Raw genomic sequence first — 144,179 nt, 5'->3', positions numbered from 1 at the left:
ACCTGGTGAAGACTGATAACCCGGATGCTGTGGTGGCCACAGAACCACAAGGTAACTACCTAACCACCCATAGAGAACTAGAGCTCTATTCAATCAGATCCGCTTTACATTTGACATTTTTGTCATTTAGCAGACGCTCTTATCTAGAGTGACTTACAGTTAGTGAGTGCATACATTTAGCCGACATTTGCATAGCGGTTGTTTTTGCGGTGTCATTTCATGCAGTTCTACGTCATTTTACATGACTGGAGACTTTGGCAGAATCTTTTTTAATACTGCACAAATGATCGAAATGACAGGCTACTTTGACATTGACAAACTGAGAATCTGAGATCAATAAAAACGACCTTAAATCCATCAATAGCATAGGTCTAGGTGTGTGGAGACACATATTGTAGACTACAATATGAGGAGGACATTTATAGTCCTAAAAAATGCTATCCAGTTTCACTGACACACCCAATGATGGGTAGCTCACTCGCTGGTGAGTATTGATGGTTCTGCAGTGTTGTTGGTTGACACGAGAGTGAAATATGAAACTGTATTCTCTCCAGTTAAAATGGTCTGGATGGAGGAGGAGGAACTCATGTTTTATTTGGTAACTCAATACTCTGGGATGTCTCCAGTCTGGTGAGAAAAAGAGACTAAAGAAAAGTGAGGGAAAGGTTTTCGTTACCCCTGAACTTATACCATATATGACCAACACCTTTCTTATTATGGAATCCATAAGAAGAAGTGATCTTTGTGTTTGGACAATATGCAGCCTATTTTACTTTACTTAAAATGAAGTAGATTAGAGTAGATAAAATGACCTCCAATTGAAAATTGGCATAGGGCTGGTTCTAGTTGTAAAAGGTTTATGAAGACATTATTAAGCTTTAGAAGTTGTAGTTTGTGGGAACTCCTGAGTGGCGCAGCGGTCTAAGGCACTGCATCGAAGTGTTGCGGCGTCACTACAGCCTGGGGTTCGATCCCAGGCTGTGTCACAACCGGCCGTGACCGGGAGTCCCATAGGGCGGCGCACAATTGGACCAGCGTCGTCCGGGTTAGGGGAGGGTTTGGCTTGGGGGGCTTTACTTGGCTTTTCGCGCTCTAGCGACTCCTTGTGGCGGGCCGGGCGCCTGCAAGCTGACTTCGGTCATCAGTTGAACAGTGTTTCGTCCGACACATTGGTGGGGCTGGCTTCTGGGTTAAGCGAGCGGGTGTTAAGAAACGCGGCTTGGCGGGTCATGTTTCGGAGGATGCATGACTCGACCTTCGCCTCTCCCGAGCCCGTTGGGGAGTTGCAGCGATGAGACAAGATCGCAATTTGATATCACAAAATTGGGGAGAAAATAAGGGAAAATTACAACAACTAAAAAAAATATACACTACCAGTCAAAAGTTTGGACACACCTACTCCTTCAATGGTTTTCTTTATTTGTACTATTTTTTTACATTGTAGAATAATAGTGAACACGTCATAACTATGAAATAACACATATGGAATCATGTAGTAACCAAAAAAGTGTTAAACAAATCAAAATATATTTTATATTTGAGATTCTTCAAATAGCCACCCTTTGCCTTGATGACAGCTTTCCACACTCTTGGCATTCTCTCAACCAGCTTCATGAGAATGCATTTCAATTAACAGGTGTGTCTTGTTAATTTGTGGAATTTCTTTCCTTCTTAATACGTTTGAGCCAATCGGTTGTGTTGTGACAAGGTAGGGTGGTATACAGAAAATAGCCCTATTTGGTAAAAGACCAAGTCCATATTATGGCAAGAACAGCTCAAATAAGCAAAGAGAAACAACAGTCCATCATTACTTTAAGACATGAAGGTCAGTATATCCGGAAAATTTCAAGAACTTTGAAAGTTTCTTCAAGTGCTGTCGCCAAAACCATCAAGCGCTATGATGAAACTGGCTCTCATGAGGACCGCCACAGGAATGGAAGACCCAGAGTTACCTCTTCTGCAGAGGATAAGTTCATTAGAGTTACCAGCCGCAGACACATCTCAACATCAACTGTTCAGAGGAGACCGTATGAATCAGGCCTTCATGGTTGAATTGCTGCAAAGAAACCACTACTAAATGACACCAATAAGAAGAAGAGACTTGCTTGGGCCAAGAAACACAAGCAATGGACATTAGACCGGTGGAAATGTGTCCTTTGGTCTGGAGTCCAAATTGGAGATTTAAGGTTCCAACCGCCGTGGCTTTGTGAGACGCAGTGTGGGTGAACGGATGATCTCCGCATGTGTATTTCCTACCGTAAAGCATGGAGGAGGAGATGTTATGGTATGGGGGAGCTTTGCTGGTGACACTGTCTGTGATTTATTTAGAATTCAAGGCACACTTAACCAGCATGGCTACCACAGCATTCTGCAGTGATACGCCATCCCATCTGGTTTGGGCTTAGTGGGACTATCATTTGTTTTTCAACAGGACAATGACCCAACACACCTCCAGGATGTGTAAGGGCTATTTTACCAAGAAGGAGAGTGATGGAGTGCTGCATCAGAGGACCTGGCCTCGGACCGCAGAGTGAAGGGTCCTGTGTAGCTCAGTTGGTAGAGCATGGCGCTTGCAACGCCAGGGTTGTGGGTTCGATTCCCACGGGGGGCCAGTATGTATGCACTCACTAACTGTAAGTCGCTCTGGATAAGAGTGTCTGCTAAAATGTAAAAATGTAAATGAAGGAAAAGCAGCCAACAAGTGCTCAGCATATGTGGGAACTCCTTCAAGACTGTTGGAAAAGCATTCCAGGTGAAGCTGGTTGAGAGAATGCCAAGAGTGTGCAAAGCTGTCATCAAGGCAAAGGGTGGCTATTTGAAGAATAGCAAATATATTTTGATTTGTTTAACACTTTTTTTGGTTACTACATGATTCCATATGTGTTATTTCATAGTTTTGATATCTTCACTATTATTCTACAATGTAGAAAATAGTAAAAATAAAGAAATACCCTGGAAGGAGAAGGTGTGTCCAAACTTTTGACTGGTACTGTATAAAAAAAAGATGTTGCAGTTTGTGTATAAAAAAAAAAATATGTATGCACTCACTAACTGTAAGTCGCTCTGGATAAGAGCGTCTGCTAAATGACGTAAATGTAAATGTGATCAGGTTTATAACCATCAGTTTCATCTCTCCTCTCTTTCACCCACAGTTCAACAGACTCTTCTGGAGCCCCCTAGTGAGGAGAACGCTGTCTAACGTTCCTCCTGTCCTGCCTCGTCCCCCAACCTACACACACACCTGCACACACACACACACACAGAGGGCACACACTTACACGCTCCCACCTTGCGGAATATCTCCCTCCACCTGACACACACACACAAACACACACACCACTTTTGAACGATAGTTCCCCCCCCCCCCTCCTTATACCTGGCTATACAGAGATCGGCAAACTCAGTTTGTAATGTAGGGTTCCATTGGCGGCCATGTTGACACCGCCAACTTGCATGACATTCTAAGTTCAGAATGTCATTGTGACATAACTTGGTGCCAACATGGAGGGCAGTTTTCGACCTCTGTAGACCTCCCCCTGCCCAACTATGTGTACATATCATTTTAATTTATTTTAACTGTTTTAAATACCACTAATATGCCTGTTTACAATATGATTATGTAGGAGATGGTAGCCTGTTCCTGGATCAGTTTGAGTTTGACAATGATAGTCAGAGGACTTGCTAAACTAAAACATACAGATCTCGTACCAGGCTTCCATTTTGATATTTCCTGAAAATATAGTATAGGACATAGTATAGCCCACATACTTGTCCCCTAACTCTGTTTATCCAATCAAAAAGCGTATCCAATCGACACAGGCCCTATGATTGGTGTGGATTTGTTTGCTTAAACATATAAAAAATAAGTGATTTGAACTGTTAAACTGTTGATGCTAGAAATCAAACGTTGATTGATATCCGACCTGCAATTTCTATCTATTGGATTGCCTTCAATATTAGATGTATTGGTTGAATTCAATTGGTTGAACCAATTGAGTTGGTCTAGAAAGTGCACTTCAGAATTTTGTGTTGTTGCTGGAGTTTGAGATTTAATTCAAAAATTGAACCTGTTACATCCCCCCCCCCCCCCATGTATATCCCACTTGTATGAAATTTTTACCATTTCTACCTTCATTGTATATACTCAACAAAGACACAAAGCATTTTGCAGTGGTTACTTACGCAGGTTAGTGTCTAAAAGCTGCATTTTTATAGACTTGGTACCAGTCTGTTTGTGCTTTTTTGCCACATCCTTGTCACTCATTGTAATACTAGCATTGTTATATTGTTGATTGCAGGATGAAAAAAAATTAAGCAATGTTAATTTGAACAACTTATTTGTTACTTACTAACCCCAGAGCTGCTGCTTATTGTCCATGATATAATTCGCGTTTTTTAAAGACACTGAAGAGAGAATAGTATCTTTTCCAATATCCTTAATAGCATACTACTTAGGGAATGAACCAGTAGGGAACTAACCAGTGTATTGGGTCCTAGCATTCTAAGTAGTATTGCAGTATGGACATTGGAGGGTACATAAAGGCTCTGTTCCAATATCCACACTAGCACACTACTTAGGCTGCGTTTATACAGGCAGTCCAATTCTGATATTTTGCCCAATTATTGACAAAATATCTGATCGGATTAGTCAAAATACCAATTACTGGCAAAAGATCAGAATAGGGCTGCCTGTGTAAATGTAGCCTTAGGGAACGAGCCAGTGTATTAGGTCCTACCATTCTAAGTAGTATGCTAGCATGGATATTGTAGCGTAGCCTTTAAGTCTACTTGTGTGGAAATGTGATTGTGATGAAGATATACAACGTACAAAGAGTAGTATTAGTATCTGTTTTGTCTTATTGAGATAATGCCAGTGCTAGAGAAAGTTAAGTAAATATGAAATCGAAGCCTAGTTGAACTTTAAAACCTCTTGATATTGAAGTAACGTAATGGTCACGTTCCAGGCCGACTACATTGCAGACGTTGCAGACATTCCAGGGCATCAACCAATAGTTGCGAGCCACATCATCGACTTGGCAGTCAGGCATCAGGTTGCTATATCATAATGCGGATAGCTGATGTGTTAAAGTCCTATCCAAGCGTTGTGGGATCTGGAAGGCGTCTGCAATGTAGTCAGTCTGGAACGCGCCCAGTGGCTATATAGAGACTGGAAGTTTGTTTTTGTAACAAAGTCATTTAGGGCTATGCATAGACTTCTGAAGTCCTTCAGATTGAGCTCTTTCCTATATGAAAGCATAGTTAGTTAGTCTTAGGTTCTTTGGGTAGTCTTCAGACTAGGTGTTGCTTTGCTGCAGTCAGTTGCTGGTTTGGATGGTTGGGGTCAATTTCATCTCAAGTCAGCCAATTCAGGAAGGGATATCAAATTCCTTTTCAAGAATTGAGAAAATGCATAAGAATTCAGAAAATCTTTATGAATTTATAAAAATCCATAATTGAAAAACAATGGCACATTTCAGTTCATGAATTGGGATTTGAAATCACTCCCTTGAATTGACTTAATTGAAATGGAATTGGCCCCAATCCTGGTTAGGAGACTAGTAGAGTGAAAATGAAGCTTGTAAATTGCGGTGTGAGCATATTTCTGTGTTTTTACTATTACTTGTTGTATGAGCATATTCCTTGATATTACGGTGTGTCCTGATGATCTATACACTCGTTCCTAAGTGTGTTTTTGCAAGAGAAAAAAGGCTCTGCACCCCCACTCTTTCTACACTAACGTTTACTAGAGTGTTTTTGTCTTAACTTCTTAGCTCAACTTATTTAACGTTTCTTTTAGATATAGAAGGACGTTTGTTTCCAAGTGACTTTTATTCCAGATATGAAAACCTTTTTAGGACGGATCTAAAATGGCCCCCTATTCCCTTTGTAGTGCACTACTATATAGGGAATAGGATGTAATTTGGGATGTAGTCCTACTGTATGCTGCACCCTGTTCTGTTCGCTCCCTTGTTGCCTTGGAAACACAGCTCTAGAACCACTCCTTCTTTGATTTTCCAGCACTCTCCCTACCTGTAGTAACTCACTGTCCCTAACAACTGCACCAGGATCAGTTGTATTATCTTACTTATAATGGGTAAGGAAAGGGTTTAGGTCGGAGGAACTGTTGTTAACCCTTTGATAAATACGGACAGAATATTCCATTCATTTTCGATCGTTCTAAATAATTCTAGTAATAATTCTAGTAATAATGACATAATAAAGGACCGTAGTATTCCAGAATAGAACACAGAGAACAATAGAACTGTCCAAAAATGCAATTTCACAAAAGGTCCAACGCAGCAGTTTTTTTAATACAATATCAAATCATTTCTGGGTAACAATTAAGTACCTTACTACAGTACCAGTCAAAAGTTTGGACACACCTAATCATTCAATTTTTATTTTTTATTTTTTACTACTTTCTACATTGTAGAATAATAGTGAAGACATCAAACTATGAAAGAACACATATGGAATCATGTAGTAACCAAAAAAATATATTTTTTATTTGAGATTCTTCAATGTAGCCACCCTTTGCCTTGATGACAGCTTTGCACACTCTTGGCATTCTCTCAACCAGCTTCACCGGGAATGCTTTCCCAACAGTATTGAAGGAGTTCCCACATATGGTGAGCACTTGTTGGCTGCTTTTCCTTCACTCTGCGATCCAACTCATGCCAAACCATCTCAATTGGGTTGAGGTCTGGTGATTGTGGAGGCCAGGTCATCTGATGCAGCACTCCATCACTATAGTTGTTGGTCAAATAGCCCTTACACAGCCTGGAGGTGTGTTGGGTCATTGTCCTGTTGAAAAACAAATGATAGTCCCACTATGCGCAAAACAGATGGGATGGCGTATCACTGCAGAATGCTGTGGTAGCCATGCTGGATAAGTGTGCCTTGAATTCTAAATAAATCACAGACAGTGTCACCAGCAAAGCACCCCCACACCATCACACCTCCTCCTCCATCCTTTACGGTGGGAACCACACATGTGGAGATCATCCGTTCACCTATTCTGCGTCTCACAAAGCCACGGCAGTTGGAACCAAAAATCTCAAATTTAGACTCATCAGACCAAAGAACAGTTTTCCATCGGTCTAATGTCCATTGCTCGTGTTTCTTGGCCCAAGCAAGTCTCTTCTTCTTATTGGTGTCATTTAGTAGTGGTTTCTTTGCAGCAATTCGACCATGAAGGCCTGATTCACACAGTCTCCTCTGAACAGTTGATGTTGAGATGTGTCTGCGGCTGGTAACTCTAATGAACGTATCCTCTGCAGCAGAGGTAACTCTGGGTCTTCCTTTCCTGTGGCGATCCTCATGAGAGCCAGTTTAATCATGGCGCTTGATGGTTTTGCGACTGCACTTGAAGAAACTTTCAAAGTTCTTGAGATTTTCCAGATTGGCTGACCTTCATGTCTAAAAGTAATGATGGACGGTCGTTTCTCTTTGCTTATTTGAGCTGTTCTTGCCATAATATGGACTTGGTCTTTTACCAAATAGGGCTATCTTCTGTATACCAACCCTACCTTGTCACAACACAGCTGATTGGCTCAAACGCATTAAGAAGGAAATAAATTCCACAAATTAACTTTTAACAAGGCACACCTGTTAATTGAAATGCATTCCAGGTGACTACCTCATGAAGCTGGTTGAGAGAATGCCAAGAGTGTGCAAAGCTGTCATCAAGGCAAAGGGTGGCTACTTTGAAGAATCTCAAAAATAAAATCAATTTTGATTTGTTTAACACTTTTTTGGTTACTACATGATTCCATATGTGTTATTTCATAGTTTTGATGTCTTCACTAATATTTTACAATGTAGAGAATAGTACAAATAAAGAAAAACCCTGGAACAAGTAGTTGTGTCCAAACTTTTGACTGGTACTGTAGCTAGGTTTCCATCCAATTGGTGTCAGATTTTCATTAGAATATGCTAAAATCCACATAAAAACAAAATGCTAATATCCCACCAGAGATGTGTTTCAATCAAATTGACTTGTTGCAGATAAAAGGCTGTGTGTGATGACGTAGTGCACATAAAAATACCTTTTGCGGTTAAATTCCCATGTACCGAATAAAAAATGCAAGTTACAGTAAATGGGTTTCCATCGCATTTTCAACTCTACTGATGGTTTTCTCACAAAAAATGTTGCGTTATATAGCGTGTGGTATTGGCATGTGCGCTCTAGCCAACAGCTTGCGGGTATAGCCTACATGAGATTATAATGGAAAAACGGCAACCAAGCATCGATGATCATGTCACCAGAATAAGACCCTAGATATGTATTGGAAAGCAGCATCAAGCTCATCACCTTGCACTTTCACCACCCTGTGAAGTTCATCATAAGCTATTTCATCTGTAGCCTAATGAACTGCATGATTTCCCGACGAGTCGTAGTGGGAGGATCATACATGTCATCGAGTGACTCCAAATTTACTTCGTTGTGATGGTTATTATATCAATATTTGCGCATAACATTTCCACCGACATTACTCACATAATTAATTTTACAAACACAAAAAGATCCCACCTTGTCTAGCGAATTTTGTTTTGTCGACATTTGGAAAGTATACCGACACATTTTCTGTTTCCATCAGACCTGTCATTACATTTTTTATTTGACATACTTTACATAAAAAGTTTGGATGGAAACCTGGTTATTGTGATTGGTTTCAATTAAAATAGTAAAAAGGAAACAAAATTAGTAATTTCTCAAGCAAGAATTTTGGTAGTACTGTCTGGGAGTGGGGAGGGGAAAACTCCATCCCACCAAAACAGGCTGAAATTTCAGGTGGCCTTTTCAAACAGCTCTTACACTAAAAGGGCATTATCATAATTTTCACAGTATTATTCCAACCTTACAGTGGAAATATATATAAAACCCAAGAAAATCACGTTTTTGACTCCACTGGTACTTTAACTAAGGGGCAGTGAGTAACTGGAGAACCGTAGTTAACCCTTTCCTCTTCTGTCACCCAGATTCAGGTGTGCATTGCTAACCTCTCTCCTATGACACTGCTGTAGTAGTTATGGTGCTTCTCTATGCCTTATAACCTGCTAGCTCATGCTGGGTCCCGCAGTACTAACCACATAGATCTAGAATCGATAGAATGGACAATGTTGTCTCAGAGCATTTCATATTATTCTGTACGTAAACCCAAGACACTCCATTTAATATGATATGTTATGTTTCATATGGTATGTATTAATCTGTGGATGTCCTTCATCCATTTCATATGATATGTTACAAATTGCAATTCGTACAATAGGTTACACATTTGCATACCGTACAATATGTTACAAATTTGCTAAACATATCATGTGGTCCTCTGTAGCTCAGCTGGTAGAGCACGGCGCTTGTAACGCCAAGGTAGTGGGTTTGATCCCCGGGACCACCCATACACAAAACATTTATGCACGCATGACTGTAAGTCGCTTTGGATAAGAGCGTCTGCTAAATGGCATATTAATATTAATATGCTACGAATTCCAATTTGTTGTGGCTAATGTTAGCTATCTGGCTAAAGTTAGCTGGCTAGGGGTTAGGGAAATGAATTAGGTTAACGGGTTAAAGTTAGGGTTACGGGAAGGGTTAGCTAACATGCTAAAGGAGTTGCTAATTAGCTAAAATGCTAAAGTTGTCCGTGATGAGATTCAAACACACAACCTTTGGGTTGCTAGATGTTCGCGTTATACCAAATGTAACATATCATATTAATTTCAGTGTCCCGGATTTGCATTTACTATGAGACCAGTCTGGAATGGAACATTCAATGGATAGAATGGATAGAATATTCTCAGTGTTCTACACATGCAACAATGGTGTGGGAACTAGAGATTATGGGTGCGTTCGTAAATTCACTCTGGCTATCTACTCAGATTTCGGAGCACTCTCGCCTGAGTGTGCCAGAGCGCAGAATAACTGACGAATTTACGAACGCTCAACACCCGTTGAATATGGCCGGTGTGAGTAAATTTAGGCAAGAAAACGTTATTAAACTGTTGCCAGCAGCAGTTACAGTCACCAACGCTCTGGATTACATAAAAACAGCCTAACCAGCTCTGTTAGGGTGAGTAAAATGGTCAGAGTGAGGGGTTCTCTCATTTGTGTCTGGAAGTAGCTAGCAAGTTATCTTGGGTGCTTGACTGCCGTTGTGAGACCAGAAAGCTCGGATCAACCCTATTCGGTTTGAGCGTCCAGCGAAACGCTCTGAATTTACGAACGGACAATCTGACAACACTCTGAATTTACGAACGCCCAGAGGGCACTCTGAGCGCACTCCAGATTGAAATTACGAACTATGTTTCTATGGGAACTACCAATGGAATTCCAGTGGTCTAAGGGCGTGTCCATTCTATAAATTCTATTTTTATGGCTAAAACATCCCGTGACTGAGAGCTGTGTTTACACACACACAAAAAAGAACGAATGTAATCTTTCTCTAACTCAGTTGCGATAGCGTCTCCCGCGGTGCTTTTCGCTCGTAGCAAAAATGTTCAAAAACCCACCAAAGATGTAGCATTGATGGATTTGAAGATATTGGATCTTGGTGTTGTGCTTTGGGTTGAATGTTTCACTTTATAACTGCCACTATAGAGTAGAGGACGACACACCCTTTCTTTTTACTATTGCATGTGAGGTAGTTTTGGGCACGACCAAAAATTATGAAAACACACAAGTGAAGACCTTCGATTCTGGACCAATTGAATGTAGCTATGTGATAACAACATCACATAGCTACATATAAATCCCCCAAATAAAATAAAATTACATAGAAATTCCTTACAAATATTCACTTTTTTAAACATAGATTGAGACTGTTAGGGCGAAGAATCCCACCATCCCCTTTCATAGACTTGTTATAGGCTTGGTAGATATGAGATAATTTGATTTGAAGAGCACAGAGTTGTGTGAGTCAGAATTGCCTGTGAGATGATTATCTTGTGGTACTATGATGTACTCTCTTGTGGTACTATGGTATACTATAGTGTACTCTTGAGGTACTATGGTATACTCTCATAGTACTGTGGTATACTATGGTGTACTATGGTTTTGAATGGTATTATTGTGCCTCTTGGATGCAGTATGGATAATTTGTCTGATTTGGAAATTAGATAATGTACAATTTTCGAAGACGTAAGGAAACGTATATACAGTAGTATACGAGTCAATGAACTAGGAGACGCTGCCCAGTAGTTTGCAGTCCTAAGGCTTCGACGTTGCCCTTGGTTTCTATGGTTTACGGTAACTGGGAACTAAAGGTAACAGACATAGCAGCAGTTGGATCGCCTTAAATCTAGGGGCTCCTCTACTACACATACGACGGTATGGGCCATAATGGAACTGTACAGAAATACAATGCATGTTTTGGGATATTTAGCTGTAGTCTTTGGAAGTTTTCCTCATTGGGTTTGCATTGAGAAAGCCTGGGTGCCAGTATGTTTCTGCTCTCTTGCCAACTCCTTATGACTTGACGCATGACAGCAATGGAGCTGGCAAGAGCACAAACAGATTTGGGGCCAGGCTAGCATTGGTAGGCTTGGCCTGATTATAATGTATTTGGATCAGGAGTAGTGGTTGGTGGTTGAATGTGAGGGTATGTATGAACTGCCAGTGAAGTCTAGGATGGGGAAAAAGAAGGATTCGACCGGTATGATGTCATATTAGAAACCTGGAAGTACACAAGAGTGCCAAGTTTTCCTATCCGGTTCCATTCACTGGTGGCTCTGTTCAAAAGTAGCACACTAATATCTAGGAAATAGGGTGTTCTTTGAGACACACTTCAATTTGGTTCCAGTGCAGATATACTTAATTAAGAATGATTTATTACACATGACTGTCTCATTCTGCTTTATCTCGTTCTAGAGTGAAGTCGTCCAGTCTTGCACTAGCTGTCACTCCAACCCCACTGACCAGTTAGAAGTAAGAACGCAGGGCTCTTATGACATCACAATGTAAACAATGTATTCTGACTGTAGCATTCACTTCAGATAGTACCAGCAATATGGCCTTCTGCATGCACAGAATCCACGCCTGATTCACTAGTGCCTGTCAACTACACACACACACACAATTTATGCACGCACGCACATATGTATGTGCAATCTCACACACAAAACACACCATTTTACATGTATGCACACACACAGTCAATGAAGGCCACTGGTTTGCTAACTATGAGCATCTGAATATTGGACAATCTTGGATAAATCTTATACTAACAACAGAAATGTGATGATTTAGATTATTCCTACTGAGGCTTTCTATACTGCTGCAGTTCTATACATCTATATCTCACTGCTGTCTCTCACTCTCACTGGCAATACATTATGGAACAACATTCATCAATCAATGAAACCCAATAAAATAATTTGAAAAGAAAAGAAACCCCAAGACTCTGGACTCTGCTTTCATTTTCTATTTATTTTTATCTGTGGAATGTCTGAAGGTTTTTCTTGACAATGGCTCAAACACTGGACTGGGTGCCAGTCTGTTTCTGTTCTTGCCAATTCTATTGCTGTCATTGTCAAGACAAACAGTTTGATGTGACAGGGAGTTGGCATGATAACACAAACAGACTGGCACTCAGGCTAGCTCATACACGGATATTAACATGTTTCCGAGGGGGTTGGGATTCATTTTGAGTATTCACGGAAGCACCAAAGCATCATACCTAATGCTTGACATGTTAGATGACTGGACAAATCACATACAGTGGGGAGAACAAGTATTTGATACACTGCCGATTTTGCAGGTTTTCCTACCTACAAAGCATGTAGAGGTCTATAATTTTTATCATAGGTACACTTCAACTGTGAGAGACGGAATCTAAAACAAAAATGCAGAAAATCACATTGTATGATTTTTAAGTAATTAATTTGCATTTTATTGCATGACATAAGTATTTGATCACCTACCAACCAGTAAGAATTCCGGCTCTCACAGACCTGTTAGTTTTTCTTTAAGAAGCCCTCCTGTTCTCCACTCATTACCTGTATTAACTGCACCTGTTTGAACTCGTTACCTGTATAAAAGACACCTGTCCACACACTCAATCAAACAGACTCCAACCTCTCCACAATGGCCAAGACCAGAGAGCTGTGTAAGGACATCAGGGATACAATTGTAGACCTGCACAAGGCTGGGATGGGCTACAGGACAATAGGCAAGCAGCTTGGTGAGAAGGCAACAACTGTTGGCTCAATTATTAGAAAATAGAAGAAGTTCAAGATGACGGTCAATCACCCTCGGTCTGGGGCTCCATGCAAGATCTCACCTCATGGGGCATCAATGATCACGAGGAAGGTGAGGGATCAGCCCAGAACTACACGGCAGGACCTGGTCAATGACCTGAAGAGAGCTGGGACCACAGTCTCAAAGAAAACCATTAGTAACACACTACGCCGTCATGGATTAAAATCCTGCAGCGCACGCAAGGTCCCCCTGCTCAAGCCAGCGCATGTCCAGGCCCGTCTGAAGTTTGCCAATGACCATCTGGATGATCCAGAGGAGGAATGGGAGAAGGTCATGTGGTCTGATGAGACAAAAATAGAGCTTTTTGGTCTAAACTCCACTCGCCGTGTTTGGAGGAAGAAGAAGGATGAGTACAACCCCAAGAACACCATCCCAACCGTGAAGCATGGAGGTGGAAACATCATTCTTTGGGGATGCTTTTCTGCAAAGGGGACAGGATGACTGCACCGTTTTGAGGGGAGGATGGATGGGCCATGTATCGCGAGATCTTGGCCAACAACCTCCTTCCCTCAGTAAGAGCATTGAAGATGGGTCGTGGCTGGGTCTTCCAGCATGACAACGACCCGAAACACACAGCCAGGGCAACTAAGGAGTGGCTCAGTAAGAAGCATCTCAAGATCCTGGAGTGGCCTAGCCAGTCTCCAGACCTGAACCCAATAGAACATCTTTGGAGGGAGCTGAAAGTCCGTATTGCCCAGCGACAGCCCCGAAACATGAAGGATCTGGAGAAGGTCTGTATGGAGGAGTGGTCCAAAATCCCTGCTGCAGTGTGTGCAAACCTGGTCAAGACCTACAGGAAACATATGATCTCTGTAATTGCAAACAAAGGTTTCTGTACCAAATATTAAATTCTGCTTTTCTGATGTATCAAATACTTATGTCATGCAATAAAATGCTAATTAATTACTTAAAAATCATACAATGTGATTTTTTTTTGTAAGTAGGAAAACCTGCAAAATCGGCAGTGTATCAAATACTTGTTCTCCCCACTGTATGGTAAAATACAGAATGCAGGAAGGACACAAGATCAGTCGGATAACAAAGCAATCACTATATCATGTAGGACAGGGTTCCACAACTGGTGGCCCGCAGGCTGAATTTGACCCGCGGGTGATTTTATTTGGTTCCCCAAGTTTTCTGAGCAACATTTATTTTTATTTTTTATTGTTGGACATAAAAACACCACCAAATCAGCTCCAAGTGATTTTAATTATGGAAATCTGTTCCAAAGTATTCCCACGCATAACAGCGATATATGTGATTGTATACAAATGTAAGCAAGGTTTGAAATTATTATGTTTTAGTCAAGTATTATATTTGTTTGGGCTTCTTGCGGTCAATTTACAAAGTATTTGTAATTATGTTCCGGCCCCCTGACCATCTGCTCAAGAAAAGAAATCAGCCCGCAGCTGAATCTAGTTGATGATCCCTGATGTAGAAACTATTTTCCTTTATGTTCAATCAGTGAAAGCATTACAATGTTTATCTCTCAATACCACAAGGATGACGCAAGGGAAGTTTAGTCTAGTGCTGTAGGTTGGCGATCTTTGAATGCAACAGGTAAACATTCTTAAAGTTTTACTTAATGTATTTAGTTTATATACAGTGGGGTCTGTTGATAAAGATGAGCAATAATGAATGTGAATAATGACTGTATAAAATAAACAATTCAAATACTAAGCTATATTGTATACAAAAAAATTTGGGAAATTATATTATTTTATACTAATACAATTGCGCAGAGAAAGAGATTGTTTAACAAGTAATATTTTTTTTTCTCAAACAGGTAGGGCTCAAAGTTATTGACACCCCTAAAGAATCTTATAAATAAAGTAGTCAAAAGTTTAGTATTTGATCCCATATTCCTAGGACGCAATGACTACATCAAGCTTGTGAGTTCATTTTGGTTGTGTTTCATATTATTTTGTGCCCCATAAAAATGTATGGTAAACAATTTTGTGTAATTTTGGAGTCACTTTTATTATAATAAGAATATAAAATATTTCTAATCCATATTCATGTGGATTCTACCATGATTACGGATAATCCTGAATGAATCGTGAATAATGATGAGTGAGAAAGAGGGTTAAAGATCATACCCCCAAGACATGCTAACCTCCCCTGTTATTGGTAATGGTGAGAGGTTAGCATGTCTTGGGGGTATGATCTTGGACCCTCTGTGACTTTCTCACACATCAATATTCACAACCAAAATTAACTGCAAATGCATCCAACAAGTTTGTAGTCACGAGCTTGATGTAGACATTGTGTGCTAGGAATATGGGACCAAATACTAAACTTTCGACTACTATATTTATAAGAATCTTTAGGAGTGTCAATTCTTACACCTACCTTTTCGAGAAAAAAATTACTTGTTAATTAAACAAAATCTCTTTATCTGAGCAATTGTATTAGTATAAAATAATATAATTTTTAAAAAAAATTGAGCATACAAAACATTAGGAACTGCTCTTTTCATGACAAAGACTATGAATGCTATGATCCCTTATTGATGTTACCTGTTAAATCCACTTCAATTCGTGTAGATAAAGGGGAGGAGACAGGTTAAAGAAGGATTTTTAAGCCTTGAGACAATTGAGACATGGATTGTGTATGTGTGCCATTCAGAGGGTGAATGGGCAAGACAAAATATTTAAGTGCCTTTGAACGGGGTATGGTAGTAGATGCCAGGCGCACCCTTTGAGTGTGTAAAGAACTGCAACGCTGCTAGGTTTTTCCGACTCAATAGTTTCCCGTGTGTATCAAGAATGGTCCACCACCCAAAGGACATCCAGCCAACTTCACACAACTGTGGGAAGCATTGGAGTCAACATGGGCCAGCATCCCTGTGCAACACTTTCGACACCTTGTAGTGTCCATGCCCCGACAAATGGAGATGTCCCTAATGTTCTGTACACTCAGTGTAGTTCAGTATTTCAATTATTTATTTTATACATTCATTATTGCTCATCTGTATCAAGGGTGTCAATAATTTCGAACCCCACTGTATAAATATATATATATATATAATAATAATAATAATAATAATAATACACAGTACCAGTCAAAAGTTTGGACACACCTACTCATTCAAGGGTTTTTCTTTATTTTTACTATTTCTACATTGTAGAATAGTAGTGAAGACATCAAAACTATGAAATAACACATATGGAATCATGTAGTAACCAAAAACGTGTTAAACAAATAAAAATATATATTATATTTGAGATTCTTCAAATAGCCACCCTTTGCCTTGATGACAGCTTTGCACACTCTTGGCATTCTCTCAACCAGCTTCACTTGGAATGCTTTTCCAACAGTCTTGAAGGATTTCCCAAATATGCTGAGCACTTGTTGGCTGCTTTTCCTTCACTCTGCAGTCCGACTCATCCCAAACCATTTAAATCGGGTTGAGGTCGGGTGATTGTGGAGGCCAGGTCCTCTGATGCAGCACTCCATCTGATGCAGCAGAGTGAAGAGTGAAGAGCACAGTGAAGAGGCGACTCTAGGCAGAGTTACAAAGAAAAAGCCATATCTCAAACTGCCCATCTTAATCTTTTCTTTTTATTGGCCAATCTGAGATATGGCTTTTTCTTTGCAACTCTGCCTAGAAGGTCAGCATCCCGGAGTCGCCTCTTCACTGTTCACGTTGAGACTGGTGTTTTGCTGGTACTATTTAATGAAGCTGCCAGTTGAGGACCTGTGAGGTGTCTGTTTCTCAAACTAGACACTAATGTATTTGTCCTTTTGCTCAGTGGTGCACCGGGGCCTCCCACTCCTCTTTCTATTCTGGTTAGAGCCAGTTTGCATTGTTCTGTGAAGGGAGTAGTACACAGCGTTGTACGAGATCTTCAGTTTCTTGGCAATTTCTCGCATGGAATAGCCTTCATTTCTCAGAACAAGAATAGACTGACGAGTTTCAGAAGGAAGTTATTTGTTTCTGGCCATTATGAGCCTGTAATCGAAAAATTCTAGTATTTCTCAAGTGATTAACAAAAAATAAATAAAATTGTTGTCTCTCGTTGAATGAAAAACACTTCATTGAAGAATCCTGTCCATAGTTCCCACTCCTACTATGAGTAGTACTGTTGACCATCACTGGGTGTCGACGCGGCTACCAAACTTCGACTTGCCTCAAGAAACCTTTTTGTGTGCACAAAACAGTGGAAAAAAACCTGCCGAACACCAAAACGTCAAAATGTTGTCATAATATTTGCACAAGCTGTTACGACTGGAAAGCATGCGACAGGCTTTATGGTTGAAGAGAAAACGATTTTTCAAGTATTTTTTGCATTAGCATACAGTGGGGAAAAAAAGTATTTAGTCAGCCACCAATTGTGCAAGTTGAGAGAGGCCTGTAATATTCATCATAGGTACACGTCAACTATGACAGACAAATTGAGGAAAAAAAATCCAGAAAATCACATTGTAGGATTTTTTATGAATTTATTTACAAATTATGGTGGAAAATAAGTATTTGGTCAATAACAAAAGTTTCTCAATACTTTGTTATATACCCTTTGTTGGCAAGGACACAGGTCAAACGTTTTCTGTAAGTCTTCACAAGATTTTCACACACTGTTGCTGGTATTTTGGCCCATTCCTCCATGCAGATCTCCTCTAGAGCAGTGATGTTTTGGGGCTGTCGCTGGGCAACACGGACTTTCAACTCCCTCCAAAGATTTTCTATGGGGTTGAGATCTGGAGACTGGCTAGGCCACTCCAGGACCTTGAAATGCTTCTTACGAAGCCACTCCTTCGTTGCCCGGGCGGTGTGTTTGGGATCATTGTCATGCTGAAAGACCCAGCCACGTTTCATCTTCAATGCCCTTGCTGATGGAAGGAGGTTTTCACTCCAAATCTCACGATACATGGCCCCATTCATTCTTTCCTTTACACGGATCAGTCGTCCTGGTCCCTTGCAGAAAAACAGCCCCAAAGCATGATGTTTCCACCCCCATGCTTCACGTAGGTATGGTGTTCTTTGGATGCAACTCAGCATTCTTTGTCCTCCAAACACGACGAGTTGAGTTTTTACCAAAAAGTTCTATTTTGGTTTCATCTGACCATATGACATTCTCCCAATCCTCTTCTGGATCATCCAAATGCACTCTAGCAAACTTCAGACGGGCCTGGACATGTACTGGCTTAAGCAGGGGGACATGTCTGGCACTGCAGGATTTGAGTCCCTGGCAGCGTAGTGTGTTACTGATGGTAGGCTTTGTTACTTTGGTCCCAGCTCTCTGCAGGTCATTCACTAGGTCCCCCCGTGTGGTTCTGGGATATTTGCTCACCGTTCTTGTGATCATTTTGACCCCACGGGGTGAGATCGAGGGAGATTATCAGTGGTCTTGTATGTCTTCCATTTCCTAATAATTGCTCCCACAGTTGATTTCTTCAAACCAAGCTGCTTACCTATTGCAGATTCAGTCTTCCCAGCCTGGTGCAGGTCTACAATTTTGTTTCTGGTGTCCTTTGACAGCTCTTTGGTCTTGGCCATAGTGGAATTTGGAGTGTGACTGTTTGATGTTGTGGACAGGTGTCTTTTATACTGAAAACAAGTTCAAACAGGTGCCATTAATACAGGTAACGAGTGGAGGACAGAGGAGCCTCTTAAAGAAGAAGTTACAGGTCTGTGAGAGCCAGAAATCTTGCTTGTTTGTAGGTGACCAAATACTTATTTTCCACCATAATTTGCAAATAAATTCAATAAAAATCCTACAATGTGATTGTCTGGATTTTTTTTCCTCAATTTGTCTGTCATAGTTGACGTGTACCTATGATGAAAATTACAGGCCTCTCTCATCTTTTTAAGTGGGAGAACTTGCACAATTGGTGGCTGACTAAATACTTTTTTTCCCCACTGTATGTGCTAACGTGCATCAATATGTACAGTGCGGCCATATCTGAATGCAGCGACAATTTGTTTTTCAACTTGAAACTTGTTGTCGCTATTTTGGCATTCATATCTCAATTTGATATTAATATAAAAAAATAAAAAAATATATTAACAACTATTATTAACAACTAATTCTTTGCATATGTAACACTAATGCTCAGAATCATCTGCAATCATCTTCTCATCATGAACCATACGGCAGACTCACTCAATATGTTGTATTTAGACTCATTACATCAGTCTAATGGTTTTGAGAAAGAAAAATTGTCGCTGCATTCAGATATGGCCGCACTGTACATATTGATGCACGTTAGCACATATGCTAATTGAAGAAATACTTGAAAAATCGTTTTCTCTTGAACCATAAAGCATGTCGCATGCTTTCCAGTCATAACACGTTTCAAGTTGATAGGCCACTGTCGAGTGGATTTACAGTGGTTTAAATGTACACATAAAATCTGATTTTAGATTTGTCAATAACTCAGCCATCTTTTCACCAATTCCTTAGCTTTTCTCAAACAAAGTTAGGACATTAAGACATGTACCATCGGCCAGGAGAAGATTTTAAGTATTTTTAGCACATTTTTGCATATTAGCATATGTGCTAATACTATTTCTCAAACTCCTTAGGGACTATTGTGATGAGTCCAAATACCAAATTGAGTGAATCTGACTTTTAGTCCATGAGAATATGTGTTTATGATTATTTTATCCATTATTAGCGTTATATATTCAAAAAAGTTAATTGTTAATAGTTTTCTTATTTTTTTTAAAGATATCAATGCCAAACTTAACATGGTTCATCATGGTAATGTATTTGATTACCCTAAACAGCTTCAAGTTGATAGGGCATTGTGGAGTGGATTTACAAAGGATATAAATCGACACGTAAAATCAGATTTCCTGATTTAGCAATAACGCAGCCATCTCTTAACCAATCCTTTAACTCAGTGTTATCAAAATCATTCCACAGAGGGCCGCCTGTTTTTGGTTTTTCCTTTCAATTAAGACCTAGACAACCAGGTAAGGGGAGTTACTTAATAATTAGTGACCTTAATTCATCAATCAAGTACAAGGGTGGAGCGAAAACCTGCCGACACTCGGCCCTCCGTGGAATGAGTTTGACACGTCCTTTAGCTTTTCTCAAGCTAAGTTAAGAGATGGGCCTACATACCAAATGTTGTGTTATTTGTACATTTTCAAGATGGAAGAAAATATATCCTGACAGACCTTGAAGCAAATTTGTTCAGCATGAGGAAAGACACCTACATACAAAGTTTCAAGTCTCTAGGTCAAACGGAGCGACGGATATGAGGGAGTAAGTGAGACTGCTTATAACAGCGCCACCTATAGGCCATTTGGCAGGGGTGGGACAAAGTCATTGTTATGCAAGTCACAAGTCTCAAGTCTTTGCCCTCGAGTCCCGAGTCAAGTCGAGTCAAAGATGAGGCAAGTCCCAAGTCGAGTCAAAAGTCAAAGCCATCAAGTCTCAAGTCGAGTCCAAAGTCCTACCATTTTAGTTTCGAGTCATTTCAAGTCCTCTTACCACAGAAATAAAATGTATACAAATCATGTATGTCTGTAATATTTGTATTTATTTAAACCTTTTTATACAATAACATTAATCAAATACAGCAAAAAACATAACATTTAATTTTCACAAAAAAAATGCTTGTATTTGAACAGCATATTGCACTAGAACAATGCAGAGAGAGAGAGAGAGAGAGAGAGAGAGAGAAAATGGTTTACGGGGAAGGACAAACACCAAAGCTCTGGAAGTAAAAACAGTGTGGGAACCTGCACTGCAAATGAACAGATCTTACTCCATGTGAAACTCCTACCACAGGAGAGAGAGAGCTGTGTGGACAGGTGATGAGCAGAGAGTGAGTGTGTGTGCGCGCATGCGTGCTGTGGACAGGTGGAGGGAGGCCCCTATACTGCATTGCATTTGCAAAAGATCAAATTGGCCAAAAGTCTGTCAGTCATTTGTGCACGATGGGGACGCAGAATGATGCCACCATGGCTGAAAACTCGCTCCACTGGAGCACTAGAAGCAGGCACTGCCAAGACTCGGATGGCTACTTGAAAGAGTGAAGGAAGAGTCTTACTGTTCAGTGCCCAGAACAAAAGGGCATTCTGTCCTTCTGCCATGTCAATGTAGTGACTTAGCTGTACTGCTGGTGGGGTCCCAACATCCCTTTTCTGCCTCTTATGGTATGCAGCAAACAGCCCTTCTCCTTCCATGTCCTCTAGTTCTTCTTCAGCAGGCACCGGCACAGGCTGCTCTGTCTCTGCAGCATCTTGCAGGATCAATTCTAAAAATAAAAATAAAAACGTGTCACAACAGCAGAAACAAAAGAGCCCTTATTTCTGATGTTGATGATACTGTTCAAGACTGAAATTTTTTATTATTGTTAAAGTCAGATTAATATCACATTAGATCCTATATCAGATTAAGATCAAATTATTGTACGTTGCATTTAAGTTGCATTGCAAGTCAATAATATTTACCTTTAACTCGTTGTGCCACCTCTGCCTTGATGTCACGGTTGACCAGCACATGGGGCTCAATCCACAGCAGACAAAAGGCTGGATCCAAGGCAGCTGCTTTCAGGTAGACTGTGTCTGAAAAGGGGGCAGTGATCCCTTCTTGAGACTGGGCCATTTTTACATTAATGAAGATCCCAAGAAATCTTTTTTTCAGGGATGCCTGCAGACCTCTGACCAGGCCACTCAGGAAACGAACTTGAGGCTTCAGCTTCTCAAGATGGTGATTGAGGGACAAGATGGATGGAACAACTGCACTGATTGTAATGACTTTCTCCCCCTGTGTCAAATCAGTTGCTTCTCCGAACGGTTTTAAGATGTCCACCAACTCCTTCAGCAGATTCCACTCTCGTGGTGTGAATGACAGTTCTTTATGCCCGGCCTTCTCAAGAACTGCGCAGAGCTTTTGCTGATCACAATGAAGGACTGCTTTTACCTGCCGCAGTGTGGAATTCCACCTCGTGCTCACTGCAGCAGGGATGCCTCTGTGCTCCCCAAATTCACCATCGAAGATGTCTTTAAACGTTGTGCTTGTGTGGAGCAGGGAGCTAAGTTTTGATAACTTGGAGAGAGAAGGACATGCCGCTTTTGTTTCTTTCAAACCGTCTCCCACAACCAGCTGCAATGTGTGTGCAAAACACTGCAGGCGCTGTTTCTTTGCCATAGCAGCATCAACGGTTTGCTGGTCTTCTTGGGTTAAGTCATGCCATAGCTCAGGATCATCAAGATTATCTCCAGCATCTTCATCTTCCTCCTGTTCGCTGGGGAAGCAGACTGTAAATGCCTTGCGCATGTTAGCAGCATTGTCAATAATTATATAGTCCAATTTAGCTTTGATGTTGTATTCATCACATATTGCCTCAAATTGGTCACAGATTCGCTCTGCTGTGTGAGAGCCTTTGAAGCGGTTGCAGGCCAAGAGATTAGTCTTTAGCTGTACCCACTCTGCATCTCGCTCCATCCAGTGCACAGTGACACCAAGGAATCCCCTCATCTTTCGATCAGACCAAATGTCCACAGTGACTGAAACATGGTCAGTGTTGCTCAATTGAGTTTTTAACTTTGACCGTCTCTCCTCAGCAAGGCTCTCTGTTTTTGTGGTCAGCGTTCGGCGACATACTGGGGTATACTTGCTGTCCAGCACAGCCAGAAAGTGACGAAAGCTCTTATTTTCCACAATAGACAGAGGGAAATTGCAATCAATAATCAAGTCAGACAGTATCGCATTGGAGATGGCCTTCTGCTGTGGGTGGGTCAGGCTGTAACGCCCTACACGAGTGTCAAGGAATTGTGAGATTGAAGGCTGTTGTGGTTCATCTACGATGATTTTGTTCATCTGGTATTCTTCATACCTGTAACAGAGAAGAATATGAAACAGATGTCAGAAAATCCTTTACAGCCACACATGTTGTATTTGAAACTACTCTTTACTCATATCAATGTTGTTGTGTTAATATTCATTGCCTATTGTACACTACGGTTTACGATAATACATTTCAGTGTCAGTGTATGCAATATTAAGAATATTTTCACTGCTTCAAAATTCATAAGAAAGCCCTTTCCCTCAAGAAACTGAAGTCATATGCTTTATAGCAGTGGTTTTCAAAGTGGGGACGGGGACCCTTGGGTGCCGCGAGGGGGTTCTAGGGGGGCCATGGCAAGTTGGCATGAAAAGTATAGAAAAACAAAATAATTGAATAAATTAAATAACTAAAGTAAACCAAATTAAACCAAAAATAAGCTAAACAATATTCCCATTAGTTAAGAACTGCACTATAATAATCTATTGCATCTCTGAACATTACTACTATAATCGTTATTATTTTATTATATACTGTATATATCCCAGTGGTGCGCTGCCTCACAGACCTACTGTAGACTACGGTAGCACTCTGTCCATGCGCTGTCTGCTGTTTGGGCATGATATGAAAAGGGAAGGCTAATGGTGGATCTACTGTGACTGTGTTATCATTTTCCTCTTTACAATGTATACGTCTTACTATGTTTCCTGTTGTACTTGGATGGGTTTAGGGATGCACCAACTACATCCGAGTTGTGAAAGGGGGTGCATTCATTGTTTAATTGTGATATTTTGTCTTCAGCGACAGTTCAGCTTAGTTGTGATTAACCAAAATTACATAAACGACCTCAATGAGGCAGCACACCAGCAACTCTGAAACTGAATTCTAAAACGCTTAACGTGAAAAACGCTTAACGTTGCTTAATGCTTAATATACTAAGACAGTAATATTATAAGACCAAACTCTGCAAATATCATATTAATAAAGCATACTATGTACAAAACATCAGATGAGCCCAGAATACATAGTAGCCTACATAAGACATGTTAAGCCTTTTCTTATAATGGTTTTCTATGGGAGGAAAACACTTAACGTGTTGTTAAACGTGTTTGCGTTCATATTCTGGCCTCATCTGATGTTTTGTACATTTAGTATACTTTATTAATATGATATTTATAGTTTGGTCTTTTAATATTACTGTCTCAGTATATTAAGACACGTTAAGCCTTTTCTTATAATAGTTTTCTATGGGAGGAAAACGCAACGTGTTATTAAACGTGTTTGCGTTCATATTCTGGGCTCATCTGATGTTTTGTACATAGTATACTTTATTAATATGATATTTACAGAGTTTGGTCTTTTAATAACACTGTCTTAGTACATTAAAGAACGTTAAGCGTTTTTCACGAAAGCGTTTTAGAATGTCCATATAATAGCAGTTCAAAAATCCATATTTTTGTAAGCATGAACCAGCAAGGGAGACGTGCGTTTGTCTCGTTGATACAGTAAATATGCAGCAGCTAGCTAGTAAGTTACGGTACATCCGATAAGGTGCGTAGCATTCGTTCAAAACTTACCTTTCTTTGTGCAACTTCAGGTGTCGAACAAAGTTGGACGTTGTGGCAGCTCCGTCTGTAATCTTCGATCCGCATGTTTTGCAGATTGCAACTCGTTTTTTGTCGACTACCTCGTAATTTTTATAGCCAAACCAAACTATCTTCGGTATCATTTTGACAACTGGCGCGTTGTTGCTTGATGTGCTTCATTGGTTGTCTTGCAATGTGCCTGCTTAGATGCTGTCGAATCAAAACAACGTGGGACTACAGTGATTGGATAACGTGCAGGCAGCGCGCGCTCTCTGTATGCATACAGGTGGATGGTGCACATTTTTTTCACAGATGCAGATAAACGGAGAGCGGCGCGGCCGTGTGAAATTTTTTTCCCCCAGTTTTCATGGGAAGTAGCAAGTCTTCTCGAGTCATAAGGCGCAAGTCCAAGTGAAGTCACGAGTCATTGATGTTAAAGTCCAAGTCGAGTTGCAAGTCTTTGTACATTTTGTCGAGTCGAGTCTGAAGTCATCAAATTCATGACTCGAGTCTGACTCGAGTCCAAGTCACATGACTCGAGTCCACACCTCTGCCATTTGGTGCCATTATTTTTCTTACCAAGTTACTCATGGCCTCTAGTTTCTGTGTGTCAAATTAGAAAATATGTTACCAATCTATTCTTGAGTTATTTGACCATGTCAACCAAAAAAACAACTAAGAGAATAACAATAAGTTATAATAATTGGACAATAAACAAATACATATCACATTTACCACGGAAGCGTTCAATGAAGTTGCAGCACAGTGGTGAGAACATATAAGCTTGACACAGAAAACAGTGGTTATAACCACCACATGACACAGGAAACAGTTATAACCACCATAATACAGTAGGATCCATACATAATGTCAAAAACATTAAGGTTAGTTAGGCTTAAATCCTATTGATCTAATCCTCAAGGAAAAGGATATGGGTAGTTAGTTGGGATATCAGTGTTGCTGCTGTGTGTCTTCAAAGCCACAAAGGGCCTATGCGCTTAGACAACATTACCATTGATTAACGTCGGCAGAGGGCAAGTAGAGCATCTTGGTATAAATGGTACCCTAAAATAAGGATTTGGCATCAGCACAATGAAAGAAAAGTCACAAAGGAATACCACAGATAAGAGCACAACATATAATACAGATCATATGGATATCACCATTGCATAGAAATAAAAATAAAAAAAAGACATAAAAAGTTGAAGTAAAAAAACAAGTGCACAGAGACTTTCAATGGAACATGTTGGTAGGAACACAACATACACAAAGGTAAACCTCCAGTCAGGGCACATTAAAGGGACGGACAGGAAGAGGGGGCACATTATATTACAGAGTAATAGTTATGGCACAGCTGGATCAGGTTAAGTTAGTACAGAGACCTTATTTTTTTTGTTTTTGTTTTACCCCATATGTAACTCTGTGTTGTTGTTTTTATCGCACTGCTTTGCTTTATCTTGGCCAGGTCGCAGTTGTAAACTCCAAATGGCACCCTAATCCCTACATAGTGCACTACCTTTGACCAGGGCCTATAGGGAACAGGTTGCCATTGAGTTGATATGACATGCTTACTAATACATGCTTACTGGAATGTGGTAGTTCAAAAGTGCTGTTGATATTTCATATTTCTACACTATGAATTCAATTCATTGGAAACTGTTGTCAATCATAAAGAGTATACTACTTTTGGTAGGTAGAAATATATTAGTTACATCTATTTATATTTACACTTTGTTTAACAAAATACTATGGTGCATTTTTCACAATCCTGTAATATTTCTTTCAACAATTTCATTACCCCATATCTTTTCTCTTATTTGAATACAACAAAGAATGAAACTTTGTTACAAATGTGTACTTCTTTTCTCTAGTAGAACTAACTACTTCTCTATGATAAAAACACTTGATGTGAAAAACTGATTCAGAGTAGGGAATACAAAGACAAACATGTATCAGACGGTGGTGTGTGTGTATTCAGACGGTGGTGTGTAGGGGCGTGCCCCCGCTGTGTGAGGGTGATGATGTGTGTTCTGATGAAGAGGAAAGAGAGCCGTGTGATGAAGATGCTTCTCTCTGTAGCTCCTCAACCTTCCTCTGTAACTCAGCTTTCAGGAACAATAACTCCTTCAGGTTCTGGTGCACTGGCATCTGATGGGGAGAGATACATAGTTAGAAAGATGTACACACACATACAATGCATTTGGAAAGTATTCAGACCACTTCACTTTTTCCACATTTCGTTACGTTACACCCTTATTCTAAAATGGTTAAATAGTTTTTCCCCCCCTCATCAATCTACACACAAGACCCCATAATGACAAAGCAAAAACAGGTTTTTAGACATTTTTGCTAATTTATTAAAACATCAAAAACTGAAATATTACATTTACATAAATATTCAGACCCTTTACTCAGTACTGTACAAGCGGGCTGTCGTGCCTTTTATGGTAGTGGCCAGACGGAAGCCACTCCTCAGTAAAAGGCACAACAGCCCGCTTGGAGTTTGCCAAAAGGCACCTAAAGGACTCTTAGACCATGAGAAACAAGATTGAACTCTTTGGCCTGAATGCCAAGCGTCACGTCTGGAGGAAACCAGGCACCGCTCATCACCTGGCCAATACCATCCCTACGGTGACGCATGGTGGTGGCAGCATCATGCTGTGGAGATGTTTTTCAGCGGCAGGGACTGGGAGGCTTCCGTCTGGCCACTACCATAAAAGGCCTGATTGGTGGAGTGCTGCAGAGATGGTTGTCCTTCTCCCATATCCAAAGAGGAACTCTGGACCTCTGTCAGAGTGACCATCAGCTTCTTGGTCACCATGTTCTTGGGGATCTTCAATGTTGCAGACATTTTTTGGTACCCTTTCCCAGATCTGTGCCTCGACACAATCCTGTTTGGGAGCTCTTCGGACAATTCCTTCGACCTCATGGCTTGGTTTTTGCTCTGACATGCACTGTCAACTGTGGGACCTTCTATAGACAGGCGTGTGCCTTTCCAAATCATGTCCAATCAATTGAATTTACCACAGGTGGGACTCCAATCAAGTTATAGAAACATCAAGGATGATCAATGGAAACAGGATGCACCTGAGCTCAATTTCGAGTCTCATAGCAAAGGGTCTGAATACTTATGTAAATAAGGTATCTGTTTTTTATTTTTAATAAATTTGCAAACATTTCTAAAAACCGGTTTTCGCTTTGTCATTATGGGGTATTGTGTGTAGATTGAGGAGAAAAAACAATTTAATACATTTTAGAATAAGGCTGTAACGTAACAAAATGTGGAAAAAGTGAAGGGGTCTGAATACCTTCCGAATGCACTGTATGCACACACGAGTGTGCGCAGATCAAGCCGTAAACTAACACACACACACAGGCCATTTCCGAAATACCACTACTTGCGTTCTAAATAGTACTGTATGTGAAAGTTCTAAAAATTAAGTATGCTTTAAATGCCAGGAAGTCATACTCATTTCGGCTTTTCATCTAGCTGCACACTATTGAGGAAGATAATTGTCTTTCAAGACGTGTGTTTGACAACAGCTGATAATCAGCTGAGGGGACGCTCTATACCAAAATGAACGAATGGATGGAATCAACACTAATTGAGCATTAGATGACGCAGTAGGATGAGCCTAGTATGCTGATATTTGTTGCTTACTGCATTCATTTTGACTTAATGTCAGTTAACTCAGAAGTAAAATCTTGCATATTTTGGTCAGCTGCGTGGTTAACTTTTGGGTCTATATGTGCTAGATATTGAGAGTTTCAGCAGTTTGCAAAGTCCCCACCCTTGCAAAAGAAAACTCTCAGCCAAAGCCTTCCCCTTCCGATCACTCTTGGCACACGTACAAAGCACTCGAAGCGAAGGTTTAAGCACCGCCTTCGCCCAATCCTTATACGTCCATATAACCAGTGACAAAAACCCAAAGACCGGAGGTACTGCAGCTCATATCTCACGGATCCCATTCATTCCCGGCAGATACTTCGGTCTACACGCAGAATCTGACCAAGGGAGATTAGTTTTTCTAAACAGTAAGTTCTAAATAGTATGTAGTACGATTAGTACATAGTAAGCAGTTTATGTAAGTAGTAGGCAAGCCAGATTTCGGACTCCCCACCCCCCCACACACTTTTTATTTATTTCCTTCCTTCCTTCTCTCTTCAACAAGCACACTACCACCCCCACCTGTGGCCTCATACGGGGGTTCCATCGTACGTAATACCCGGTCCACAGCTCCAGGTGTCTAACACTAGCCAGAGGATACAGGACGTGGTGCTTATAGTCTACATAGAATGGGTTGGTGAAGTCCTCTGGCTGACTGTTGATATAGGACCATAAAGAGACTGTCTTAGTCTGGACTTCCTGTGAAGAAGAAGAAGAAGGAGAGAGAGAGATGGGCATGAGTCAATCAACATTCTATAGATAGCTTTACCATAAGAGACCAGTTGAGAACTGTAACTCTCAGTCTCCCACCCCCGCCGGTGAAGAAATTATACTTACATTGGCGACTCTCTCCTGTTCGCTGTCGTAGAGGAACGTACCAAAGAGACAGCTGTAGAGGTGGTCCAGAATGGTGATTAGGAACAACTCATTGAACTCAAACGCTGCAGGGAACTTAGAAGAAATAAAGAGACAGAAAGACAGATTGAGTATAACTACACAATTATTACACGATTACCTGTATGTGTGTGTAGCAGGGAAATCTCACCAGATGTGTGTCTACATGCATGTACTGCGTGTGTGCGTCTGTCTGTCTGTGCGTGCGTCTCTATGTGTGTGTGTGTGTAACACTCACCTGTCGGGTCATCTGCCAGACACAGTCTATAAATTGGATGAAGAGAGGTGATCTCTCCGAGTTGGCATGGTTCTCATCCCCATGACCCACACGCTGAGAAACATACCCACAGGTTATTAAACACATGCACGCACAAAGATCCCCTCACACACCTTTAAGAAAACACACAAGAAACCATGCAGACACACACGCACACTCCTCTCACCGCGGCGAACTTGTGTCCGAAGCTGATCCACTCCTTCTCCAGCAGTACCTGAGAAGACACACCTCTTATACTTTATTTATACAATTGACGACAGAGACAAAGGTTTCCCTTCCTCACACACCACAGTCTGCTATCCCACTCTCTTCCTCTGCTATCCCACTCTCTTCCTCTCCCCTTCCCCCCTTCCTTCCTCCCGCCATCCCTCCTACTCACCTGGAAGCCCCTGAGGGTGCGGTAGTGGCTGTCCAGCATCAGCATGGCCAGAGAGGTGAGCTGGGCCGTCCGGTCCCACCCATCACTACAGTGGACCACCACAGAGGTTTTACCAGACTCCAGCTTGTCAGCTATACGCACCGCACCCGCTAAGAGGACCTAGAGGGGAGAGGATATGTAAGGACTTGTGAAAATGTGTTGTGTGTGTATCCGTCTCTCTCCCTCACTTACTTGAGCCAGTGTGTGTGTGTGTATGCGTGTGTATATGCGCGTGAGCAAAAGAGAGAGAGAGAAAGAGTCCTCACCCGTATGTACTCTAGCCAGTGTGTCTGGTCGACTGCAGAGTGCCAGTGAGCCTCATCTATAGTAGGGTAGACCACTTCTTTTAGTTTCCTCAGTGACTCTCTCATCACGTGGATGTTGGGGATCTCCAGGAAGTTGAGTTCTACGTTGGGATAGAAACTCTCACTCTCATAACCACCATCCTTAGCCTGGGAGAGAGGGAGGGAGAGAGGGAGGGAGGGAGAGAGGGAGAGAGGGAGAGAGGGAGAGAGGGAGAGAGAGAGGGAGGGAGGGGGATGGAAAGGAAATGAGTAGAGTGGCAAAAGAGGAACAGAAGGGAAAAAAATAAGGGAGTAAAGAAAAGTGAGAAGAGAAAAAATTAAAATGAAAAAGGGAGAGGATAGGAGACAGAAGAGAGGAATGCAGCAGAAAGAGAGGAAGAGATGGAAACAGGCATTCAGTTATAAATAACCCTTGGAGAGCTGGTGGTGTGACATGGAGTAACCTCAAACAGGCAGACACAACTTACAGGACATTCACAAAAATGCTCAAATACTGTACATACCAGACGTTTACCATACCATCAATTTACTGTCACCATAAAACACATAGTGATATAGATGTAGAGAACATAGCTGAGATTCTAGTCAAACTTAGCTTGAACACCAATGCTTCCATCACGGTCTCCAGTTGACTACAACTGTCTTAAATGGTAAGAAACTGTAATAGATCACCTTGTTGTTGTCTGCCACGCTGCTCTGTCGGGCGTCGAAGATGGTGAGTTTGTGAGACTGAGCGTTGGCATCCATGATGGTCTGGAGGTACCGCTCGTCCTCCTTACAGCGCCGGTCAGACGGGCCCACTAAAGGCTGACTGCTACGGACTATAGTGGCCTGGCTCTCCGGGTGGATCCATGACAATACCTAGAGAAGAGGAAGGCGAGAGAGAGAACGCGCAAGAGGAAGAGAGAGAAAGGAAGGAGAGAGTTAGCTGGCTGCTAAGGACTATAGTGGCCTGGCTCTCTCAGTGGATTTATGGTAACACATAGTGGGGTACAAGGTCACTTTCGTCATAATTTTGAAGAAACTTTCCAGGTAACTCTCAAATTTAGCACATTTTAACATGTACACAGTATTCACAAAACTAGCACCAACAGGTAAAACACACACATCTCTTTTTTTTTTTTATATACCACCCCCACACACACTCATCCCCAGACATACCGGTATGCGGTGCCTGGCCCTGAAGGCCACAACTCGTTTGAGGTCGTCGTCCTTGATGCTAGTGGGGATGACCAGCAGGGCAGGGTAGGTGTCACACACCTCATAACTACTGTTAATCTTACTGATGGTCCAACTCTCGTTGGGAAGACGCTGGCGTGGGGAGAGCAGGAATATAAGAACTGCTAAATGTAGTGAAGAACAGTTCCTTTATCAGTTCTTATAACACAGCATTGTTTAATACTATTTTCTGATTGGCAAGAAGGGCATTTGAAAATAGGCATTAAAAACAGATATACAGGACAGTTGGATGTCTCTAAGACAGATACACTGCACACGCAGACCATACTTGCTACAAAGTTACAGAAAGCTAAACCAACAACCATACAAACTGATATTGGATACATTGTAAATGCAGGTCCAATGAGGAAAAACGTAGTTAGCTAGCTAGCATTCATTTGTTTTTGCAGAGACATCTGATGACCTAACGTGGCGAGTGATGGGATGAACATGAATTTCTCCGGTCCTTCAATGTTGCAGTCATGACGCAAGAGCCGCTATGCTGTCAAATCCTCCCACATATTTGTAGTTTGACTAGCGGTTTTCAGCAAATTATATTGTTGAATTCGGTTGTCATATTGGCATATTTCCTAGCAACAAGCTATTTAGCTAGCTTCTAGCCTAGTGTTTGATATGCAAATGATATCCTCGTAATGAACAGTATCCTAACGAGAAGGCAAACTTTTCTATGCCAGGAAAAATTGTGCATCATCATGTATCCAACTCAATGCCACTAGAAAACAGCTTAAACAAACACAAATACAGCTACTTTGCTGTTATTCTGGCTGCAGAGGTTGACGTGACTGTATTAGCCGTAGCTAGCAAGCAAGGGATAAGAACGTTGCCAGACAGCATGGCAACTGAATAAAAAGAATGAATGGGTCGCGTCCCTGGAGATAGAACTAACAACCAGATTTAGTGGGAAAATGAGAAAATATGGATTCACATATCAAAATGAAAATATAATTGAAAACATGTTATTTCTTCCGGTAAATGTGTGCTTTAGTCGTCCATTACTTCCAAGGTAATGTACAGAACGTCTGCGTTTATCCCTTACATATAAGTTAGTCTTACATTAAACATTTCAAGGGACTTCAAGACTCAAAGCAAATCAATCAAGAGATTTCTCCTAATTACTAAGACTGGATTTCTCCAATTACACTGAAATTCCTGGTTTTCTAATGTTGGAAAATCAGGAATATTATTTCTTATGTCATCTCTTCCCTTAGCTAATATCAGCCATGGTTACCTGTCTCTTGTACTCAGATATAGGATCATACACCTTCCATCCATCCACAGGAAACTCCTCCTTATACAGGAAGGCAAACAGGGGCTGCAAAGGGATAGGCCAGGGAGAGTAAGTGACAGGTCTCAACAAATCAACAAGCAAGGATTTTAACTAAGATCTCAATCCATATTGAGTTACATGCCAGCACCTATCAGAATGTTAGGATCCTTAACTCCCGCCCTGTATTGGTTGATTGACAGGTCTTACCAGGTCATTTGATAGGGGGAAGGTGTGTTTGGTTAGAACCTCCACTATTTCTGGTTGGCTGGCGTCCTTCTTATAGGCAAACCTTGGACTACGCATGTCCTGATGGAGGGAGGGAGGGAGAGAGAGGAAGGGGAGAGAGAGAGAAAGGGAGCGAGAGATAGGAAGAGAGAGAGTTTTTATAAGTAAAAGCTATGAATACAAATGAAATCAGATCTTCCAACAATCCTTCCTTCAACTCGTACACAATTCGTAAAGCTGTGGGTAAGCACATGCATTTTAACAGAGAACACTACATTTGTGTAACTCCTGGGTTGTATTCTCTCTTACCTTACAGACTATCTCCATGCCCTGTGTGTTATCTTCATGACTCTGGACACTGATGGTCTCTAGGCGACTGATCGCGCCCAGGTTCACATCCAGGATGAACGGAGTATCCTGGGAAAAGAATGGGACGGGGACAGGATGGGGAAGTTTACATATAAAAGTTTTCAATAAAGAGTTGGGTGAACAAACAAGGGTCAAGCTTGAGTCAAACTTGAGTGTGCATGTGGGTACTCTTACCCTCTCTAGGCTGATAAAGTATAGTTTATAGTCGGTGCTGGTGAGGGTTCCTGTCACTAAGCCAGTGAAGGGACATATGTACATCACATCCTTGGCTGATGGGACAAACAACAACAACAAAAAACAAACAGAAACATATCAACAACTAGAGCTCCTCTCATACTAGGCTGAAGACAAGAGAGAGGAAAACAGAAAGGTAGAGAAAAATGGGAAAAGAAGTCCAAATGCAGAAAAAAAGATCTAGAGGGAGAGAGGGAGAGGCATAGTGAAAAGTAGCTGGATTCGAGAGAGAGAGAGAATGTGAGAGAGCGTGAGAGAGAGACAGAGAAGACAGAGACACAGTATTGATGCCCACCCACAGCCTTGATGGTCTCTCCCGGAACCAGTGGAACCTCATCCATCTGGACCTGCTTGGTTCCGTCTCTGAGAGCCTAGAACATAGAACCACAACACGGAACTGTCAGAACCATCTCAGAGATCTAGAACTCTTTCAAACAGAACCTCTGGTTCTAAGCGGAACCATTTGTCACTGCCTGAGCTATAGCTACACAGGGGGAAAGCCAAAGAGAGCGGGAGGCAGAAGGAGAATGAAACGAAGGGAGCAGGTGGAAGAGAAGGAATGGAGAGAGAGGGGGGGGGGGGGAGATAGAAGAGAGAGCGAAAGCGACAGTGGAATAGAGAAGGGGAAAGAGGCAGCAGTAGAGGAGGAACAGAGAAGGCAGAAGGGGCAGGAGAGAGGGATGGAGGGAGGGAGGGACAGAGAGCGAAACTTGCCAAAGCGTGGGGGGGAAGCTCAGAGTCACTATCGTCTTGGTAACAATGTTCCCTTTCCATAAAGTCCTGGACCAAGGGGGGAGGCAAGGCAAGCGTGGAAGCAGAGAGAAAGAGAGTGAAGGAAAGGTAATTATCTTACAGTTGCAAGTTATCGTGAGAGAACAAGAGAGAGAATGAGGAAAGAGAAAATGAGAGAGAGAACGTGAGAGAAAGAAAGAAAGAAAGAAAGAAAGAAAGAAAGAAAGAATGCAGAAGAGTTGATAAAAGGGTCTTTGAGGTCTAAAAGGTCACAGAGACCGGATGTGAGCATTAAGTGGGTGAAGCTCTGTGGTGAAATTAGAAAAGTTAGAATCAGTAGAGCTCTAACAGGAAGTGAAGAAGGGTGCAAAGCTGCATAACGTTACAGAGAGGCTACAGCAGGGGTTCAAACGTTTTTGGTCCGCGACCCCACTATGGAAAAAAAGTGATGTAATCAACGGCCAGTGTTTATTTTTTTACAAAATTGGGGCTATGACAGTCTATTACAAATCAGTCTGACAGTACTTTTGACAGTATTTCAATATGAAGGAAGTTTGAAATGACTGAAATGCATCAGAAAGGTATTGGGAAATTCATAAAAAGTTAGACTGATGATCTTCTGAACTTCTGTGTATAAAATAACATCATCATTAGCCTGGTTTCCACCCAATTGGCGACAGATTTTAATGCGAATATTCTAAAATCAGCATAAAACAATAAAACAATTTTCCCACCAGAGAGGTGTTTCCATCAAACTGATGAAACATCTAAATGTAGTGATAAAAAGCCTGTGCGTGATGACGTAGTGCACATAAAAATACCTTAGGCAGTTAAATTCCAATGTACCGAATATATATATATATATATATTTTTAATGGGTTTCCATCACATTCTCAATTCTACTGATGGTTTTGTTACACAAATTGCTGCGTTATATAGCGAGTGTGTCCACTCTGGTCTTGTCACGTGCAATCTAGCCAATTGCTCGCAGATACAGTGCAGGTAAAGCCTACTACATGATGAGATTATTATGGACAAAAGAGCGAGATTATTTTGATTTGTTAAACGGCAGTCAAGCATCGATCATCATATCACCAGAATAAAACCCTCTCTATTTATTGGAAAGGATCATCAAGCTCATCACTGTGCACTTTCACCACCCTGTGCAGTTCATCATCCTGTAATTTATTTAATCTGCAGCCTAATAAACTGCATGCTTTCACGAGTCGTAGTGGGAGGACCACACAACACATTATCGTGTGACTCCAAGTTCACTTCGATATGATGGTTATTACATCAATATTTGCGCATAAAGGCGATTCCACACATAATGCATTTTACCGACACAAAAAGATTTTGTTGACATTTGGAAAGTTAAGACAAATTTGCTGTTTCCTTCAGGCCTGTCGTGACATGTTTTATCCGACATGTACTTTACTCTAATAAAAAGGTTGGATGGAAACCTGGTTAGTGATTCTGTTATTTTCCCCCAGTCTGATTCAGTGCCTGATTTTGTCCACCCTGTTCTAATGAGTCCTGCACGGCTTGTGGGCATTGTAGTTGGAAACAGACAAATACGTGTTCCTGAGAGTCTTATCTTCCAGTAATGGGGTCATAATAGTTTGTAGCTTCAAAAGATAGAGCCACATTTGTAGGAACCGCATCTAGCGGCTACCAGAGGCTACTGACGTAACCTGGGTTCTATGAACCAAGCACAATTATAAAAATAAATACAATATTTCGGAGTTTCTCTCGCGACCCCATTTTCAAATCAGGCGAGCCCACATGGGGTCGCGACCCCTGGTTTGGGAAACGCTGGCCTTGAAGGCTGTAGACAGCAGCATCTTTAGCTTTGAAAGTAATAGATACACGTACAAACAGTAGAAATAGCATGGCAGCTCCTACAAACTACCACACAGCCCACAAAGAATGAGCTGACAACCATAAAAATAGAACATCACAAATAAACGATATGTAGGTAATCACAAAGAAACAAATTGCACTGTACTCTACACACTCTTTGACAGGTTGTCAAGTACTAAGATAGCCTATGAATGTTAAAAAGGCTGTTGGGTGGAATCCACCAGTCTTTAAATCTTACCCTGAGAACAGGCCTCTTGGACACCTGTGGGTTACAGATAACCACACACACACACTGGGTTACTACACACACACACACTCTCCGGGTTAACACTCAAACACACACAGAGCTAAAGGAAATGCCTAGAAGCCCCCTGAACAGTGGTGTATCACCAGAAGGTAAAGCTGCAACAGACGGTTAGTGAAGCATTGACAAGCTGAATACAAAAGCTAGAACATCAATTCAGAAAAATACTAAAATTATGCTTTCTGAAGGGTGCAGAGAGAGAGACAGACAAAAGATTGACTGTAGCCTTTGCAAGAAGAATGACAATGCATGACTGAGTCAGTTGCTGTAGAAAAGACTCAGCATAGGAAGACTACCTAAATCACTCTCTACACAGGGTACATGGAGCATGTAAGCACACCCACAGGCAACACTGCTGCGGCTATGGTTAACCTTACCCTTGGGAGATCTGTCCTTCTCCCAACCTGTCAGTCAGAAAACACAGGTTATGATGTGTGTGTCTAAACCTCTTATTGTGTGTGCATGTGTTTTTTTTTTTTTTTTGTCATTTAGCAGACGCTCTTATCCAGAGCGACTTACAGGAGCAATTAGGGTTAAGTGCCTTGCTCAAGGGCACATCGACAGATTTTTCACCTAGTCGGCTCGGGGATTAGAACCAGCGACCTTTCGGTTACTGGCACAACGCTCTTAACCACTAAGCTACCTGCCGCCCTTATGTGTTGTCATAAGCCTGCTATTACAAACAGCAAATGTGTGTGTGTGTGTGTGTGTGTGTGTGTGCATCAGTGCTTCTGCGTGCGACCGTGTCAGTGCTTGTGCGTGCGACCATGTGTGTGTGTGTGTGACCAACCACGTGTGTTTCCCCCACCTTGCAGTCTCTGGATGCAGTGTCTGGGGTTATGGATGATATCTGGCTGGAGATGGTGGCTGCTATCAGCTGCTTACACCACTCTACATGAGAACCTGTAGGACTGGACGAGGGATGGAGGGAGGAGGGAGAGGGGGGTGGTTGTGGGGAGGGTGAGAGAAAGGGGAGAGAGAGAGACAGACGAAGGTATATGGGGGATATACAGAAAGAGAGAGGGAGAGAGAGACAAACAGATGAAGGTATATGGGGATATACAGAAAGAGAGAGTTCAAAGGAGAGAGGGACCAGGGGACACAGATAAAAACAGAGAGACAGACAGAGGGGGACAGAGGGTTCAATAGTGGGTTCAAGGGAGGGAGAAAGAGAGCAATGTTTACGAGATACCATAGAGCAAGACAGTCAGTCACGCACAGTAGTAGGCTACATCACAATAAAAAAGCCTATGTCTGCAACATCTGGGCTAAAATAGGTTGCGGTTAGGCTGATTCCTGCTGTGAAAAGCCACTGCTTTATAACAGGGGCGTGTTCACTTGGCACAGATTAGTGATGGGCATTCCGAGTCTTTTCGGTGAGCCGGCACATTTGGCTCCGTTCAGGTAAAAGAGCCGGTCATTTGGCTCCCAAACGGCTCTTTATTTAAAAAGCTTAAAAAACGACCTAGAACCATGAAAAATGTTTACTAATCTCCAAAGTAAAGCCCAAAAGTCTAACATTATGTCAGGTCGTGAAATGCGCATGCAAATACATTTTTACCTGGCCAAATATGGAATATTACGTTTTTAAAATGCATTGCAAAAATGAGCGTGGACCAGATTGACGCGCTCTCACCACTATTTATTGTTTATGCAGTGAGGATTCACCCTCAATATTTCGTAACTTATGTGTAGAAAAACGTTTTGAGCTCAAAAACCAATAGTAGGAGTATGCAAATCAGGGAGCTAAATGAACGACTCTTTCACCGATGAGATTCGGTTCCCAACGTTCACCAAAATGATCCGTTCAAAAAGAGCGGTTCGCGAACGACCCATCACTTGCACAGATCCCTACGCCCATCTGGCGCTCTCATTGCCGAATACCGAAATACACAAGAGACACAGTAGCTTACTATGAATTGACTGCTTGTATAGCCTACATGTTACAGCACAATGCAACCCTTTGAAGTTCAAACGTTAAACTCGTTGAAAATAATTCTAACAACAACATATGTCAAACAAGTCCCTAAATGCATGCAGGCAGGCTATTGCCTAGGAACGAGCAAGTCACTTTTCTACAACGATAGGCCTATACACGACACCGCCCAAGAGCCAATACACAAACATCATAACTAACGCTGTAGTAACATTCTAAACGTTTTGTAAAAACATGACAAGCAAGTGTCTAACAACTGCAGCCTACGGAAGCGAAATTCGCGCTTCCATTCCTACTGTCCAGTGCAAAATCGTCATCATAACAGTGTAGCTAGTCACATTGTAACAGTTTGTAGCGAGAGCAGGAAACGCTATATATTCACCTGTCCAATGTCTCCACGCTAGTCTGTCTCGATCCAGAGTTGGCCAGCGTTCGAGGCTTGTTGTTTCGATTCGGTACTCCCGGCTGCACAGGGCTATCTCCACCGCCAACAGACTGCTTTTCCATTTTAGTCTCCACTCAACCCCGTTTCCTTCCCGTTAGATGATGAATCAAATATGCGCCGTTTCTGAATGTCGACAGATCTGTGTCGCCGCAACGTGTTTAAGAATCGACGATGTTTTTATACCGATAAGAGACGGACTCTTCCGCTCGCTAGCTCACAGCACGAGAGACAATACGGATGTTCGCTAGCTTCCGAGTCTCATTCTGTAACTGAAAGAGCGCCTGTGTGTTTATTTAACAGACTTGAGGAAGCAGTCAGTGAGCTCAACCCTGAGTAGGACAGCACACACCTTGCCCAGGCGAACCACTAAGAGTACCCAAAATGCTCACATCCTTACTAACCAGCCTCAGCAACAAATAGACTGAGGATAAAATGTAGGCCTGCTTCCAATAAATTACGGTTATTACATTGTTAGTGTTCCTGCAAATGTACGTCACAAGAGGCCTACTGACTTAGGGCAAATGGCATCAACCAGCCTCATCAGCAACAGAAGCCTAGAACAATTTTTTTTTAAAGGGTGTAGGGATTTTATACTAAGCCTGGAAAATAAATAGCCTAGCACTATTGACTGGCAAGGATATTGAATGTATTGATCACATGAAAGGTCACTGGGTCATTCCACGAAATCGGTCCCCTTTGGGTAGTGTAACTTAGTGAAAAAAAAGTTTATTTCACATAATTTAACATTCGGTCATATAGAGCAGATGCTCAACTTAATAAAAACCAAATTTTCCCATCTCAAGAGGTTAAATAAAAAATTACTATATTAAATGTCTATTAAGTGCCAAATAAACTAAAAGGGTTGACGATTTCATCTTAAATCAGCCAAAAAAAGACTTGTGACAGGAGAAATTGAAGTTTTCTACCACAAAACACATGGAATTTGCCAAAAAGAGTAGAACCAGCTCACCTGCTTTTACACTATGATTTTACTATTATATGTTCAATGTTTCTTTTGTAAAAAAAAATTGTACAAATTAATAGTTTCACCATATTAAAATGAGAGTTCAGTTCACATTACAGGGTTGACCTTAAAATGAGGGACATTGTTTTATTTTATTTTTTTACCTTAAAATGAATCACATGAAATACATAATCTCCAGAAATTACTTTGTCAAAACAACAAAATAACTAGGGCTTTACAATGATGGTGAAAAGTGAGTTCAAATCTTCCTAGAAGTCACAGAGGGTGCACAGAGGGACATGCCAAAATGCTGGATTTAGGCACTTTACCAAGTCTTTATTCATATAAAAAATCAGATTTATTTAATTTTACAAGTGGTCGATACTAAAGAGCACATCATTTAATATAACTGGCTTTTATACATATTTCTACTTAAAATATCAAAGGGATGCAAAAGACCTCATTTCGTGGAACAACCCCACTAATGGAATAGGACTAGTGAACATTCAGTAGTCTGAATGTCATTCTTAGTAGGAATCGATTCCAGGGAGCTAGAGTAGGTCCCATTTAAATGCAGCTATAATGTCCCTACGGAGACATGAACTGGTGCTTCTCTTATATTTAGGGCTGAGATATGCTGTGTTGGGACAAGGTCTGAATATCCACAATCTTCTCCGATCCACAATTTTCACATCAGCAGACATCACATAAGAGATTTTGCTCATTTCCATATGATCTCCTGAATAAATAAAGGATACATTACCACAAGAATTTGAATGAAAGAATCAATCAAAAAATAAATAAAGTGAGAAATCTTTAAATTAATTTAATCAGCATTATTTACACAAGAGCCGGTCAAAACAACCAACAGTGGAGCACTCATACATGAGAGGGAGTAGTACAGCCCAGATCCCACATCGGTTTGTGTTGTCTTGCCAAAACTCCCATGTAGTCTGGGTGTAAGTATGTTTCTGCTTGTCATGGCATGAACAGACTGGTAAGTAAGCCTTGTCTGAGCCAGAACGTCCCATAGGGCACGAGCCAATCTCCTTTTCAGTAGGGTGAGGCAGGTGGTTGTAAAAGTACACACCCTGGACAGAACGACCCCTGAAACAGACTGGCACTCAAGCTAACTCCTATGGTCATGAGTCATGACTCACAAGGAGTTTGCAAGACAGAACAAACTGATCTGGAACCAGGCTAGGGAGTCGTAAGTAGGCATTAATATGACAAAGAAAACCCCCTTTAGACTAAATATTACCTACGTTAAGGTATAATAAATGAAGAAAATAAACAAATCACTAGAGCGACAGTTTGTCTATGTCCCAAATGGCAAGGGCACTACTTTTGTAATGCACTACTAGGGTCCCATTTGGGACATGACCTTTATCAGAGTGCTCAATTCCTCTAGGTCTGGCATTCAATCAAACTCAAGTATGGGAATTTTTACGGCAGTGCCTTTGTTTACAAACTACTGTCCATGCATAGACTTCTTATTATGGAAAACGAAAGCATCCACTTGTCAGAGGAGTCTACTTAAAAATAATATAAAAAAATAATAATATGCCTTTTAGCAGACGCTTTTATCCAAAGTGACTTACAGTCATGCGTGCATTCATTTTCATGTATAGGTGGTCCCGGGGATCGAACCCACTACCCTGGCGTTGCAAGCGCCATGCTCTACCAATTGAGGACCACACTACTTGGTAGTAGTAGTAGGTTTTTACAGTGCCCATAACCATTCTAGCATTTCATTTGACCATGGGGGAAAAATAGCTACTCCTTAAACACCGAAATTCGAGTTTGATTGAATCACGCACCAAGTTTCACAAATCACAGGTGAAGAACCAAAAGGAACTGAATCAATTCCCAACTGAATCAAATCTCCCATGAATCATGATTCAAACATGATTCACTGTCCTCTCTTCTATGTTAGAAAGCAAAAATGCCCGTAAGGTAAAAAACAAACAAACTAAAGAAAACACCATTTATGGAACAAGAAATCCACAAATTATTAACCAACCATTCAAAGAAACAAAAAAGACATGTCTCATTACTTTCCTTTTTATAAAACGTGTCAAATTTTACACTAAATAAAATAATTATATTTTACAACAATATAACTTTTCTACAGTAAAATAGGTTTGTTTGAGGTAATTATACTGAACACAAATATAAAAGCAACATGTAAAGTGTTGGTCCCATGTTTCATGAGCTGAAGTAAAAGATCCCAGAAATTTTCCCTACGCACAAAAAGCATATTTCTCTCAAATTTTGTGCACAAATTTGTTTACATCCCTGTTAGTGAGCATTTCTCCTTAGCCAAGATAATCCATCCACCTGACAGGTGTGGCATATCAAGAAGCTGATTAAACAGCATGATCATTACACAGGTGCACCTTGTGCTGGAGACAATAAAAGGCCACTCTAAAATGTGCAGTTTTGTCACACAACACAATGCCGCAGATGTCTCAAGTTTTGAGGGAGTGTGCAATTGGCATGCTGACTGCAGGAATGTCCACCAGAGCTGTTGCCAGAGAACTGAATGTTAATTTCTCTACCATAAACGTTGTTTAAGAGAATTTGGCAGTACGTCCAACCGGCCTCACAACCGCAGACCATGTGTAACCACGCCAGTCCAGGACCTCCACATCGGGCTTCTTCACCTGCTGGAATGTCTCAGACCAGCCACCCGGATAGGTGATGAAATTGTGGGTTTGCACAACCAAAGAACTTCTGCACAAACTGTCAGAAACCGTCTCAGGGAAGCTCATCTGCATGCTCGTCGTCCTCACCAGGGTCTTGACCTTACTGCAGTTCGGTGTCATAACCGACTTCAGTGGGGTAATGATCACCTTCGATGGCCATTGGCACACTGGAGAAGTGTGCTCTTCACGTATGAATCCCGGTTTCAACTGTACCGGGCAGATGGCAGACAGCGTGCATGGTGTCATGTGGGCGAGCGGTTTGCTGATGTCAACGTTGTGAACAGAGTGCCCCATGGTGGCGGTGGGGTTATGGTATGGACAGGCATAAGCTACAGACAACAAACACAATTTATTTTTATCGATGGTAATTTGAATGCACAGAGATATCGTTACAAGATCCTGAGGCCCATTGTCGTGCCATTCATCTGCCGCCATTACCTCATGTTTCAGCATGATAATGCATGGCCCCATGTCGCAAGGATCTGTACACAATTCCTGGAAGCTGAAAATGTCCAAGTTCTTCCATGACCTGCATACTCACCAGCCATGTCACCCATTGACCATGTTTGGGATGCTCTGGATCGACGTGTACGACAGCGTGTACCAGTTCCCGCCAATAATGTCGCACAGCCATTGAAGAGGAGTGGGACAACATTCCATAGGCCACAATCAACAGCCTGATCAACTCGATGCGAAGGAGATGTGTCTCGCTGCATGAGGCAAATGGTGGTCACACCAGATACTGACTGGTTTTCTGATCCATGCCCCTACCTTTTTTTAAAGGTATCTGTGACCAACAGATGCATATCTGTATTCCCAGTCATGTGAAATCAATAGATTAGGCTCTAATGAATTTATTTCAATTGACTGATTTCCTTATATGAACTATAACTCAGTAAAATCTTTGAAATTGTTGCATGTTGCGTTTATATTTTTGTTCATAGTTACTGTACTTGTACAAAGTAAAAAATAAAAATAGATTTTTGTCTTTTACAAAGTCTTCTGCGTTGTGGTTATTCTTTTTCCGTGCAGTCTCGTTTTTAGCTTTTTCTCCCTTATTGAGGCCAAAGTCTTCCAAAGTGATGCATTCTGGTGTGGCATTAGGGAGTGAAAAGGGAGCCGCTAGTGCCCTCATTCTTTCCCCACCATCTTTCAACATGGGGTGACCGGCTACAAGCCTTCAAAGTCATATCTATTCATTCTCTTGCATGGTGTTGCCATATCCAGTATGGCGACCGTTTTAAAACAAGAGTACCCCACCCGAAGGGTCTTCACTAGAAGGAACCCACATCAACCAATCAAGAGTTTCCTTTCCCCATCACAACCAATCCGGTTCATTCTCCCCCCTGACGACCAATCAGTATTTTACTTTCCCACACCACAACAAATCTGGTGCTTCCTTTTTCCTGCCACAACCAATCGGGTGCTTTCTTTCCCTTTCTCCCCGCCACAGAGGAACGATGACAAAGACAAAGTTTATAGTTTGGGCAGAGAGGAAGAGGTGAAGCGAGAGGTTTCACTCTCGCCAAAATATATCAACAATTTGCCCAATGCGTTTCTATGGGCTTATTTTTTACCTAAGCTTGTCGCCTGGCTTCCTGCCTTTGGGTCAACGACTCCCATTGTTAGGGCAGAGACATGAGCATCTCATCATTATATACAGATCTCTGTTTTGGGTACAAAACGTCTACCTGAGGTTGAACCTCAGACGGTCAAAGGCACAGAACTGGACCCGACCAGCGGTCCCGAGAACACTGGATCTGCCCTGTAAAGAGTTACTAAACATTTCTAGAGTGTTTTACCAATCTTATCCCAAATCTTATCTCAAACTCTATGGTAGTTATTGTCCAAAGAACTGTATCTTGTCTGAGAATACTTGGAACACCTTATTGTTGTCCCTTGAAAGGTTTTAAACGATTCTGGACTTTTCCACCGATCTTATCCCACCTCTGGTTGTTGCTCTTGTCAAAATAACTTTTTCCTGCCTATATTTTTTTGGAGAATACTCTGTGGGAGTCCTAGAACCTTTAGCAAACTTGATCTAAACCATTTTGCTCCCTGGATTGAGATAAATGTTTAAAGATGGTATCCGCAGTAGGCAAAACAGCGGCACTGTCCGCCCCCACGGCCGTTGTTATTGTTTTTGTTTTGTTGACGAAGCAGAGCTGGGGAGTGTCGCGCATCGTGGTAAAAAAAATTGCATTACATTTGCTTCTGTTCTATCGCGCGTACAATGATGTCCCAGGGAAATAACCTGTATTAGTTGTTTGCAGTAACTTCTTTGTTGTTGTAATATCGCAAATGGACGTGGCAGTTTCACCATTAGGGAATCCAGCTTTAAGTTTATGTCAAGAGGAGTTTGACTGGTTTTAAGGTGACAGGTTCTAAGGTTCTCAAGTTTGAGGTTGGCAAAATGAGAGTCCCGTTGACGCAGAACTTTATTGGACTGACTGAGTGGACCTAGCCTGGTGCCAGATCTGTTTGTGCGGTCTTGCCATCTCCTATGGCCATTGTCATGCATGACATGCATGCACAAACAGATCTGGGACCAGGATAGAGTGGACATTGTTGGAGATAAAACTCACAGCTCCTCTAATCAAAACCAATACAACTCAGTGTCCTGTCTCTCCATAGACCTTCTACAGTACAATACAGGGAGATACTAGGCCTACTGGACTTCTCATAGAGTGGACTACAGTCAACCCCTGATAAATGCAAGGACTTAGGTCTGTTATGAATGTATGCAGTAAACTAGAGGATGCAGATATTCAGAGGATTTATGTGAGTTGGGACTGGGGAACTGCAGGGTTTGTTCTTACCCAACTGTGCACTTATCAGGAGTCGACTGAAGTTACTCTAGTTTCTTTTCCAAACTTAACTGGTTGACTGGACTGGTATTGCTCATATTGGGGACATTTGTACAGGTGAAGAATGATTTAAGTCAGCCAAATACACTAATAGTCAAATTTTCATTCCTGTCTCCCTCTTTTCAGTATGTTTGTCATAACAGTTTAACAGTGCCCTTTTTCAGGTCTTGGAGTTGACACAGTGTACAGAGTCCAAGAGGAGCAAGGGCTACGTTCCCATTCTTTACCCTTCTGGAAGAGTGCACTCGTTCACTCCCCCTCATGGATTTAAAAGGAATGGACTGGTGTGAAGAATACGATGGAAACTCCCTCCAGCCTTGCTTTTACCAATCCAATACATAAGCATGATGGGGAGTGAATGAGTGCACACTTCTAGGTAAAGTGTAGAGAATCGTAATGCAGCCATTGAGTTTTACCCTTCACACATGTCCTTTAGTATAGTTTATCTACAACACACTGAGTATTTATTTTATTTCGTATTAAGGCTTCTCTGTTTTTGCAGAAAAAAACAACGTTATACAAAAGTTGTGAAAAGGCTGTACTGTGACATATTGCATAATCACCATAGTTAAGTGTTTGTTATGGTCATTTGTTATAATTACTTATATTTCCATGTTATTTATCGTCTCCATTATTACTTTACTAACGCTATGTACAAAAAACAACTTCCTGTGTCTGTGTCAGTGTCAAATTACATATCGATTCAAGAAATGAATTCCAGGAAGTGAATTGAAATTCTAATTCAAGAATCTGAAAAATTCTTATTTGGAATAAATTTCACTTTTCAACTCTTAAATTAGGAATTTCAATTTCTATCTCCTTTGATTCATTGACTGAATTTATATTGAATTAACCTCAAACCTGACGAACAAACACACTCAAGTGTGTGTGTGTTTGAGTCTCCCACTCAGAAAGGGGTGTGCAGGTGCGTGATGTGCTGCGTGGGCGAGGCGGCGTTGGGGGCAGAGCTATTTGATAGGTGGGAGGAGTTAGGGGAGGAGTCAGTGAGCTGCAGTTCCTCTAGCTTTTTCAGGTATTCATCTCTCAGTGCCAGGAGCTCCATGTAACGCTGTTCCACTGGACTCTGCTGCTGCAGAATAGAATAGAGACGGGTAGAGTAGAGTATGATAGGATAGAATAGATTACAACCACCACCAGGTGGAAGCAGAGAGAGGGGGATGAGAGAGAGGAGGGATGGGGAAAGATGAGAGGAGGGATGGGGAAAGATGAGGGGAAGGAGAGGAGAGGGGATAGAGGCAAAGGGGGAGGAGAAGGGATAACATAATAAACACCACCAGGTGGAGGCAGAGAGAGAGAGAGAGAGAGGAGAGGAGAGGAGAGGAGAGGAGAGGAGAGGAGAGGAGAGGAGAGGAGAGGAGAGGAGAGGAGAGGAGAGGAGAGGAGAGGAGAGGAGAGGAGAGGAGAGGAGAGGAGAGACAGAGACAGAGACAGAGACAGAGACAGAGACAGAGACAGAAAGAAAGAGAGAGACAGAGAAAGAAAGAGAGAGAGAGAAAGAGAGAGAGAGAGAGAAAGAAAGAGAGAGAGAAAGAGAGAGAGAGAGACAGAGAGAGAGAGAGAGAGAGAGAGAGAGAGAGAGAGAGAGAGAGAGAGAGAGAGAGAGAGAGAGAGAGAGAGAGAGAGAGAGAGAGAGAGAGAGAGAGAGAGAGAGAGAGAGAGAGAGAGAGAGAGAGAAATGAGAAGAGGGAGATGGATGGATGGGGAGCGAAGAGGGAGAGAGAGAGAGAGGGGGGGGGTAGGGAGCGGGATGAGGAGGGGAGAGTGAGAGAGGGGTGAGAGAGGAGGTGTGGGGGAGAGAGAGAAAAATACTTTAATGATATGCAAACAATGGAAAAAGATCAGCATATAAACAAAGAAAGAGGTGTACAGACAGATGTTTTTTTAGTTTTTTTTTTTTACATGTACATTCTACACACATTTTACATACATGGCATTTGTTCCCACAGTAGTAACAGTACATAGCAATAATATAGTTATTTGATATACATTACATCTGGATAGATAGTACTTAAACACAGGGGTGTCAAACTCATTCCATGGAGGGCCTAGTGTCTGCTGGGTTTTGGATTTTCCTTTTAATTAAGCCCGAGACAACCAGGTGAGTGGAGTTCCTTACTAATTAGTGACCTTAATTCATCAACCAAGTACAAGAAACCCGCAGACACTCTGCCCTCCGTGGAATTAGTTCGACATATGACATACTGTACACATTATATATTGTGTTTTCAGTCATAACTATTACAGTGCATTCTGAAACTATTCAGACCCCTTGACTTTTTCCACATTTTGCTACGTTACAGCCATATTTTAAAATGGATTAAATAGTTTTTTCCCCATCAATCTACACACAATACCCCATGATGACAAAGCAAAAACTGGTTTTTATAAATTTTAGCAAATCTATAAAAAAATTAAAACTGAAATATTACATTTACATAAGTATTCAGACCCTTTACTCAGTACTTTGCTGAAGCACCTTTGGCAGCGATTACAGCCTCGAGTCTTCTTGGGTATGACGCTACAAGCTTAGCACACCTGTATTTGGGGAGTTTCCCCCATTCTTCTCTGCAGATCCTCTCAAGCTTTGTCAGGTTGGATGAAGAGAGTCACTGCACAGCTATTTTCAGGTCTCTCCAGAGATGTTCGATCGGGTTCAAGTCCGGGCTCTGGCTGGGCAATTCAAGGACATTCAGAGACTTGTCCCGAAGCCACTCCTGGGTTGTCTTGGCTGTGTGCTTAGGGTTGTTGTCCTGTTGGAAGGTGAACCTTCGCCCCAGTCTGAGGTCCTGAGCGCTCTGGAGCAGGTTTTCATCAAGGATCTTTCCAAATCATGTCCAATCAATTGAATTTATCACAGGTGGACTCCAATCAAGTTGTAGAAACATCTCAAGGATGCTCAACGGAAACAGGATGCACCTGAGCTCAATTTCGATATATTGATGATTGATTGACTATGGCTTTCCAAATCTCCCTAACAGTGCTATTTGTAGGGTTCATTTTAGGTAAATGTTGTGATTTTTCAGCCATTCCTGAACCTGTGACCAGAAACAAGCTACATAGGGGCAATACCAGAATAAATGATCTAATGATTCTGTCAGTTAAGATGGTTGTAAGCCCATAACATTCTGTTGTTGGCAAGAATTTTGTATAATAATTTCAATAGAAAAAAACAGCCATGGAATTGGCACATTGAAAATCTCTTCCCAACTATTTTGCAACCTGTATCACGCCGTTGTCAACATTTTGGTCCTCAAATGAAACAGGTATATTTTTATTTTATAAAAATACATGGAAATGTTTGCTCTAACTGCACATGTGACATTACTCCACCTTTCCTATTCATAATATCATTAGCAAAGTTCCTTATTTATTTATTTTTATTCCATAAAGAATGTTTTTTTTTTTTTTATCAATTAGTATATTTGAGTTTAACCATAATATTTGTTGTAGTATTTGTTCTGTCTTTTCTGGGGGATGAAACTGGAATTGCAACCAGCTATGTATGGCTTGTTTTAGAAAGGGCAATATTTAGAAAATGGTTCCATTTTCAATTAACAAAGTGAGAGGTTGTAATCTGGATAAAGGGGAAAAGGCCATTTTTTAACAAGGCGTGAGCCATTCTAACTAATCTACTGTAGAACCAGTTCAGGTTTAAATATATGTTTTGTATGACTGATGCTTTTAGTGAGAGGTTTAATGATTTAATATTTAATAATTTTAGCCCCCCAAACTCATATTCATCACACAATTAAGCACGTTTAATTTTGTATATAATATAATATATAAAAGTCATTTAGCAGACGCTCTTATCCAGAGCGACTTACATGAGCAATTAGGGTTAAGTGCCTTGCTTAAGGGCACAGACAGATTTTTCACCTAGTCGGCTCGGGGATTAGAACCAGCGACCTTTCGGTTACTGGCACAACGCTCTTACCCACTAAGCTACCTGCCGGCTTTTCGTTCCAAATAATGTGAAATATATTTTGCTCATATAATGAAACAAAACGAATTGTTCAGCATAGGCAGGGCCATAAGTAAATAGGTAAACTGGGATATGACTAAATAATTAATCAGGGAGATTTTTCCACAAATAGACCCTACAACATATGGTCAAAGGACTCAATCCTGACTTGAGATTCAATAAGAGACTATTTTTCTGTCAATTCTGCATTGATATTAATGTGAGGTTCCTCTTTAATCCAACTCTTCAGTCAGCACTCTGTTCTATGGTAGCAAGATCTTATCTATTTTTGCTAACTTTCTATAGAAATTTGTTGTAGTGAAGTCATTTATTTCTTTAGGGATATGAATACTGAGTATGTCCACTTCACCGTCAGACCATTTTATTGGTAAACTACACGGTAATGTAAAAGTTGTATTTTGTAGCGATCCAATACGTAATATGGTACACTTATCGTACAATAGTTCAGTTGTAATCCAGAGAGGTTTGAAAAATTATCTAGATCCTTTTATGAGACTGTGCAGGGATCCAGATTGCGAATTTAAGAAGAAACCTGAGTTGTCAGCATACAATGACACATTTGTTTTTAAGCCTTGGATTTCTAGCCCCTCTATATTATTGTTGGATTTGATGTTAATAGCTAACATTTTATGGCCTTAATAAATAGATACGCCGACAGCGGACAACCTTGTTTTACTCCGACAGTTTAATTCTTTCTGAGAAGTAGCCATTATTTGTTATTTTACTAACTAATAAACTAATAACTTGAACCCATTGTATAAGAGATTCTCCTAAATTAAAATAGTCCAGGCCGTTATTTATGTCATACTTTATCAAAAGCCTTTTCAAAATCTGCTATGAATACCTGGGTTTCCAGATTTTCTAGTTTCCAGTACTTGTCTTATATTATCTCCAATGTATCATCCATGTAAAAAACCTGTCTGATTAGGATGAATAATATCGGACAATACCTTTTTAATTTTATGCGCTATGCATTTTGCTAGGATTTTTGCATCACAACACTGAAGTGTAAGGGGCCTCCAGTTTTTTAGGTGGACTGGATCTTTATACTTACCACCTGGGTCCTGTTTCAGTAATAGTGAAATCGGACCTTCTTGCTGAGTACTTGATAGTTTACCATTTTTATAGGAGTGGTTAAAACATGCTAATAGTGGATCTTTGAGTACATCAAAAAAGGTTTGATATACCTCAACTGGTATGCCATCCAGCCCTGGAGTTTTCCCTGGCTTAAAGGCTTTAATTGCATCAAGAAGTTCCTCCTCTGCAATTTGGCCCTCACATGAGTCTTTCTGTACAGCTGTTAATTTTACACTATTAGGAAAACAATCCTTACAGTTAACTTCAGTTAGTGGAAATGGAGGAGAATATAATTTGGTGAATCATGGTTGACTGTGTGTGTAGGTGTTTTGTGTAAAGTGGATTTTCAGCTCCAGTGACTCAGGCCATGCCGAGGGGGGCGAGGGATGTTTGGGCAAGAGTGGGTGTTGGGGGTGTGGGTGAATGTCTGTGTGTATGTGTGTGTTGAGGACGGGAGGGGGGTTAAAAGAGTTAGAGGGAAAGAAGGGTGTTTAGTGGTGTGTGTGTGTGTGTAAGAACTGGAGGGGGCAGGCAGCGGGTGCTCTACACACATACACAATTATTATTTAATTTACACACACACTGTGAGCCCTATAGGATGCCACGGCATCACTGCTGCCAAACCAACCAATCCCCTGAGGCGATATTTCACACTCAGACTGACCACAAGATAACCCCAACTGATTGGCCGGTGTATTTGACTGACAGTATGGTATATTCTGTGTTTTGGCTAAATCCTAACAAAAAGTCAGCTAGCCAACTAGCTTACCTGGATTACATTTATGTTATAACTGTGTAACATCAGTTGTCAAAAGTTCACATTAACTATTTAGGACATTGGTTATGTGATTGTTATAGCAGTATTATGTAGGCCTTATGAACGAGGGTCTAGATAACGATACAGTATATTAACTGGACTAAATGTGTGATATGACTGTGTAATGTCAGTTGTCATAAGCGGCAATGTCCGCTTATGCCGTTATGACAGTGTTATGGAGCCTTATTACAGAGAGCAAAGTGTAACCATACTTTCATTTATTCATCCATCCATCCTCCCATCCCCTCCCCTCATCCATCTCTACCTGTTGTCGTATGCGTGGGTTCCAGCGGATGTAATAAGTCACCCAGAGCTCTAGGTGTCTCATGCTGGCTACGGGGTAGAGGACCCTACCGGACTCAGGAGTGTAGAAGGGGTTCAGGTAGGAAGTATAGTCACTGTTCACCAATGACCACAGGGACACAGTCTTAGACCGCAGCTCCTGGAGAGAGAGGAGGAGAGAAGAAGACAAATAATTTGTTTAGAGAGAGTGAGAGAGCGGGACGGAGGAAGAGAGAGAAGGGGTTCAGGTTCATCAACGACCACAGGGACACCGTCTTAGACCGCACCTCCTGGAGAGGAGTATACTACTTTATTTAGAGAGAGAGAGAGAGCGAGAGAGAGAGAAGTGGGAAGCATCACTGTTCACCAATGACCACAGAGACACCGTCTTACACCGAACCTCCTGGAGGGGAAGAATACAAATAATTTGACCCTTATGCAGTCCACAGATTTTTACACTGGGGTGTAAAGGGAGAGGTGTGTGTAGATAAGAGGGTATCTGTGTTTTCTAGATGTGCTGTTGCACAGACAGTCTCTTTGTTTGTGTCATAGAGTGACAGTGCAGTGTGTACTACTGTGTGTTGCATCCCCCCATAGTGCATGATTCCTGTCTGTTTGAAACTCAGAACCAGCGATGCGTCCCATCTTTCTTCTGCTCTACTTCACATGATCAGGATGGAGAGAGGGAGGGGGAGGGAGAGTGGGGGGACAAAGAGAGGGAGACAGAAATATTATAGATAGGGAAAGGGTTGGAGATGAAGAGAAAGAGAAATATTGTAGAGAAGAGAGGGTATTAGAAAGGAGGAAATGACCAAAAGATAGAGAAGTGGGGCTCTGACTCATTATGTTGTGGTCTCAGATACTTGCAGTTGTAGAGGAACAGAGAGAGCGATAAACAGAGAGAGGAAAAAATAGATTTTGAGGAGAGAATAAGGAAAGTGACAGAAATAGAGTGATAAAGAGATCGTAACAGTCTGACTTACGTTGGTGTCCCTAGCGCTTTCACAGTTGTAGAGGAAGGTTCCAAAGCGACAGCTGAACAGGTGGTCCAGGATGGTCACTAGGAGCCGCTCGTTGAACTCAAACGCTGTCGGGAACTGATGGGGAAAAAAGGAGAGAAGAGAGGAGAAGGAGAAAGAGGGAAATGTAAAGCCTGGTTCGAAAACAACTCGTAGGCTCTGTCTCAGTTCATCTTTCCTTGATTCCTTGCATCCTCTCTCCTTACTTCCTTCTCAAAACCCATTGGAGAAGAAGGTACAAGGGGAGAACCCTTGGACCTTCTCCTCCAATACAGTTGAGAAGGTGGAGAAAGATTGAGATAGAGCCGTAGCCATACACAGGTGAGTGTGTGTATGTGTACCTACCTGTTTGGTCATCTGCCAGACACAGTCTATGAACTGTACAAAGATAGGAGACCTATCCTGGTCTGCATGGTTCTTATCCCCGTGTCCTATCCTCTACACATACATACATACATACATACACAGACAGAGAAACAATATGGCGTGTTATCAGCTTCCTGTCACTGTAGTTTGTACTTTCTGGTCATTTACATACTGTTAGACAGAGGTGATATCTATGCAATAAGACTGTCATAACATTGCAGACAGTATAGTTGCTCTCAACAGGGAAGTTGTATAACAGCTGGTACATCACTTCACATAAAAAAACTGGAGTGACAATTGCAGCCCTGGGACACAGTTTCATGCAAGAGTGAGGGCACACATACGTTTCTAGAAATAATTAGTTATATAGAAATAAAAAAAACTCTGAACATGGACAGCACAGAGCCTGGTTTTCCTGATCATAAATGTGATTAAATGTCTACGAGGAGAACAAAAAGCCTTTGTCTGACTTACGGAGGCAAACTTGTGTCCAAAACTGATCCACTCCTTCTCCAGCAGTACCTGAATGAATGAATGATTCATATTTATACAGCTAGTTGTCTCATCAATTTGAGTACAACAATTCATACATACGTGGAACCCTTGTTCTTCCCTTACCCCTTCTCATTCTCTCCCTTCCCTCCCCCCCTTCCTTCCTCCCGCCATCCCTCCTACTCACCTGGAAGCCCCTGAGGGTGCGGTAGTGGCTGTCCAGCATCAGCATGGCCAGAGAGGTGAGCTGGGCCGTCCGGTCCCACCCATCACTACAGTGGACCACCACAGAGTTACCCCCCGATATCTTATCTGCTACCTGGATGGCTCCGGAGAGGACGAGCTGGAGAGAGAGAAAGACAGTAAGAGAGAGCGAGAGAGAGAAGAAGAGAGTTAAAGTCACTGCAGTGGACCACCACTCTGTTATCCCCACTGATCTTATCTGCTACCTGGATGGGTCCCAATTACACCAGCTAGAGAAGAGGAGAGGCAGGGTTGGGCTCAATTCTAATTGAAGGCAGTCAATTCAGGAAGCAAACTGAAATTCCAATTCAATGATTGACAAAAACGTCTTGATAAACTGAAAGGGAGAAGCTATTTATTTTTTATTCAAATCACTTCCTGAATTGACTGACTTCAATTCGAATTGAGCCCAACCCTGGTGCATGCGTACATGTGTGCAAATCCCTACCTTGATGTGTTCTAGCCAGTGTGTAGACTCCAGACTAGACAGCCAGTGTGACTCCTCTACATTGGGATAGACAATGTCCTTTAGCTTCTTCAGTGACTCTCTCATGACGTGGATGTTGTGTATGTCCAGAAACACCAGCTCAGCGTTCTGATACGTGTCGTCACCCTCGTAACCCCCACCCGTGGCCTATAAGGATGGGATAGAGGTTAGAGGTCAGGGGTTAAGGTTAGAGAGTGATGTCATCATTCATAGACAAAAAAATATATAAATAATCACTGGCCCTGTTTGAATACTGACAAAATAATTATAGGGGCCATTTTGAGACCTTAAGGAGCATAAGGTACTACTGGAATGTCTACCAATGGCGTGTCCATCTTTTTGTGATAAATTACACTGGTCACTCTAAACATTTATAAAGTATTTATAAAGTATAAATAGCCCTCACTTTAGATGAGGCCTTGCAAAAAGATTTCACTAATGATTAGTAAATGGTTTATAAGGACCTATATTCAACATCTTATGAATGATCTTATGAATCATAACATACTTTAAAAGATGTTTATAAATGTGTGAATAACTCGCTTACTAACATTTACAAATGTAGGAGTAATGATTAATACATTATGAATAAACTATTTACTAATCCATTATAAATGCCTTATTCCAAGGTTCTACCCATTCCTCCCTTGAGGGTATTCAAACAGGGTCATTTGTAAATGCTTTGGGGTTTTGATCAGTCACTGTGGGCACAATGTGCAGAGGGTAGCTAGCTGTTAAAAGCCTCTCACTTGGGTGTCAGACATTTTGGGATTATCATCATAGACTCCATTCCATTTCACTCCCAGCAGCGTTGTGCGGTGTGTGTTACATCACACTCCAATACACACTCACACACAGTGTAGTTGTGTCCTCTTAGCTTCTAAACTCTACCTCCTCGGTTCTGACTTCTGACACCAGTAAACAATGTAGGATACTACTAGCAAGGCCCTACAGTAGACAACAAGAGAACACAACAGTCCATTCTCTGTGGATGTCAAAAAGACACCATAACCAACACACCTCCTTCCAAAACATTGCACCGTATCACCCTTTGTCTCTATGTAGCAAAGTTTTGCTGTGACGTAGGACATCACCTGAAAAACTCCATACCATAGATTCCTCACTAGCGTCCCTATATATGTAAATAAAAAGGGTGGAAGTGTCCCTATTTGAGCCATTGACCCCATTGTGATCTTTCAGTGACCTTTGTCCCCTGACCTTGTTGGCAACGGCATTGACGCTAGGCCGTGCGTCGTAGATGGTGAGCTTGGCAGTGCCGTTGGCCTCCCGGATCACGTCCAGGTAGCGCTCGTCGTCCTTGTTCCTCTTCCCAGACATCCCCACCAGAGGCTGGGAGCAGCGGCAGATAACGGCCTGGTTCTCACGGTGGATCCAGGATAGGACCTAGAGAGAGAGGAGAAAGAGAGAAAGACGGAGTGTTAGAGCGAGTGAGAGAGAGTGTTAGGTAAGTTTGGAGGTGGGAGACGGAGGGGTGCGGGAGAGGGAGGGGGGTTGGGTGGAAGAAAGTAAGAGAGACATAGAACAGAGGGATATGATAGAGGGATAAAGAGATGGAGGAAAAGAAAGAAGAAAGGAGAAGGAAGAAGGAAAGCGGGATAAGGTGAATAGAGAGAGGGCAGGAAGAGTGTGAGGATAGGATGAGAAAAGGGGGAGTTACCGGTATGCGTCCTCGCGACCTGAAGGTAGACACTTTCCTCAGGTCTTCCTCTGTAGTTTTGAAGGGAACCACCAGTATGGTGGGGTAGGTGTCACACAGCTCATAGTTCTCATTGATGAACGTGATACGCCACTTGTCAGTGGGTAAGCCCTGGGGACCGGGGTAGACAAACAGCCAATCAGAGAAGAGATGACAGGTTGTTACTCAATCGGAGGCATTATTGGTGAGGTCCAGTACTACATCACTGATGACAGGAAGAGGACAGTATTTAAACAGACTAAGTACAGGTAACTGCCAAAATAAAAGAAACACCAGCATAAAGTGTCTTAATAGGATGTTGGGCCACCAATAGGCTTGGGCAGTATACCGTATATACCGTATACAGGGGTATTTGGAAAAAGCCACAGGATGGTTTTTCAATACCGTCAACACCGTTGAAACTATTTCTTTGAAGTTTTTAAATACATTTGAATATTTGTAGCTACTTTTTAAGTAAATACCTGCAGTCAACTTGTGCAATACATTAGGAGATAAAGAACATTGCGTTCTTCATTTCACCTGTCACATTATTATGTAGCTTATGGTAGTCCCAAGTCACGTGGTGTTTGTTTACAAGCACACAACGACAAGAGACCAGAGCCTTGTGAGTCACTCACGGTCATGTAGCATGCAACAGGTGATCTAATTACAGTATGGAATTCACAACTAAATGTTTGCCAGCTAGATATCTTATAACTATTAAGTTAACTGTCTAAAATGTGCTAAACGCTCTGCAGTTGTGCATTTGGTTAGCTAATTTAGTAGCTAGTTAGCTATCTAACTAAGGCCTCCTGTAGCTCAGTTGGTAGAGCATGGCGCTTGCAACACCAGGATTGTGGGTTCGATTCCCACAGGGGGCCAGTATGAAAAATGTATGCACTCACTAACTGTAAGTCGCTCTGGATAAGAGCGTCTGCTAAATGACTAAAATGTAAAATGTTAGCTTCTTCCAAAATCATGCATTCACTTGGTAACAGCAGAGAATCCCTTCCTGGATCAAGAGCCTTGCTGGCTAATATTCATTTTGTGCGTTAAGCAAACTGTGAGTAGCATCTTTGAGTTACTCGTATAGTTTAGGTCAGAAACTGTACAAAATGTGCGCTCATTAGCATTTAGTTAGCATTCTCTATGAGGATTAGTACTTTTTAAATAAATACCTGCAGTCAACTTGTGCACTAGATAATAGATAAAGCAGATCGCGTTTATCATTTCTCCGTTAGATCATTTTACATTATGAAACTTTTTCATTATGAAGCTTACCGGTACTAGTTTCCGAAAACAGCGGTTTGAGACAGTCATGTGTGTTTGTTTACAAAGAACAACGAGCAAAATGGGAGCTTTGTGAGTTGAGTCACTCCTGCAGCACAACTTAAGTGAGGTGATCAAGTTACACTTGTACTAATGTTTGCCAGCTATATATCTTATAACTATTAAGTTAACTATCTAAGATGTGCCAAATAAATTCTCTCCAGCTGGGTTTTGCTAACTTGCTAATGTTAGCTAAGTGACTAACAGTAGCTTGCAAGATCAAGCTTCTTGGTAACAGCAGCAGAGACAATCCCCTCCTGGATTAAGATCCCTGCTGCATAATATTTGTTTTGTGCGTGCTGAAAACTGCGTTTTGAGATACTTGCATAACTTTATGCGCTGGGTTGTCTGTCCTAGTAGTAAATGTTTGCATGCGCTCATTAGCATTTACCTAGCATCTGCTACGATAATTCCTTAGTACTTGTAAGCATTTTGTTAGCATTCTGGTAAGTGACGTTTTTTGGGGCTTTTTTTACGTTTAAAAAAAAAATATAGCCCCTTGTGTGCACTACCGGTAATACTGTATATCCCTGGATGACACAGGCACGGTATGAAGGTATAGAAATCTTGATACCGCCCCCAAGCCTAGCCACCACAAGCCAGAACAGCTTCAATGCACCTTGGCATAGATGTCTGGAACTCTATTGGAGGGATGCGACACCATTCTTCCACAAGAAATTCCATCATTTGGTATTTTATTGATGGTGGTGGAAAATGCTGTCTCAGGCGCCGCTCCAGAATCTCCCATAAGTGTTCAATTGGGTTGAGATCTGGTGACTGAGAGGCCATAGCATATGGTTTACATCGTTTTCATGCTCATCAAACCATTTAGTGACCACTCGTACCCTGTGGATGGGGGCATTGTCATCCTATGAGGGCATAGACATGGAAGCCAAAATAATGGCCTGCCTAGCATTTTTATACATGATCCTAAACATGATGTGATGTTAATTGCTTAATTAAGTCAGGACCCACACCTGTGTGGAAGCATCTGCTTTCAATATACTTCGTATCCCTCATTTACTCAAGTGTTTCCAATATTTTGGCAGTTACCTGTAAGTGACTGAGTTAAAAGCGGAGGCATTGGACCTGGCCCAATAGACACATAAAACCTATAAGACTTGTCATAGCAATGTAATGACACATTTAATAAGACAATGATAAGGCTTACCTGCCGCCTGAACTCTTCTATGGGCTTGTAGACACTCCAGCCGTTCTCTTCATATTTCTCCTGACTCAGGTACGCAAACAGAAGCTGAGGGAGAGAGAGAATGTGATTGACTTGTCATTACAGACGTTGTATTTGTCACGCAAACAACATGGGAGAGCTTCGCTAAGTAAACTGCTCTTTGTGAGTGATTGTTTGATGACTCTACTCTAATGATGTGCAAAGACAAATAACAGGCCACCTCAAACTGACAAACTCTAATAAAGCACTTGTCTTGTACAATTATATAGTTGTTAAACAGTTATTAAAAGTGGTAATGACATCAGGTGAGACTAAATAAAAAAGGTGTGTAAGTACCAGGCCGTGGGATAGTGGAAAGGCGTATCTAAAGAGTATATCGAAGATGTCTCTTCTGCTGTGGCCCTCTTGCTTCAGCGCAAACCTCAGGTTCCTCATGTCCTGTTGGGAGACACACACACACAAACACACACACAAAATGCTGTCAGTACAAAATAAATAGTTGTAGTCTTTGATGTTGTAACTTCCTGATCCAAGACTGGAATTAACGTCTCTGAGCACAATGTAAAAAAATTAAAATATTGGTTCATTCCGATTATATCTGACAGACTAGGACTGAACCATTGTGTATAAAATAGGGGTGTCAGGGCCATGATGAAGTATCTTACCTTGCAGGTGATGTCCAGCCCGTATGAGTTCTCCCCCCGACTGGAGGCTCCGCCCATCTTCTCCACCCGGCCAATGGCACCCAGCGGAACGTTCAGAGTCACCGAAGGGTCCTGTGATGTCACAAGAAATAAAAAGACACGTGATTGGTCCTGCTGGGATTCCTGTTTTATCACAACAGAACACGCCATAAATTGATGATTGGTCCTGCCGTAGTTGAATTGAAATAATACTTGATATTGGTATTGAGAGGGCACAAACCATTTATTGTGTAATGCACTAAACTCTTGAATACGCTTTATGTAGCCAATATTTAATCTGCATGATAGCGGCAGATTTATTAAGTAAACCCTTAGTAAAGCATAGGCCCAAGTAGCAGGCACTTATTCTAATCACGTGCATCAGTTCAGAGTTTGTGTGTGTATGTGTGTAGGAGAAGTAGTATGAGGTCAGCATATTGTTAAAGTGTTGTCAGATGTTGTATTACAGACAGTGGAGTATGCGTTCCAAATGGCTCCCTATTCCATATCTAGTGCACTACTTTTGACCAGAGCTATATGGGCCCTATGGGTCAAAAGTAGTGCACTAAATAGGGAGCCATTTGGGATGTAGCCTAGAGTAAGGAGCTTTGCTGCTGCAGTAGTGTCCCTGTAGACTGTAATAACCTACTCCATCACTGACACACACTAAATAACACACACACACACACACACACACACACACACACACGCACGCACGCACGCACACACACACAGACACACGGATGCACGAGCACACCACACCTCGCTCCCTGACTGATGATCTCTGATAGAGCCAACCTTGGGACCTCCATGTCTGCTCCATCTATCATTCTTAATCTATCATTCTTCTCTCTTGTTCTTCTCCCTCCATCAACTTGTCAACAATGCCCCCATACCTCTCCAACGGCAACAACAGACCCTGGCAACCGGCCCCGGCAACATTACAAACTGAAAACAATAGTGCAAGTGCCCACGGAACTGTGCCACACATTGGTGGTGCCAGGAGAAAGAGAGCGAGAGGGAGGGATTAAAGAGCGAGAGAGAGGGAGAGAGAGAGAAAGGGATTCCCCTCTTTTTGTTGTGTTGGAGATTAAGATCTTGTCTAAAACACGAAGAGTGAAAGTGAATATACCAGAGAGACTAGATTACACCTAGAGGCACAAGGTTGCTTTATTTAAGACCGTGTGGTTATATCCATATCCAAATAACCTGGACAGGGCCAAGTCACACACAACTACACACAGACAGCAATAGCAGACACGCACAGTATTGTAACACTTGATTAAGGGCCTCTTCTCACTATGAGAGATTGCCTACAGTAAAAATCATAATAGCAGAGCAATGTTTTTGAAACAGCTGAAATGTATAGGCATTTTCCTTATATTAGAGAAATGTTTTATTTAGTTTTTACCTGAAATTGCAGTAAAAGCCGGTTACTCTGAAATTGACGCCGTGGCGTGAAGGGAATCACAGAAGACAATTATTTCATTGCAAAAGCAAGCAGGAAAGCAAGCAGCAACTCCCCAGTGAATGAACAACTGTTTCAGTCACAATTAGCTTTGTAGGCCTAATTATTTGCATGATATTGATGAAATGAAGCATGGTTTGTTCAAAGCCAGGCTGAAAATCAATCTAGCTAGGTATTGTTCAGCTAACGTTAGCCAACTTAGCTAGTAAGTTAGTATTTATTTATTTGACATTTTGCAGGATGTAATCTCTTGAGATCTCGATTCCAAGTGTCCAAATAAATAATAACAAAAAAAGCAATACTTAATAACAAGAATAATATAGCAACTACTGTCTAATAATAATAACAATGGAATACATTTTTATTATTACTAATAGGCCTACAACTAATAAAAACCACTACAACTACTAATACAACTAAGTACCTATTATATATTCATACATATTTACAAATATCTTCACATGGTGATGCTTGTATTAGTTAAAAAACACAGTTTGTTCTTAACATTTAAAAAATAGCTCTCTTAAATTCACTGTGTGATTGTAATGCCCTGATTTATATAGGTAAATGATTCCAGTCAGTTGGGCCTTTGTATCTGAAAGATCTTACTCCAGCCTCAAGATGTACCCTAGTACGTAAGGATGCAGACATTTTGTTTAGCTTGCTAGCTACCTAGCTCTGTATAATATGAGTGACACATTATGATAACGTTACTGTACTTTTATATTCGTATGAGGGGTAAATTTTTATTTGTGCTATACTGAAGTTACTTGAAGCAAATGTTAGCTATCTAGCTAGTATCTGTGCCACTTTGTCTGTGTTATTGTCTTGCAGCTAAAATAATGAGTGTATGTATTAAATCAATAATTGAAGTGTCTGCACATGCTTGTGAATGGTTGCATTATTCAAGAGTGTAATATGGTTTTGCTGCATTAATCAAGACTGTAATATGCTAGATGCATGGAAAGTTGTTTGCATAGGCTAGTTGAATATTTTGCATGGTTACTGGCTCGTGCAGCGTTACCCAAACTCGGTCCTCAGGACCCCAAGGGGTGCATGTTTTGGTTTTTGCCCTAACACTACACATCAAAGGTTGATGATTAGTTGATGATTTGAATCAGCTGTGTAGTGCTAGGGCAGAAACCAAATCGTGCACCCCTTGGGGTTCTGAGGACCGAGTTTGGGAAACCCTGGGCTAGTGGCTACTGTGATATTTACGGTACATTTGAGCTGCGACGCAAGAACGTCACCCTAACCCTCTCTCGGCACGGGACATTCCACTGCTAATGTAAATTCAAAAGTTTCTGTACATATTATGTATATTTCTACTTCGTCCCGATGCCTCTCTTCCAACTTTCATAAATCTGAATAAGCGCTAAGAGATTTCAGGTGGGGTAGAGGGTCAGATCGTATTTCCCTCTCATTCCCTTCACAGGTGGCCCTCACAAACCTAGGTGACATGGAGACACTGCATCCTTTCTTCCTCTCCTCCATATCTCTCTTCCTTTCTTTTCATCTCTATGCCACCAACTGCCAATCAACTCCATTCAGAACACATATAGTTGGGTCCTATAACAAGCATACTGTAGCTTATATCGGTAGATAGAGCAATAGAGACTAAGTGGTGGGGGGTTCCCCACTTACAACATTCCCCATCTTCTGCCACTCAGAAAAATAAAACAAAAACATTAAAAAAGGTAGATGCTGTAACTATAAAGTATTGATTGATTTGATCATATTTCAAAGTTTAAGTAATAATAAATTCAGTATATACAGGAAAATAAAATAAAAAAGAAGTTGGCCTCCAACCCCAACCTCCCATCCCATTCCCCCAACTCCACCCAGCCAACATGTCTCCATCCATCATTTTTATTCATGATTCATTCAGGATTATCCGTAATCATGGCAGCATCCACATTCATGTAGCAGTGTTTAGAACCATATTCTATTTTTAGATGGAAGTACGGCTATGTGGGGAGCGAGGGAGAAGGGGGGGTGGGGGGCGCGCCATGTGTTTTTATTGCCATGTGTGTACATGTTAATTGCTCATATGATTTGATATGCCCTGGTATTATTTGACTTGTAGAACGAGTGTCTGATGCGTGAAACCTGCTAATTCTTTGATCAGTTGTGTTTCAATATATATCACTTAAAATAATGTTGGATCTTCTGTTAAAATGACACTCCTTTAAATTAACACAAAGGCTACGCTCTACCTTCAACATGACAATGTTGTCCTTGAACCAGTATTATTTAGTCCTTTATTATTACAACTATTGCATATTTTCTTGTTTTGATCCCATTTCCTATAAAAAGGGGTAAGGCACAGGGGAAGGAGGCTGCTTTTCGGAAGTGGTGTGGAATGGTTGGCGAGCTGTGGTCACTCCTGCCAGTTCCAGTTCCTGTATTGGCCGTCACAGCTACAGCTTCCCAGGCTAGAAGGAAGAGCATAATGAAGCAGCTGGGCATGTAGCAATGTGTTGAGGTGGTGAAAAGTCCTGACAGGGACGACAACAGACTGGCCGTGAAGAAGGTGTCGTCTGACCCTGTAGAGACGTTTTCATGGTTGCTCACAGAGTTGGATTCAAAGGGGCCTGAGAACCCAAGGACTGTCCTATACTGTAAGAGAATTGAAGACTATTCTTTGCTGTACAACAAGGTTTTTCAGCATTTCCCTGGAAATCTGTGCATCCAGCAAGAGCAGAGGACACACTGGAAAACTGGTTTTGGGACCACTTAGACACCCGAGCACATAAAACTGCACATCATAGCAGTCTTGAAAGAAGAGTCATCTAATCTCAGAGTTATGATGGCTAGGCTACTTCAGCACTGGGAATGGGGGTAGACTTTAAGGGTGTCCAACATGTAGTCAACTATGAACCACCTCAAGACCTTGAGTCTTACTTGCAGGCATATGGAAGAGCGGGGAGGGACGGCACATGCTCACATTCACTTATCCGGTACCATGGAAGACAGCTTGTTGCAGTTTCAGATAAGATGAGACTATGTGTCAAACAGTACCAGCTGCAGTCGGGTGAAACTGTTACAGCTCTTTGATGATGAGGTCACGCAACCATTATCACCCAAACATGACTGCTGTTACAATTGTGCTACCTCATGCAACTGCAAGGACGTATGTGAGGGCAATGCAAGTCCTTTGGAGAGGCATGCAGGACAATAATTACAACCAAGACATAGGCTGGTCATTAAAGAGCATAGGTCATCCCTGAGAGAGAAATTACATGACCTTGCACTTGAGGTGGCGCACACAGGTGTTCATGGGAGTGTCTGTTTATTGCACATCAGCCAATGAGGGTAACCTTAACAAAATCATTGATAATATTCTGACCGCAATTCCCTTACGTTTCTCAGTTGAGGAAATGTTTCTGCTCTGGCCATTACTGACATGAGACATGCAATAGCCTTACTGTCTATCATCACTGAGGTTTTTGGAGATGATGAACACTTAAGTGATGATGATTCAGTGTTGGGACAACTTGGGGCTTTTGCAAACATGGGGACATTCACATGCTGTGTTGATTAATATTGTAGGTATTGTCTCATATGCTTAACACTTCAAAAGACTTACGGTATGTAGTCTAGGATATTATTGTTGTGGAAACAAGCCCTTTTACCATTGAGCTGTGTGGAATAGTAGAATGTATGCCATACACACACTGTAAATACATAATTTAGCTTAAAGATTTGTTCTTATACCCATTTTGAGTTATCTAAAGTATATAGTGGGCAAAGATGTGACCCATCACCCATAGTTACTTGTTCATAAAGTGCATTTTTGAATCTCTCCCTTTTCTCCTTCACTTGACTTCAATACATCATCCATATTTGAAAACATTAATGCTCAGTGGATTGTATGACTTTAATGTAAATTAACTTTTAGTTGCCTTTATTGGATGAAATAAGTAACAAAGTGTACTACTATAAACTTTACACAACTTTCAAAGTACAAAAAGTGTTTTCTTTCCCCCCAGTGTTGGCCCAGAGAATTGGGAAAAGGCTATAGCATTTGTGATACTGCTCTTGCAGTGTACACATCACAGCCCATAAAACGTCTTCCTATTTAAAGTTTAAGACAGCAACAACAGGAAGAATGTTAACAGTACATAACATTGTAAGTAAAAGTAATTATACAAATAAATGGTAAAAAAGGTACAAACAGTACCTTCAGAAAGTATTCACACCCCTTTACTTTTTCCACATTTTGTTTTGTTACAGCCTGATTTTAAAATTAATTTAAAAAGGTGCATTATGCAGAAATCGCTCGGCCATTTCCTGGTTTCAAAAATTTGAATAATTCGCCTAATTTCAGTGTATGTGACAAAACCGGCAGTCATTGAATCATTGTACCATCTAAACCGCTTTTAAATATATTTGAAGCTGGTGTACAAAACTGAAAGTAAAAGACGCAAAAACGAAACTTAAGAACAAGAAGCACAGAAAAACTGCACATAGAACAGATCTACCGCTTCTTCGACTTGCTTTCAATGAGAATGACATATGTATAAATCATATTTCTATGTGAATTTGGTCAGGTCGCCCAGAAAGTTATATTGCAGCTTTAAATTGAGATTTTGTGTCACTGATCTACACACAATACCCCATAATGTCAAAGTGGAATTTTGTTTGTAGAACATTTGAGAAATGAATACAAAATTAAAAGCTGAAATGTATTCGAGCCCTTTGTTATGGCAAGCCTAAATAAGTTCAGGAGTAAAAATGTGCTTAACAAATTGCATAATAAGTTGCATGGACTCATTCCGTGTTCAATAATAGTGGTTAACATGATTTTTGAATGACTACCTCATTATCTGTAAGGTTCTTCAATCGAGTAGTGAATTTCAAGCACAGATTCAACCACATAGACGAGGGAGGTTTTTCAATACCTTGCAAAGAACTGCACCGATTGGTAGATATATAAAAATAAAAAAGCAGATGCCAAATATCCCTTTGAGCATGATGAAGTTAAATACACTTTGGATGGTGTATGAATACACCCAGTCACTACAAAGATACAGGCGTCCTTCCTAACTCACTTGCCGGAGAGGAAGGAAACTGCTCAGGGATTTCACTAGGAGGCCAACTGTGATTTTAAAACAGTTAGAGAGTTTAATGGTTATGATATGAGAAAACTGAGGATGGATCAACAACATCGTAGTTACTCCACAATACTAACCTAAATGACAGTGAAAAGAAGGAAATCTGTACAGAATAAATTTTTTTGCAAATAAATTTTATTTTCTGTCCTGAATACAAAGAGTTGTGTTTTGGGCAAATCCAACACAACCCATCACTGAGTACCACTCTTCATATTTTCAAGCACGGTGGAGGCTGCATGATGTTATGGGTATGCTTGTCATCGGCAAGGACTAGGGAGTTTTTTAGGATACAAAGAAACGGAATACAGCTATAAGCACAGGCAAAATCCTAGAGGACAACCTGGTTCAGTCTGCTTTCCAGCAGACACTGGGAGACGAATTCACCTTTCAGCAGGACAATCACCTAAAACACAAGGCCAAATATACACTGGAGTTGAAGACATTGAATGTTCCTGAGTAGCTTAGTTACAGTTTTGACTTACATCTGCTTGAAAATCTATGGCAAGACTTTAACATGGCTGTCTAGCAATAATCAACAAACAACTTGGCAGAGCTTGAATAATTTTTTTAAGTAAATGGCCAAATATTGTACAATCCAGGTTTGCAATGCTCTTAGAGACTTACCCAGAAAGACTCACAGCTGTAATCGCTGCCAAAGGTTGACTCAGCGGTGTGAATACTTATGTAAATGAGATATGTCTGTATTTTATTTTCAAATAAAATAAATGAGCAAACATTTCTAAATACATGGTTTCACTTTGCCATAATGGGGTATTGTGTGTAGATGGGTGAGAAAAAAATCCATTTTGAATTCAGGCTGTAACAATTCAGGCTGGAATAAGTCAAGAGGTAGGAATACTTTCTGAAGGCTCTGTATAATATTTTCTGTTTAAATAATTACACAAATAAATGCACCAAAGAAAAACACGTGTTTTGAGTCTACATTGACATTGGTTTCAGTCCTACGTCTTCTTTCCTCTTTCCTACATTACTTCTCTAATTGTGGCATTTAAGATAATTTCCATTCTAGGGTCTCAGCACTACAGCTGAAATCAGCTGTCAATGTTTGTGCCTCTGCCTGCGTGCCAAATGAGCAGACAGTTTGTTAATCTCACAGTGTAAGTTCAGTTTGTGGTTGTTGATCCACAACTCTAGTTCCTCATAGTCCAATTTGTGCAACAGCTATATTTGGAAGTTCCGGAAGCTTGGGTAAAAGCTGCCAGGTGTCAAAGCAAACATCTTCTGATAAAGAAGCACACTTACTATATGGTCGATGTCCTCAGATCTACTTGAGATTGAGTGCTTTCCACACTCTGGCTTCAGCTCACGGTCTTTATCAAATCGCTGCATGAGGTCTGTCTGTTCTCCAATGGTCCTGCTAACTTTCTGTGCAATGTCAAACTTGACATGGGCCCCTTGCTGTTGGATGAGGTCTTTTGTGAGGCACACATGGTGTTCGCAGTTCAAGTCCAACGCTATGTTGTTTTCTGATCCACCACCTGTATTCACTGTGCGGTTCCACCAGAGTCTGAGACACACTGGGGCTTTATGAGGCTAGATCAAACTGCAGTTTCAGACCCTCTAGGCTGTATTTCCTTCTCCCGGCTTGCCTAAAATGCAGCATTTTGAATTTCCACAGCCTGCAGGTTCTCTCTTCATCACTCTCATGTATAGAATCTATACACACAGGCCACTGTGATAACTGAAAAGTGCATCAACTGTGTGGTCTGTTTCTCTTTTAGATCTGGCTTCAATTTTAGCTTGATTATTGACAACTGATATAGTGTTCATGGTGACTCAGTGGTTTCTGACTTCGGAAGGCTGGATGGCTAAAGCCAGGATAGTGACAGGTCAGCGTCTGTGGTTGTTTATCCTGCATTTGGCTTTTCTCCACTAAGCTGGCGGTGGACATCTGTGTCATCATTCATGACATCGGTGTCTACTATGGCAAACATCTGAGCATCAAACCACTTCTGTTTTTCAGTGGCAGATGTTTGAAATCTTCTGGTGGATTATGTCTGTGTATTGTGTCTTGCGCTGAAGCCATGCCAGAAAATGGAGTGTAGCTGTGATGACGGAGGCATCTGTTCCATCTTTAAACAATTCCAAACATGGCCTGTAATTGTCTCCAACTGCACTTTGAGTCACATTTCTTCTGTTCACCATGTTCCTTAATTGGTAGAAAGTTCCCATTTCTTCATTGGACGTTGTCTTGTAGAACTCCCTGTATATAAGGTCAGTAAAGTTCATTGTGCAGTGGAAGTCCGGAAAGGCAGGCAGTAAGCTTTCCACTTTGACCATGGGTTCAAGGGCATTTTTCAAATGTCCAATTGCTGCATCTGCATTTTGTTTTGTAAACTGATCACCTGTTAATGTCAACTTCACAAGCGGGGTTTGAGTGTTCTTGCCATCTACTTCTATGGAAGAATATAGGACATAACTTTCACTAAGTAGACTGATCGTCCTCATGTCTTTTGAACGTCTTTCATTTTCATCCAGTAGCCCTAAAGGCATTATATCTGATTTCCTTTTCATTACATCTGAGTATTTGTGAGGTAAGTGCCATTTAACATTAGACTTGTAGTGCTCAAATTGTGGTAACTGTCTGACAACGACACGTCCCACACGCTTTTTGAATTCGTTTGAGGTATTGTTTTGTCTTCCGTGTTTGGCGCAATTTCGGATATAGGAAGTTGAAGGACTGATCTGGAGACCTGTTGTGGGAGGTGATCTACACCAACACGTTTCTGAGACGCGAACATTATGATCCATCCAGTGGTAGACCTTTTTTTTATGTTCTATTAAAATGACGCGAGGTGTTACGCTCCTGTCGAAGTTGTCTATTGTACGTTGATATTGACATAGGCCTAGAAAAGGAGCACAGAAACAAGTTAATAAAAAAATAATGCTTATTCCCTTGAATGCCCAATATCAGCCGAATCTAGCTGCATATTACAAGCAAAAAGATAGTTCACGATTTTAGATGTTATTTCATTCAAAACATTTGATCATTGTTCAGTTGAAAGGGTCTCTCCTCGGATCCAGGGGATGGGCTGTCAGGAAGAGTGTCGATCCCTGACATTAAGACCTGGCCACTGTCAAGCTGGCCCCGATGATCGCAAACAGTGGCAGAGGTTCAAAACAGTTCTCAGTGATTAAATGAATGCAGCAAACATACATACTGTAGCCACGTAATGCATGCTATTAAGGGCCGCTACTGTGAGTTGCTATGTACAACACCGCACTGTGTGCATACCATTCCAGCACTGCTGAGATGAGGTCTTTCTTCGGATCCAGGGGATGGGCTATCATCCCTGGTAGCTGGACCTGTTCACTCTCAGGCATTGGATTATAGATAGTGACATAAATAGGGCTGTTGCGGTGACCGTATTACCGCCACACCGGTGGTCACAAGTCATGAAGGCAGTCAAATTCCACATGACCGTTTAGTCACGGTAATTAGGCTCTGATGCTGCTGCTGGTCATTAGTAGCCTACCAAACTTGCTAACTGCCTAGTACTCAGCACTCTATTGTCCCTCTAAATCACTCTGACATCAATGCAAATGTATCGAAAATCTAATCAAACACTTCATGAGAGCCCATGAGCTCATGTTGCGCAACATTTCTATAGGCTATGCAATTGCGGGAGAAAACAGAGTGATGGCAGCTAATAAAAAGAGGAGGATCCCATCAGCTTTCTATAGGCTAGGCCTACTATATTTATTTCTCAACTTTCCTAATATTAAGCACATTGCTTATATTTACAAAACGAATATAGCCTACCTGGCTGGCATGAAAATAAACCACGGGGAAGTGCATAGATGACATGCATTTTTTCCCCACTGCCCCTGTTTCAATACAGGTGCATGATAATGGTCCATTCTAAATCAAAACAAATGTCACACATATTATTTAGTAAAGATTAAATCAAGAATAGTCTGATGGGTGACAATAGTAGCTTATCACTTGTGAATTATATATTATCACTTGTGAATGATAATAATAATAATAATAATAATAATAAGCCATTTAGCAGACGCTTTTATCCAAAGCGACTTACAGTCATGCGTGCATACATTTTTTTTTTGTGTATGGGTGGTCCCGGGGATCGAACCCACTACCTTAGCGTTACAAGCGCCGTGCTCTACCAGCTGAGCTACAGAGGACCACATAAGAAACTATGCCTTTTTTTTGCGACTTGTTCAAAGCATACACCTCATGTAGCCTAGCCCATAGGCCTATATGTTTTAATAAGGTTTGTATCACTAAAGTGGCCAAATAACTTATTCAAATTAAGCACATTAATCCGCTTTACAAGGGGTGTAGAGCCTAACTGGCATATATAAGCAGAGCATGAGTTTCAAGTTTGGAGAAGATAATTTTCACCATAAAAATGCATCTTTATAATAAAGCACTACATGCATAATTGCATTTGCGGTCACTTTTGAAAATTGTTTTTTCCGAAACATTCGCGCTTACAGCCTACTACCATGTGTGCATTGCTGCGCTTAAAATGTGAAGAAATAGCCTAATAATTTTATCAACATTTTAAGCTAAACGTTCTGATCTGTTGCGTCAGCCACATCGCATAAACGTTTTTTTGATGGTAATGGTTGCATTAATTTGGGATCTATCGTATCCCACAACTGTCCCAGACTATGTTTGGAATATTTACTTCTCGCACAGAATAGATCGACTTTTGTACTATGGTGGATAGTAGATTGACATAGGCTAGTGTTTTTGCTGTTCGTTAGGCCTACTCATCTTGTTGGCTGACGAAAAGTAAATGTGGACAGTTCTTCCAATATCTTCAATATGCACCTCGGAATTGGCTAAGGACGCGCGCAGTTGCGTCCCCGATGTGTCGGTCTTCACTTGTAGCCTGTGAGAAAGACCGGATCACGTGACGGAGAGCCATGTGAGTGAGAGGCGCTTCGGATTGCGCAGCACACTCAGGGAGAAGGGCACAACGCTGCACTCCGGGCCGACAAAGTTTGCTGCTTCAGTGTTTTAAGATATTTTTGTCAGATGTTACTATGGTATTCTGAAGTACAATTACAAGCATTCCATAAGTGTCAAAGGCTTTTATTGACAATTACATTAAGTTTATGCAAAGAGTCAATATTTGCAGTGTTGACCCTTCTTTTTCAAGACCTCTGCAATCCACCCTGGCATGCTGTCAATTAACTTCTGGACCACATCCTGACTGATGGCAGCCCATTCTTGCATAATCAATGCTTGGAGTTTGTCAGAACTTGTGGGTTTTTGTTTGTCCACCCGCCTCTTGAGGATTGACCACAAGTTCTCAATGGGATTAAGGTCTGGGTAGTTTCCTGGACATGGAGCAAAGATATCAATGTTTTGTTCCCCGAGCCACTTAGTTATCACTTTTGCCTTATGGCAAGGTGCTCCATCATGTTGGAAAAGGCATTGTTCATCACCAAACTGTTCTTGGATGGTTGGGAGAAGTTGCTCTCGGAGGATGTGTTGGTACCATTCTTTATTCATGGCTGTGTTCTTAGGCAAAATTGTGAGTGAGCCCACTCCCTTGGCTGAGAAGCAACCCCACACATGAATGGTCTCAGGATGATTTACTGTTGGCATGACACAGGACTGATGGTAGCGCTCACCTTGTCTTCTCCGGACAAGCTTTTTTCCGGATGCCCCAAACAATCGGAAAGGGGATTCATCAGAGAAAATTACTTTACCCCAGTCCTCAGCAGTCCAATCCCTGTACATTTTGCAGAATATCAGTCTGTCCCTGATGTTTTTCCTGGAGAGAAGTGGCTTCCTCGCTGCCCTTCTTGACACCAGGCCATCCTCCAAAAGTCTTTGCCTCACTGTGCGTGCAGATGCACTCACACCTGCCTGCTGCCATTCCTGAGCAAGCTCTGCACTGGTGGTGCCCCGATCCCGCAGCTGAATCAACTTTAGGAGACGGTCCTGGCGCTTGCTGGACATTCTTGGGCGCCCTGAAGCCTTCTTCACAACAATTTAACCTCTCTCCTTGAAGTTCTTGATGATCCGATAAATGGTTGATTTAGGTGCAATTTTACTAGCAGCAATATCCTTGCCTGTGAAGCCCTTTTTGTGCAAAGCAATGACGACGGCACGTGTTTTCTTGCAGATAACCATGGTTAACAGAGGAAGAACAATGATTTCAAGCACCACCCTCCTTTTAAAGCTTCCAGTCTGTTATTCTAACTCAATAATAATAATAATCATCAATCAGCATGACAGAGTGATCTCCAGCCTTGTCCCCGTCAACACTCTCACCTGTGTTAACGAGAGAATCACTGACATGATGTCAGCTGGTCCTTTTGTGGCAGGGCTCAAATGCAGTGGGATTAAGTTCATTTTCATGGCAAATAGGGACTTTGCAATTAATTGCAATTAATCTGATCACTCTTCATATCATTCTGGAGTGTATGCAAATTGCCATCATAAAAACGGAGGCAGCAGACTTTGTGAAAATTAATATTTGTGTCTTCTCAAAACTTTTGACCACGACTGTATACATACCATTCGATCATCGTTGTGTTGCGTTGTCAGGACAAGCTACACTCCCTGCAGTCTGGACCTGGACACACTCCATATGTCTCTTCCACTGGAGGCATTTCTCATCCCATGACTCGCCAATCTTTTTCAATTTTGTCATTGTACTCTTCCTGGACACACAGACACCAAGCCTGGATAGTTGGTCAAATAATCTATTTTTGGCCCCACCATAAAGCATGACAAGTGCATTACGAAAGATGGTGCACACATACATTTTGAACGTGACCTTAAAATGGGTGGCACCTGCCATGGCCATTGTGCACTTCTGTAGGTAGTCTGAAGGCCTCTTCCTTGTTCCTGTAGCCACAGTCATGCAGAAAGAGTTCACACATTGCAAAGATTCCAATAATCTAGGGGCTGACTTTTTCCACTCATCCAAAACATTATCCCATAAAAACTCTTTCAGTGCTTAGGGACTGGTGTGTCGCAGTATTGAGTCCACCTTTTTACTGGCCAATCCTCTACACTCCTCAGTCACAATATTCAGTGCTTTCTTTATAACAACTTGTGACAAACCTGGAACTTGCATTAAATACTTTGGTATTGCCCTGGGCCGACTACCTTGAAGACATACACCAATTCTTTCCAAAGGACCTCTAAGTATCCATGACTTTGTACCAGAAGTAATTGTAACAGTGACCTTAAAAAGGAAAATAAGGTTTTAATATCTGAGACTGTCATCATGCAAAACATTTTCAATGATAAACTTTGTATGTGCCACACAAAATGGGCTTTATCAGTTACTTCATTGTCAAGGAAAGAAAACAACTATATATAAATAATCTAGGCTACAATTGCCACCATGATCAACTGAAAATATCATTAAATGTAGCCTACAAATGTGACTGCAGGACTTGTGCAACACTGCTTTCAACCTATAAGTCTATGAAGAGTACAATCATTCATACTGGGATAATAAACAAACAATCAAACAAAGGTTAACCTGTAGCTGCATGGCCTATTGCATTGACAAAAGTTAGCTGTAGATAGCTATGTTGTTCGGAGGTAGAGTACTTACTTTAACTACACAGTGATCACTTTCGTTGTTGTCACTTACAGCCGATGATGCACCAAAAAACGGTTGAATTCCTAGCTATATCTGGCAGCTGGTCATCTGTCGCTGGGTCCTTGTATAGGCTTAGACTCGCCGGACTCTCAGCGCTTTCCTGAACAGACATTATTTTGGTACTTCTGGGGGTCCTAAATCAAGAATTGTATCTTTCCCTCACAAAACAGCCGATTCTTTCCACGTCATTGGCACTTCTATTATATTTGAGTAGCAGATTGTGACAGGAGCCACATACTGTTTTTAAAACCCATCATACAGTGTGACAAGTCCATTATCTCTTCTAAAGCCAGTGTGAAGTCTGGTCGGAATAAAGACGATTTACCTTCACCACAAACACTGCATACATCAACATATTTTGAAGGGGTTTTAATATCTGCGATTTCATAGCCATTCTCATGTACTGTTGCACCTATAACACTAATCTAATGAGCACCTTTGATGCTCCGCCCAAGCAAGGCATTTGATTGGTTTGACAAGTAGCAAGGCGTCACTGATTTACACCTGGTTCCCACCCCATTTTAGCTGATTTTGTGCCATGGCTTCTCGTTTTGTACCCAGGCTTCTCGTTTAGCCTGGTTCTTGACGAGGCTATCATGCAAGTAATGGTTGAACCTAACTCGATGGATGGCAAATTCTGCTCTCTGTCTTATCAATAAATATACAGTTACCTGTATGTGCGTCCTTTTGGAAGCAGGTGTGTTTCTTGGAGCATTGCTATATCAATATGGTTTATTGATAGGATATCAAGACAGCTGGAATGTTTGATAGGACAATTTAGTCTTTTCAAATTCCAAGAGAGAATAGCTAGCGTTGCCATTGTTTTTCAAAAAGGAATGTTATATCAATTATATAATTTTACATTTACATTTTAGTCATTTAGCAGACGCTCTTATCCAGAGCGACTTACATCAGCAATTAGGGTTAAGTGCCTTGCTTAAGGGCACATCGACAGATTTTTCACCTAGTCGGCTCGGGGATTAGAACCAGCGACCTTTCGGTTACTGGCACAACGCTCTTACCCACTAAGCTACCTGCCGCCCATAATTGTTATATTTAGTGTTGATAAGCCCATGGATGTGTAACAAAAAGCAGGACCCACAGGGAAACCCACCAATTGGTCGTTCCACCCCCAGAAAATCCCCCTTGTAATATATTAGTTCACTGTTGATACAGTCCTAAAATGTTTTGCATGTCAGCAGTCAAGTTGTCAAGATATTGGCCTTTCAAGAAGCAAAGTGTTACCGGCCACATCAACATGGTGATGCAAAATGCATCATCCCTTTAAGGTATTAAAAACTAAATGAAGCAGAATATAAAATAAGTAACCTTTTTCAGACCTTTACAGTTTAGTTAGCAGACTTGATGAGTTAGGGTAGGTCATGAATAAAAAAGAAAAAGTAAAAAAGTAAATAACAAAAGATATGCAAGCCTAAACAGTCAAATAGGTTAGCTGTAGGAACAACAGTTTTTAGCTTAATCCATTGTCATAATACATTATTAGCAATATGGTTTGACCTCAAATATACATTTGCCCTCCATTTCTATTACGCATTTAAGTGCTCCATACTAATGTACAAAGAAAGAAGAGGGTATGTGCAAGAAATGCAGTCTATAATCAAGTACTACACAATCATTCATCATGACCTATAGGCAGGGCTCTAAAGTACGACCAATTTGGTCACACATAAAAATAAAAATAATGCTGCGTGTCCAGTACTTTTATTTTGGGAGCACCGTGCGACAAAAAAATTATCCAATAAAAAAAACTTGATGCATAACAATATTTCGCAGCAACCCTTCTCTTCACTGCTCATACAAGACAGGCTGATATGTTGTTTACAAATCATAATGCTACAAATGTTCGAATGTAGCTAATTAGAGCAGGTACAATCAATCCCTTTTCCTGCAAATTTTCTCTCAAAACTGTGCCGCCCCTTTCTGTCAGCTATATGGCATTAGCTAGCAAGCTAGCTAGCAAGAACAATGAAACATGGTGGATTTTCAACTTTCTTGAACAAAAAAAAACAAATAATGAAATTATCAACCACAACCAGAAGAAGAGGACAATGCCAGAAATGCTGCCACGTGATCCACCTCTTCAGAAAAATATCTACATGTTTCGAGGGGGGTTGCTTCCCGAATTCAAGTGGCTAAGGAGGGACAAAACTAGCAACAATGTTCTGTGAGTACTGTCGAAAGTGTGGCGTAAAACACAAGTGGTTGCTAAAACATAACTTTAGCCAAAAGCACATCAAGTACATTGGGGCAGGGGTTGGAGCAACATCACTACGTCTACTACCAGGCAGCCGTATTTGACAGGCAACAACAGGTGGCAGCCCAAGCCGGTCAACAGGCAGAGCTAACCGAGCTAGAGTAGATGAAGTTTAACACCAGTTACTGCATTGCCAAAGAGATGGTTTTTACCAAATTCAGACGCATGTTACTCACCCAGAAAAAGAATGGACTACAAATCAACCCAACATATGGAAATGAGTTGTCCTGCACAAACATTATTAGCATTTGGCACCATCGCGGACACTATTTGTAATATTTTCTGAATGCAGCAATGGATAAGAGTTTACAGTTGCACTTTAAAATACATAAATATTATGTTTTAATCACCTATATAAATATGTTTGCTGTTGCACTTTTGAATACAATTATTAAAGGTTTTTATTCTAATGTCTTGTACACTCTCTAGTGATGTGTTCTACATCATCAAGGTAACAACTGATAACAGTTAATAATGATAGGCCAGTCATTTTAAGTAATTTTTTTCTGGTGCTCCTAAATTGTGTCTGGTGTTCCTTACTTTTTGAAGTTAGGCACACCAGTGCTACCAATTACAAAAGTTAATTTAGAGCCCTGCCTGTAGGCCATGTCCTACCTGGGAGATAAATTCAATAGCCTAAATGGCTACAGCAATCAACAGGAAGAAAAAAGATAGTAGGGGAATAGCTACCAACTTATATTGCCATATTTAGCCAATGTAGGGATTCACCTCAATATATTGTCCATTGTTCGTTAATTGGTGTGGTGTCATCACTGTGTTAATGTCCTGGACCATAGGCAATACAATAATAACAAATTCCAATGCTCACCAATAACAGTAATAATGTTCCTAGTATTACCCACTTGAGGGGCTATCCTCATCATTGTCTTATGCTGAGGGCAGCATCATAGCCATAGGCTAGGCTGCGTGATTGTGCATAGATAGTGTACCTGAATATTGAGCCAGTCATGATGGGGTTCCATCTGTCGACTCATCCCCTTGTGTGTTGGGTTTAATGTGATTCTCAAATAAGTCATGAGCTTCCTTGGCAGTGGAGAACGTGTATGTTGTGTTCTGGAATGTCAAGATGAGTTTTGCCGGGTGGATGAAGCCGCATCTCAGATTTAGCTTGTGTAGCTGGGATCTCACCTAATTGTAGGTTGCCCTCCGTTTTAGCAGTTCGGCACTCAGGTCTGAGTAGATGCTAATCCTCTTCTCCTAATACATCAGAGCCCCTGATTCCGCTGCAAGGCGAACAATTCGGCGTTTGACTTCAAAACTGTGGATTCGTTCAATCATACAGCGAGAGTAGTTGCCGAGAGGACCCGGTTGGTGCACAAAGTTAATCACCGGCATGGGACCCAGCTTCTCCTACCCGAACAGGTCATAGAAAATACTGCTCATGAAGGAAGTTGGGTTGCCCTCTTCCACACCAGTTTCAATTCCTATGATCCGCACATTGAATTTAGGGAAATGATTTTCAAGTGATTCCGTTTTCTCTTTTAGGAGATTGATTGCCTCTTCTAGCTTAGCTCACACTAATCTTAGCTCGTGTTTCCAGGTCATGGAGTCGCACCTCTGTCGCATTGGCTGCTTTCTTCAGACTTTCCACTTTAGTTGAATAAGTATCTACTTTAGAAGTGAGCACTGCGAGTGAAGTCGAGGGCAGAGGTAATCTCCTCACAAACAATTTCTCGGATAGTAGCGGCCAGTTCCTTCTGTTGTCTGGTGTTGAGAGCCGCCATGTTCCCACAGGTGAATTGTGGACGGACAGATTATGCCACCTGCTGGAGCGAAATAGACCTGCCAGTTTTTACTTGTGAACCTTAATATGTTTAAAAATATATATATATTTTAACCTTTATTTAACCAGGTAAGCCAGTTGAGAACAAGTTCTCATTTACAACTGCGACCTGGCCAAGATAAAGCAAAGCAGTGCGATAAAAAACAACAACACAGAGATACATATGGGGTAAACAAAACATAAAGTCAAAAATACAACAGAAAATATATATACAGTGTGTGCGAATGTAGTAAGTTATGGAGGTAAGGAAATAAATAGGCCATAGTGCAAAATAGTTACAATTTCGTATAACACTGGAATGATAGATGTGCAAAAGATGATGTGCAAATAGAGATACTGGGGTGCAAATTAGCAAAATAAATAACAATATGGGGATGAGTTAGTTGGGTGGGCTACTTTCAGAAAGGCTGTGTACAGGTGCAGTGATCGGTAAGCTGCTATGACAACTGACGCTTAAAGTTAGTGAGGGAGATAAGAGTCTCCAGCTTCAGAGATTTTTGCAGTTCGTTCCAGTCATTGGCAGCAGAGAACTGGAAGGAATGGCGGCCAAAGGAGGTGTTGGCTTTGGGGATGACCAGTGAGATATACCTGCTGGAGCGCAGACTACGGGTGGGTGTTGCTATGGTGACTAGTGAGCTAAGATTAGACAGGGATTTGCCTAGCAGTGATTTATAGATGACCTGGAGCCAGTGGGTTTGGCGACGAATATGTTGTATGGCGTTGAAGCTCGTTTGGAGGTTTGTTAACACAGTGTCCAATGAAGGGCCAGATGTATACAAAATGGTGTCATCCGCATAGAGGTGGATCCGAGCGTCACCCGAGAATTGAACCCTGTGGCACCCCCATAGAGACGGCCAGAGGTCCAGACAACAGGCCCTCCGATTTGACACATTGAACTCTATCTGAGAAGTAGTTGGTGAACCAGGCGAGGCAGTCATTAGAGAAACCAAGGCTATTTAGTCTGCCAATAAGAATGCAGTGGTTGACAGAGTCGAAAGCCTTGGCCAGGTCGATGAAGACGGCTGTGCAGTACTGTCTTTTATCGATCGCGGTTATAATATCGTTTAGGACCTTGAGCGTGGCTGAGGTGCACCCATGACCAGCTCGGAAACCGGATTGCATAGCGGAGAAGGTACGATGGGATTCGAAATGGTCGATGATCTGTTTGTTAACTTGGCTTTCAAATACTTTCGAAAAGGCAGGGCAGGATGGATATAGGTCTATAACAGTTTGGATCTAGGGTGTCACCCACTTTGAAGAGGGGGATGACCGCGGCAGCTTTCCAATCTCTGGGGATCTCAGACGTTACGAAAGAGAGGTTGAACAGGCTAGTAATAGGGGTTGCGACAATTTCGGCGGCTAATTTTAGAAAGATTGTCTAGCCCCGCTGATTTGTAGGGGTCCAGATTTTTCAGCTCTTTCAGAACATCAGCTGTCTGAATTTGTGTGAAGGAGAAGCAGGGGTGGGGGGGGCATGGGCAAGTTGCAGCGGAGGGTGCAGAGCTGGTGGCCGGGGTAGTGGTAGCCAGGTGGAAAGCATGGCCAGCCGTAGCAAAATTCTTGTTGAAATTCTCGATTATCGTACATTTATCGGTGGTGACAGTTTCCTAGCCTCAGTGCAGTGGGCAGTTCGGAGGAGGTGCTCTTATTTTCCATGGACTTTACAGTGTCGCAAAACTTTTTGGAATTAGTGCTACAGGATGCACATTTCTGTTTGAAAAAGCTAGCCTTTGCTTTCCTAACAGATTGTGTATATTGGTTCCTGACTTCCCTAAAAAGTTGCATATCGCGGGGGCTGTTCGATGCTAATGCTGTACGCCACAGGATGTTTTTGTGCTGGTCAAGGGCAGTCAAGTCTGAGGAGAACCAGGGGCTATATCTGTTCTTAGTTCTGAATTTTTTGAATGGGGCATGCTTATTTAAGATTGAGAGGAAAGCACTTTTAAAGAACAACCAGGCATCTTCTACTGATGGAATGAGGTCAATATCCATCCAGGATACCCGGGCCAGGTCAATTAGAAAGGCCTGCTCGCTAAAGTGTTTTAGGGAGCGTTTGACAGTGATGAGGGGTGGTCGTTTGATCGCGGACCCATTACGGACGCAAGCAATAAGGCAGTGATTGCTGAGATCCTGGTTGAAGACAGCGGAGGTGTATTTAGAAGGTACATTTGTCAGGATGATATCTATGAGGGTGCCCATGTTTACAGATTTAGGGTTGTACCTGGTAGGTTCGTTGATAATTTGTGTGAGATTGAGGGCATCTAGTTTAGATTGTAGGTTGGCCGGGGTGTTAAGCATATCCCAGTTTAGGTCACCAAGCAGTACGAACTCTGAGGATAGATGGGGGACAATCAGTTCACATATGGTGTCCAGGGCACAGCTCGGGGCTGAGGGGGGTCTGTAGCAAGCGGCAACAGTGAGAGACTTATTTCTGGAAAGGTGGATTTTTAGAAGTAGAAGCTCAAACTGTTTGGGCACAGACCTGGATAGTACAATAGAGCTCTGCAGGCTCTCTCTACTGTAGATTGCAACCCCACCCCCTTTGGCAGTTCTATCGAGAGGGAAAATGTTGTAGTTGGGGATGGACATTTCTGAATTTTTGGTGGCCTTCCTAAGCCAGGATTCAGACACTGCTAGAAAATCAGGGTTGGCGGAGTGTGCTAACGCAGTGAATAACTCAAACTTAGGGAGGAGGCTTTGGATATTAACGTGCAAGAAACCAAGGCTTTTACGATTACAGAAGTCAACAAATGATAACGTCTGGGGAGTAGGAGTGATACTGGGGGCTACAGGGCCTGGGTTAACCTCTACATCACCAGAGGAACAGAGGAGGAGTAGAATAAGGATATGGCTAAAGGCTTTAAGTACTGGTCTTCTAGTGCGTTGGGTACAGAGAAAAAAAGGGGCCGGTTTCCGGGCGTTGTAGAATAGATTCAGGGCATTATGTACAGAAAAGGATATGGAAGGATATGAGTACAGTGGAGGTAAACCTAAGCGTTGGGTAACGATGAAGGAGATAGCATCACTGGAGGCACCGATTGAGACGGTCTCCGCGTGTATGGGGGGTGGGACAAAGGAGCTATCTAAGGCAGGTTTAGCTGGGCTGGGGGATCTACAGTGAAATAGTACAATAAGAAATAACCGAAACAGCAATAAGCAAGGCATATTGACATGGGAGAGAGGCATAAGGCAATCACAGGTGTAATTCGAGAGAGCTAAGACAACAGCTGGTAATGGCGACAAAGTTTGGGCTGAGGCTAAACATAAACAGGATGCGGTACCGTAAAAAGGAACAGTCCAGCAGGCATCAGCTGTATAGCTGAGTTATCATAAGGTCCGGTGAACAGCAATAGGATAGTTCGGAGGTAGTTCGGGGGCTGCTATAGCACTAGCGAGCAAGAGGCCACGGCTAGCGTGTGCTAGCGGGCCGGGGCTAGCAGATGGATCTTCGTGGTCGACGTCATAATGGGAAGCCTGTTGTAACCACATCAGACGATTTAGTCGGCAGACCAGTCATGTTGGATCGTCGGGGCTCCGTGCCAACACTAGGAGGTCCCGTCCGGTTGACAGAGAGGTAGATAGCTGGGAGATGGGCCTGGCTCAAGGCTAACTCAGGGCTGATTAACCAACCACAAAACGTCCATTTGGTTGCAGCTAGCTAGTAGCGATGAATCCGGTGTTAAGGTCCAGTGGTTCCGGCAGAAAATCCGATATGCTCTGTCTCGATAGCGCGATGTGCAGACTGGCCAACAATTGTCCAGGCTAGAGCTGGCTGGTAGGAAGTGCAGGCCACGGCCACGGACAATGGTGAAGACCGCTAACGGTGGCTAATAGCAAGTAGCTAGTTAGCTGGCTAGCTGGCTAGTTTCAGCCAGAGGTTCTGGATAAAAATGTGTGAAGAAACAACAGAATCCATTCCACATTGGGTGAGGCGGGTTGCAGGAAAGTATATTTAGTTAAAGGATGGAAAGTGAGATTGAGAAATATATACGAAAAAGACAAAAAAACTAAAACTGGCTATTTACATAAAGGACACTACAGAAAACACTACCGCACTGCTATGCCATCTACTACTGAACACGTTAAAAAACTGTCTGTTAATTCTCAGTAATTCTGCAAAAGAAAGCCAAGATAAGGCCACGCGTTTCAATACATGACACTGGAACCGGTGATTGTGAATTTCTCATATTCTGTTTGATTTCTTGGTCAAACAGTCCTTTGACAAGGAGTAGTAAGTATATAGCAGTCATGTTAATTAGAGTTAGAATAACTGGGTGTTCTGATGCCTTCCATCTGTCTGCCACACAAGACGCAACCACCATGACAGACATGTGTGCTTTGTCCCAGCGGTACTCCCTGTGAGTGTGTGCATGCGCGTCACTCACAGTTGTGTGTGTGTGTCCTACTCACTGCGTCTGCACTCTTGAAGTACAGTCTGTAGTTAGTAATGAAGACTTTGCCTTTGACAGCTCCGTTGAATGGACAGATGTAGATTATGTCTTTGTCTGGGAGGAGGGAGGGAGGGAGAGGGATAGGTCAAAAGAGAGATATAGAGAGGTAGGGAGAGAGGGAGGGATCGGGAGGGAGAGAGAGGGGAGAGACGGAGAGAGAGAGAGCGAGGGAGGACGAGAGTGAGGGAGGGGGGAGAGGGAGGGAGAGTGAGGGAGGGGGGAGAGAGGGGAGGAGGGAGAGAGAGAGAAGAGGAAGAGGGAGAGAGAGAGAAGAGGAAGAGGGAGGAGAGAAAACAAGTAATATAAGAATGAGCAAGTATATACAACGCACACGTACATACGCTGAACAAACCATGATGTAAACATTACAGCAAGAAAAAAGCTTTTCAAACGCTGTATTCAACCTGTCTTAAAATTCTCCAAGCAATAAATATCATTGGCAGAAGTGATCCCAGAGAGAGCGAGAGAGGAGATAAAGAGTGTAATGTTTACTGTTAATTTTGTATTGTTTATTTCCCTTGTGTTTCTTGTCTATTTCAATTGCTTTGGCAATGTAAACATATGTTTCCCATGCCAATAAAACCCTTTGAATTGAATTGAAAGAGAGACAAATTAAGATAGCGACATTTATAACTACTCTGGAACAACGCAAGTTGACACGGCTGGGGAGAGTAGGTTCTATATTTAGCCTCTCCTGTGACAACCCCAACAGGAATCTCCTCTCTACCACCTCTCCTGTTTATATTTACTGTAAACACTGACACACCACAATTTGGTGTGGGCGGAATACCGTATATACAGTGCATTCGGAAAGTGTTCAGAACCCTTGACTTTTCCCACATTTTGTTACGTTACAGCCTTATTCTAAAATTGATTAAATAGTTTCCCCCCCTCAATCTACACACAATACCCATAATGACAAAGCAAAAGTAGGTTTTTAGAACATTTTGAAAATGTATTTTAAAAAAAGATTCAGACCCTTTCCTCAGTACTTTGTTGAAGCAGCTTTGGCAGCGATTACAGCATCGAGTCTTCTTGGGTATGACGCTACAAGCTTGGCACGCATGTATTTGGGGAGTTTCTCCCATTCTTCTCTGCAGATCCTCTCAAGCTCTGTCAGGTTGGATGGGGAGCGTCGCTGCACAGCTATTTTCAGGTCTCTCCAGAGATGTTTGATCAGGTTCAAGTCCGGGCTCTGGCTGGGCCACTCAAGGACATTGAGACTTGTCCCGAAGCCACTCCTGCGTTGTCTTTGCTGTGTGCTTAGGGTCGTTGTCCAGTTGGAAGGTGAACCTTCACCTACTTTGCTCCGTTCATCTTTGCCTCGATCCTGACTAGTCTCCCGGCCGCTGAAATACATCCCTACAGCATGATGCTGCCACAACCATGCTTCACTGTAGGGATGGTGCCAGATTTCCTCCAGACGTGATGCTTGGCATTCAGGCCAAAGAGTTCAATCTTGGTTTCATCAGACCAGAGAATCTTGTTTCTCATGGTCTGAGAGTCCTTAGGTGCTGTCATGTGCCTTTTACTGAGGAGTGGCTTCTGTCTGGCCACTACCATAAAGTCCTGATTGGTGGAGTGCTGCAGAGATGGTTGTCCTTCTAGAAGGTTCTCCCATCTCCAAAGAGGAAATCTGGAGCTCTAGGAAGAGTCTTGGTTGTTCCAAACTTCTTCCATTTAAGAATGATGGAGGCCACTGTGTACTTGGGGACCTTCAATGTTGCAGCATTTTTTGTACCCTTCCCCAGCTCGACACAATCCTGTCTTGGAGCTCTATGGATAATTCCTTCGACCTCATGGCTTGGTTTTTGCTCTGACATGCACTGTCAACTGTGCAACCTTATATAGACAGGTGTGTGCCTTTCCAAATCATGTCCAATCAATTGAATTTATCACAGGTGGACTCCAATCAAGTTGTAGAAACATCTCAAGGATGATCAATGGAAACAGGATGCACCTTTCTAGTCTCATAGCAAAGGGTCTGAATACTTATGTAAATAAGGTATCTGTTTATTTATTTAATTTTTTTGCTAACATTTCTAAAAACCTACTTTCCGAATGCACTGTAAGTATTCTAAGACACCAACTACTGCTGCTGAATAATGTCACCAACTTTCAAGGCTAGAGAAAAAACATTAGTTCTTCCTGTTATGAGAAAGGTTACAAGGCTAAATACAGATCACATTAAAGGAATCCTATATGATGTAACCATCTCTGGAATTTGAAACTAACCACTAGTGAGAGTTCCTGTTATGAGAGGTTCCTTGAAGACAGAGAGAGCGAATCTCAATAATATTTCCTTGATTCTTTATTTCCTCCCTCCTCATCTCCCTCTCAAAGCACATTGGAGCAGAAGATCTGAGGTTCCTCTACTCATATCTTCTCCTCCAATACGTTTTGAGAAGGAGACGAGGAGCGAGGATGCACGCAATCAAGGAAATACGATTGAGATTCACCCAGAAACAGCTTAGAAAACTCACCTATGACTCTCTCCTCTCCGGGCAGTAAGATGACATCTGCCAGTGGTTCCATCTTCAGACTCTCTCTGGATGCCTGCCATCAAAACAGGAACATGAATAGGGTACACACACACACAGAAAGACGCATAGTGCTTTTACTTCCTGCTTTGCTCCTAGGTTCAAAACACACAGGTTAAGACAAAAATATTATAATATGCCATAACTCTTTGCGCAACTATAGGTTGTTATCAATAAACCATCAGAATACGATGCAGAGCTCTATCAGAGTTATACAGCAAGTAACTGCATGCTTTTTATGTTCAGTAAACATCAATTGATCATGCATTTTCAGATACTTGAAGGTAGCCTATCCATTTGGCATCTAGTTAACTAGCTAGCTAGCTACGCAAAGAATGTGTCATTTAGCTTGCTTCATCAGATATTAGGCTTTTGGAAAGAGCTTGACATCTGCAAGTCCTCGTCCTGGTAAAGTTTTCAGTCGACTAATGTCTTCACCACTATAGATGGCAAGCAAATCAAACAATATTTGGATATAGCCATGTAGTTTATCCCCTGAAAGTTAGTATGTTAACTAGCCATACTGATGTGATCTGTTATTAGCTAGCTAGCCAATTTGACGTGGTTCATCAATTAAGGCTGACTAGGGCTGTGGCGGTCACAAAATTTCATCAGCCGGTGATTGTCAAGTAAATAACTGTCGGTCTCACAGTAATTGACCGTTAATTAACATAAAACACATTTAGCCTCTCCTGGCTTCCACACATAGCTTATTAAATCCATGTAATATAGCCTACACCTTCACAATAAATCCATTATTTATTTTAGACAGGTCTAAAGAAGCATGATATGAAGAAAATGATTGGCCTTATCTTAGGTCCTGATGTGGCTATTCCAACTGGCTGTGGGCTACACTAGTTCATTTAGCAGAAAAGATTTGCTTATCATTCCGTATAATTATTTTATAGTATTTTATAGTCTGAAGAACACAATTGAACAAAGCTGAATAAAATATACATATTTTCTCCAAACGATTTGAGGGAGTGCGCACATACGGCTATTCTTGTTGAGCGGTTAACAAAGAAATAGGTACTCCTATATGCTTTAATTTAGAGTTATTAATGTAACTTTAGTTGTTCTACAAACGTTGGGCTATATGTTTTGATTTTTAATACGTTGTAAGGCTGCATGATGAGACTAATGATGATTTGAAAAAAGTTGCTTGAAAGGCATGAGCTCTGCTTTGGTTTTTTTGCGCAGGCTGTCCCTCATTCACAATTTGACAAACACTTGATAATGCCTCGAATTTCACAGCGGCATCCCCTTTGTGACCGTAATGCACCCTAAAATAATCCATGCCTTTTGCGGGCCGGAGTGCTGCGTTTTGCCCTTCTCCCTGAGTGTGCTGCACAATCTGAAGTGTCTCACTCACACACACGGCTCTCCTTCACGTGATCGGTTCTTTCTCACAGGCTACAAGTTAAGACAGACACATCGGGGACGCAACTGTGTGCGTCCTTATCCAATTCCGAGGTGCATATTGAAGAAATTGGAAGAACTGTCCACATTTACTTTTCGTCAGGCAACAAGATGAGTAGGCCTAACGAACAGCAAAAGCACTAGCCTATGTCAATCTACTATCCACCATAGTACATAAGTCGACATATTCTATTCTGTGTGAGAAATAACTGTCTGGGACAGTTGTGGGATATGATAGATCCCAAATTAATACAACCACTAGCATCAAAAAAACTTTTTTATGCAATATAGCTGACGCAACAGATCAGAACGTTTAGCTTAAAATGTTGATAAACTATTAGCCTATTTCTTCACATTATAAGCGCAGCAATGTGCACATGGTAGTAGGCTATAAGCACGAACGTTCCGGAAAACACCATTATCAAAAGTGACCGCAAATGCAATTATACATGTAATGTTTCTATTATAAATGGTGCATTTTATAGTGAAAATGATCTTTATAATAATAAAATAATATGCCATTTAGCAGACGCTTTTATCCAAAGCGACTTACAGTTATGCGTGCATACATTATTTTTTTTTGTGTATGGGTGGTCCCGGGGATCGAACCCACTACCTTGGCGTTACAAGCGCCGTGCTCTACCAGCTGAGCTACAGAGGATCTTTCCCAAACGTGAAACTCACGCGCTGTTTGTATATGCCAGTTAGGCGCTATACCCCTTGTAAAGCAGATTAAATGTGCTTAATTTTACATGAGGTGTGCGACTATGATTCGAACAAGTCACAAATGATAATATATAGTTCACAAGTGATAGGCTACTATTGTCACCCATTAGCCTATTCTTGATTTAATCTTGTCTTTAGATATACTAAATAATATATGTGTAACATTTGTTTTGATTTAGAATGGACCATTATCATGCACCTGTATCGAAACAGGGACAGCGGGAAAAAAATACACTGCTCAAAAAAATTAAGGGAACACTTAAACAACACAATGTAACTCCAAGTCAATCACACTTCTGTGAAATCAAACTGTCCACTTAGGAAGCAACACTGATTGACAATACATTTCACATGCTGTTGTGCAAATGGAATAGACAACAGGTGGAAATTATAGGCAATTAGCAATACACCCCCAATAAAGGACTGGTTTTGCAGGTGGTGACCACAGACCACTTCTCAGTTCCTATGCTTCCTGGCTGATGTTTTGGTCACTTTTGAATGCTGGTGGTGCTTTCACTCTAGTGGTAGCATGAGACGGAGTCTACAACCCACACAAGTGGCTCAGGTAGTGCAGCTCATCCAGGATGGCACATCAATGCGAGCTGTGGCAAGAAGGTTTGCTGTGTCTGTCAGCGTAGTGTCCAGAGCATGGAGGCGCTACCAGGAGACAGGCCAGTACATCAGGAGACGTGGAGGAGGCCGTAGGAGGGCAACAACCCAGCAACCGGACTGCTACCTCCGCCTTTGTGCAAGGAGGAGCACTGCCAGAGCCCTGCAAAATGACCTCCAGCAGGCCACAAATGTGCATGTGTCTGCTCAAACGGTCAGAAACAGACTCCATGAGGGAGGTATGACAGCCCGACGTCCACAGGTGGGGGTTGTGCTTACAGCCCAACACCGTGCAGGACGTTTGGCATTTGCCAGAGAACACCAAGATTGGCAAATTCGCCACTGGCGCCCTGTGCTCTTCACAGATGAAAGCAGGTTCACACTGAGCACATGTGACAGACGTGACAGAGTCTGGAGACGCCGTGGAGAACGTTCTGCTGCCTGCAACATCCTCCAGCATGACCGGTTTGGCGGTGTGTCAGTCATGGTGTGGGGTGACATTTCTTTGGGGGGCCGCACAGCCCTCCATGTGCTCGCCAGAGGTAGCCTGACTGCCATTAGGTACCGAGATGAGATCCTCAGACCCCTTGTGAGACCATATGCTGGTGCGGTTGGCCCTGGGTTCCTCCTAATGCAAGACAATGCTAGACCTCATGTGGCTGGAGTGTGTCAGCAGTTCCTGCAAGAGGAAGGCATTGATGCTATGGACTGGCCCGCCCGTTCCCCAGACCTGAATCCAATTGAGCACATCTGGGACATCATGTCTCGCTCCATCCACCAACGCCACATTGCACCACAGACTGTCCAGGAGGTGGCGGATGCTTTAGTCCAGGTCTGAGAGGAGATCCCTCAGGAGACCATCTGCCACCTCATCAGGAGCATGCCCAGGCGCTGTAGGGAGGTCATACAGGCACGTGGAGGCCACACACACTACTGAGCCTCATTTTGACTTGTTTTAAGGACATTACATCAAAGTTGGATCAGCCTGTAGTGTGGTTTTCCACTTAAATTTTGAGGGTGACTCCAAATCCAGACCTCCATGGGTTGATAAATTTGATTTCCATTGATAATTTTTGTGTGATTTTGTTGTCAGCACATTCAACTATGTAAAGAAAAAAGTATTTAATAAGATTATTTCATTCATTCAGATCTAGGATGTGTTATTTTAGTGTTCCCTTTATTTTTTTGAGCGGTGTACATGTCATCTATGCACTTACAGTTGAAGTCGGAAGTTTACATACACCTTAGCCAAATACATTTAAACTCAGTTTTTCACAATTCCTGACATTTAATCCTAGTAAAAATTCCCTGTCTTAGGTCAGTTAGGATCACCACTTTATTTTAAGAATGTGAAATGTCAGAATAATAGTAGAGAGAATTATCTATTTCAGCTTTTATTTCTTTCATCACATTCCCTGTGGGTCAGAAGTTTACATACACTCAATTAGTATTTGGTAGCATTGCCTTTAAATTGTTTAACTTGGGTCAAACGTTTTGGGTAGCCTTCCACAAGCTTCCCACAATAAGTTGGGTGAATTTTGGCCCATTCCTCCTGACAGAGCTGGTGGAACTGAGTCAGGTTTGTAGACCTCCTTGCTCGCACACGCTTTTTCAGTTCTGCCCACAAATTTTCTATAGGATTGAGGTCAGGGCTTTGTGATGGCCACTCCAATACCTTGACTTTGTTGTCCTTAAGAAATTTTTCCACAACTTTGGAAGTATGCTTGGGGTCATTGTCCATTTGGAAGAACCATTTGCAACCAAGCTTTAACTTCCTGACTGATGTCTTGAGATGTTGCTTCAATATATCCACATAATTTTCCTTCCTCATGATGCCATCTATTTTGTGAAGTGCACCAGTCCCTCCTGCAGCAAAGCATCCCCACAGCATGATGCTGCCACCCCCGTGCTTCACGGTTGGGATGGTGTTCTTCGGCTTGCAAGCCACGCCCTTTTTCCTCCAAATATAACAATGGTCATTATGGCCAAACAGTTGTATTTTTGTTTCATCAGACCAGAGGACATTTCTCCAAAAAGTACGATATTTGTCCCCATGTACAGATGCAAACCGTAGTCTGGCTAATTTATGGCGGTTTCGGAGCAGTGGCTTCTTCCTTGCTGAGCGGCCTTTCAGGTTATGTCGATATAGGACTCATTTTACTGTGGATATAGACACTCTTGTACCTGTTTCCTCCAGCATCTTCACAAGGTCCTTTGCTGTTGTTCTGGGATTGATTTGCACTTTTCGCACCAAAGTACGTTCATCTCTAGGAGACAGACCGCGTCTCCTTCCTGAGCGGTATGACGGCTGCGTGGTCCCATGGTGTTTATACTTGCGTACTATTGTTTGTACAGATAAACGTGGTATCTTCAGGCGTTTGGAAATTGCTCCCAAGGATGAACCAGACTTGTGGAGGTCTACCATTTTTTTTCTGAGGTCTTGGCTGATTTCTTTTCATTTTCCCATGATGTCAAGCAAAGAGGCACTGAGTTTGAAGGTAGGCCTTGAAATACATCCACAGATACACCTCCAATTGACTCAAATGATGTCAATTAGCCTATCAGAAGCTTCTAAAGCCATGACATCATTTTCTGGAATTTTCCAAGCTGTTTAAAGGCACAGTCAACTTAGTGTACAGTGAGGGAAAAAAGTATTTGATCCCCTGCTGATTTTGTACATTTGTCCACTGACAAAGACATGATCAGTCTATAATTTTAATGGTAGGATTATTTGAATAGTGAGATACAGAATAACAACAAAAAAATCTAGAAAAACACAAGTCAAAAATGTTTTTGATTTGCATTTTAATGAAGGAAATAATTATTTGACCCTCTGCAAAACATGACTTCGTACTTGGTGGCCAAAACCCTTGTTGGCAATCACAGAGGTCAGACGTTTCTTGTAGTTGGCCACCAGGTTTGCACACATCTCAGGAGGGATTTTGTTCCACTCCTCTTTGCAGATCTTCTCCAAGTCATTAAGGTTTCGAGCCTGACGTTTGGCAACTCAAACCTTCAGCTCCCTCCACAGATTTTCTATGGGATTAAGGTCTGGAGACTGGCTAGGCCACTCCAGGGCCTTAATGTGCTTCTTCTTGAGCCACTCCTTTGTTGCCTTGGCCGTGTGTTTTGGGTCATTGTCATGCTGGAATACCCATCCACGACCCATTTTCAATGCCCTGGCTGAGGGAAGGAGGTTCTCACCCAGGATTTGACGGTACATGGCCCCGTCCATCGTCCCTTTTATGCGGTGAAGTTGTCCTGTCCCCTTAGCAGAAAAACACCCCCAAAGCATAATGTTTCCACCTCCATGTTTGACAGTGGGGATGGTGTTCTTGGGGTCATAGGCAGCATTCCTCCTCCTCCAAACACGGCGAATTGAGTTGATGCCAAAGAGCTCGATTTTGGTCTCATCTGACCACAACACTTTCACCCAGTTCTCCTCTGAATCATTCAGATGTTCATTGGCAAACTTCAGACGGGCATGTATATGTGCTTTCTTGAGCAGGGGGACCTTGCGGGCGCTGCAGGATTTCAGTCCTTCATGGCGTAGTGTGTTACCAATTGTTTTCTTGATGACTATGGTCCCAGCTGCCTTGAGATCATTGACAAGATCCTCCCGTGTAGTTCTGGGCGGATTCCTAACCGTTCTCATGATCATTGCAACTCCACGAGGTGAGATCTTGCATGGAGCCCCAGGCTGAGGGAGATTGACAGTTCTTTTGTGTTTCTTCCATTTGTGAATAATCGCACCAACTGTTGTCACCTTCTCACCAAGCTGCTTGGCGATGGTCTTGTAGCCCATTCCAGCCTTGTGTAGGTTTACAATCTTGTCCCTGACATCCTTGGAGAGCTCTTTGGTCTTGGCCATGGTGGAGAGTTTGGAATCTGATTGATTGATTGCTTCTGTGGACAGGTGTCTTTTATACAGGTAACAAGCTGAGATTAGGAGCACTTCCTTTAAGAGTGTGCTCCTAATCTCAGATCGTTACCTGTATAAAAAGACACCTGGGAGCCAGAAATCTTTCTGATTGAGAGGGGGTCAAATACTTATTTCCCTCATTAAAATGTAAATCAATTTCAAAAATTTTTGACATGCGTTTTTCTGGATTTTTGTTGTTGTTATTCTGTCTCTCACTGTTCAAATAAACATACCACTAAAATTATAGACTGATCATTTCTTTGTCAGTGGGCAAACGTACAAAATCAACAGGGGATCAAATACTTTTTTCCCTCACTGTATGTAAACTTCTGACCCACTGGAATTGTGATAGTGAATTATAAGTGAAATAATCTGTCTGTAAACAATTGTTGGGAAAATGACTTGCGTCATGCACAAAGTAGATGTCCTAACAGACTTGCCAAAACTATAGTTTGTTAAAAAGATATTTGTGGAGTGGTTGAAAACTGGCTTTTAAATGACTCCAACCTAAGTGTATGTAAACTTCCGACTTCAACTGTATACAAAAATGAATGATGTACAAGACACTTGTCTGATTCGCACCTGTCTGAGTGGACTAATCAATTGGGGAGGCCGTGGGGATGGCACAGTACATCACTCTAAGATGTGCTGCTGAAATTGTATATGGTTATATTACGTAAGAACAATGGTGCAACACTAATAAAACGAATATTATAACAAACGCGCTTTCTAGTGCGTTGGATTGCGGTCGCTGTCCTGAAACACATCAGTGGGCTGTTGAATTGGCTTTTACTAGACCATGACTCTACGTGCATAATATCAAAGTTAACCAGCATATTGGTGTTGAGAACAATGCAGCGCAGGCATCAGTGGAGTTAGGAGACTAGAAAACGTCCCTTGCGTTAATTGTCTAAGAAAAGTGAGGAGAGAGGAAACCTCAACTTAATTAGGTCTATAATCAATAGACTAACTGTTAAATGTGCCTGGCTTTATCAATCATCCATATACACTGCCTTCGGAAAGTATTCAGACCCCTTGACAATTTCCACATTGTTACGTTACAGCCTTATTCTAAAATGGATTAAGTAAAAAAACAGGTTTTTAGAAATGTTTGCTAATTTATTAAAAATAAAACAGAAATACCTGAATAAAAGTATTCAGATCCTTTGCTATGAGACTCGAAATTGAGCTCAGTTGCATCCTGTTTCCATTGATTATCCTTGAGATGTTTCCACAACTTGATTGGAGTCCACCTGTGGTAAATTCAATTGATTGGACATGATTTGGAAAGGCACACACCTGTCTATATAAAGGTCCCACAGTTGACAGTGCATGTCAGAGCAAAAACCAAGCCATGAGGTTGAAGGAATTGTCCATAGAGCTCCAAGACAGGATTGTGTCGAGGCACAGAGCCGGGGAAGGGTACCAAAAAATGTATTCAGCAATGAAGGTCCCCAAGTACACAGTGGCCTCCATCATTCTTAAATGGAAGAAGTTTGGAACCACCAAGAGACTCTTTCTAGAGCTGGCCGCCCGGCCAAACTGAGCAATCGGGGGAGAAGGGCCTTGGTCAGGGAGGTGACCAAGAACCCGATGGTCACTCTGACAGAGCTCCAGATTTCCTCTGTGGAGATGGGAGAACCTTCCAGAAGGACAACCATCTCTGCAGCACTCCACCAATCAGGACTCAGTAAAAGGCATGACAGCCCGCTTGGAGTTCGCCAAAAGGCACCCAAAGGACTCTCAGACCATGAGAAACAAGATTCTCTGGTCTGATGAAACTCCTTGGCCTGAATGCCAAGCGTCACGTCTGAAGGAAACCTGGCACCATCCCTACGGTGAAGCATGGTGGTGGCAGCATCATGCTGTGGGGATGTTTTTCAGCGGCAGGGAGACTAGTCAGGATCGAGGCAAAGATGAACGGAGCAAAGTACAGAGAGATCCTTGATGAAAACCTGCTCCAGAGCGCTCAGGACCTCAGACTGTGGGAGACGGTTCACCTTCCAACTGGACAACGACCCTAAGCACACAGCCAAGACAACGCAGGGACAAGTCTCTGAATGTCCTTGAGTGGCCCAGCCAGAGCCCAGACTTGAACCGGACTGAACATCTCTGGAGAGACCTGAAAATAGCTGTGCACCGACGCTCCCCATCCAACCTGACAGAGCTTGAGAGGATCTGCAGAGAAGAATGGGAGAAACTCCCCAAATACATGTGTGTCAAGTTGAATACTTTTGTAAATTTGATATTTCCGTTATTTATTTTTAATATATTTTTGCTTTGTCATTATGGGTATTGTGTGTAGATTGAGGGGGGGGAAACTATTTAATCAATTTTAGAATAAGGCTGTAACGTAACAAAATGTGGGAAAAGTCAAGGGTTCTGAACACTTTCCGAATGCACTGTTTATACGGTATTCCGCCCACACCAAATTGTGGTGTGTCAGTGTTTACAGTAAATATAAACAGGAGAGGTGGTAGAGAGGAGATTCCTGTTGGGGTTGTCACAGAAGAGGCTAAATATAGAACCTACTCTCCCCAGCCGTGTCAACTTGCATTGTTCCAGAGTAGTTATAAATGTCGCTATCTTAATTTGTCTCTCTTTCAATTCAATGGGTTTTATTGGCATGGGAAACATATGTTTACATTGCCAAAGCAATTGAAATAGACAAGAAACACAAGGGAAATAAACAATACAAAATTAACAGTAAACATTACACTCTTTATCTCCTCTCTCGCTCTCTCTGGGATCACTTCTGCCAATGATATTTATTGCTTGGAGAATTTTAAGATTGGTTGAATTATGTTTTTTAGAAATGTTTACAAATGAAATAAAAAATGAAAAGCTGAAATGTCCTGAATCAATAAGTATTCAGCACCTTTGTTATGGCAAGCCTAAATAAGTTCAGGAGTAAAAATGTTTTTCTCTGTAAACAAATTAAGACTTTCAGTAAGGGCACTCAACATGTACTGCACTCACACAAATGACTGATGATTGGTTGAAAGAAATTGATAAGAAGATTGTGCGAGCTGTACTGTTAGATTTCAGTGTAGCCTTTGATATTATTGACCATAACATGTAGAAGAAAAAAAGTATTATGGCTTTAAAACCTCTGCCATATTGTGGATTCAGCGCTATATACAGTGGGGGAAAAAAGTATTTAGTCAGCCACCAATTGTGCAAGTTCTCCCACTTAAAAAGATGAGAGAGGCCTGTAATTTTCATCATAGGTACACGTCAACTATGACAGACAAAATGAGAAAAACATTTCCAGAAAATCACATTGTAGGATTTTTAATGAATTTATTTGCAAATTATGGTGGAAAATAAGTATTTGGTCAATAACAAAAGTTTCTCAATACTTTGTTATATACCCTTTGTTGGCAATGACACAGGTCAAACGTTTTCTGTAAGTCTTCACAAGGTATTTTTTTCAAACTGTTGCTGGTATTTTGGCCCATTCCTCCATGCAGATATCCTCTAGAGCAGTGATGTTTTGGGGCTGTCGCTGGACAACACGGACTTTCAACTCCCTCCAAAGATTTTCTATGGGGTTGAGATCTGGAGACTGGCTAGGCCACTCCAGGACCTTGAAATGCTTCTTACGAAGCCACTCCTTCGTTGCCCGGGCGGTGTGTTTGGGATCATTGTCATGCTGAAAGACCCAGCCACGTTTCATCTTCAATGCCCTTGCTGATGGAAGGAGGTTTTCACTCAAAATCTCACGATACATGGCCCCATTCATTCTTTCCTTTACACGGATCAGTCGTCCTGGTCCCTTTGCAGAAAAACAGCCCCAAAGCATGATGTTTCCACCCCCATGCTTCACAGTAGGTATGGTGTTCTTTGGATGCAACTTTGTCCTCCAAACACGACGAGTTGAGTTTTTACCAAAAAGTTCTATTTTGGTTTCATCTGACCATATGACATTCTCCCAATTCTCTTCTGGATCATCCAAATGCACTCTAGCAAACTTCAGACGGGCCTGGACATGTACTGGCTTAAGCAGGGGGACACGTCTGGCACTGCAGGATTTGAGTCCCTGGCGGCGTAGTGTGTTACTGATGGTAGGCTTTGTTACTTTGGTCCCAGCTCTCTGCAGGTCATTCACTAGGTCCCCCCGTGTGGTTCTGGGATTTTTGCTCACCGTTCTTGTGATCATTTTGACCCCACGGGGTGAGATCTTGCGTGGAGCCCCAGATCGAGGGAGATTATCAGCGGTCTTGTATGTCTTCCATTTCCTAATAATTGCTCCCACAGTTGATTTCTTCAAACCAAGCTGCTTACCTATTGCAGATTCAGTCTTCCCAGCCTGGTGCAGGTCTACAATTTTGTTTCTGGTGTCCTTTGACAGCTCTTTGGTCTTGGCCATAGTGGAGTTTGGAGTGTGACTGTTTGAGGTTGTGGACAGGTGTCTTTTATACTGATAACAAGTTCAAACAGGTGCCATTAATACAGGTAACGAGTAGAGGACAGAGGAGCCTCTTAAAGAAGAAGTTACAGGTCTGTGAGAGCCAGAAATCTTGCTTGTTTGTAGGTGACCAAATACTTATTTTCCACCATAATTTGCAAATAAATTCATTACAAATCCTACAATGTGATTTTCTGGAGTTCTTTTTCTCAATTTGTCTGTGATAGTTGACGTGTACCTATGATGAAAATTACAGGCCTCTCATCTTTTTAAGTGGGAGAACTTGCACAATTGGTGGCTGACTAAATACTTTTTTTCCCCACTGTATCTAATAGAACTCAGATGGTTTTCTTTAATGGAAGCTTCTTTTATGTCAAACATGTAGGGTGTGGTGTACTGCAGGGCAGATCTCTTTTCTATTTTTACCAATGACGTGCCACTGGCATTAAACAAAGCATGTGTGTCCATGTATGCTGATGCCTCAACCGTATACGCATCAGCAACCACAGCTAATGAAGTCACTGAAACTCTTAGCAAAGAGTTGCAGTCAGTTTTGGAATGGGTGGCCAGTAATAAACTGGTCCTGAATAGGGATGTGGCGGTCATGAAATTTTGTCAGCCAGTTATTGTAATAAAAAGTTATGCCGGTCTAACGGTAATTTACCTTTAATTAACAAACAAGATTAGCGTCTCCAAACATCTAGATTTTTTAAAAGTCTAATAAATCTATTTAATGTACACTATCATTGATATTAACATGTTTTCGCAACACATATTTTACTAAACTGTTGACAACCCCTCTGCACGCTCGAGAAAGGAATAAAGGAGAGAGGAGAAGATGGAAACGCATGGTGGTGATATATTCTGTATAGCTCAAGGTAAAGTGTCACCCAATGAATTATGAAAATCTATTTTAAAAAATCCTATTACTAGGATATTCAAAATCAAATTCAATTTCACTATAATTGTAGGCTACCTGTAAGCCGCCCTGCACAATCAATGAACCAACAGCATCGCCTCGGGCTATACGTTCTCTCCCAGACTTGTGGATAGAAATTTGGAGCGTAAGGTAGGTAACCATTCCATTCAGTATGCATATTAATACAGTGCACACTCAAAGGCAATTACTCAAATGTGTTTAATTTTGGAGTATAGGCTAGACCAATTATATACCAAAGAAATCTTTAATCAGTTTTATGTTTTTCTGCCATGCGTAATATGCGGTAGGCTATGTATTGTATAACGGCATAATGATCATTTTAATTCAGTTTTTGGGGGTGCTTGGGGTCCTAAGCCTATGCGTATGCATAAGCTCTAATATGCGTATGTTAACAAATTGGGTACTAACAAAGCATGTCCAGAGTGCATAAGAGGAGATTACCGTGACTTAACAGTCACGTTGAATTTTACTGTGGTCATTTTTACATTTATAGTCATTTAGCAGACGCTCTTATCCAGAGTGCATACATTTTCATACTGTCATGACTCATGTCTGCCGGTGTGGCGGTAATACGGTCACCGCAAGAGCCTTAGTCCTGAACATCTCTAAAACTAAGAGCATTGTATTTAGTACAAATCATTCCCTAAGTTCTAGACCTCAGTTGAATCTGGTAATAAATGGTGTGGCTGTTGAACATATTGAGGAGACTAAATTACTTGGTGTTACCTTAGATTGTAAACTGTCATGGTCAAAACATATAGATTCAAAGGATGTACAGTTGCTGGCGAAAGTATTCACCCCCTTGGCATTTTTCCTATTTTGTTGCCTTACAACCTGGAATTAAAATGGATGGGGGTTTGTATCATTTGATTTACACAACATGCCTACCACTTTGAAGATGCAAAATCTTTTTTCTTGTGAAACAAACAAGAAATAAGACCAAAAAACTGAAGACTTGAGCGAGCATAACTATTCACCCCCCCCCCAAAGTCAATACTTTGTAGAGTGGGGTATGTCTCTATAAACTTGGCACATCTAGCCACTGGGATCTTTGCCCATTCTTCAAGGCAAAACTGATCCAGCTCCTTCAAGTTGGATGGGTTCCGGGTATGTCCATTACATGAAATCCAAATAAAAATCAATTTAAATGACAGGTTGTAATGCAACAAAATAGGAAAAATGCCAAGGGGGATGAATACTTTTGCAAGGCACTGTAAAGATGGGGAGAAGTCTGTCCGTAATAAAGAGATGCTCTGCTTTTTTGACATCACATTCCACAAAGCAAGTCCTACAGGCCCTGGTTTTATTACACCTGGACTACCGCCCAGTTATATGGTCAAGTGCTGCAAAGAAGGACATAGGCAAATTACAGTTGTCCCAGAACAAAGCAGCACAGGTGGACGTTAGATGTACACGGAGGGCTAATATCAAGAACATGCATGTCAATCTCTCCTGACTCAAAGTAGAGGAGAGATTGACTGCATCACTACTTGTCTTTGTGAGAGGTATTGACGTATTGAAAGCACCGAACTGTCTGTTCAAACAGCTAACTAACAGCTCAGACACCCATACATACCCCACAAGACATGCCACCAGGGGTCTCTTCACGTCCCCATGTCCAGAACAGAGGCTGGGAAACGCACAGTACTACATAGAGCCATGACTACATGGAACTCTTCCACATCAACTAACTCAAGCTAGCAGTAAAAACAACACCTCACAGTACAACGCGGAATGCAAAGAGACTCACACACACACATTGTAATATTGTATTGTTGTAATATTGTACATTTTATATTGTACATTTGTAATAATGGAGCAGTGTAAATTTGCACAATGTCTTGTATGATGTATTGTTCTATTTATGATGTAGACTATTGTTTTGTTCCTGTTTGGACCCCAGGAAGAGTAGCAGCTGCCTTGGCACCAGCTAATGGGGATACTAATAAAACACTAAATACTACTAGAGCTTCAGTGATGTACTGTACAGTTGAAGTCGGAAGTTTACATACACCTTAGCCAAATACATTTAAACTCAGTTTTTCACAATTCCTGACATTTAATCCTAGTAAGAATTCCCTGTCTTAGGATCACCACTTTATTTTAAGAATGTGAAATGTCAGAATAATAGTAGAGAGAATTATTTATTTAAGCTTTTATTTCTTTCATCACATTCCCTGTGGGTCAGAAGTTTACATACACTCAATTAGTATTTGGTAGCATTGCCTTTAAATTGTTTAACTTGGGTCAAACGTTTCGGGTAGCCTTCCACAAGCTTCCCACAATAAGTTGGGTGAATTTTGGCCAATTCCTCCTGACAGAGCTGGTGTAACTTAGTCAGGTTTGTAAGCTTCCTTACTCGCACATGCTTTTTCAGTTCTGCCCACAAATGTTCTATAGGCTTGAGGTCAGGGCTTTGTGATGGCCACTCCAATACCTTGACTTTGTTGTCCTTAAGCCATTTTGCAACAACTTTGGAAGTATGCTTGGGGTCATTGTCCATTTGGAAGACCCATTTGCGACCAAGCTATAACTTCCTGACTGATGTCTTGAGATGTTGCTTCAATATATCCACATAATTTTCCTTCCTCATGATGCCATCTATTTTGTGAAGTGCACCAGTCCCTCCTGCAGCAAAGCTTCACGGTTGGGATGGTGTTCTTCGGCTTGCAAGCACCCCCTTTTTCCTCCAAACATACAGTGAGGGAAAAAAGTATTTGATCCCCTGCTGATTTTGTACATTTGTCCACTGACAAAGACATGATCAGTCTATAATTTTAATGGTAGGTTTATTTGAACAGTGAGAGACAGAATAACAACAAAAAAATCCAAAAATGTTATAAATTGATTTGCTTTTTAATGAGGGAAATAGGTATTTGACCCCTCTGCAAAACATGACTTAGTACTTGGTGGCAAAACTCTTGTTGGCAATCACAGAGGTCAGACGTTTCTTGTAGTTGGCCACCAGGTTTGCACACATCTCAGGAGGGATTTTGTCCCACTCCTCTTTGCAGATCTTCTCCAAGTCATTAAGGTTTCGAGGCTGACGTTTGGCAACTCAAACCTTCAGCTCCCTCCACAGATTTTCTATGGGATTAAGGTCTGGAGACTGGCTAGGCCACTCCAGGACCTTAATGTGCTTCTTCTTGAGCCACTCCTTTGTTGCCTTGGCCGTGTGTTTTGGGTCATTGTCATGCTGGAATACCCATCCAAGACCCATTTTCAATGCCCTGGCTGAGGGAAGGAGTTCTCACCCAAGATTTTACGGTACATGGCCCCGTCCATCGTCCCTTTTATGCGTTGAAGTTGTCCTGTCCCCTTAGCAGAAAAACACCCAAAGCATAATTTTTCCTCCTCCATGTTTGACAGTGGGGATGATGTTCTTGGGGTCATAGGCAGCATTGCTCCTCCTCCAAACACGGCGAGTTGAGTTGATGCCAAAGAGCCTGATTTTGGTCTCATCTGACCACAACACTTTCACGCAGTTCTCCTCTGAATCATTCAGATGTTCATTGGCAAACTTCAGACGGCCCTGTATATGTGCTTTCTTGAGCAGGGGGACCTTGCGGGCGCTGCAGGATTTCAGTCCTTCATGGCGTAGTGTGTTACCAATTGTTTTCTTGGTGACTATGGTCCCAGCTGCCTTGAGATCATTGACAAGATCCTCCCGTGTAGTTCTGGGCTGATTCCTCACCGTTCTCATGATCATTGCAACTCCACGAGGTGAGATCTTGCATAGAGCCCCAGGCCGAGGGAGATTGACAGTTAATTTGTGTTTCTTCCATTTGCGAATAATTGCACCAACTGTTGTCACCTTCTCACCAAGCTGCTTGGCGATGGTCTTGTAGCCCATTCCAGCCTTGTGTAGGTCTACAATCTTGTCCCTGACATCCTTGGAGAGCTCTTTGGTCTTGGCCATGGTGGAGAGTTTGGAATCTAATTGATTGATTGCTTCTGTGGACAGGTGTCTTTTATACAGGTAACAAACTGAGATTAGGAGCACTCCCTTTAAGAGTGTGCTCCTAATCTCAGCTCGTTACCTGTATAAAAGACACCTGGGAGCCAGAAATCTTTCTGATTGAGAGGGGGTCAAATACTTATTTCCCTCATTAAAATGCAAATAAATTTAACATTTTTGAAATGCGTTTTTCTGGATTTTTGTTGTTATTCTGTCTCTCACTGTTCAAATAAACCTACCATTAACATTATAGATTGATCATTTCTTTGTCCGTGGGCAAACGTACAAAATCAGCAGGGGATCAAATACTTTTTTCCCTCACTGTAACAATGGTCATTATGGCCAAACAGTTCTATTTTTGTTTCATCAGACCAGAGGACATTTCTCCAAAAAGTACGATCTTTGTCCCCAAGCGCAGTTGCAAACCGTAGTCTGGCTTTTTTATGGTGGTTTTGGAGCAGTGGCTTCTTCCTTGCTGAGCGGCCTTTCAGGTTATGTCGATATAGGACTCATTTTACTGTGGATATAGACACTCTTGTACCTGTTTCCTCCAGCATCTTCACAAGGTCCTTTGCTGTTGTTCTGGGATTGATTTGCACTTTTCGCACCAAAGTACGTTCATCTCTAGGAGACAGAACGCGTCTCCTTCCTGAGTGGTATGACGGCTGCGTGGTCCCATGGTGTTTATACTTGCATACTATTGTTTGTACAGATAAATGTGGTACCTTCTGGCGTTTGGAAATTGCTCCCAAGGATGAACCAGACTTGTGGAAGTCTACAATTTTTTTTCTGAGGTCTTGGCTGATTTCTTTTGATTTTCCCATGATGTCAAGCAAAGAGGCACTGAGTTTGAAGTTAGGCCTTGAAATACATCCACAGGTACACCTCCAATTGACTCAAATGATGTCAATTAGCCTATCAGAAGCTTCTAAAGACATCATTTTCTGGAACTTTCCAAGCTGTTTAAAGGCACAGTCAACTTAGAGTATGTAAACTTCTGACCCACTGGAATTGTGATACAGTGAATTATAGGTGAAATAATCTGTCTGTAAACAATTGTTGGAAAAATTACTTGTATCATGCACAAAGTAGATGTCCTAACCAACTTGCCAAAACTATAGTTTGTTAAAAAGAAATTTGGGGAGTGGTTGAAAAACAAGTTTATGACTCCAACCTAAGCGTATGTAAACTTCCGACTTCAACTGTATGTGAGAGAGAGAGGGAGAGAAAGAGAGTGAGATTGAGGCTACTGTTTAGTATGTGTACATCCGCATGTGCAAGAGAGAGTGTGCCTTGTGTGTGTGTGTGTGTGTATGCATGTGCGAGAGTGTTTGTGTGTGTGTGTCTAGCAAGGGGCACTGTTTCCTTTGGCGTCTGGCCTCCCTAGGTCTCGACAAAGCCACACTTGTGTCCATAGTACTGTACCTAGCAGTCATTTGTTTTGCATGGAAAACCCTCAACATTCAATGCTATAAGAGCACTGTTTTTATTGGCAGCCACTCAGGGACTTCCTGATTCGAGAGCCAATAGGAATGAGTAATCTGTGAAAGAGGGCCTCTGTAGACAAAAACTCAATCCTTTGTACACTATCCTGGATGAACTTAGGAACGTTTCCAAAATTCTACCCAACTGACACACATGATCTACAAAAACGACATGCTACAAAATGACGAAAGGGTCAGCGACCCATTGCTTTCATGCTGGTTGCCAGAGCTGCACAGACAGACAGAGTTCCTACATGAGAGCTTTCAACACAGCGGCGGGTAAGACAGCACTACTGTCTATGGATGTCAGGTAGAGACACCATAACTTAAATGACAGAAGAGGCTAACCAACAGTAGCTAGTAACAGTAGCAACCTAGGAAAATCCTGGTTTAAAAGTTTGGTCACGGAGTAGAGTTTACAGAGAATGGGCTATAGTCAGTGTAGACCTTTTTGTGTGTGTGTGTGTGTGTGTGTGTGTGTGTGTGTGTGTGTGTGTTGTTATCAGGCCTTAAGGGCCATCCATTGAACAGCAGGGCTGGGAATTGCCAGGGACCTCACGATAATATACAGTGCACTGGGGAAAGTATTCAGACCCCTTCACTTTTTCCAAATTGTTACGTTACAGCCTTATTCTAAAATTGATTAAATTAATTATTTTCCTCAATCTCACAAAACCCCATAAGCGAAAACAGGTTTTTAGAAATGTATGCTAATTCATAAAAAATATAAAAAAACAGAAATACCTTATTTACATAAGTATTCAGACCCTTTGCTATGAGACTCTAAATTAAAGCTCAGGTGCATCTTGTTTCCATTGATCATCCTTGAGATGTTTCTACAACTTGATTGGAGTCCACCTGTTGTAAATTCAATTGATTGGACATGATTTGGAAAGGCACACACCTGTCTATATAAGGTCCCACAGTTGACAGTGCATGTCAGAGCAAAAACCAAGCCATGAAGTTGAAGGAATTGTCCATAGAGCTCCTTGACAGGATTGTGTCGCCGTACAGATCTGGGGAAGGGAACCAAAAAATGTCTGCAGCATTGAAGGTCCCCAAGTACACAGTGGCCTCCATTTTTAAATGGAAGAAGTTTGGAACCACCAAGACTCTTCCTAGAGCTGGCCACCTGGCCAAACTGAGCAATCGAGGGAGAATGACCTTGGTCAGGGAGGTGACCAAGAACCCGATGGTCACTCTGACAGAGCTCCAGTTCCTCTGTGGAGATGGGAGAACCTTCCAGAAGGACAACCATCTCTGCAGCACTCCACCAATCAGGCCTTTATGGTAGAGTGGCCAGACGGAAGCCACTCCTCAGTAAAAGGCACATGACAGCCCGCTTGGAGTTTGACAAAAAGGCACCTAAAGGACTCTCAGACCATGAGAAACAAGATTCTCTGGTCTGATGAAACCAAGATGAACACCTGCTCCAGCGTGCTCAGGACCTCAGACTGGGGCGAAGGTTCACCTTCCAACAGGACAACAACCAAGCACACAGCCAAAACAATGCAGGAGTGGCTTAGGGACAAGTCTGTGAATGTCCTTGAGTGGCCCAACCAGAGCCCGGACTTGAACCTGATCGAATATCTCTGGAGAGACCTGAAAATAGCAGTGCAGCGACGCTCCCCATCCAAACTGACAGAGCTTGAGAGGATCTGCAGAGAAGAATTGGAGAAACTCCCCAAATACAGGTGTGCCAAACTTGTAGCGTCATACCCAAGAAGAATCGAGGCTGTAATCGCTGCCAAAGGTGCTTCAATAAAGTACTAGGGTCTGAATACTTATGTAAATGTGATATTTCAGTTTTTCTAAAAACCTGTTTTGGCTTTGTCATTATGGGGTATTGTGTGTAGATTGATCAGGGGAAAAAAACATGATACTTAGGTGCAGATATGATATGTATTGCGATTCGATACTGTAATTTAATTGCGATTCGATGTTCCAAACATATTGCTCACCATATGTCTGCTGCAGAGGGACAAGAGAGAGCATGAGAAAATGAGTTTTGATCAGTCAAGGAAATTAAAGTGCTGAAAACAAATTGGCTCCCTATTTAAAAATAGCGAGAACAAACTTTAAAGGAAAACATTTGAGTTTCGGTGCAGGTACAGCCAAACAAGCACAAGAAAAATATTGCGATATTGTCAAAACAATATGATATATCGTTAAGAATAATATCCCGAAATGTAACTGTATCGATGTTTTCCCCCCATCACTACTGAACAGAATACCGAATATGGATTTGTGATTCAGGCGCTTGGCAACGAATGTGTGTATGGAGGTGGGTGGGAGAGTGTGTGTGTGTGTGTGTGTAGAGCAGGAGTCCGCAATTATATTCAGCAACGTCCCCATTTTTCTGGAGCGGACGGTCGGAACATAATTATAAATACAGTGCATTCGGAAAGTATTCAGACACCTTCCCTTTTTCCACATTTTGTTACGTTACAGCCTTATTCTAAAATGGATTAAATTATTTTTCCCCCCATCATCACCCTACACACAATACCTCATAATGACAAAGTTAGAACTTTTTGCTAAGAAAACTTGTGGGGCCAAATAAAATCACCTGCGGGCTGCCTATTGGGGAATCCTGGTGTAGAGGGATGCGTGAATGCATTTGAGTTTGTGAGAGAGATGAGTGTGTGTGTGTGTATTAGCGTGTGAAGGCACCATCATCTTTACTGCTCAGCCTGACCACTGAAACAGCTTATTAGATATGGTCGGTAGTACGGTATCAGTACAGTTAATCATATATGCTGCAAAGCACAACAAAAACACACTGGACACACACACAGAACAGAGAGAGTTAGCGATAACATGTATATAAAGCCCTTTGAATTGAAATAGAGAAAGACAGAGAGAGAAGGGAAAGAGAAGCGAGCAAGAGATCGAGATCCTTACATTCTGACTAGAGCTGTTCTCCAGGGGGTTATTAGAGGGGTTGTAGACTGGTATTGAAGCAGAGGCCATGAGTACTTCTTCCACTGACTCTACAGGAGGAGAGAAGAGGAGATGGAGAAGATGGGGGGATGGAAGGAGTGGAGGGAGGGAGAGAGGTCAGAGAACAAACGTAAGATATCAATATCGATGAATAAAGTCATTGGGACTGTTGCCACTCTTGGTTAGCCCCAAAAAGAAGAACCAAATTAGAGGTCTTCACGGATCCACCTGTACCCGAATACCCGAGAGGGACCGGATCCAGAATTCTAAATAATGTCACGGTTCTGGGTCAGATCTGATATGATTGTCACGGGTATGTGTAATTTTAACTGACTTGTCCGGAAGGGCCCGTACAGATCCGAAACTGCTGCACTAGAGAGAGAGAGAAATGTTATTATTTATGCTGCTGCTCTTGCTTTTCACGAGAGTGGAGCGTGGCGCGTGTAGCTTGTTGTTGGCCAATCATAATTCATCAAAGCTACAATAGGCTACAGTCATAGAGCTTCGCACAGTGTGTGGCAAACGTTAGGAGATATATAAATTAATGGAAGATGTAATTAAAATTACGGAATTAAAAGTTGTAGGATGAGAAAGTGCATGCACTGCAGCCTCAGTTAGCCTAGCTAGCTAACGTTAGCTAGCTTAACTAGCTTCTCGTCCCAGTTTGATGCAGTCCAAGACAGATAATAATAATATAATAATAATAATAATCCATTTAGCAGACGCTTTTATCCAAAGCGACTTACAGTCATGTGTGCATACATTTTTACGTATGGGTGGTCCCGGGGATCGAACCCACTACCCTGGCGTTACAAGCGCCATGCTCTACCAATTGAGCTACAGAGGAGCATGATACTACGTAATCATATTTTATGATAAATAACCTAGCTATGGCAGCTATTAGTCTACTGTAGCGCGAGTCGGCTTGGTTGGTTGCTGGAGCGGCACCTCTCTCCCTCCTCTCGTGCTGTATCAGCTCAGGTTAATAACGTAGCTTAAAAAGTGACTTTTCTGCTGCTTCTCTCACACGGCGTACGCACGCGGCAACAAAATGCGTTCTGCTCTTCCCTGCTGTCCTCTTTCCAACAGCACATATGATGCAATGAAAGGGAAAGTACCAATGTGTGTTCCATCACGATGACGAGATATGTCAAGAGCAGGTGTTTGTGTACCAACTTTTTCAGTTGATGGCACAAGCACATGATTTGTTGGCAACCATTTTTTATTGTCGATAATGACCTGACCTGTATACCATAATGTGCCGTGCATTCCATACAGAACCAGGCTAATAATGACTAAGAACAGCCATCTTTTAAATTAGCATGCCACTGCAGGGCTTGACATTCAAATAAATTTAACAGTGGCACACCGGGCCAGTGCCAACTAAAAGCTACTGTCCTGAATGAAGAGAACACTGGTCCGGGAAACTGTGTATTTCAGTTTTTTTTTTTTTATAAATGTGCCAAACATTCTAAAAACCAGTTTTTGCTTTGTCATTATGGGGTATTGTGTGTAGATTGATGAGGAAAATAATTATTTAATCCATTTTAGAATGAGGCTGTAACATAACAAAAAGTGGAAAAAGTCAAGGGGTCTGAATACTTTCCAAATGAACTGTGTGTGTGTGTGTGTGTGTGTGTGTATGTGATACACTGCCGATTTTGCAGGTTTTCCTATATACAAAGCATGTAGAGGTCTGTAATCCAGAAAATCACATTGTATGGTTTTAAAGTAATTAATTTGCATTTTATTGCATGACATAAGTATTTGATCACCTACCAACCAGTAAGAATTCCGGCTCTCACAGACCTGTTAGTTTTTCTTTAAGAAGCCCTCCTGTTCTCCACTCATTACCTGTATTAACTGCACCTGTTTGAACTCGTTACCTGTATAAAAGACACCTGTCCACACACTCAATCAAACAGACTCCAACCTCTCCACAATGGCCAAGACCAGAGAGCTGTGTAAGGACATCAGGGATAATTGTACAAGGCTGGGATGGGCTACAGGACAATAGGCAAGCAGCTTGGTGAGAAGGCAACAACTGTTGGCGCAATTATTAGAAAATGGAAGAAGTTCAAGATGATGGTCAATCACCCTCGGTCTGGGGCTCCATGCAAGATCTCACCTCGTGGGGCATCAATGATCATGAGGAAGGTGAGGGATCAGCCCAGAACTACACGGCAGGACCTGGTCAATGACCTGAAGAGAGCTGGGACCACAGTCTCAAAGAAAACCATTAGTAACACACTACGCCATCATGGATTAAAATCCTGCAGCGCACGCAAGGTCCCCCTGCTCAAGCCAGCGCATGTCCAGGCCCGTCTGAAGTTTGCCAATGACCATCTGGATGATCCAGAGGAGGAATGGGAGAAGGTCATGTGGTCTGATGAGACAATAATAGAGCTTTTTGGTCTAAACTCCACTCGCCGTGTTTGGAGGAAGAAGAAGGATGAGTACAACCCCAAGAACACCATCCCAACTGTGAAGCATGGAGGTGGAAACATCATTCTTTGGGGATGCTTTTCTGCAAAGGGGACAGGACGTCTGCACCGTATTGAGGGGAGGATGGATGGGGCCATGTATCGCGAGATCTTGGCCAACAACCTCCTTCCCTCAGTAAGAGCATTGAAGATGGGTCGTGGCTGGGTCTTCCAGCATGACAACGACCCGAAACACACAGCCAGGGCAACTAAGGAGTGGCTCAGTAAGAAGCATCTCAAGGTCCTGGAGTGGCCTAGCCAGTCTCCAGACCTGAACCCAATGGAAAATCTTTGGAGGGAGCTGAAAGTCCGTATTGCCCAGCGACAGCCCCGAAACATGAAGGATCTGGAGAAGGTCTGTATGGAGGAGTGGGCCAAAATCCCTGCTGCAGTGTGTGCAAACCTGGTCAAGACCTACAGGAAACGTATGATCTCTGTAATTGCAAACAAAGGTTTCTGTACCAAATATTAAGTTCTGCTTTTCTGATGTATCAAATACTTATGTCATGCAATAAAATGCAAATTAATTACTTAAAAATCATACAATGTGATTTTCTGGATTTTTGTTTTAGATTCCGTCTCTCACAGTTGAAGTGTACCTATGATAAAAATTACAGACCTCTACATGCTTTGTAAGTAGATAAAACCTGCAAAATCGGCAGTGTATCAAATACTTGTTCTCCCCACTGTACATACATAAAGTTGAAGTCGGAAATTTACATACACCTTAGCAAAATACATTTAAACTCAGTTTTTCACAATTCCTGACATATAATCCTAGTAAAAATTCCCTGTCTTAGGTCAGTTAGGATCACCACTTTATTTTAAGAATGTGAAATGTCAGAATAATAGTAGAGAGAATTATTTATTTCAGCTTTTATTTCTTTCATCACATTCCCAGTGGGTCAGAAGTTTACATACACTCAATTAGTATTTGGTAGCATTGCCTTTAAATTGTTTAACTTGGGTCAAACGTTTTGGGTAGCCTTCCACAAGCTTCCCACAATAAGTTGGGTGAATTTTGGCCCATTCCTCCTGACAGAGCTGGTGTAACTGAGTCAGGTTTGCACACGATTTTTCAGTTCTGCCCACAAATTTTCAAGCTTTAACTTCCTGACTGATGTCTTGAGATGTTCCTTCCATATATCCACATAATTTTTCCTTCCTCATGATGCCATTTATTTTGTGAAGTGCACCAGTCCCTCCTGTAGCAAAGACCCCCACAGCATGATGCTGCCACCCCCATGCTTCACGGTTGGGATGGTGTTCTTCGGCTTGCAAGCATCCTCCTTTTTCCTCCAAACATAACGATGGTCATTATGGAAAAACAGTTATATTTTCGTTTCATCAGACCAGAGGAAATTTCTCAAAAAAGTACGATCTTTGTCCCCATGTGCAGTTGCAAACCGTAGTCTGGCTTTTTATGGCGGTTTTGGAGCAGTGGCTTCTTCCTTGCTGAGCAGCCTTTCAGGTTATATCGATATAGGACGCGTTTTACTGTGGATATAGATACTTTTTTACCTGTTTCCTCCAGCATCTTCACAAGGTCTTTTGCTGTTGTTCTGGGATTGATTTGCATTTTTCGCACCAAAGTATGTTCATCTCTAGGAGGCAGAATGCATCTCCTTCCTGAGCGGTATGACGCTGCGTGGTCCCATGGTGTTTATACTTGCGTACTATTGTTTCTACAGATGAACGTGGTACCTTCAGGCATTTGGAAATTGCTCCCAAGGATGAACCAGACTTGTGGAGGTCTACAAAACATTTTCTGAGGTCTTGGCTGATTTATTTTTGATTTTCCCATGATGTCAAGCAAAGAGGCACTGAGTTTGAAGGTCGGCCTTGAAATACATCCACAGGTACACCTCCAATTGGCTCAAATTATGTCAATTAGCCTATCAGAAGCTTCTAAAGACATACTTTTCTGGAATTTTCCAAGCTGTTTAAAGGCACAGTCAACTTAGTGTATGTAAACATCTGACTCACTGGAATTGTGATACAGTGAATTATAAGTGAAATAATCAGTCTGTAAATAATTGTTGGAAAAATTACTTGTGTCATGCACAAAGTAGATGTCCTAACCGACTTGCCAAAACTATAGTTTGTTAACAAGAAATTTGTGGAGTGGTTGAAAAACGAGTGTACGTAAACTTCCGACTTCAACTATATATATAAAAAATAAACCCCGCGATTGATACAAATCATCATGATATCATTCTGCCAAATAGGCCTACTTTGCAGTCAACAATTAATTGGGAAGGTGTTTGAGAGCAGCCTCAAATCATTGGGGCATGGACTCTAGAAGGTGTCGAAAGCATTCCACATGGATGCTGGCCCATGTTGACTTCAATGCTTCCCACAGTTGTGTCAAGTTGGCTGGATGTCCTTTGGGTGGTGGACCATTCTTGATACACACAGGAAACTGTTGAGCGTGAAAAACCCAGCAGCGTTGCAGTTCTTGACACACTCAAATCGGTGCGCCTGGCACCTACTACCATACCCCGTTCAAATGCACTTAAATCTGGTCAGTTTCAGTGCAGGTGTTCCTGATGTTTTGAACACTCAGTGTATATCAACACACACAACTATGAATCAAACTGGGAAATATATAGAAAACACACACACACACACACACTACGGATGTGCACGGTTATTCAAATATCCGAATGGACATTAGTATTCTAATACTTGTGTGTGTATTAATTTTTGCCAGAAAAATAGGCCTATTTTAATCTGATTTTAACACAGAAAAACCTTTCTACATTAAATTAAAATATCCATGTGACATTGTTACATACAAAAATATACCCAGGTTTCTTTCTCGATCAAAATGGAGCTTAGGTGGTGGGCGTGGCCATGAGTATGGCCAATGGTGCGGTCGCCGACCGAAGAATTGAGGCCCTCCTGTTGACCGCAGTGACAAAATGTAGCTGTTTTAAAGCAATTTCCTGCAATTCTACATATTTTGCCAGGAGGCTGAGAGAAAAATGTCAAATTATTAATTTAATAAAACAAACTTTTCAATGTAGCTTTTATGACATGCACGTTGCAAACCACAATAAAACACACACACACAGAACGGAGAGAGTTAGCGATATATATATATATAGAGAGAGAGGTAGCTTGTTGTTTATGTTGGCCAATCAAAGCGGCTCAATGTGTAGCAAATGGAGTGAGCGTTCACTAATGCAATGCGAGATGGAATACAATTACGGAATTAAAAGTTAGCGAAATTAGAAGTAGGCTACAACGAGCAACCAACAGGTATGCTGTTGTTTTATCTGAATGGGGTTGGGAGAAAGCGCAGCATGTGGCCTCAATTAGCTTAGCTAGCTAGCTTCTCTAGGCTACTCCAGTCAAGACAGGCATTGTTATACGAGATGATAAATAACATTGTGGCTGCTACAAGTTAGCTAGCCTTGGCTGTAGCCGGGTTGCCTTGGATATCTGATATCCAACAAAAATGTATGATACTATTCGAATAGTGAAATTATTTGAAACCCCTATCCTAACACACACACACACACACACACACACACTAGACCACACATATCAAACCGCTCATCTCAAGGAGCAGCTATTACAGTTTGAAGTAGTGACCACTTGAGTTATATTTAGCATCATATAGCCTAGTTCAGCCTGGTTCATTCCAGCACCGGAATATCAAACCAACCAACCATGTCAGTTTAAAGGGGCAATCCGGGATTTGAAAAAAGAACACAGCAGTCAACCAGCCACCTGTTTGGTAAACAGCTGAGGGATGGGGAAATGTAGGTCTAACCACTCTCAACTTCATATGGATGCAAGGACAGACCATCCATGGGAACAAAATGATCGTTTTAACCATGTTTTGAAACTATACAGTGTTTGCTTATTATATTGTTTAGAAGCAATGGAGTAAAACAAGCTTATATTTTGGGTTCTGATCGGTGTGTCAGGTGAGCTAAGCTTATGAGGCATTTATAGGTTACATTCTTCAATGGCTAGGCCTATATATAATTGATTTAAAAGTCCAAGTTTGGATTGCCCCTTTAAATGCTAAAAAGGTATAAGTCAGGACATGAATCATTTCATTGAAAGTGCCAGTCTCTATATCTGATATAGCAACATCGGGTCACGTCAACATACTGTACCAATGAGGTAGTGCTACGCTGTGTCGAGACGAAGAGCATCCCTATTTATAACGTTTGACACACACACACACAAAGACACAGACAAATATATACACTGAACAAAAATATAAAACGCAACATGTAGTGCTGGTCCCATGTTTCATGAGCTGAAATAAAAGATCCCAGAAATGTTCCATATGCACAGAACGTTGATTTCTCTCAAATTTTATGCCCACATTTGTTTACATCCCTGTTAGTGAACATTTGATCCTTCGTCGAGATAATCCATCCACCTGACAGGTGTGGCATATTAAGAAGCTGATTAAACAGCCTGATCATTACACAGGTGCACCTTGTGCTGGGGACAATTAAAGGCCACTAAAATGTGCAGTTGTGTCACCAACACAATGCCACAGATGTCTCAAGTTTTGAGGGAGCGTGCAATTGGCATGCTGACTGCAGGTATTTCCACCAGAGCCGTTTCCAGAGAATTGTATGTTAATTTCTCGACCATAAACTGCCTCCTGTCATTTTAGAGAATGTGTCAGTATGTCCAACCGGCCTCACAACTGCAGACCACATGAAACCACGCCAGCCCAGGACCTCCACATTCGGCTTCTTCACCTGCAGGATCGTCAGAGGGGGGAGGGGTGGTGCTGAGGAGTATTTCTGTCTGTAATAATGCCCTTTTGTGGGGAAAAACTCATTCTGATTGGCTGGCCCTGGCTCCCCAGTGGGTGGGCGTGGCTCCCAAGTGGGTGGGCCTATGCCCTCCCAGGCCCACCCATGGCTGCTCCCCTGCCCAGTCATGTGAAATCCATAGATTAGGGCCTAATTTATTTATTTAAATTGAGTGATTTCCTTATATGAACTGTATCTGAGCAAAATCTTTGAAATTTTTGCGTTTATATTTTTGTTCAGTATATTTGACAGCTACTGTGGTTAAGTAAGTGACATGGAGGGTGGGAGGCGGTGGGAGAGGGCACAAGGGGGCTGCCCTAGTTTAGCAAGCCTCATCATACAGTACGTCACTACAAACTACTCTTATCTATTCAATCCATCACACATACACAACAGAGAGACACAGACAGACAGACAGACACACACCTCCCCTGTAGAATAGGGCCAAATCAATACCATGCATTTTTGTTGATATTATCATACTGTAGGCTGATGCTGCAAGTGGGTCAAACACTGGTTTACATCTCAAATGGCACCATATTCCCTATATAGTGCAATACTTTTGACCAGAGTACTATGGACCCTGGTCAAAATTAGTGCACCATATGGGGAATAGGGTGCCATTTGGGTCAAGCATTCTGTCCTATATTCAATGTTCTGATATCCTCTTTCGGATGAATGCAATATGAAAAACAATTTTGATACATTTATGTGCTAAAAAATATCCACATTAAGTCTGTAACGTTAATGATTACATAATGTTCATTTTCAAACAGATTAAAAGCTATTATCACGATGACTATATTTTCATGGACGACGCTAATATGATACAATGTATCACTGGTGTTACATGCATCATTGCAACAGCATGAAAACTTTCCTACTTTCCATTTATATCCAGTGTGAGTGGCAAATAGCAACAAAGTAGTACTAGCACGGGACCGTCATAAGTGAAGTGAGACTTACAATGCAACAATATGGGAAACGAATCATGTTTTGAATTGAAACCATATCACGCTAATCATTTCAGTATCATTTTGTATTCTAACTGACTTTACTTGTAATTCCTGCTTGCTGACTAGCCGATCCCCATAATCAAGTGAGGTGTAGGAGAAATGGAATGCAAAACTAGCTTCAATGTTGCGCTGATAAAAAACATTCTGCTTCAATACTATAGACATTACAGCACAAATAACATTGTAAACACAAAAAATAACCACCAATTGAAAGGAATGTTTCCAAAATAAAGGCTTCAAACACACGATAACACAACTTTTACAACTTTGCCCCTGCCCCATTCCAGCACGAGCGCAAAGCCAAAACTCGAGCCAGTGCATCACATCCATAGACATCATAGAATAAGCTCACGAGCAGCGACCAGGAAATAGCGAAGGCCCAAGACACAACCCGACAGCTACTTTAGAATACAAATACGACCGTTTCTCTCGTCTCAGCACAACGTAACATCAACCAACAGCTGCCGAAAAGACGACAAAATGTATTCGCCGGGGTATTTTTCTCGTAATTTGTATTACTTACCCACAAACTGCAATTCTCCGTTCCTGAATTTGTCAGTCTGTTTTGCACCGCTCTCTCAGGAAGAACTTCACCCAGAGTCACGTGCGGAGCTGTCATGACGCGGATTGGACGGTTGTCAAGGCCGATCATGCAAAGAGTTTAGGGAGTTGTAGGCTATTATTCAATGGTTTGTACTTTATAATTATATTTCCAGCTATAACGGTTTATGAATATTTTTTCACTTGGCCTGTAGATTCAGTTTGTATTCATGTGTTTATTGGTATGAAAGATAGACAATCAATTGATATTGTTTTCTATTGAAATATGACAGGCCTACAGTAGATTTCTAGTGGCCCATCTGAGTTTACACTATCTATCTTATCTTATCCTAACCCTAACCCCTCACCCATTAGGCCTATTACTCAGCGAGATTTACATTAGAGACAGGAAGCCTTAGGGTAACCCCTCATCCAATATAGGCCTAGGCATTAGCCTATTAGACCACTGTCATTGCAAAGTCACAGATGTCAACAGGGTCTTCAACTTGGCAAATCCTCTTACATGCTGTGCAATTAATCAGGGAAAAGGGGTAGTTAGCTATAGAGGCAGTATGGGTCTGATAGAATATTAGCATATGTTCACATACTCTTAAGATAGAAGCCAACCAGCACTGCTTCTGCTCCTGCTTGTGCTGCTGCAGTGCTGCTTGAAACATGGGTTGTGTCCCTATACTATAAAATTGCTCGCTTTGGTTGTCTCATCTTCCTTTATTTTCAGTGATTATTAAAAGGACTGGTTTCATCCATATTGCTTTCACTTGTCCTGTCATGTCCTGAACCATCATGGACCTGAACCATCATGAAGACTCAAGGAAAGGAAACTATGGAAACAGGAAAGGATACAAGGAAAGGAAGCTAGTTAAAACTATTGAGACACAGACCTGGAGCATTTTATAAAATAATCTGAAAGTTGCTGACGCCAAGGATCAAGAGGACGATGGCCATTCACCCCGGAACATAGTTACAGCCAGGAGTTTTTCCTGACCAATGGAAAACTCCAGCCCCTAGTCATAGGCAGCCCATGTTACTGAGGTGCAGAAAGTGCATTTTACAGTGTGCAAAACTGGTTGAAATGACGTCATTACAACTAGTTTTATATGAATTATGATGTCATTTCAACCAGTTTTGTCCGCTGGGTTAGCCTTTATTCTCATAGCTACTGACACAGTGGAAGAAATACATCTGCAGACTTAGACAAACGGTCCTAACATGGTGGAATCTCAACCAGGTGCCTGTATGGTCTATAAGTGAACACAAGCACACACACACCAGTGAGAAGTGTAGAAAAACAGAACTGATACGCTTTAGATATATAATTGCCAGGGTGTTGCTATAGACAGGCTGTTGCTATATACTTACATTCATTTGCATTTCCTGTGAGGTTTTATTCATATATCAAATCAAATCAAATCAAATTTTATTGGCCACATGCGCCGAATACAACAGGTGCAGACATTACAGTGAAATGCTTACTTACAGCCCTTAACCAACAGTGCATTTATTTTTAACAAAAAAGTAAAAATTAAACAACAACAAAAAAAGTGTTGAGAAAAAAAGAGCAGAAGTAAAATAAAATAACAGTAGGGAGGCTATATATACAGGGGGGTGCCGGTGCAGAGTCAATGTGCGGGGGCACCGGCTAGTTGAGGTAGTTGAAGTAATATGTACATGTGGGCAGAGTTAAAGTGACTATGCATAAATAATTAACAGAGTAGCAGCAGCGTAAAAGGATGGGGTGGGGGGGCAGTGCAAATAGTCTGGGTAGCCATGATTAGCTGTTCAGGAGTCTTATGGCTTGGGGGTAGAAGCTGTTGAGAAGTCTTTTGGACCTAGACTTGGCACTCCGGTACCGCTTGCCGTGCGGTAGCAGAGAGAACAGTCTATGACTAGGGTGGCTGGAGTCTTTGACAATTTTGAGGGCTTTCCTCTGACACCGCCTGGTATAGAGGTCCTGGATGGCAGGAAGCTTGGCCCCAGTGATGTACTGGGCCGTATGCACTACCCTCTGTAGTGCCTTGCGGTCGGAGGCCAAGCAGTTGCCATACCAGGCGGTGATGCAACCAGTCAGGATGCTCTCGATGGTGCAGCTGTAGAATTTTTTGAGGATCTGAGGACCCATGCCAAATCTTTTCAGTCTCCTGAGGGGGAATAGGCTTTGTCGTGCCCTCTTCACGACTGAAAGGTTGAAGAGGAAAGGTTACAGCTGCACTTTGTAACACAGATGAACAAACCATGAAGAAATACATGTTTCACATTTCCTGTGAGGTTTTTATCCATGAATGGTGGAGGCAACCATGAATCAACTAAATAGATGCATGTCAGTTAGCTTGTTCTCTATGATCTGAATGGGGTAGCTAGAAATCATGGCTCTGGGCCGTGCGTGAGAGTGCCGGCTGCTCCGGACGGCTTTGTGGTCACGCTCGCCGTAGCCGATGTGAGTGGGACCCTTGATAAGGTCAGCATTCGCAGGGCCAGACGGATTGCTGGGGGCGCGTACTCAGAGCATGCGCTGACCAACTGGCAAGTGTCTTCACTGACATTTTCAGCCTCTCCCTGACTGAGTCTGTAGTGCCTGCATGTTTCAAGCAGACCACCATATTCCCTGTGCCCAAGAACGCCAAGGTAACCTGCCTAAATGATTACCGCCCCGTAGCACTCAAGTCTGTAGCCATGAAGTGCTTTGTGGGGCTGGTCATGGCTCGCATCAACACCATGGTCCCAGAAGCCCTGGACCCACTACAGTTTGCGTGCCGCCCCAGCGAATCCACGGATGGCGCAGTCTCTATTGCGCTCCACACTGCCCTTTCCCACTTGGACAAAAGGAGCACCTACGTGAGGATGCTGTTTGTTGGCTAGATCTCAGCATTCAACACAGCGGTACCCTCAAGGCTCATCACTAAGCTGGGAACCCTGGAACTGAACACCTCCCTCTGCAGCTGGATCCTGGACTTCCTGACGGGCCGTCTCCAGGTGGTGGGGGTGGGCAGTGGCAGATCTGCCGCACTGTTCATCAGCACGGGGGCCCCTCTGGGGTGCGTGCTTGGTCCCCTCCTGTGCTCCCTGTTCACCCACGACTGCGTGGCCACGCATGACTCCAACACCATCATTGGGTTTGCTGACGGCACAGCGGTGGTGGGCCTGATCGCCGACAGCAATTGGACAGCCTATAGGGAGGATGTTGGAGACCTGGTAGTGTGTTGCCGGGACAACGACCTCTCCCTCAAAGTGAGCGGGATGGAGGAGCTGATCGTGGACTACGGGGGGGGGAGAGGGCCGAGCGCGTCCCCATTAACATCGGCGGGGCTGTAGTGGAGCGGGTTGAGAGCTTCAAGTTCCTTGGTGTCCACATCACCAACAAACTATCATGGTCCAAACACACCAAGACAGTCGTGAAGAGGGCACGACAACGCCTATTCCCTCTCAGGAGACTGAAAAGATTTGGCATGGGTCCTCAGTGTTATATCTAGCCTAGCTGTAGAAGAACGCACATCTGCACAGTTTCACATTGTACATCACTCTGTCGTTTAATGACATGTGCCACTCATCCTGACAACCCATTAATCCGTAAAGCAGCACACTGTCGTAAACCATAACAACGTACAGTACGACGTACAGCACGTCGTACCATACATAACATTTCCCCCCCCTTTCCAAAACCAGGGACTGGTACCATATATAAAATGACCATAGGGCAAGAACCTAGAGTGATACCTGTAAGAAATAAACACTAACCCTTAAACGGAAGGACTCTCCAAACTAGCCAGTTCAGTCCATTAACCTGGAGGTTGACTAAGACACCTAACAAAGCCTAAGAATGAAAAGAGGTTAAGTAGTCCCCCAGATGAGCAGGGCGAGTTCGTGCCCGCATAGGCCTTTCTTCAACCGCCACCGCTTGTGACTCTGGCCCTTGGGGAGCCCACAGAGGCTGGGGCTCGGGTGGTAGTGGTGGAGGAGGTCCATCCGGTGGCGTCTCTGGCCTGCATGTCTGTTTTGTGTGCATTCGTATTCCTCGAGGGGCAGGGACTTTTCTGAGGTGGCTGGCATGCCAGCGTGATCCAGTTGTCGACTGACCTGCAAGGGGTCCGACCAGAATGAGGCCATTTTGTTGCACCGCTGAGGCCGTCGGGCTCGGACCCAGTCTGACACTTGGATGATCAACTTCTTCACCCTGTGTGCCTTGTCAAAACGCTGTTTCATTGCTCTTTGGTGCCTGGTCACTGCCTGCTGTTCTTGAGTGCGCCTAGTCGCCGGTTCTGCTACTCTCTGTGTTTTGAGTCTGTCCAGTGGCAGTTCCATCTCACGACCTAGCATGAGGGATGCCGGGGAGACCTGTGTTGTCATGTGCTTGCTTGCGCTGTAGTGCATTAGCGTTTGATTCAAAGCAGTTTGGAACGTGCACCCCTGGACCAGGTGCGCTCTGATGCCGTTCTTCAACGTTTGGTTGAAGCGTTCCACCCCTCCGTTAGCTTGTGGGTTGTGGTAGGCCGTGCGGATGTGTTTGATTCCCTTGTTGCTGAGATATGAGGAGAACTCGGCAGAGGTTAGCTGGGGCCCATTGTCCGTGTTAAGGGTGAGGGGTAGGCCCCACCTTGGGAACAGGCTGTCTAGGATGTCCACGATGGCCTGTGCTGTGACAGTTCCGACAGGAACCACTTCTGGCCACTTAGAGTGGAGGTCATACACCACCACCAGGAAGCGCTGATGGTGAGGGACTGCGTGTCCATGAATCTCGCCACAGATGTACAGTTGGATGTGCTCCCAGGGGCGGGACGGCCATGCGAGAGGCTGCAGGGGGGTGGGGCGGACTGTCCTGTTTTCCCACTGAGGAGGCATACAGCACAATCCCTGACCAGGGCTTCAATGTCGTGGTCGATGCCTGGCCACCACACAAGGTCTCGACATCGCTGTTTGACCTTCACTATACCCAAGTGACCCTCGTGCGCCATGGATAGAACACGCGCACGCAGGCCACTCGGGACCACAGTGCAAAACCCTCGAGAGACACAGACTTCTTCCTAGCAAGAAAGTGCTGGCCATCCAGTGCGTATGTAGGTGCGCAGGGTAGACAGTGTGGGATCCTGTTCCGATGCTTGCTTCAGCTCCTCCAGTGAGACGGCTGACTGAAGAGGAGCGTAGAGTATTTGTACAAGCTCTGTTTCGTTGTCGTCTGGCAAGACGGTCGGTGTAGGAGTGTCATATGAGCGTGAGAGGAGGTCTGCCACCACGTTATCCCTCCCCGGAGTGAACTTCAGCTGATAGTCATACTGTCTGAGGCTGTCGGCCCATCTGTGCAGCCGAAGTGGCTTGTGGCCAGTTCCTGATGCCGACGGTAGCGTTGTGAGGGACTGGTGGTCGGTTCGGAGCGTGAACAGACGGCCATATAGGTAGAGGTGCCACCTTTCGCACGCCCAGACACAGGCCAGTGCTTCTCGTTCACCCACAGAGTACCGTTGTTCTGTGGGGCTCAGGGCCCTTGAGGCGAAGGCGACGGGCCTCTCAATGCCATCCTGCAGCTGTGAGAGGACAGCTCCTAGTGCTCCAGCTGAGGCGTCACATGTGACAATGGTGTGGCAGACGGGGTCAAAGTGAGCCAAGACTGGGGCTGTGGTGAGCTGGCTCTTCAGTGAGCGGACTGTGTCTGAGCAGGCTGCCGTCCAGACCCATGGCTCATCCTTCTTGAGGAGCTGGCGAAGGGGCGCTGTGGTCTGAGAGTAGTGGGGCAGAAACCAGAGGTAGTAGGCTGTCATGCCCAAGAATGAGGCCACCTGAGAGGCTGAGGTCGGTTCCGGGATCCGGTGGACGGCTTCAATGTTCGACATGAGTGGGGCAATGCCTTTGGCCGACAGGCGGAACCCCACAAACTCGACGGCTGGAGCTGCAAAGGTGGACTTTCCACCGTTAAGGGTCAGGTTGTTCCTCAGTAGAGCACTGAATACTCTGTGGAGTCGATAATCATGGATGTGGAGGTCAGGGCCGTGGACCACGATGTCATCCAGATAGACCGCCACCCCAGGTATTCCAGCGAGGATGGTGCTCATCACCTTCTAGAAGCAGCTGGGGGCGGAGCTAAGTCCAAAAGGCATGCGTGTATATCTGAACACGCCAGCATGTGTGACAAAGGCTGTGAAGTCTCTGCTAGCTGCATGGAGGGGTACCTGAAGTTAACCCTGATGAAGGTCAAGCTTCGTGAAGATCGTGGCGCCATGAAATTGTGCGGTCAGCTCCTCAGCTGTAGGTTAGGGGTCCTTATCCGGGACAACGGCCTTGTTCACAGCACGGAGATCCACACAGGTCCGGATTCCACCTGACTTTTTGGTTGCAATGACCAAGTTTGAAATCCAGGGGGCAGCGTTGACTGGCTCAATGATGCCTGCATCCAACTGTGACTGGAGATCTTTTGTGACGTCATCACGCAGTGCAAAGGGAATGCGCCGCAGGGGCTGCATGACTGGGGTCACTTCCGGATTCACTAGGGGCCTGTGAGTAAAGGCTGTGAGGCAGCCCAGTCCATCAAACAGAGTTGGCCAGTTCTGTTGCCATGTGCAGGTAACCTGGTGGATAGCTGACCCATTGTCATCTCTCAGTGTGAATCCCAAGCCTGTGAAGAGGTCGAGGCCCAGGAGGTTGGCACCCCTCTTTGCAACATGAAATGTGAATGATGGCAGATGCTTGGTGCCGTAGTGTACTGGGACCTGGAGGGTGCCTACAATGTCTATCTTGGATCTACCGTACCCACACAGGGCAGTGGAGGGCTGTTGGAGTGGTAGGTGACTGAAAAACTTGTAGTAAGTGGCAAGGTTGAGCAACGACACCGCAGCGCCAGTATCCAGCAGCAAAGGCAAACCCACCTCGCCCAGCTGCACAGTGCATGTCCTGAATGACACATGGTTGGTGGAGACGGTTCGGATTTCCGTGTGTTCATGTTGAGAGTGAGATGAAACTAAGGGCCTGTTCTGGGTGGAGCTAGTAGCTGGGGCAGAACGACACACTTTTGCAAAGTGATTGTATTTCGAACAGTTCTTGCATATTTTCCCACGGGCTGGGCAGTTTGAAGCCCTTGAATTGTGAGAGCTAGCCCCACAGTTGCCACAGCTACTTCTGTTTGTTTGTCTGTGTGCTTGCTGCACGGGCATGCCAGTGTCTGTGTCCATGCAGCTATCGACGTGGGAGGGCGTGCGCAGCGCGTGATCGTTGTAGTGCGCCTGCTCGGGCTGAAGCTGCTGTGTGAGAATGTCTGGGGGCCGAGTGTATGCTGCAGAGCTGTCTGTTAGCATAGTAGATCATTCCGACGCCGCTTCAACCTGGAGTGCTATTTTAATAGCTCCATCTAGTTGTAAATTATCCGATTCCAAAAGCAGTTTCTCCCTTGTCTTTTCACATAACGTCCCCTCTATCAACTCATCCCTGATGATCTCGTCCTGAAGTGTCCCGTAGTTACAAGAGCTAGCCAAATCCCTCAGATTAGCCACGTAGCTTTGAATGGACTCACCCGGCCGTTGGTGTCTTTTCCGTAGCCGGTAGCGTCGGAGGAGCACTCACTCTTTCCCGGCGAAGTGGTTCCGTAGGAGGCTGACTGCAGCAGTGAATGTAGGAGCCGATCCAAGCGCTCTGAAAATCCTCTGTCCCTCTGTACCGAGGCAGTGACGGAGCAGTGCTGTCCTCCGCTTGTCAGAGATTGTAGAAAAGTCCATAGCTTCAAGATAAGTGTTAAAACTGTCAAGCCAGTTATTCCACGGGACTGGAGGTTCACCAGGCACGGCGAGGAATGGTGCTGGCGGTGGTAAACTGAATTCAGCCATCTTTGTCGCCAATGTTATATCTAGCCTAGCTGTAGAAGAACGCACATCTGCACAGTTTCACATTGTACATCACTCTGTCGTTTAATGACGTGCCACTCATCCTGACAACCCATTCATCTGTAAAGCTGCACACTGTCGTAAACCATAACAACGTACAGTACGACGTACAGCACGTCGTACCATACATAACACTCAGATCCTCAAAAACTTGTACAGCTGCACCATTGAGAGCATCCTGACTGGTTGCATCACTGCTTGGTATGGCAACTGCTCGGCATCCGACTGCAAGGCGCTACAGATGGTAGTGCGTACGATCCAGTACATCACTGAGGCCAAGTTTCCTGCCATTCAGGACCTTTATACCAGGCGGTGTCAGAGGAAGGCCCTAAAAATTGTTCTCTCTGCTACCGCACGGCAAGCGGTACCGGAGTGCCAAGTCTAGGTGCAAAGGGCTCCTTAGCAGCTTCTACCCCCAAGCAATAAGACGGCTAAACAGTAAATCAAATGGCTACCCTGACTATTTGCATAGACCCCCTTTTTTACGCTGCTGCAACTCGCTGTTTATTATCTATGCATAGTCACCCCTACCTACATGTACAAATTACCTCGACTAACCTGTACCCCTGCACATTGACTCGGTACTGGTACCCCCTGTATATAGCCTAGTTATTGTTATTTTATTGTGTTACTTTTTTTCTTACTTTAGTTTATTTTATATACAAAATTAATAAAAACAGGCTAATATTTTCTTACTTACTTAAAAAAAAATGCATGGTTGGTTAAGGGCTTGTAAGTAAGCATTTCATGGTAAGGTCTCTACACCTGTTGTATTCGGCGCATTTGACAAATACAATTTGGTTTGATTTGATTTGATTTGAGTAGCCTATATAGAGACATCCGGTGTTGGGAGAGATGCATAGTCTACCGTACAGAGAAACATCATGAGAGGTCATGTGTTCCCTGCAGCTAAATGCATGGTAGTTCATTGATGCATACAATCGCCCACACACATGTGCGCACGCGCACGCAAACGCTCCACAGGGTTTTTCCCCATTTCCCTACTGTTCCATAGTGTGATGTCATGAACCAGGTTAACTGCAGCATCTATGGAAATTCTATAAAATAACGTACAGTGACAACAGACAGTATTCACACCCCTTGACTTTTTCCACATTTTGTTGTTTTACAAAGTGGGATTAAAATGGATTTAATTGTAAAAATAAAAAATATATATTAAGGAAAATAAAACGCTAATATATCTTGATTAGATAAGTACTCAAATCAATACATGTTAGAATCACCTTTGGCTGTGATTACAGCTGTTAGTCTTTCTGGGTAAGCTTTGCAAACCTGGATTCTACAATATTGCTAGACAGCCATTTTCAAGTCTTGCCATAGATTTTCAAGCTGATTTACACAGACTGTACAAAACATTAGGAACCTAATTTGAGTTGCACCCCCTTTTGCCCTCAAAACAGCCTCAATTCGTTGGGTCATGGACTCTACAAGGTGTCGAAAGTGTTCCACAGGGATGCTGGCTCATGTTGACTCCAATGCTTCCCACAGTTGTGTCAGGTTGGCTGGATGTCGTTTGGGTGGTTAGACCATTCTTGATACACACGGGAAACTGTTGAGCGTGATAAACCCAGCAGCGTTGCAGTTCTTGACACACTGAAACCGGTGTGCCTGGCACCTACTACCATACCCTGTTCAAAGGCACTTAAATATTTTGTCTTGCCCATTCACCCTCTGAATGGCACATATACACAATCCATGTCTCAATTTCCTCAAGGCTTAAAAATCCTTCTTTAACCTGTTTCCTCCCCTTCATCTACACTGATTGAAGTGGATTTAACAGCTGACATCAATAAGGGGTCATAGCTTTCACCTGAAAAGAGCAGGTGAGCCTAATGTTTTGCATATTCAGTGTAAGTCAAAACTGTAACTAGGCCCCTCAAGAACATTCAATGTCATCTTGGAAAGCAACTCCAAGTTATATTTGGCCTTGTATTTTAGGTAATTGTCCTGCTGAAAGGTGAATTTGTCTCTCAGGGTCTGTTGGAAAGTAGTGAACCAAGTTCTCCTGTAGGATTTTGCCTGTGCTTAGCTCTATTCCATTTATTTTTATCCTAAAAAACTCCCTAGTCCTTGTCAATGACAAGCATACCCATGACATGATGCAGCCACCACCATGCTTGAAAATATGAAGAGTGGTACTCTGTGATGTGTTGTGTTGGATTTGTCCCAAACAAAATGCTTTGTATTCAGGATAAAAAGTTAATTTCTTTGCCACATTTTTTGCAGTATTACTTTAGTGCCTTATTGCAAACAGGATGCATGTTTTGGAATATGTTTAATCTGTACAGGCTTTCTTCTTTTCACTCTGTCATTTATGTTAGTATTGTGGAGTAACTACAATGTTGTTGATCCATCCTCAGTTTTCTCCTATCACAGCCATTAAACTATGTAACTGTTTCAAAATCACTATTGGCCTCATGTTGAATTCCCTGAGCAGTTTCCTTCCTCTCCGGTGACTGAGATAGGAAGGGCACCTGTATCTTTGTAGTGACTGGGTGTATTGATACACCATCCAAAGTGTAATTAATAACTGCACCATGCTCAAAGGTATATTTAACATCTGCTTTTTTAAAAACCTATCTACCAATAGGTGCCCTTCTTTGCGAACCATTGGAAAACCTCCCTGGTCTTAATGGTTGAATTTGTGCTTGAAATTCACTGCTCGACTGAGGGACCTTACAGATAATTGTATGTGTGGGGTACAAAGATGGGTAGCCATTTAAAAATCATGTTAAACACTATTATTGTACACAGAGTGAGTCCATGCAACTTATTATGTGATTCGTTAAGCACATCTTTACTCCTGAACGTATTTAGGCTTGCCATAACAAAAGGCTTGAATATTTATAGACTCAAGACATTTCAGCTTTTCATTTGTAATTAATTTGTAAACTTTTCAAAAAACATAATTCCACTTTGACATTATGGGGTATTGTATGTAGATCAGTGACACAACATCTCAATTTAATAAATTTTAAATTCAGGCTGTAACACAATTTTGGGGGGGGAAAAGTCAAGGGGTGTGAATACTTTCTAAAGGCACTGTATGTGTTCTGTATGGAATCCAGAATGCCCTGGAGGTTCTTTGTCTAGTTCTTATTAGAATGACCACTTGAGGTGGCTACTCACTAGCATCATGGAATGTGGAATGTGTGTCAATGTGATGCATGACAAAGGGGAAAGGAGAGGGAGTGGAAGGCTATTGTTTAGGCATGGTCATTTAACTAGGCAACGGGCAGGAAAAATAAGGGAATTATTTTAAAAAAAAAGAGACTTGGCAAGACCCGTGTGGAATAAAAACATCAGACGACATATTTTTTCTCTCCCATTTATACAGTTTATTATTTTAAATCAAAAAAAATATCAAGACAAAAAACAAAAAATATAATCACAGATAGTCGATTAACCTCTTTTCATGGCTTTTAAGTCATTGTCCACCAGCCTGTGTGGTCCAAAGGTAGGGGAAACCCAAATGGGGGTGCATCCTAATAATCTACAGAAGCTTCCTTTCCTAGTCTTCCCTTTATCAGCACTAATCTGAAAGGATAGGAATCGGATATGTGAAAGCAATATTGCGGAAGCCTATTTGCCACCTGTCCGTTTCTTTCAAATCTGTGTGAATGAAGGAAAGGAGACAAGGAGAAGAGGCGACTCTAGACTAATGCATCTTTATAGAGTGTGGTGATTCTATGATAGTGCCTTCCACTTTAAGTTAGGCTGTGTTCTTTACCTTGTGATATGGTAATATAGATCAAACAGATTATATTGTTGGTTTGGATTATGTATTGTTGACAATGTCTAAATCTATGGATATATTGCCTGTGAACAAAGATATTACAGTACAGTAGATGGACCAAGATGATTAACTTTGACCTCACAGGTATGGGTAGTGCCAGAGTGAGAGAGGGTGTGTGTATGTGTGTGTGTGTGTGTAACAGTATATTTCCATGGTGTGTGTATTGTGAATGTTCTATATCACCTTTCAAAAGAAGCCTTGGCTATTGGGGTACCAGGACTCAAGTTATGTCAAAAACATAACAAATATGTAATAACATTGTAATACACAGTATTACTGAAAAAAAAACGACACTAATTGTATTGTCTTGCATATTTCAAACCAATTACAATAAGGTTATTCTAGTGTAAAACAGATTTCATTTCGTGAGCTATAATTTCAATGTTCTTTGCAGCATTGTTGTGTGTTTGTTTATATTTTTTAATAATTTATGTACAAAGGGAATCTGAAGACTTAATCTGCAGAAAAGAAGTATAAATATGTGTACTTCTCTTTTGTGTATGATACAGTTTACCAAAAACATATTTTACAAAATAGTTTACTATGTACAAGCCCCCATACTCCTGATCACCATCAAAATAGTGATGACAATTTGCCATGGAAACAATGGCAGACCATCTCTGTAGTTCCTTTGGCCAATCAGTGATAGATATTACCCCAACCTGATCAGGGAATGGCTGTTTTTCACTGTATATTCATATTTTATTGACTCAAAGGCATTATGTGAGAGCAGGAGCTAATCGGATTGGTTAATCTGGAATCTTTATTTTTAGCTGTGCTTCCAAATCAGACCAAAATACTTTGAAACAAAAGTAAACCTCAGATTTGGTGTTGCAAATTCAACTAAATTTAGTACAGATCACAACATTGCACTGAAAAACATTGGACCAATTGCATGCTGGAGGACATTGATTTCATCCAATCACAGTGTGTTTTATACACCTATCCCTACAGGGGAGAAGATTTCAAATAACTTTATTAGTCCACTGTTCTAGCAACAGACACAGAAACAGCCAATGAAAATGTTTGGACTCCACTACTCTGCCACCCTCAGCGGGCCGGCTAAAACCGGATGAATGGAAGAGAGCCTGTGACACGACTTACGCTTTTGGACGTTAACGAGGCTTCACTCCATCTTAACTCCTCCACATTTACTGGATAGGTTGAACAGCAGAAGATAACCTCCCCCGACAGTACATTTCTTCTTGTCAGGACCAGAATGTGAGGCATCCCGCTCTTTCACTCCTGCTACAGTAGGTTACTACTCTGCTGCTAGCTCTTCGGAGTTACGCTTCAGCTTCTGTTTCCCGGGTAACCACGGCATTATGAGGTTCCATATATTCCGTGTGTTCCGTTTGGGCCATTCCCTCTTTCCAAAATGGCAACCAACAATATCGGACAGCACAATTGTGGGGAGTGGAACCGTTTTGGGTATAGTGGGGGGTGAAGTTTGGGTTGGGCGGCTGGGAATTGGTTGGCTTTGTAGTACATCACTCTGACACAACCAATCACATTCACTCAAAAACGTCCACTCAGGTAGAAGCTTCTAGAAAGGTACACACACCTTCATAAGCCTGTAATAACCCATTTCCCTGTCCCTGTCACACCCCAGAACCACATCACTTCTATACAGCTGAGAGGTCATCAAACTGACCCCTAACCCCTGAACTATAATCTCTAACCTTTGACCCCCCTCCTATGAGTTCTGCTCCAGGTACTCGTCTATCATAGTCAGGTTGTTCAGCCAGTCTTCGTTGGACCCCACCAGAGTGTCAATAAAGTCTACCTCCCCTCCTCCTCCTCCAGGCCTACCCCCCATCCCCCCATTGCTCTGCCCCTGCTGAGTGTATTCATACGGGGGTAGCTTGTGTCCGGGGTTCCCCTGTCCTGGTCCATATCCAGGCCCATGGGGGTGTTGATGTTGGTGTGGATGGGAATGGGGGTGTTTTGCGATGGAGGCCCCAGAGGCAGGGTAGCTTGGTGGGGCCATGCCGTGGCCTGGGTGGATCATACCAGGAGGAACGGGCTTCATCCCGGCCAGGGCCGAGAGGGGTCCCCTGGGTCGCATACCGGCCTGGAGCCCCTGGTGGACCATGGAGGGTAGGGGCTGCCCTGCAACGGAGACAGCCAGCTTCTGCATCAGTCTGCTAGGTAAGGAAGGCACCTCGACCCCCTGGTTGGAGGGTAACGACGGAGGTCCTTGGTGGGGGCCAAAATTGTTACCACTGCCGCCTCCGGGTATCCCCGACCGCAATGCCTGCTGGGTAAACTGGGCGTTAGGGTTCTGACCACAACTTCCGTTTGAAGCCCCGCCCCCTCCAGGAAAAACATGTCCGTGCGGCTGCTGGTGATTGGCCGACTGGTCCATGTGGGAGTCACCGCAAGGCATGCACTGCTGCATGGCATTCACTAGCCCCCCCTGTTGCTGCGGAGGCCACATTGCAGTCTGTTGTTGTTGTTGATGAGCTTGCTGGGCGGTGAACATAATTCGTGGGAGTGGCGCCCCTCCACCACCATGATGCAGAGCCTGGCGTAGATGCTGTGGGTGCTGGGGGTGACCAGGGAGTAACCCCGATCCAGGCCCCGACCCGGGCCCTGAACCCCCTATTGTCATCCCTGTCCTAGACACCTGCTGCTGCATCCCAGGTCTTGGAGGACCTGCCAGACCGCCCATTCCCATTATGCCGTGCGGTAACTGCGGTTGTCTCATTGGCATACCACCGGCACCAACGAACTCGCCCACCTGCAGACAACAACAAGGAAAGTCAGGGAAGTGTAAGGGAAACACACAAAAAACACAACAATGACTGGCTTGTTTGAGAGAGACAAGTTGCTGCTATGCAGGGCCAACGGGCAAAGTCTAGCTTACCTGTGGAGGGTGGTAGAGGGACTGCTTGGAACCTGGAGGCCCACCCATGAAGCCTCCTACTGGGCGGCCCACTTGGGTGAGAGATCCTGGGGGTCCAGGGTGGCCTGGATGGCAAGGGGGAAGGGAGAGGCGGCCAGGCCCAGTAGGGAGGGGACCTCCGTGGGATAGCTGGGGACCGCCCATGGGGTAGCCTCTGCCACAATCTGGGGGGAGAGGCCGGCCACCACCTAGAGAGGGGAGACAGGGAAGGAGAAGAGTGTAAGACTGAGAACATCCATACTTCTGATTGTCATGTTGAGTGGAACGCTGCCTGTTTGCTGGTGGTATTGAAAGCCAAGATTGTTTAGATAATACTTACTGGAATGAATAGGGAAATAAAATATTTGACGTGTTTGACTGCAGTGGTGTAAAGTACTTAAGTAAAAATACTTTAAAGTACTACTTAAGTCGTTTTATGAGGTATCTGTACTTTACTTAACTATTTATATTTTTGACAACTTTTGCTTTCACTACATTCCTAATGTACTCCATACATTTTCCCTGACACCCAAAAGTACTCGTTACATTTTGAATGCTTAGCAGGACAGGAAAATTGTCAAATTCTCACACTTATCAACAGAACATCCCTGGTCATCCTAACTGCCTCTGATCTGGCGGACTCATTAAACACACAAGCTTCGTTTGTAAATGATTTATACTTTTACATTTACTTTTGATACTTAAGTATATTTAAAACCAAATACTTTTAGACTTTACTCAAGTAGTATTTTACTGGGTGACTTTCACTTTTACTTGAGTCATTTTCTATTAAGGTCTCTTTACTTTTACTCAAGTATGATAATTGAGTACTTTTTCTACCACTGTTTGACTGTACCTGTAAATGGTGCCCCCTGCTGACACTCCGCCATCTGTGGTCCGTTCATCTGTTCCATCTGCCTCTTCTGCTCCTGGAGAACACAACGTCACAGTCTTTAACTTATGTAGGCTACTTACACAAAGACACTGGCCACAACTTTCAATGGATCACTGCGTCTTATGCAAAAACGAACTGAACATACTTCAAAAATCCAATCTCTCTCTCTTTCTGTTTGTCTCTGTCTAAGTCTCTCTCCCCATCCCTCCCTCAGTCAGTACCTGTTGGAGGTGTTTCCTAATGAGCTGGCTCTTCAGCAGCAGGTTGTAGTTGGTGGTGGTCTGGGCTGGACGGGGGACTGATGGGTCCTGGAGACGAGAGACCATTCCTGGGGTCTGCTCCTGGAGAGGGAGAGAAATTTTCCATAATCGAACTGCTAGACTATCAGGACAGAAATGCATGCACACAAGATTTGATTCTGGGTAATGAGATAAATTAAATGCCTATCTAAATAAAGGCACATGTTTTTGGGATGTCTAAGAACAAAACCCCCACAGCCAAACTAGTCTTTTCCCTGCCAAAGCTATTTGTTTGTGTTGGCCATGTGTACAGTCCCCAATCAGTCGTTCCCACGTGAGCAACTCTTTCCCCGTCCCTCCCTCCATCCCTCCTTCTCTCACTCCCTCTAACCCCCCATCCCTTTCTCCTTCGGTTATCACAAAGCCAGCACATTCCAAAGATGCATAGCCTTTCCCTGCCGCCACCATAACACACACACACACAGACCACCCCTAAGCTCTTCCTGTCACCATGGATCTCACTTGGGGTTGATAGATGGCGTAAATGGAAAATGAGAGAAGGAGGGAGAGATACCCACACTTCTCCTTTCCTCCACTCCTCTCTTCACTGAATCGTTCCTTCTCTTTCCTCCTCTTTCTGTGTATTCTCAGCTTTGCTCAGCTCCTCATCTATGTAAAGTATATACATATTATTTACAGCTTTTACCTCAAGCGATAAAGGCTAGCGCCATGCTTTAACCAACTGAGCTATCGGACCCATCTTATAATAGCTTTGGCCTTAGGACATTGAAGACATTGATTGTGTTAGTATGCATTTCAGGTGTGTGTATGTGTGTGTGTAGCTAGAAGGTGTTAAAGGCCATGTCAGACCTACATGTCTCTTTTATTGTCTCCTCCTCGCCCGAACAGACAGTCAATAAATTACTACCGCCACAGGTTCACCTCCTCACTAACATGGGAATCAGCTCCAGAACAGTATGTGTAATGAATACATATAAACCATAGACACATACACTGAGAGATGTGCGCTGTGTGTGTGTGTGTGAGAGCTGTGTGTGTGTGTAAGAGCTGTGTGTGTGTGTGAGAGCTGTGTGTGTGTGTGTTGGTGTGTGTCTGACCCTACAGAGATGCGATACATGCTGCTTTTACAAGAGTGATTACACATGCATTTAGAATTTCTCTCTTTGTGTGTGTGTGTGTGTGTGTGTGTGTGTGTGTGTGTGTGTGTATCAGCAGCAGTCCAATCTACCATGGTGTAAAGTGTGTGTGTGCACGCCCATGTGTGTGTGTGTGTGTGTGTGTGTGTGTAAAAGTAAAAGTAATCAGCAGTAATCCAGTCTACCATGGTGTAGTGTGTGTGTGCACGCCCATGTGTGTGTGTGTGTGTGTGTGTGTCTACACCTAGAGGGAGTATCAGGCCTCTCTTGCAGTGGAAATGAATGAAATGTCAGCAGCAGTGCTGGTAATAGCTATTGATCCAACCTACTCTACCTCTCAGAGAGAGAGAGAGAGAGAGAGGGATAGATAGAGAGAAGAGAGAGAGAATGGGGGGTTGAAGGGGAGCGAGAAAGAGAAAGGGGGTAGAGAGTGAATAGGGGCGTAGAGAGCTGGAGACAGAGACGGAGAGAGGGAGGGGGAGTGGAGAATAAGAGAAAGATGGACACAGGGAGGGGGGTACAGAGAAAGAGAGCGAGACAGAGAGAGAGAGAGAGAGAGAGAGAGAGAGAGAGAGAGAGAGAGAGAGAGGGAGGGGGAGAGAGAGAGAGAGAGAGAGAGAGAGAGAGAGAAAGAGAGAGTGAGAGAGAAAGGATATCTGCTTGTAATGATGAAATACTGTAATGTCAACATACCGAAGCGGGCCAATGCTGGAAAGAAATCAATCAATCAATCATGTTTTGTTCAATATCACCTGAAACCAACCCTAAAACTAGCCAGCCAGTTCAACCTCTATGGAAGACTCGGACACTTCCAACAACAACCAGTAGATGGCGGAGCAGCACTCTCTCTCCTCTCCTCATCAGCTAGTAACCCTCTGATCCATCCAGGAATGGAATGCAATGCACCATGGGTCGCCGGCGGCAACAGAATCTGTTATCTGGGGTAGCTAGGCTGCTGCTGGTTCAAATTAGAGAATTACAATGTCGCTTTTAGTCTCTCTCTCTCTCTCTCTCTCTCTCTCTCTCTCTCTCTCTCTCTCTCTCTTCCTCTGTCCTTTCCTTCTCTTAATCTTACACACCCTCTCTCTCTCCTCTCTCTCTCCCACTCTCTCGCTCTGCCTCGCTGCCCCATTCTCTCTCTCTCTCGCTATCACTCCAGGCCAGTGTTGTCACCTTCCCTCCCTTTCCGCAGACATTTGGCCAACCCAAACAAAGGTTTGCCCTCTCCCTATTCAAACCCATTGTGTGTGTGTGTTTGTGTGTGTGCGCGTACGTGCAACACTTTCTCTACAGGCGGTACACAAGGGACAACAGAACCGTGGCTGGTCACGCCCTAGCATTTGACAGAAGCCTATCTAGCTTGTGTTCAACACCGATAGGCGTAGGGGCTATTGTAATATTATCATTACAGCTTTATTTCAACGCCCTGGGCCTAAATTCGACAGTGTCATAGAATTATTCTGGTTACTTCTGGTTGGATACAAATTATAAAACATTTTTGCATGTCAAGTTATAGTCAAATATTGAAGGGAAAATGATATTTACTATTCTTTCTATTCAGAACTTGAAAAATAACAGTTTTGAAATGTGTATCTTGTATTTTTTGCTATTGGATTAAATGGTAGTTCAAATGACTAAATGGTGAGCCTATCTTTATCTGATGTATTGGTGACTAAACAACATTTTCTCATGGTATTTCACAGAAAACTTTGTGTGAAATGTGTGAAACCCCAATTAATGTACAATCAAAGGTTCTGAACATAAGATAGGGGGAATTACAGTGAGGGAAAAAAGTATTTGAACCCCTGCTGATTTTGTACGTGACAAAGAAATGATCAGTCTATAATTTTAATGGTAGGTTTATTTGAACAGTGAGAGACAGAATAACAACAAAAAAATCCAGAAAAACGCATGTCAAAAATGTTATAAATTGATTTGCATTTTAATGAGGAAAATAAGTATTTGACCCCTCAACAAAACATGACTTAGTACTTGGTGGCAAAACCCTTGTTGGCAATCACAGAGGTCAGATGTTTCTTGTAGTTGGCCACCAGGTTTGCACACATCTCAGGAGGGATTTTGTCCCACTCCTCTTTGCAGATTTTCTCCAAGTCATTAAGGTTTCGAGGCTGACGTTTGGCAACTCAAACCTTCAGCTCCCTCCACAGATTTTCTATGGGATTAAGGTCTGGAGACTGGCTAGGCCACTCCAGGACCTTAATGTGCTTCTTCTTGAGCCACTCCTTTGTTGCCTTGGCCGTGTGTTTTGGGTCATTGTCATGCTGGAATACCCATCCACGACCCATTTTCAATGCCCTGGCTGAGGGAAGGAGGTTCTCACCCAAGATTTGACGGTACATGGCCCTGTCCATCGTCACTTTGATGCATTGAAGTTGTCCTGTCCCCTTAGCAGAAAAACACCCCCAAAGCATAATGTTTCTACCTCCATGTTTGACGGTGGGGATGGTGTTCTTGGGGTCATAGGCAGCATTCCTCCTCCTCCAAACACGGTGAGTTGAGTTGATGCCAAAGAGCTCCATTTTGGTCTCATCTGACCACAACACTTTCACCCAGCTCTGAATCCTTCAGATGTTCATTGGCAAACTTCAGACGGGCATGTATATGTGCTTTCTTGAGCAGGGGGACCTTGGATTCAGAGCTCCCTTTAAGAGTGTGCTCCTAATCTCAGCTCATTACCTGTATAAAATACACTTGGGAGTCAGAAATCTTTCTGATTGAGAGGGGGTCAAATACTTATTTCCCTCATTAAAATGCAAATCAATTTATAACATTTTTGAAATGCGTTTGTCACGTTCGTTCATAGTCGGGTCAGACCAAGGCGCAGCGTGATATGCATACATGTTTATTTAACGAATAAACACAACGACAAAACAATAAACCAACGATACGTGACGTCCTATGGTACACACAACAAACCTCACACGGAACAAGATCCCACAACCCACTAGTGCCAATAGGCTGCCTAAGTATGGTCCCCAATCAGAGACAACGAGCGACAGCTGCCTCTGATTGGGAACCACACCGGCCAACATAGATCTAGACATACTAGATTATAAACATAGATCTACACCACATAGAAAATCACACCCTGACTCAACAAATAAGAGTCCCCAGAGTCAGGGCGTGACAGCGTTTTTCTGGATTTTTTTGTTGTTATTCTGTCTCTCACTGTTGAAATAAACCTACCATTCAAATTATAGACTGATCATTTCTTTGTCAGTGGGCAAACGTACAAAATCAGCAGGGGATCAAATACTTTTTTCCCTCACTGTAGAAGTGTTATCAGTTTAGAGTTTTGTACTTAAAGAGTTTTGAAAATATACCACTTACATAAGACCAAGGTGATTGGATTTTTTTTTGACTGGGCTACTGTACTGTAGCCTATTAGTATTGCAGTGTGTTGAGTGACACTGTGTATGTGTGTGCATGTGTATATGTTTGTGTGTGTGTTGAGTGACACTGAGCCAATATAAACTATTTTTTTTCTATCTGTCTCTCTGTGTCTCTGTCTCTCTCTCTTTCTCTCGCTCTCTCCCTCGTTTTACAGAGAACACAGACTCTATGCCCTGCTACCTTCTCACGACAGGCAGGAGCAACACTGGAAAGCTCCCTCCTTCTCAAATAACCCACACACCCCTTTCTCTCGCTCCCCCTTCCCTCTCTCTCTCACTCCGCTGTCTGCAAGGGAATGTGTGTGTGTGTGATGAGCGTCTAACTCTATACCGTGACAAGCAGTGTTTTAATCCACTTGGCATTCAAATGTGTGTTGAACAGATTAGGATAACATGTACTGTATTATTACAGTGTGGGGCATATCACACACACACACGCACGCACATGCACACACTCACACACACACACGTTGTGTGTCTGGGTATAGACGCTGCTGTGTGTGTGTGTGTACGAGCATGGTGTGTGTGAGTTCTAAACAGGAGCACACAGAGAGATTATGTTAAATATTTATGTTCTCATTGTTTATTCAGCATCCAGCTTATACTGTCTGTCCCCACTACTCATGTCATTTTTTCACTATAACTCTATAATCGAACTACTAATATTTCTGCGCGTTTTCCCCTTTCTCATTCCTATGTCTCTAATTTCAAAATCAAAGTACGGGATGGTACAGAATGGTACAGTATGGGACAGAATGTATACACACCAACTAGCATGCACACATACCCCTAAGTGAGGCAGAGGCTAGAAGAGGACAAGATGTGTGTGTAGCTGAGTGTGTGTGTGTTTATGTGAGGCATTTGAAATCTGAATTTATCGTGTATGAGATCTGTGTAATGTGGTTGTACACCATCGCAGAGAAGCACTCCCTCTCTTTCTGTCAACATACATTTGCTCTATGCTCTGTCCTCAACTCAACTCAATTCATACTCAACTCAATTCAATTCAATTAAACTCAAACTCAATTCAACTGAATTCAACTCAACTGAATTCAACTCAATTCATTTCAACTCAACTTAATTCAACTCAAACTCAACTCAATTTAATTCAACTCAACTCAATTAGACTCAATTCAATTCAACTCACCTCAACTCAAATCACTTTAACTCAATTCAATTCAACTCAATTCGACTCAATTCAACTCAAATCACTTCAACTCAATTCAACTTAACTCAATTCAACTCAGTTGAACTCATTTCAACTCAAATCAACTCATTTAATCTCAACTCTACGCAATTCAGTTGAACTCAACTCTCCCTCTCTGTCTTCCAACATACTGTAGTTCTATGGTCTGTCCTCAACTCAACTCAAACTCTCTTTTGGTGTTTTTCTCAAAATGGGGACAAGAGCAAAATGAGGACTGTCAACTCTCCCAACATTTTAAAGGCACTGTCTGTCTACTCAAAACAAAGAGAAACAGTAGCTTTTGAATACCGTTGGGGCTAGAAGGTAGAGAGGCGATTCTTCACTCTCTGTCACACACACACATAATTTTTTTTTAAATCGAACATTAAAAAAGTTCTACATTTTACATAAAACTATACTAAATATATTCATGTCACCAAATACCTGATTAAAACACTGTTTCACAATGAAGGTCTACCGTAGTCTTAACAGCATCCCCTAGGGTAGCACCATGGTGTAGCTGGAGGACAGCTAGTTTCCGCCCTCCTCTGGCTACATTGACTTCAATACAAAACCTAGGAGGCTCGTGCTCCTCACCCCTTCCATAGACCTACATGGTAATTATGACAACTTCCAAAGGACGTCCTCCAACCAATCAAAGCTTTTGCAGTATGAACTGACATCTTTTCCATCCAATCAAAGGCTCAGATAATGAACCTAGTACTACCATGTGTGATTTAGAAGCTTGGTGAGTTGGTGACATTGTTGGATAGATTGAGATTGAGATAGTGAATAAGGATAGTTGAGCATTTTTAGGATATTATTCACTTCAAATTAGTTTCTTTAAACTACAGAAGACAGAGGAGGTAGATTATATAATGTTGGGCCACCGAGTGGCGGAGCGGTCTATGGCACTGCATTGCAGTGCTAGAGGCGTCACTACAGACCTGGGTTCGATCCCAGGCTGTGTTGCAGCCGGCCGCAACCGGGAGACCCACGAGGCGACGCACAATTGTCCGAGTTAGGGGAGGGTTTGGCCGGCCGGAATATCCTTGTCCCATCGCGCTTGACCGAGTCCTTGTGGCGGGCCGGGTGCATGCACGCTGACATTAGTCGCCAGCTGTACAGTGTTTCCTCCGACACATTGGTGCGGCTTGCTTCCAGGTTAAGCGAACAGTGTGTCAAGAAGCAGTGCGGCTTGGCGGGGTCGTGTTTCGGAGGACGCATGGCTCTCGACCTTCGCCTCTCCTGAGTCCGTACGAGAGTTGCAATGATGGGACAAGACTGTAACTACCAGTTGGGGAGAAAAAGGGGTAAAAAAAATAAAACAAAGATTATATAATGTTTTCTTGGTTTTAGAACTTTATTTTTGTGTCAAGTTAGTGCCATTTATTTCAATTTGCCCTGCTAACGTTAGTAGAAGGTAGCCCCTTTTATTGCCCCCATCAGATGTAATGGATGAAGGTCTGCCTTTTTCAAACTGTGCAACACAAGAAGAAGAAGAAGAAGAAGAATGTTCCCTGATTAAGAGAGGATGACTACTCCACTCCACTACCAGTGTCAACTCTCTCCTGATATGAACTGAAGCCATGTCTCATGTGCCCTCTCATCCACTGGCCCTTTGAATGTTTTCTCTCTAAACACTGTGAGTAGCCCTGTCAATTTTCTCTCATTACTGTATGTAGAGTCAATCACATACACAAACACAATCACATTATTACACATCAATGTGATTTTAACTCATTCTTGTGGACTAACTAATTCTTAGCTCTTTTGTCTAACTGTGTTGTGTTATTCTTTTTTGTCTTCCCAGTTCAATCCTGTCCTCAGTGGAAGAGTTGAGCTCTTCTCCAACACCATCCATCCATGAAGATCCTGTCCTGCCCTCAGTGGAAGAGTTGAGCTCTTCTCCAACACCATCCATCCATGAAGATCCTGTCCTGCCCTCAGTGGAAGAGTTGAGCTCTTCTCCAACACCATCCATCCATGATGAGCCTGTCATGCACTGAAGCCTCTGAACACCTCAACCCCTGTCCTGCACTGAAGTCAAGCCTCTGAACACCTGTGATCCCTTCCCAACACTGTGTAAGTAGCCCTCTCATTCCCATTCCCCATAATATTTGACTATAAATGTCTTTATTAAATGTTTTAGGTTAAAATAATTTGTTTTTGACGATTTTTGAAAGACGCTTTGTAGTCTCTGTGCGGTCCGCTCTTATACCGTGGGTCTCCAATCCTCCCAAATTGTTCAAGTCACCAGCCTCCTCTGACACACACACACACACACACGTGTCTAGCCCTGGGCAGCAAGTCCGCAAACAGGAAGGTCTTCTATAGAAAACCAGTCCAGAAGTGAAATTACCATGGGAAAAATACAACTAGAGACGGGAGGGAGTGTGTGTGTGTACGTGTGTGTGTTTGTCTGCACTGTGACTGTGGGGCTTAGACCGAGAGTGTGTGTCTCAAATGGTACATTTGAGCCCTGGCCAAAGTAGTGCACTAACTCAGGAACAGGGTGCCATTTGGGACGCAGCCAGACAGTGAATCAGGGAACTAGCTTTGTCATGCAACTCTGCCTGACCTTGCTAGGAGCACAGAACAACTAGATCTGGGACACAGACGGCACACACACACACACACACACACACACACACACACACACACACACACACACACACACACACACACACACACACACACACACACACACACACACACACACACACACACACACACACACACACACACACACACACACACACACACACACACTGGGGTAGACTGCTAATGCTCAACGAGCTATACACACACATGCTGGGTAGAGACACTGACACACACACACACACACACACACACACACACTGCATGGTGTTTTAGGGAGCTGGAATTGACCCAGCTGTCAGAAGGGAACTGCAGCAGACAGGAATAGTTTGATGGCTGCTAACGCTGCTAAGACTTTTATCTCCACGGTAACAGTCTTCATGGAAACACTCTACAGTCTGCACTAATTCCTTTAGTTAAGTCTACACTACACTTCTGCACTTTAGTTAAGTCCACACAACACTACTGCAGTTGGAAATAATTAGATTTTAGGGGCTGGTTTCCCAGACACAGGTTAAGCCTAGTCCTGGATGAAAAAGTATGCAAGTACACGATAATAATGCAAGTACACAATACATACCACTGCACTAGAAAGTACACACTACTACACTAGGAAGAACCCAGGGAGAGTTTGTATTTGTTTAGTTGTTTATTCCAATCCCCATCAGCTTTTTACAGAGGCAGCAGCTACTCTTCCTGGGGTCCACAAAAAACCCAAACCATGACAAGTAACAAAACACTGAAACACTGATAGACAAGGACGGTCACACAAATGTAAAATACAACGATATACAAACAATGCAACTAAAATATAATGCAAACAATACAACAACAAAAATAATGTGTGTGATAGTGTGTCCTAGCCCTCTCCTTATCCCCTCTCTCTCAACCAGTCCAATATTATCATAGCCCTCTCCTCACCCCCTCTCTCTCAACCAGTCCAATATTATCCTAGCCCTCTCCTTATCCCCTCTCTCTCAACCAGTCCAATATTATCATAGCCCTCTCCTCACCCCCTCTCTCTCAACCAGTCCAATATTATCCTAGCCCTCTCCTTATCCCCTCTCTCTCAACCAGTCCAATATTATCCTAGCCCTCTCCTCACCCCCTCTCTCTCAACCAGTCCAATATTATCCTAGCCCTCTCCTCACCCCCTCTCTCTCAACCAGTCCAATATTATCATAGCCCTCTCCTTATCCCCTCTCTCTCAACCAGTCCAATATTATCCTAGCCCTCTCCTCACCCCCTCTCTCTCAGCCAGTCCAATATTATCCTAGCCCTCTCCTTATCCCCTCTCTCTCAACCAGTCCAATATTATCCTAGCCCTCTCCTCACCCCCTCTCTCTCAGCCAGTCCAATATTATCCTAGCCCTCTCCTTATCCCCTCTCTCTCAACCAGTCCAATATTATCCTAGCCCTCTCCTCACCCCCTCTCTCTCAGCCAGTCCAATATTATCCTAGCCCTCTCCTTATCCCCTCTCTCTCAACCAGTCCAATATTATCCTAGCCCTCTCCTTATCCCCTCTCTCTCAACCAGTCCAATATTATCATAGCCCTCTCCTCACAGTCCCCGCCGTTCCATGAGTTGTTTTTTAATCCGTTTTTTATTTATTTTATTTTTTATCAAGAGCGACTTACAGTTAGTGAGTGCATACATTTTTAAAGGTAATTTCGCTGTTTGCTTGAGTAATTGGAGGTGGAAGGGAGTTCCATGCGATCATGGCCCTGTACAAAATTCGTTTTGAACTTGGGGACTGTGAAGAGAACCTTGGTGGCATGTCTTGTGGGGTATGTATGGGTGTCTGAGCTGAATGTCATTTTATTATGCAGACAATCTGGAGTACTATTTCTCATATAAACTAGAAGAGAAGCAGTTAATACTGTATCTCGTCAACCCTCAACCAGGAAAGACTGGCATGCATGTTGTTGATGTTAGTTCTGTATGTGCAGTTAAGGGCAAGGCGTGCTGCTCGGTTTTGAGCTAGCTGCAGCTTTTCTTGGTCTTTCTTTGCCGCACTTGACCATATTACCCGACAGTAATCAAGATGGGTCAAGACCAGAGCCTGAACAACTAGTACAGTTGATTTTTGTGTCAAAAACACAGAACATCTTTTTTTTATAACAGACATACCCCTCCACATCTTCACAACAACTTTGTCAATATGACTTGCCCATGATAACTGACCATCCAATGTTATACTGTAATATGGGCTATTCTTAGCCCTTTCCTTGGTAGCTTATCGGAGACAGACATAATATGGAGAGAAAATAAATGTGTGTGTGTAAGTCTGATGTTGGGCTGAAGCTACTGACCCTGAGGCATGGCTCTCTCATTCCTCCCAGACTTTTGGGAGAGAGGGTGGACAATGAGCCTGTCGTAGCGGATGTAAGCAATGTTCCCATGCCCTCTGGTAGCTTTCATAGCTGGGATACATTATTTCCGCCTTGGGCACACAGCTTCAGAGAAGTCCTCGTTGAGGAATATGTTAGTTCTGCTCAAGTTCTTGGCTCTCTCCGGAACAGCCATCTTAAACCTCAGGAACTTGACCACTATCGGCCTGGGTTGTCACCAAGGCTGGTTACATGTTTTCCAAACCTGTGGGCGCGCTCCACCTCAATCTTCGCATGATCCATCTGCAGCTTTTCAGTGATAATTGTTCTTACTTTCTCGGCCCAGTTCTCATGTTATTCCTCCTGGATTGCCCCTCTAGATAGTCTGTTTTCCCAGTCATTGTTAATAATGATTCACAGAGTGTGCTGATGTCATCTTGAGAGGACTTACAGTTTATTGTCATCTTGCTGTAAGTCTCTTTCAGGACATCCACCTCTCCCTGGAAGAACTGCAAACTGTTCTTAAGGTCTTGGACCTCTCTTGTTAGATCGTCCATTCTTTTGTTAGTTGAGTCCATCAGTATTTGGACAAAGCTCTTGAAGCTTTTTTTCTGTTGTTGTAACAATTGCTTGTAGAACCCTTTTTGTTAGTTTAAAAGATCCTTCACCTGTGATAGAGAAACATTGTTCTCATCATGACTCCCACCTTTAGCTTTGGATGCCATGGTAGCAACGTAGGCTAACACTGGTACTCCACGCAGTTACAGACAGGGCAGGTTGCAAGGCAGATTTAAACAACAACAAACAGCATGGATTTAGACAGCCACGAGCCCGGGAAAATCCGCGGTCCCAGCCACAAGGGCTAACCTGAACAGCTAATCATGGCTACCCGGATTATTTGCATTGTCCCCCCCACCCCTCCCCACCCCATCCCCTATTTTACGCTGCTGCTACTCTGTTTATTATCTATGCATAGTCACTTGAACTCTACCCACATGTACATATTACCTCAATTACCTCAACTAACCGGTGCCCCGCACATTGACTCTGTACCGGTACCCCCTGTATATAGCCTCCCTACTGTTATTTTATTTTACTGCTGCTCTTTAATTATTTGCTATTTTTATTTTTTACTTATCAATTTTTTAGTTAACACTTTTTTTTCTTAAAACTGCATTGTTGGTTAAGGGCTTGTAAGTAAGCATTTCACTGTAAGGTCTACACCTGTTGTATTCGGCACATGTGGCAAATACAATTTGATTTGATTTGATTTAACCATGTCACGGGCTGTGTTCAAGCTGTCACGAAAACCTTGCTAGCTTGATAGCCAGTTAGCAGCTAGGCTAGCTGCTACGCCAAGCAGCTTTTCAAACTTTTTGTAGGCAGAATCCCTGAACAGATATAGCTGTCCCAGCAACTGAGGCTAACAGTGTCGTGGGATACAAATTCAAAAGGTAGCTAGTAACCAAACTTTTTAAATAGAACACTTTTTCAGAGACTTTCAAAACTTTCAAAACAACAAACCGAGCTCTCCTTTGTTTCTGCATTCAACACGTGACGTACCAGATGTTCACACCTACCAGATGTTCAAGTGTACAGTAGTGTGCACAATAGAGGTGTATGGAATATAGTGTTTTCATCTTGTGTTGGAGGCTAAGGAAGTGTATAATTTGCAGTGTATACTTTGTAATGCAGTAGTAGAGGAAGATGTAACATGGCTGTAAATGTGTGTATCTTTAAATCAGATAATGAAATTACAGTGAATCAATCAATGGTTCCTCGTAGCTAATGCTAACTGTAGCTCCAGCGCTACAGGAGCTGCCTGCCTGATGTCTGCCCAGCAAAGGGGCTTGATGTGGGGCAGGGGGCTGTAACATGGCAGGGTGTGTGTGTGAGAAGGGTGTGTGTGTGGGGTGGGGGGGGGGGGGGGGGGGGGGGGGGGGGTATGGTGTGTGTCTTTGTGTGGAGACAACATGCGGGACTGGGGAATATAGTGTGTGTAGTGTTTTGCATTAGCAGTCTGTCCCAGAGTCTGTGTGTATCTGAGCGGAGTGTGTGTGTGTGTGTGTCTGTGTGTACTTGCCTGCTTTGTGTGTGTGTGTGCGTGTGCGCGTGGTTGCGTGCACGTGTGAGGGGGATGTTAATGAATGTGACGCCTGACCTACTTCCACACAGCAGACATGACAGGAACTACCACCCGCCGATCCCTCTCTCTCTTTCTCTCTCTGCTTTCTTCTTTCTCTTCCCCTCTCTTTTTCTTTCCAGTTATTCTCCCTCTCTCTTTCTCTCTGTATATGTCTCTGTGTGTATATGCCTGTATGTGTGTGTGTGTGTGTGTGTGTGTGTCTTCCTGCTTGTGTGTGAGGTTGGGTAGATTGGCAGAATGGCTAACTGTTACTGGGTAGACTGGCACAGTGTGTGTGAATATGCTGGCACAGTGTGTGTGTGACGGGGAGACACAGAGGAACTGGCAGGATCGTTGCGACCGTGACATACTGTACCAGCAGTTACAGACTAGCATAAGGTAACACGGGTAAACACAGACATGCCCACACACGCACTCACACACACAGACACACACACCAATGAGCTGGCCAGACGCCCTGGCACTGGACTGGCATAAGGGCTGGCAGAGAGAGAGAGAGAGAAGGGAGAAAGAGAGAGAGGGGGGGGGGGGGGGGGGGGAAGAGCCAGTCAGGCTTGGTTGGAGAACAGGAATGGGGGAACTTCAAATTAGACAGATTTGGGTAACTTTCACTCTCCTCTTCTTTGAAAAGGAGGGAGAGAATAAAAAGAGGGAGGGAGAGGAATAGGTCTCCCTCTCTTCTCTCCTTCTTCACCTCTCTCTCCCCCTGCCCTCTCTCTCTCTCTCTCCCCCTGCCCTCTCTCTCTCCCCCTGCCCTCTCTCTCTTTTTTCTCTCCTTCCAGTTCGCGGTGCTTTGAAGCAGTAAACTATCCTGGGACTGTTTGAAACACCGCCTCTCTCTAACACACACAAACACAAACACACACACACACACACACACACACAAACAAATTCCCCCACTGTTACTGGCAGTCTCTCCTCCTCCCCCTTCTTCTTTTCATTCTATGTTTGCTACCAAATACAGACTAATAAACACACTCACAGAGAAATATATATGCAAGACATACTCTTTAAACCACAGAGACACTCTATTCAACCTCTCTTTCTCTCTCTCTCTCTCTCTCTCTCTCCATCTCTCTCTCTCTCTCTCTCTCTCTCTCTCTCTCTCTCTCTCTCATCTCTTTCCAATGACTCTCCCTCCTTCTTTCCCTCTCTGCCCCTTTCTCTTTCTCCCTGGATACAAATCACACACAGGAGCAACGGTTAATGTGTTTGAAGTAGCCCCCCCCCCCCCCCAGAAAGATAGACATCTCCTACCATCTGTGATCCCCCCCCCCCCCCCCACCCCCACCCCCATCCCTCTCTCTCCTTCCTCAGGGCAAGGTCTGCTCTGACAAAGACAGCAAGTCCTGAGCTAACACACACACACACACACAAGCTGCAAGCACGGCACACATGCTTACGCAAACACACACACTTTAGTCAACTAGCAGCTGCTCTTATCCAGAGCGACTTACAGGAACGCCTTGCTCAAGGCCACGTCGACAGATTGTTCACCTAGTCAGCTCGGGGATTCAAACCAGCGACCTTTCGGTTACTTGCCCAACGCTCTTAACCGCTAGGCATGCATAAACAAGCAAACATTAACGCACACATGCATGTCTATACTGGGATACGTACACTGTGCGCACACACACACACACACACACAACACACACACACACACACACACACACACACACACACACACACACACACACACACACACACACACACACACACACACACACCATTTCTGCAAAGGAAGGCATTGATACATTATGTGGAGTTGTTTGGTCTTTTCTACCTGACTGAAAGAAATAGAGCCAGAAAAAGACTAACAACTACACCTAGTTAGTTCAACTAGTGTCACATTGGGCAGAAGGTAGCCTAGCGGTTAGAGCTTTGGGCTGAGAACCGAAAGGTTGTTGGTTTGAATACCTGAGCCGACAAGGTGAAAATCTGTTGAGCAAGGCACTTAGCCCTAATTTGCTCCAGGGGTGCCATACTACTATGGCTGACCCTGTAAAACAATACATTTCACTGCACTTATCTGGTGTACAGTGGGGGAAAAATTGTATTTAGTCAGCCACCAATTGTGCAAGTTCTCCCACTTAAAAAGATGAGAGAGGCCTGTAA

General features: G+C 42.7%; 4 protein-coding genes across 6 annotated transcripts in view; 1 reads left to right on the top strand and 3 right to left on the bottom strand.

Annotated features, from left to right (window-relative positions):
* Window positions 1-4,326, top strand: part of LOC311132655 (CD99 antigen-like protein 2) — a 41,491-nt gene extending 37,165 nt beyond the window's left edge. Inside the window, exons 10-11 of one of the 2 annotated variants that reach the window (XM_084165919.1) lie at window positions 1-51; window positions 3,153-4,326. The exon at window positions 1-51 is cut by the window's left edge and continues 15 nt beyond it. In XM_084165919.1, the coding sequence (XP_084022045.1) occupies window positions 1-51; window positions 3,153-3,199 (98 nt within the window). In that variant the 3' untranslated portion in view covers window positions 3,200-4,326. The remainder of the gene's footprint in view (window positions 52-3,152) is intronic. The other variant, XM_084165920.1, reaches the window with a different exon arrangement.
* A 20,950-nt stretch (window positions 4,327-25,276) lies between these two features.
* Window positions 25,277-39,033, bottom strand: LOC311132653 (phosphatidylinositol-3-phosphate phosphatase MTMR1-like). Its single transcript, XM_084165916.1, has 18 exons — window positions 38,704-39,033; window positions 37,194-37,296; window positions 36,763-36,789; window positions 36,320-36,343; window positions 33,782-33,857; window positions 33,427-33,521; window positions 33,193-33,300; window positions 32,866-32,964; window positions 32,620-32,703; window positions 31,314-31,463; window positions 30,825-31,013; window positions 30,114-30,299; window positions 29,809-29,967; window positions 29,596-29,643; window positions 29,391-29,483; window positions 29,096-29,209; window positions 28,781-28,957; window positions 25,277-26,739 (listed from the first exon to the last, which is right to left on the bottom strand). Exons 1-18 carry the CDS (start codon window positions 38,826-38,828, stop codon window positions 26,566-26,568), a joined length of 2,031 nt encoding a protein of 676 aa, XP_084022042.1. The 5' UTR covers window positions 38,829-39,033; the 3' UTR covers window positions 25,277-26,565.
* A 5,369-nt stretch (window positions 39,034-44,402) lies between these two features.
* LOC311132654 (myotubularin-like) lies at window positions 44,403-113,574 on the bottom strand. 2 transcript variants are annotated; one of them, XM_084165917.1, is made up of 16 exons: window positions 113,496-113,574; window positions 104,642-104,730; window positions 84,212-84,284; window positions 81,688-81,782; window positions 58,971-59,081; window positions 58,642-58,743; window positions 58,288-58,371; window positions 55,770-55,919; window positions 55,310-55,495; window positions 54,053-54,238; window positions 53,549-53,704; window positions 53,344-53,391; window positions 52,849-52,941; window positions 52,468-52,581; window positions 51,468-51,644; window positions 44,403-46,395 (listed from the first exon to the last, which is right to left on the bottom strand). In XM_084165917.1, the coding sequence occupies exons 2-16, from the start codon at window positions 104,708-104,710 to the stop codon at window positions 46,213-46,215; spliced, it is 1,827 nt and encodes a 608-aa protein (XP_084022043.1). In that variant the 5' UTR covers window positions 104,711-104,730; window positions 113,496-113,574; the 3' UTR covers window positions 44,403-46,212. The 2 variants fall into 2 exon arrangements, with proteins under 2 accessions (XP_084022043.1, XP_084022044.1); XM_084165918.1 differs by lacking the exon at window positions 104,642-104,730 and having other exon boundaries at window positions 113,496-113,568.
* Window positions 113,575-124,767: 11,193 nt separating this feature from the next.
* Window positions 124,768-129,325, bottom strand: LOC311132178 (uncharacterized protein). The gene is made up of 4 exons (XM_084165398.1): window positions 129,210-129,325; window positions 128,950-129,022; window positions 128,076-128,302; window positions 124,768-127,949 (listed from the first exon to the last, which is right to left on the bottom strand). Exons 1-4 carry the CDS (start codon window positions 129,312-129,314, stop codon window positions 126,903-126,905), a joined length of 1,452 nt encoding a protein of 483 aa, XP_084021524.1. The 5' UTR covers window positions 129,315-129,325; the 3' UTR covers window positions 124,768-126,902.
* Between the last annotated feature and the right edge of the window lie 14,854 nt (window positions 129,326-144,179).

Source organism: Coregonus lavaretus (assembly GCF_964263955.1).
Source record: "Coregonus lavaretus genome assembly, chromosome: 7".
Lineage (NCBI taxonomy): Eukaryota > Metazoa > Chordata > Actinopteri > Salmoniformes > Salmonidae > Coregonus > Coregonus lavaretus.
The sequence above is the reverse complement of the archived record's forward strand: the minus strand, read 5'-3'. Positions and strand labels throughout refer to the sequence as shown.

Coding starts and splice junctions, on each gene's coding strand:
- LOC311132654 (XM_084165917.1), bottom strand. CDS start 104,710: ATGGCCTCTGCTTCAATACCAGTCTACAACCCCTCTAATAACCCCCTG. Junction 54,239..55,309: donor TCAATGCCGTTGCCAACAAG/GTCAGGGGACAA, acceptor CCATCCTTATAG/GCCACGGGTGGGGGTTACGA. Junction 53,705..54,052: donor ACTGGCTAGAACACATCAAG/GTAGGGATTTGC, acceptor CTCTCTCTCCAG/CTCGTCCTCTCCGGAGCCAT.
- LOC311132178 (XM_084165398.1), bottom strand. CDS start 129,314: ATGGTCTCTCGTCTCCAGGACCCATCAGTCCCCCGTCCAGCCCAGACC. Junction 129,023..129,209: donor TTAGGAAACACCTCCAACAG/GTACTGACTGAG, acceptor TGTGTTCTCCAG/GAGCAGAAGAGGCAGATGGA. Junction 128,303..128,949: donor GCAGGGGGCACCATTTACAG/GTACAGTCAAAC, acceptor TCCCCTCTCTAG/GTGGTGGCCGGCCTCTCCCC.
- LOC311132653 (XM_084165916.1), bottom strand. CDS start 38,828: ATGGAAAAGCAGTCTGTTGGCGGTGGAGATAGCCCTGTGCAGCCGGGA. Junction 31,014..31,313: donor GGGCCAGGCACCGCATACCG/GTATGTCTGGGG, acceptor CCTCTTCTCTAG/GTATTGTCATGGATCCACCC. Junction 29,210..29,390: donor TCTGGCAGATGACCCGACAG/GTGAGTGTTACA, acceptor ATTTCTTCTAAG/TTCCCTGCAGCGTTTGAGTT.